Source organism: Rattus norvegicus, chromosome 4 (assembly GCF_021556685.1).
Source record: "Rattus norvegicus strain SHRSP/BbbUtx chromosome 4, alternate assembly SHRSP_T2T, whole genome shotgun sequence".
NCBI lineage: Eukaryota > Metazoa > Chordata > Mammalia > Rodentia > Muridae > Rattus > Rattus norvegicus.
The window spans coordinates 125,080,779-125,199,567 of NC_141537.1; the positions used below are offsets into that span (position 1 = coordinate 125,080,779).

General features: G+C 48.4%; 1 protein-coding gene and 2 pseudogenes across 2 annotated transcripts; all 3 read right to left on the reverse strand.

The window, feature by feature from the left end:
- Positions 1-25,874: 25,874 nt before the first annotated feature.
- On the reverse strand, positions 25,875-71,823 carry Wnt7a (Wnt family member 7A). 2 transcript variants are annotated; one of them, NM_001100473.1, is given in 4 exon segments: positions 25,875-28,198; positions 55,407-55,678; positions 69,098-69,324; positions 71,497-71,823. In NM_001100473.1, coding segments are annotated over 4 exon segments (1,050 nt in total). In that variant the 5' UTR covers positions 71,568-71,823; the 3' UTR covers positions 25,875-27,718.
- On the reverse strand, positions 92,781-93,403 carry Vom1r-ps87 (vomeronasal 1 receptor pseudogene 87; annotated as a pseudogene).
- LOC147994969 (sperm motility kinase X-like) overlaps positions 117,550-118,789 on the reverse strand; it is a 1,606-nt pseudogene continuing 366 nt past the window's right edge.

Here is a 118,789-nt window from a genome sequence, read left to right on the forward strand (position 1 = left end):
GGCAGGTGGGTGGGCAGGCCTGGACTGTTATGCAGATCAGGGGGTAGCTAGACTGGATTCGCTCTCTCTCAGGATTGGGGCAGTCAGTGCACCAGGAGCCATTAGCACCTGCATGTAATTAGTGATCACTTCCTGGGAGTTATTTTTAACTTAGTCTTTTATTGGGTTCCAAATAAATTGAACCAGACCAGGAAGGCCTGGAAAGTGGGTAGTTTGGGCTCTGGCTCTCAATGCTACTCCGTCAGGGCACCTGGTACTGGACTTTTCCCAAAAACTCACTGGGTCTCACAGCTCCACTGGAAGGTTGGGAACCCTGTCTGAGGCCAGAGCAACCTGGCTGTCCCCAGGAGGGAGGGTGAGAGAGTTGTAGAGCGCCGGGCAGCCAGGTGGTCTGTGACCAGGCCATGTGACCTTGAGGGAGGGAGTTCAGCAGGGCAGAGCATGTTTTAAGTAGGTCTTGAGGAGGTTTGCTCAGTCTCTGGGCAGTGTGTTCTGGGAGGGACCGGTCTACTGGTGCAGATACCAGATGGTGAAGTCTGCCTGCACCAGGCAAGTATTGGGGAAGGTAAAAGGGGTTGAGTAAGGGAGTGTGTGTCCCGTGTGGACTTAGGAGTGCAGTAAGATGCTGAGTCAGCAGGGATAAGAGTGGGCAGCTGTTTGCCTGCAGGGCCATAAGGTGTGGGCTGTCCATGTATGACTGAGTGTGCGAACACGTGTATATGCTGTGGTCTGGGAGTATGTGTGCATGTGTAACACATAGGTGATGTATGAATGACTGAGTGATTCTTGGGATTTTTACAAGAGACTGGGGCAGGCGGCTTAAAGAATTAAGTGCAAAGCTGGGTGCCTAACAAGGCAGGTCAGGAGCCTATAATGAGACAAAACATGCATTCAGAACCCCTTGAGTGGAGAGGACCACATCCCCTGAGAAAGAACCTTTTTACATTCCACACATGTGCCTGTTTTCCCTGACTTCTGATGTCCTGACTTCAGGATAGTGTGAAAGGCACTCAAGTTCACTAGAAGCCATACTTTGATGTGACTTTGCTCTCTATGCCAATCTTGGTCACTTTTAATACGTACTTCATGCACTGTACACGATACTCAACACCTGACAACATGCATGCTTGTGTTAGGCTTTAAACCTCAAGGCCCAGCCCTCCCAGATACTCAGTTCACCACCGCGTCCCCATCTGCCAACAGTCATGCAATCTCCTGAGCAGACCTAGCAGCCTGGAGCCCATGAGGCATCTCCCATCCAAACCATAATATTCTGCCCTGATGCCATAGACTTGTGCTCATCCTAATGCAAAATTCACTCTGTCCAACTTGAAAAGTTCCTGTAACATTATACTGTTCCAGCACTGCTGAAAACTTACGGTCACTTCTGAGTCTCAAGACACTCCAATAATCTCTTAACTGGGAGCCCTGTAGACTTTGTTTTTAAGGTACACACTTCTGATATACAATGCACTGAGTAGACATTTCCCATTTCAGTAGGGAGGAGTAAAGGGCACAAAGGGCAGCTCTTTCCCTGTCAGCAGGGAAGATACAAAACCCTACAGTTCTATGTCCAACATCTGGTTTGCACTGCTATCATCTGTGCTCTGGTGAGTTTGGACAGCTTTTTCCTACAGCCATTTTGCCTGTGGCACACGTGACTTCTCTTTCTCAGCCAGTGTTCTGTCATATTCAATGTTCTGAGGCCTGAACTGTAGCTTAAGCCATACTTCACAACCTCACTCATAGCCCATGCTGGGACTCCATGTAGAGAGCCCAGCCCTGGTGCACATTGCCTGGCCTCAGCAGTTTTCTGAAGCCTTGGTGCCAGCCTCTATGACCCCCATTAACTCTTGTGCCCTGAAAAACTAGCAGCTCGAACTGTAATCTGTCTCCCTAGGACCATGGCCACAACGCTTTTAGTATGCCTTCAAGGCTGAGCCTAGGAAAATAATTCCTAGGAGGCCGTGCTTAAACAGGGTGCCCCAGAGCCTCTTCACTCTCATGTAGCCACCTTTCTGATGAATTTGCATTGTTACAAGTCTGGAACTCTTGGTGGGTTCAGGTCTTTCCATCAAGGTACATTTCCTGTTGTCCCAGCATCCTCTTTAATGGTGCTCATCTCTTTCAGGACTACTTTCTGTGTTCACCCTGTGTTTCTCCTGTGTGCCTCCTGGAGAAGGCCGGTCACTGGGAGCACAGCTGGCAGCCTTGACTCTGGCTCAGTCTCTGTATAAGTGCTGTTCCACCCCCCATAGGGCCACACTGTCATGCTTTCCCTACTCTGATGGGTTGTATCCCTTTAAACCATGAGCCCGTATAAAATCCTTCCTAAAGTTCCTTCTGTCAGTTACAAAGATGGTGAACAGGATCATACTGGAAGCCAGGCAAAAGGGCATTTATATTACATCTCACCAAAGCGTCTACCATGTCTGAAACTTACAGAGTGAGGCTGAAGTAAAAAGTGAAGAAAATGTCAGGACACCACAGCATCAGGCTGCGGCTTGGTTAGTGCTCATCTCTTTTAGTCAGCAATACAGTGAGAAAGAGCAGCATAGGGTGGACCACAGCATTCTGAAAAAACTGTAACCCCAGCTGGAGACCCAAGCATACAGTCCTATGGGGCATTGCTTAGCCAGAGAGCATCACATGGCTGACTGCAGAGAGAGTGCAGGGTTGACGTTCATGTTTAATTCTCTCACAGGGGAATCCTTGTATGTAGACAGTTCACAGTCTAATGATGGCTCAACTTACTGTTTCCTCAACTTTACAACTGTGTAAAAGTCAGTAGACATGCCATAGAAATCATACATCTGATTCTTAAGTTTTGGTTTTCTTTCCCAGCCTGGCAACGTTCAGTATGACATTCTTCCAAAACCTGGGCAGTTAAGTGATCGCGCTGGTGGACTGCTGCTAAGCTGTAGGGTGGGTTGTATGCATTTAATTTGCCTCCATATTATGATATTTTCAAGTTGTGGGTACAGGGGAGGGTGTTGGCTCAATGCTCATTTTATATAGAGAAGCAGTTGTACATCAATCCATTACCCCCTTTTGTTTCCAGCCTGCTAAATGTGGCAGTAGACCTGAGAACCTGTTATTCATGTGGTAGACACTAAGGGGGTATGCAGTACAGAGAAGATGAGCTGATGTGGGCCATGTCTCATTCCCAGAAGGGGCTGTGCTTGGTGTACCCTCAGTAGGGAGGAGAAATCATATTAGGTTGGTCACAATGCCATCTCCTGTCTATTCAGAAGTGTGGCTAGAGCAGGCAGGCAGCATGAGACTGGGCAAAGTGTGGCTGTGCCAGCTTGTTTGCTCAGCTAGGCATGGTACCAAGGCGGCAGGCAGGTTTCTTGGGACCTTCTTTGTCCTGTTGATCTGTTGATGGGTTTCCCAGGGGGCAGTGTTCATGTGAGAAAGGGCGTCAAGGTGTGCGTGAGATCTTGTGTGGCGGGGCCAGGTACAGTAGACTGAGCAGGCAGAGAGACTTCCACTGAGTTCTGCAGGATACGCTCAAGTCAGGGTCTTTGTTCCTGTGCTGAATTGTCTTGGGCGTCCTCCTGTTTTACTTTGTCAGCTGCTTCTCTACGATCATGATGGAGCACGTCCCAAGATCTGCATGGGCACTTAGAGGCACACCTTCCAATATACAGACAACTGGGCTGGTTCTGAGGCTCGCTCTTGGAAGTCACAACCTACTATCCAGAACATGACAGATCCTCAAGCTAGAGTCAGCCAAGGTGCTCAGAAGTGGCCCTTGGGCCTCTGCCTGCCTGAAGATGGCTGAGGAAGGGCACTGGGATGGAGGGAGGAGCAGGTCTTATAGCTTTGCCATTGATACCTTGGAACCCAATTCATAAGAGCATCTAATTACAGGGAGCCTGCATTTCAATGTCGTGTTGGTAATGACCTGCAACTGCATACAAATTACAGGGTACTCCCCCTCAGTGGTGCTCAGTTCCTGTGGAACTTTCTGGCTAGCGTCTGAGGCTAAGGTGATGCCAGGGCAAAGTACTCTTCTCTCCAGGGCATTCATAATGAATACCATAGTGAGATAAATGCTATGAATCTGGGGGACGTGAACTTCCTACCCACTGTGAAATACAGTGTTCTCAAGTCTCTAGGCTGGACTACATACAGCAAGAAGGATTTGACTTGGGTCTATTCTGCTGGGGTCAGGGGATCCAGAGGCAGGGGCTTGGATAATCTGCTTCTTCTGTTCCTGCAGAGGGTGTCTCTTCCTTTACCAAGCTCTCAAAGAGCATGATGGAAGCCCTAGGGGAGCCTGTATACCTTCTCATCCCTCTGCTCTCTCATCCTGTGCCACATCCTTTCGTGCCACCGTTTCACTGCCTGGTCGTGGCCTGATTTGTCAGCGTGGTCTAGAGACAGTCTCTGGTCAGAGGGACAAGGGCTTTGGAGCAGGACAGCCCTATGGTTGTGTACGTTCTCTCTTTGTGTGCATGAGAGAAGATGCCCAGGTAGGGTACCCAGGCAAGAGGGCTGTGGCCAGCACTCAGCGGAGCTGTTGTACAGACTACAGGTCTCGGTCCAGTGGCCTCCTGAGGCATCCTGCATTTGCATGTGCCAGGATGTCTTCTTACATAACAATGGAGTGTCCCCCTCAGAGGGCTGCGCAAGAAGCCTATAGAGGCCTGTCAAAGGAGTGCCTGCAAGCGGGGGTACTCAGTGTCAGTGATGAGCAAAGGCACCACAGGTTTCAGAATGAAAGTCAGGATAAAGCTTTGGGGGCTGACTGTGACTCCTGTAGAGCCTTGCCTAGAAAGCCAGAGGCTCAGACCCCATCCTTAGCACTGCACACATATGCACATCCTCAGCACTGCACACATATGCACATCCTCAGCACTGCACACATATGCACATCCTCAGCACTGCACACATATGCACATCCTTAGCACTGCACACATATGCACATCCTTAGCACTGCACACATATGCACATCCTTAGCACTGCACACATATGCACATCCTCAGCACTGCACATATATGAATGCTCTAAGTGCTGGGATTTTTCGTTTGCTTGCTTGCTTGCTTACTTGCTTGCTTTCTCTGAATGCAGGTGACTTTACTTGTTTGTGAAGACAAAAACCCAAAGTGAACCATCACAAGGTGGGGACACACAATGGTAAGGAAGCACATAAGGCACAAAGCCTAGATTTCCTCCTGAACCCCTTGAGTTTTCCAGAGGCAGCCACCTCAGTTCCTTGTCCTTCACTGTGGCCTCTTCCTTGGGTTCACACGCAGCACACCATTCTCTGTGAATGACCTCGGACACGCCTATCCATGGCTATCCTGTTCATTTGCTGGTAGTCTCGGACATTCTGCCACTTCTAATGTCACACCAGGTCTTCATTTTGAGTGGCATGGGCTCTGAGGTGGGGATGAGGTATTTAGTGCCCCTCCCCCTTCTGTGGAAATATGGGATGGTTCTGAATTCTTATATGTGAGCTGCCGCGTTCCTCTGTGTGTGCATCTGTAGGGTGGCGTGTTTGTGTACTGAGCCTTCTTATGTCAGCAGAGCCTCACCTGGAAACCTGGCTCTTAGCTGCCTTCAGCCTGTGGCTTCTCCCCGTGAGCCAGCTCCAGATATGCCTAGATGCTGCTGACCTCCAACCTTCATGACTTGTTTCCCAAGTGACACTATAGTGAGATGTTTCCAGGTCACTGGGGCGTGTCTTTGAGGGGCATATGGCACCCAGGCCCTTCTCAATGGTTTTTTCCACTGTGAGTAGAACAGCTGTGCTTTGACACCTGTCTCCACTGTGGTCCACAGCCCAATGAGGGGCCTGAGAGCAGTGGTCACCAGTCACAGCCCCTGATCTCCTTATAAGTGGCTCCTCTCAGGTATTTGGTTATTGTGTCCGAGAGATAACAGGGGTGCCATCACGATGGACATTCGCCCTCTTCGGCCCACCACGAAGCAACAGCGTTCTGTCCTGCTGTACATCACTCCTCCTATGGCCTTTCTTCCCTTCAGAATGAAACTCAGAGCACTCATGCCCTAACCCCACACTGAGAGTTAGAGACTGAGATACAGGGAGGGGCTGTTCACCCTCACTGAGGGCTTGGGGAACTGATGCATGGCTCAGGCCAGAGGGCAGTGGCCGACACTGGCCTTCTGGGGCCGCCCCCACCAGGGGCCTTCAGCCGTCCTTGGCCTAATCCTGTTTTCTGCCCAGCTGAGCAGTAGGAAGGCTTAGTTCTCACCCATTTTAATGCAAAGGAGTCTGCCTAGCCAGCTTGTTCTGAGCATGGTGACAGTGGCCATGAATGGGGACCCCAGTAACGGTGGCAAAAATGTGACAGGGCCCTCCATCAAGGTATTGTACGACAATTGGGACATTATAGTTGGTCCTGGAACCCTCTCAGGAAGGGGCGGGGCCTCCAGCTCATATGCTAAGCAGGGCCAAGCCCGCCTCAGCCACCTTCTTTGGCCTGGCCAGTGACCCCATTGTGTGAGGCACTTGCACAGGGTTTAACTGCCTTTCTCTTTCCCTCACCCCCTTCCACCAGTGTTTCGACGCAGCCTAGGCAAAGGTGCTGGTCCTGGTGTTCGACTGTGTGTCCTGGATGGGTGCTTCCCCCTCGGGGCCTTGATTGACAGTAAAGAGAACAAAATAGTAACTGCATGGAAGGGACGTCCTGAGTGTTTGCCTTGAGCTGTACATACCCTACCAGCTCTTTTTACAGCCTGGGAGAAGGGAATTGCTTGCTCTAGCTTGCAAATAAAGCCACTAGCTCTGGAAGTCGAGAAGCCACATACATGGTGTGCGGGTGTGCGGGTGTGCGGGTGAACGGGTGTGCATGTATCCATGCATGAAGTCAAATCTCTTGCCTCCATATCTTAGTGTGTACACAGCACAGCATGACCCTCACAGCAAGACGGTATCCACGCTCATGAGCTACAGAGGGTAGTTCAGGACAGAGGTAAAAAGCACAGGCAGGGACTGGCTGAGGTTCCTTCCTCCCTTCTATGCTGTCCTGCTCAGACCAGAACAGACTCCATTGATCAAAGCAGTCTCCTTGCCCCACCATAGGCCAGCCTGCTGTGCCAGCCCCCGGTTCCTCTCCATTTGCAGCTGGGCAGCTTCCAGGGCCGGATTTGGGGAAGGCAGTAATGGACCACAGACTGATTTATGGAGTCATGGAAGCAAGGGCAGACACAGTGGAGGCTGGACCCCAGTGCCGCTGAGCTGAGGGACACCTGTCTTCCTGCCGCGTGGACCCTCATCCACTCTCACCTTAGCTGAGCTCTTCTTTAGCCTTCTAAACTTTCCAAAGTTGGTGACTGAAACTCAAAGGACGAAGATGGTTTATCTGAGGTCACATTGATAAGTGAACTCTTCAGGGTCCGGCTGTTTTTTTCCCAAGACCAGGAGATCTAAGGAGCCCCCCGAGCAGCCTGAAGATCCAGGATCAAGTCTGCCACATTAGGAGGCCAATGTGCTTATTTGCGTGGATGGCTTTGAGCCTGTGGCTTTTTAGATCACAAGTCCCTTCTCTGCCTCTTACTGTTGGGAAAGCCTGTGAGATGTTCAGTGGACAGAACAGTAGAACCTAGATCAGCTAAGACTCAGGTCTCGCTCATTAAGGTCTGTGCCTAGAACAAGGTGGAAGGTCTATGGTTCCTACTGCCCGGATGGTTCGTGAATCTTGTCCCTGGGGTTGATGGAGAGGAGCTCACCAGAGCCAGGAGTTTGCAGCCACAAACCTAGTAACTGGGGACAATGTCCTTCCATCTGGAGGGTGTGGCTCATGGCAGTTTCCAAAGGCTTCCCTGAGACAGGAGGAGAAAGTGGGGTTGTAGCCCCAAAAGAAGAACTGGGACCCAGCGTACAGTGCACAGAGAGACAGGCCACAGATTGGTGAAGGGATGTTGCCTCCCAGCAGGCACCTCAGATCTGAGCAGGCTGGGTGTTGAGGCAGAACTCAGCCAGCTACAGAAGCTGGGGGAGGGACCCTAGTGAAGGAGGTGCAAAGGGCCTCAGGCTTGAGTGGGAGCTCAGTTCTGGGATCCACAGGGCCCTTCCTTCCCAGCGTGCTCTAGCAGGAGTCCCCCACCTCCCGCTGATTACAAATTGCTCTGTGATTTTCTCCCATTACCATGGTGACGGCAGGCCTAGCATCTTAAGCAGCAGTCGGATGCAGCTGGATCATTTAAGTCCGGGGCTCTGCAGGCTCCCTCTCCTCCTTTGTCTTCCCTGTCTTCTTTCCTGTTTATGCCCCACACATTCATTCCCTTCTCCATCCCTTTCAATCATTCATTTCTTCCTCACTCATCCTCCCTCCCTCCCTCTCTCCCTTCTTCCCTACCTCCCTCCCGTCCTTCTTTTTTTCTTTTCCCATTTCTCTCCCCCACATCTCTCATTTCCCAGCTCCCAGCAGCCCCCAGATTGGTAATGATGGCCAGTGACTAACCAAACATCCAGAATGTCAGATGTGTCCCTTGGTGTGACAACCAAGCCCTCCCCCCTCAGCCACATGACCTCAGACCTCCAACTCCATCCCATCCTCTGGTAGCTCTAAGAAGCAGCTCCCCGCTGCTGTTCTATTGTGATTGCGTTGAGGCAACTTGGTCCCACAGGTACTCAGCTTCCCGGTAGCTGTGTTACACCCTGGCCTTTGATCACTATTGTCCTGACATCTCAGAAGCCACACATACCTGGGAGGGAGCAGCAAGGACACAGCGCTCTGCAGGATGGAGCTGCCCTGACCCAGGCCTGCTGTGAATGGCTTTTCTGAGCTGTTTAGTTATCCCCTGGAACAGTCCCTTCTTCACTCTCTGCTCAGGAGGCTGCCACTCAGCCACATGGGGCTTCTCCCTTGGTAGAGCAGCAGGGAAGTGAGCCCACCTCCTGCCTCCCCTCCCTCTTCTATCCACAGTCGTTGACTTTGCCCTGAGTCCCATCTCGAGGCTCCAGATCTGAGCTCAGTGACCCCCTTTCTCCTCTGTTCCTGTCGCCCATGGTGCCAATGGCTGTGTACAAGTGTCTCTCAGTCCTGAGGGCTCCCTGCTGTCACACCTCTATGTGCCTCTTGCTTCTATCTTCGTTAGTTCATCTCCTGCCCATCCAAGGCCTGAGCCTGGCCTCGATCTGGCAGTCGACTTCAGTTCCTGTCAGTTTTCAGTGGTTCCCAGAGGTAGGAATTCTGGAGCTAGATGACTGGGCTATAATCCCAGCTCTAACAGATCCTGATCTGCCCTGTCAAAGCTATGTGACCTTGGGAAATTGTTTTGCCTCTCTGTGGCCCCCTTGTAGTAACTACAATGCCCATCACAGGGAGTTGCCTTGAGGACTAAGTCCCCTAGCAACTGAACACAGGAACATCGAGTACTAGTAGGTAATAAATGTCAACCAAGTACTCAGTGCTTCACGGGCATTCACCCTGATGACCTGACCAAGATCTTATGAAGAAGCTGTGTGCTACGGGGAAAGTGATGGACAACTCTGGCATTTGATCCATGGAGACAGGCAAGCCTTTCAGCCCAGAGAACTGGTTACCAACACAAGGCTGGGGGTCCCTCCATCCTCTGCTCTCTCACAGCCTCATCCCTCCCACGACCCCCATCCTTGATTCTTCTCATTTTCCCCCTTTCTGGCAGTGAGACACAAGCAACCCTTGATAGTGTGTGACTTCATGCCCAGGACCCTGTGACTTGCCACCATCCCTGTGGCCTCACACTGCTCACCCGTCTTCTGCCTTTTGCCTGCCATGGGTATGCTGGAGGGCTGCGGCCCCCTTGCCCATCCGGCCTGTAACTGGAGCTGTGGCGGTGTGGCCGAGTCCTGGTGGCCAGATCGCACAGGTATCAGTGACTGCCAGTGCCCCGTTTTCCTTCACACCGGGACACAGTTAACAATGGCTGACAGTCCTCACAAGGGCCAGGCTCCCCCAGGGAGAGGCCCTAAGCATGCTATCAGGCCTCTCGATCTCACCCCTTAAAAGGCCTACCCTCCCTGCTGACATATCGCACAAATGGGGCCTTCAGCCATTGCCAGGGACCGTCTGCTGCCCTGGGAATGTGGGCCGGAACCTGGGCCCCCTGTGCCAGCCAGTCCTGCAAGGCTTGCCTTTTCCCTTCGTGTGAACCTGCCTCTCCCAGCACCTGAGCATTTTTCCTCACTCAGCCTGGATTACACCCCGTGAAAGCCCTTTGTTCCCTGGCTGCCCACCTTCTGCCAAGGAGCCATCTGCCCTTGGGTAGTTGCTCAGACCCTGGGCCACTCTCAGGAACCAGTGCTGGTCCAGGTGTTAGGTAACATAGCGGTAGAGGGGAGGGGCGTGCCACTCTCAAGACAGGTAATCCTGAGAGTTGCCTTTTGTCTCCGAATGCTCGGCTGTCTTGTTCTAGAAGTTTCTTTGCGGCAGCTCCGAAGAGGCTTTATCAGCTTATGGCTGGAGAGGTTTCCCCTCGCTGATGCTCTTCCTCATCGGAGATAATGGCAACACCAGGCTCCCCCACATAGTAGCCCCATGAATGCTGAGCTTGGTGGTGGCAGATCTGGCAGAGCTGGATGGCGACACAGGGATGGGGTACAGATTCAAAACTGGGGTTTGAGACCATTATAGATACGGCTAACAGAAAGGACAGGTGGGAGAAGCCAACAAGTCCCCATTTCAGAGGGGGATCTGGGAAGCTTGAGAGGTGATTCTGGGCTAACCATTTATCTTAGGGTTTCTATCGCTGTGATGAAACACCATGACCATAAAAGCAAGTTGGGGAGGAAAGAGACGATTTGGCTTTTGCTTCCATATTGTTGTCCATCATTGAAAGAGTCAGGACAGGAGCTCAATCAGGGAAGGAACCTGGAGACAGAAGCTGATGCAGAGGCCATGGACAGATGCTGATCACTGGCTTGCTCATGGGTTCAGAGGTTTAGTCCATTATCACTGAAGGAAGCATGGCGGCACACAGGCAGACATGATGCTGGAGAACTAGCTGAGAGTGCTACATCTGGACCAGCAGCAGGGAGAAAGAGTGACACTGGGCCTGGCTTGAGCTTCTGAAACCTGAAAGCCCACCCAGTGACACTTCCTCCAACAAGGCCACACCCACTCCAAGAAGGCCATATATCCTAACTTATTAAAAGAATGTCACTCCTTACAAGCCTATGAGGGCTATTTTCATTCAAACCACCACACCACTGAGACATTTCCCTGGAAATGGTGTTTGGATGGTTGTAAGTCACCATACAGCTTGCTGCTTCAGTTTCTGTGAGTTCATTGATGCATCTCTTAGTTGATTCAGGGGACTGAATGTTGTTTTGATGTCTTCCGTCTCCTTTGGCTCCTCTCTTCCATCGGGTTCCCTGAACTCTGAGGGGAGGGATTTGGTGGAGACATCCCACTTAGAGTTGTGTGTCCCAATGACTCTCTCTCTGTATACTGTCTTGCTGTGGGTCTCTGCATCTGTTCTTGTCTGCTGCAGGAGGAAAGCTTCTCTGATGATGACACTGACCTATAAGTATAGAAGAATATTATATATACATATACATCACACACACACACACACACACACACACACACACACACACACACACACACACACACACTCACGACCAGGAGTGTTTGGTTTTACCCCAAGTCCCTGGGCTATCTAATCTCTGGTTCTTGTTCATCCGGTGTCAGGTGTGGGTTCCATCTCATGGACCAGGCCTTGGTCAAATCAGGCATGGATTGGCTACTCCCAGAAGTTCTGTACCACTGTTGGTCTAGCTTACCTTGCAGGGAGGACAGATTATGATTGTGTTGGTGTTTACGTTTCTCTTTTGGTAGCCTCCAGGGTATCTTCCTGCACAGAAGATGCTGGAATGTAGAAGTGAAAACTCCCTGTAGACACCATCTTGACTTTTCCGTGTTCAGTGAGTTGTGTGTGTTGTCCTCAACAGTGGGGCTCCCTTGCCAGCTTGTGGAGAGCATCCCCTCATCTTAGCAGCAGCCTGGGTTGTTGGGGGATTTCCATGGAACCCCCTTGGCCAACAACTCAATTGAATGCAACCTAGTTCTTCTACTGGAGGCCTCCTTTGGTGACAAGAGATGAACAGTTTGGGACTCTGTATTCCCCCATCATTAGGAGACCTCATTAGGATCACCTTCATATCCTGTAAGAAGTTTCCACTGCATTAGGTTTCCATATTATCCTTCAAATGCTTCCCTCCCTCAACTCCATCTCCCCTCCCCCTCCACACCTTCTCCTCCCATTCCCATAAAATCTACTCTGTTTCCCCCTCCCAAGAGATCCATGCATCCCACCTAATCCCCTCCTCTATACCTAACCTCTCTGAATTTACAGATTATAATTTGGTTATCATTTATTTAATAGTTAATATTCACACCATATTTATCCTGCTGGGTCTGGATTACCTCACTCAGGATGATGTATTCCAGTTCTATCCATTTGCCTGCAAATTTCATGATGTCATATTTTTAAACAGTTGAGTAATACTCCATCGTGTAAACATACCACATTTTCCTTATCTATCTTCTGTTGAGGAATACCTAGGTGGTTTTTAGCTTCTGGCTATTGTGAATAGAGCAGCAAAGAACATGGCTGAACAAGTGTCCTTGTTGTAGGATGAGCATCCTTTGGGTACATGCCTAAGAGTGGAATAGCTGGATCTTGAAGTAAATTAATTCTCAGCTTTCTGAGAAACTGACATATGGATTTTCATGGTGGCTGTAAAAGTTCGCACTCCCACCAGCAGCGGAGGAGTGTTCTTGTTCCACATCCTGAGTTGTCCCTTGTGATCACAGCCATTCTGACAGGTGTAAGACGTGATCTCAAAGTAGTTTTGGTTCGCATTTCTCTGGTGACTAAGGATGCTGAACATTTCTTTCATTGTTTCTCAGCAATGTCAAGGTTCCTTTATTGAGAATTCTGTTTATACCTGTGTCCCATTTTAAAATTGAATTATTTGGTCTTTTTTTTGATATCTAGTTTCTTGAGTTCTTCATATATTTTGGATATTAGTCCTCTATTGGATGTGGAGTTGGTAAAAAAAAAATTTTCTCATTCTTTAGGCTGCCACTTTGTCCAAATGATGATGTACTTTGTGTTACAAAGCTTTTTGGTTTTATGTGGTCCCATTTATTAATAATCAGTCTTAGTGCCTGTGCTATTTATAAATGTTCTGTTCAGGAAGCTGTCTCTCGTGCCAAGGAGTTCAAGGCTATTCTTTACTTTCTTTTCTGTCAGGCTCAGTGTATCTGGCTTTATGTTGAGTTCTTTGTTTCATTTGGAGTTGAGTTTTGTGCAGGGTGATGATCATGACTCTATTCAGATTCTCCTACATGTTGACCTCCAATCTGACCAGCACCATTTGTTGAAGATGCTGTCTTCTTTTTTCTACTGTGTACGGCTGGCTTCTCTATTAAAAGTCAGGTGTTTGTATGTGTTTAGATTTATGTCTGGGTCTTCAATTCAATCCCATTGATCAACACATCTGTTTTTATGGCAATACCACACACTTTTTATTACTATAGTTTTGTAGTAAAGCTAGAAATTGGGAATAGTGAGACCTCAGGCAGTTCTTTTATTGTTCAGGATTATTTTAGATATTCCGAGTTTTTTGTTTAACCATATAAACTTGAGACTTGTCCTTTCAATGTCTGTGAAGAATTGTATTGGAATTTTGATGGGAATTGCATTGACTCTGTAGGTTGCTTTTGGTAAGATCACCATTTTTACTATGTTAAACCTACAGATCCACGAGCATGCAAGATCTTTCCATCTTCTGATAGCTTCTTTGATTTCTTTCTTCAAAGACTTGAGGCTTTTGTCATGTAAGTCTTTCCCTTGGTGAGCCACTTTCCAATTTCTCAGCAGCGTGTGCCTGCTGGTTATCACACGGGACAGCTGGGATAGTCTGTTTTGTGCTGCTTAACAAAATATCTGAGGCTGGAAATTATAAAATAGGCTTAAACCAAGTGGTGCATGTATGAATTCCAAGCACCCAGGAGGTGAAGGCGGAAAGAAGATCAGAAGTTCAGTTACTTACTAGTAGTAGTTATCCTTACTAGTTTTTTTGTCAACTTGATTCAAGCTAGGGTCATCTGAAAGAAGGAACTTCAGTTAATAAAATGCCTACATAAGATCTAGTTGTAAGGCATTTTTAATTAGTGATGAATGAGAGGTCTCAGCCCATTGTGGGACTGATGGTCCTAGGTTCTGTAAGAAAACAAGTTGAACAAGCCATGGGGAGCAAGCTAGTAAGCAACACTCTTCTATTCTGTATCAGCTCCTGACTCCATCTTCCTGCACTGTTTGAGTTCCTGTCCCGACTTCCTTCAGTGATGAACAGTAATTTGGAGGTCTAAGCCAAATAAACCCTTTCCTTCCCAAGTTACTTTGTCATGGTGTTTCAGCACAGCAATAGCAACTCAACCTAGTACAGAGAGAGAGAGAGAGAGAGAGAGAGAGAGAGAGAGAGAGAGAGAGAGAGAGAGAGAGGCTTATAATTGTAAAGGCTAAACAGGCAAAGCCCAGGGTGCTCTGGTAGCTCAGACTCTGCTCTGGGCCCAGGTGGATGGCATCATAATGGCAGGAGGTCATGCATACTTCAACAGAGAAGGCCAAAGGGATTTGAGGTTAGGTATGCCTTTTTGTAATAACTCCCCGGGTAACTAAGTCCCAGGAAAACCATCTTAATGCCCTTCCAAAGGCAATGCTTCAGTGACCTACTTCCTTCCAGTGATCTCTCCCTTCCCCCAGTGGCCTAACTACATGTCTGCAAAGACCTAACTATCCCCACCCCCACCGCGCAGTGACCTACCACCTTCTCCAGTGATCTAACCACTTCAGCATCCCATCTCTCTACCCACCACAGAGAAGACCAAGAACCTTGGAGGTCTCACTCAGACCCCCCTCAACCCATGATAGCAACTTGACTGTGAGGTGTCCCCTCAGAAAGTTCTCGAGAGCCTGGTAGGGACTAGCTGTTGGGCATCCACAATGTACCCTGCCTGCAGTGCTTATGGATGTGACACCCACACCTTGCTTCTGCTACTTGCTCTTTGCAAGCACCTGTATGAGACATGACTGTGGGTCAGTGCTGGAGCGAGGTGGTGCTTTCCCCTCAGCATGTGTACACAGCACAGCACACCAATTCTGGGTCTCTGAAGGAGGTCACATGCAAGAGCCTGGTGAGAACAAACTCTGATGGGGACAGCAAAACTCTCTTCACCTTACCTGGAAAGGTGCAAGGTGAGATGAGAACAAATTCCAAGTCTTCAAGGTAGGATCTCAGAGTGATGAACCAAGGTGTTCAGCGGGTGGCCATGTGCTCACACACTGGGTTAACAGCCCGCCTGGTATGTCCATGGGTCCTGACCACTGCTACCTGTGATTACACTGTTGTAACTGACAAACGAGCCTTTGGCTATGTGAATAGAGAACATACAACAGGGATAGTCATTAAGAAAACAACAAATGCTGGTCAAGTCATGTGCAAAAGGGAGGCCTATTCACTGCTGGTCCGAGTGTAAACCAGTCCAGACATGATAGAAGTTGGTATGGTCTGTTTACCCTATGTCACAGGTGTGCCACCATGGGTATTTCCCCGAAGGACTCTGAGTCAGCACCTCAGAGACACTGCAATCATGCTCGTTGCAATCCTGGCCACAGTAGATTATATACGCAGCCTACAGCAGAGGGACAGACAGAATAAAACGTGAGCGTGTGCATACAGTGCAGTTCCTTTACAGTCGAGAGAAGAGAATTATGTCATTTGCTGGAACACGGATGCAAGTGGAGCCAGCCGCAGTGTGTGAACTCAGCCAGTCTCAGAAAAACCACATGCTTTCTCTCCATTGCAGTTCCTAGAACATACGGGCACATAAAATCATCTATGTATACACAGAAGAAGACAAGTCAGCTGTCATGGATTGGTCATGTGAACCAATTCATCATGAGGGTCCTTGCTGAGGGACCCATGAGGCCAGAGGCAGAGGCTGCAGCAATGTGCTTTGCAGCTGGAGGGGAGGAAGGACCACCAGCCAAGGGATCAGCTGGCCTGGGGAAGGCAAACAAGTCAGGAAAGGGTTTCTCTGCTCTGTGCCTCTGGAAAGAGACACCGCCTTCACCCACACTTCAGTGTAATTTTAATGTTTTTAAAGCCTACTTTTAATGATGATTCTTAAACACTTTAACCTCCCTTTCAGCCTATCACCCACCAAAGGTAATGGAAAAGAAAGGGTACGGGGAAGTGAATCTGTTCAGAAATGGTTCTTTGGAGTAACTCTGTCTGGAAATCAGCAGTTCAGTTCACAGGTTAGCAGCCGCATCTTGATTCCCTCGCAAACACTTCACGGATACACCAGTTCAGTGGAGTCAGGATAGCAAACATAGATCAGCAGCGGTGGCACTGCCTAGCAGAGACAGCCAGGCCTCAGCACAAGTCCGCAGGAACGCCAGGGGAAGTTCTCAGCTGACCGTACCTCTCCTAGCAAACTGAGGACGACTGGAGGCCTACACAGCTAGCTCTATAAGCAAGCCTAGCGTGGCCTTTGTCACTGTCCACTGGACCTTTTATACCCTCTGAACATTGCATGTCTCCACGGGTCTTACCGAAGCACATGCACCTGTCTCAGCTGACATCACTCTGCCAATCAGCTGATGAGAATCTGCAGCACACCACCAGAAGTTTTTTGGTGCGTTTCTCTCTGAAGTCTCGACAAATGGAGCTCAACTACACAATGTAAGGTGGACCAATACTTGTGTGTTGTTAACAAAGAATCCTTCATCATGTACCCTTACATGTGTTTGCTTTAACAAAACATCCTCTCAGCTATGTCTGCTTCAGCTAAACGTTCCTTCACAAGTCTGCCTTAGTCTTTCACCAGTGTCTGCTTCAGGAAAACACTCCTTCATGTGTTTGCCCTAGCGAAACACCATCCAACACAATGGACTTTCCAAAGACCCCTTAAGTTTCCACTTCACTTCATCATGGGGAGTCTGGTTACAGACTTCTGTCCACCAGTCAAGCAGGTATGCTGTACCAAGCTACCAAGCTGGTGAGCTTGCTTCAGCAGGAGGAGACAACTTATACATTTGTAAAGATGCTAAAATTACTAATTTGGGCACTGGGTGGAAGCTTCTTTTTCTAACTGGATAACCTTGGGCAAGTGGCCTCGTTTCTCTTTGCTTTCTCTACTTGTCTGAAAGTAGACAAACAGAGCTGGAGTGCAGCTTAGTAGCAGAGGCTAACATGAGCCTAACTTGGCCCTGAGTTTCCTCTCCAGCACTGAAAGAAAAGACTCAGCCTTTCAAGGTCACCAAGAGACCCAGCGGGGGACTGCTGGTCTTAGGTAATCTGTAGGTGACATGGAGAGTAGTGCTGGGCCTCCAGGGAACACTTTGCCAACACTGGTTATGACTGACTTTCATTTCCATGGCCCTTTCTTGACACCACACACAGACAACAAGGCCTGTGGCCCAGTGCAGGGCATAGGCCATGGATGGGGTTAGGGGAGTGGTCCCGTGCAGTGCCCTGAGGAGCAGCTGGGAGGCTAGGGTACAAGATGGGGTCTCAGCAAGCACGGGCCTGGATCTGCCTCTCCCCTTTCTCCACCCAGACTCTCCAGCAAGCTGTCCAAACACAGGCCAGGCGCCCAAGGAGGTCTCCCAAGGATGGGCCCTGGGAAAGGTTGGCGACGGCAGCATGTGACAGGAGGAAGTAGTGTGTTTGCTTTCCTGCGGCCCGGGAGCTTCCTGCCCTCCATGTGTTTGCTTTGCTTTTCTAGCTGCTGCCTACTGCGAAGGGTTGGCCACCTGGTGGCCCTGAGCCCTGGAGGCCTGGGTGGCTCTGGATCCCGACTTGAAGGAAGCGTCCAAGACAACTCAACCCCAAAATCTACCCATGAGCCACCAAAGCCACCACGTGCGGTGGCTGATTTCATGCTGGGCCCCTTCTGAGAGTCCATGCAGCACTGTTCCTTGAATCACATACACTCAAGACCACTGTGCTAGCTCTGTGTACCACTGTGAAAATGGAGGCACAGAACGTGCTGGCCCTACTCCATTTTCCCAAGGGAACAGCCTGACCGGAAAGCAGCCTAAAACCGGCAGCTTCCCTGCTGAGCATCTCAGAGCAGAGATGTGAGCACCAGCACCAGATGACCGAGTCCTACCTGGGTTATAGGTGCTGGCAACAAGCCCCGCCCCTCGTGCTCTCCTTTTCACCACAAGTCCATATCAGAAGAGACCTTTGTGTGTGCAGTGACCTCCACCTATGCTCTACGTAGCCTCCAGCTCCAGGCTTGTCACCTCGCCTCCCTGGTGTGGTGGTGCTGCTGTGTCCTGGCTGGAATTGTCCCCTGCAGCTGGTTCCTGTTGCCCTTCATCCTTTGATCTCTCCATACTCCTCTGCCTCCCTGCTAGCTTGCACACGTTTGCGCCTCCGCCTCTGATCAGGGGTGACCAACAGTGGTACTGATTCTCAAAAGTTGTGCTTCTTGTTTGTGTTTCGTTGGAGTCCCTGGCGGGATGGAGCCATCATCTGCTTCCTGGTTATTTGGAGACTTCAGTTCATAGCTGTGAGAGCAGCTCAGGAACATGGAGCTGGGCTCGGCTGCTCACATCAAAACAAGATCCATCCATGGGGACAGGCGAAAAGGTCACTTGGACAATCCAGAACTGGAAAAGGGAACCTATCTGTGGTGCCCCTGGCAGATGACAACTGCGACCTCCAGCAGAGGCAGACTCACTCTCCAAGGGCTCTGCAGGGCTCTGCACTCGCCCTGGCTTCCCATCGGGAAGAGTTTAGTGGGGGAATTAACAAAAGGGCCTAGCATCGATTGACCCAGAAGTCCCACTTCTGAGACCTGGTTATAGCGCTGTGCTGATCTGCCTGCTTGCACAGAAAGACATTGCTTCTAGTGGTAGCTAGACAGATGACTCTCCTCAGCAGTCACGGATTCCCCCAAAACCAACAGGAGGATGAGGTGCTAGGATTTGTGTTGGCCAAAGACAGCAGAAAGCAGTCCGGGGCACATTCGTGTCTTCTGTTCTATGGATAGGTTTCTGTTCTCACAGTCAAGTCTGGCAACAGTACTGTCTCCGGGTATAAGAGTCTCTGAGAGATCGTGTGCATTTTCATGTTTTACTTTAGACACGTCTGTGCATTTTTAAAACTAGGGAGCATCTGCCATTAGCAAGTGCCCCGCCCGTCCCAATCCCAGAGCATAGAGGAAGCTGTAGTAACCTGTCCTTCAGTCACTTTCTTCCCTGAGATGCTGACTTAGCATTAGTTATCTGTGCTCTCCCTCCTTCCCCCTAGCTAATGAGATGGCTGTGCCCATTTTAGTTGGTCACCCCAGTTGCTTCAGTAGCTAAAACTTGACTCGGTGGCTTGGTATCCCTGGCTCCTTGCATTTCAGCACTAGTAAGGGCCAGAGTGAGGGACTCGCAGGGCTCTGCAGATCCAGGCTTCTGCCACTTGGCAGCCCTCTCCCGGGGCAGCTGTTAGATAGAGGAAGGTGCTTGCTTCCCTCATCCAGGTGTGGATATGACAGGTTTCTGCTCCTACCCAGCATTCCTTTTGGGAGATGCTCCTCCTGAACCCCCTCCCAGCTGCATAGGGAACGGGTGCATAGACCCATAAGAAATGGCTCTGAAAAAGCCCAAGCACAGTGTTCTTCCTTCCTCCGATGTACAAGCTTTGTCCTTTCTCCTGCTTATGAGCAGCCCATAGGGCTCTGGAAAGAAGTGAGGTGAACTCTCATAAATGCCAGGATAGTCCAGAGTTAACTACCTCGGAATTTCTTATAGGAAGTGTTACAAAGGCAGCATATGGTCTCTGCTCTCTCTTCTGGGATCCCATCTGGGTGTTTGGCATTGATCAGCTTCCCCACCTCTAAAAGCTAGTCAACAAGCACATACGATCTGCTTGTAAAGGCCAGGAACACAGATGGAATTGGATAGGAATTGGGGTATCACGTGGGGGCAGGCAGTGAGCTGGCATTTCAGGTAGTGATGCCAGAGGGTGCCTGCCTGGAAGAATGGAAGGATGAGCATTGAGTCATTGAGCCAAGAAGCTCAAGTAAGCTAAGCAAGGTCCCAGAGATGCTAAGCAGGGCCATGCCCTCGGAAGGCCTCTGGCCACTGGGCTGAAAACTGTTAAATCCCTTCATGTAAATGGAAGCCAGTGCACTGGGCAGCTTTGCTCCATCACGTATGTGCCCTGCCACATGCTCCCAACATTGTTCCTACCACATGCTCCACAACATACTCCATCATGTGCTGTCGCATGTGCTCCCATCTCATCTTCCCACTGTGTGCTCCACCACATGCTCCCATCATGCGCTCCCACCTGTGCTCCACCACATGTGTCGTGTCATGGTTTGCATATGCTTGGCCCAGGAAGTGTAGAAGTGTGGCCTTGTTGGAGTAAGTGTGTCAGTATGAGTGTGGGCTATAAGACCCTCACCCTAGCTGCCTGGAAGCCAGTCTTCTTCTAGAAGCCTTCAGATGAAGATGTAGAACTCTCAGCTTCTCCTGCACCATGCCTGCCTGGATCCTGGATGCACCATGCCTGCCTGGATGCTGCCATGCTCCCACCTTGATGAGAACAGACTGAACCTCTGAACCTGTAAGCCAGCCCCAATTCAATGTTGTTTTTTATAAGACTTACCTCGGTCATGGTGTCTGTTCACAGCAGTAAAACCCTAACTAAGACAACATGCTTCACCCTGTATTCCACCACCTGCTCTTACCACATGTTCCCATAGTGATGCATTGCCTCGCCATAGGCTCAAAGCAAAGAGGCCAAAACCAAGTGGCACCTTCCTCCTTTCTAGCCATGATCTTGGCTGTCCCATCACAGTAATGCAGAGTTGACTTACATGCCAGCCTTTCCAGGCCAAGAAAGGGAAGACCTGTGATTGGAGCTCATGCTTGGGCTGTGAGCTGGGGCTCTGGGGAGCACAGATGCTAAGCTTTAGAAGTACTCTTGGCCCTTCAAACCGAGGTCCCTCCCTCCTGGGTCGTAGCCTCCTGAGGCAGGTAGCACCAGTGCTCTCTAACCTCACAGGAGGCCCCTCACTCATCCATGTACACATGTATAAGCACTGAGGGTCTGTGTCTAAGTAGGCACCAGAGACTACAGCGGGAGAGTGAACTCCAAGGCATGGCTCCCAAGAATGGGTTTGCAGCATTCTCCATGTCCTGTCTGTGGCCTGTTCCTGGGTGTGTGCATCTTGTACCCTTATTTATATGGCACTGCCCACTCACCTTTTAGAGAGAGGAACTCATCCTCTTCTTACCTTGGCTTCCCAAACACTGGGATTCTGAACCTCTGCTACCTTGGCAGGCACCCAAGTATGGCTAAAATGGTCAGTGTGTGTGTGTGTGGTAGCTGCTTGTGAAGGTCTGCATGGAGCTACACGGCTCTCGAGTGTCTGCCTGTCCTCTCCCTTGGCTGTGGGGCTCTCTGGATCTCCGGCTCAGTCAGTTTCTTTGTGGGACAGTATTGCACATGCATTGCGGATTCTCTCTCTGCTGTCTCAGCGCTGAGCTGGGGTGAGCTCTCCTGTTGTCTTCAGTTCATTCTTCTGGGCCCATGGGCGTTGCTGTGGTAACCAGTACTGTCTGTCAGTGGAGAAGCTGTGTCTGTGGTTGTATCCATCGGCACCAGCCAGCTCCAGTATGCTGCAACCCTTAAAACAAGCCATCCTCTTGTCTCCAGGTCCTTACCTCTGATGCCTTCCTAAGCCCTCCAGGTGCTTATTATCCTAACCATGTGCTGGGCACTGGGGAACCAGCATCATCCTCACAGGTCTTTGCTCCATAGCCTCCCAATTTTGGCTCTTAGTGGCCTGCACTGCATGGGTTACACTGGGTCACTGTCATCATGTTGCAGCTTCTGCTTGACCAATAGAGAAAGATGGGCACAGAGCGCTTAAGGGGGCACACAGTTTAGAATCCATGCTCTCACTTTTTATTAACTTACTTATTTTGTTTGTTTTGAGACAAGGTTGCATGTCTCTCAGGCTGGGTTTGAACTCACAGTCTAGTCAAGAATAACCTTAAACCCCTGCTTTCCCCTCCCGAGAGCTGTGTGTGCCACCACCACTGGACTGTATGTTCCTGATGACTATTCTTTACAGCCCCTAAGATATAGGAGCTCTCATTTCAGCTCTTGGTAACTGCTATGAGGGAATAAAAAGACAGTGGATGAGAGGCATGGAGAGCCAGGGCAGAGATAGCGAATAGCTGGTGTTTGAATCAAGTTGGAAAGGAACAGCCCTAAGGTGGAGGAACAGCCTTGGGCAGGGTGGAGGTGATCTTACTGAAGGCAAGAAGAAGGCCAGCCTTGGTGGGTGGAGTCTAGTGGGCCTTGTCAATTCCATGATAGTCACAGAACTCTTCCCATGTGCTTCTCTATGTGGCCATTCAGGGTCTCTGAAAGCTGTGGGTTCAGTGGCCTAAGACAGGAAGCAGTTAGGCTAGCCCACAGGAAGGTGAGTCAGAGTAGAAGAGAAGCCGGCCTAAACCTACTCATGATGAGCTGACTCCAAGCATGGAAGAATTCTGTCCAGGTCAGTAATATGCCTACATGACCCCTGGCTGACATGGACACATGAGGGAACCCTCCCAGCCACTCCAAGCTTCGAACTGCCTGACACACCCAGGACTCATGAGCAACTGTCTGCCATCATGGGGCGCACCATGATGTTTTGGTCAGTGTCTGGCTGTGCACCAAGGTGATTCCATAAAATTGTAATGGAACACAAAATTACTTTTGCCTAGAATTTTTACTGTGCTTTTCCTCCATTGTGTGTGTGTGTGTGTGTGTGTGTGTGTGTGTGTGTGTGTGTGTGTGTGTGTACGCGCGCACGTGCATGTTTTCCTTTCAGACAGGCACACACTATATAGTACAGGCTAGCCCCAAATTCACTGTGTATAGCCTAACTTAGCCTTGGACCTCTCACTCTTCTGTTCTCAGACTCCTGAGTATGAGGATTATAGGTATGTGCCATTACCACCACATCTAGCTTGTTAATGAACATTTTCTGATCATAGACATGAATATTTTCAACCATGTTACAGGTACCTACCACCTGTTTGTTAGTCGTAGATCCCCTGTAGTTAGCAGGCAGTGACTCGCTGTACAGATCTTGTAGCCTAGAATAGGTGTTGGCCCATTGAGTCCAGGCACAGTGTGCTGTACCTGCGTCTACGCACTCTGCAATGCCCATAGACCGATGGACTCATGGACATTGTGTCCATGGCGTGCTCTTGTTGTTGAGGGGCATGTGATTGTCCTTACTGTGTCGGGACAGCGAGCCGTAGAAATGATTTGCTGTTCAGCAATCCCTGACTAGTTCACTTCTCCAAGCAAGAGGAAAACTCTGGCCCTGGAGCCCAGGAGATGGGTTCCAAGTCTGTGTCCATTGGTGACTTGTCATGTGTTTTCTCTGCTTCTAGCTGGCTCTGGAGTCCCATCAGGGTTACGTTCTATGGCAGGGACCTGGGAAGGGGCAAGGGCCAATGCTGCTTGTGAATGGCTTCGGCCTCATTCTCCCTGAAGCATCTTGGAGAGACTCCTCTGACGAGCAGAAGGGTCAGATGTAGATGCAGGCATGTAGAGGGAGCAGCCATGTGTAGGGTGTGCAGGGGCATGAGAAGACACAGTGGCTGCCGTGCTGCAAACCCGTGTGGTGCTGGGGAGGCCCGCAGATTGCCAGAACTTCACCCAGCACTGTGCGCTTTGTAAATGGCTTTGCTGCACCTGCTCTGCACAAAGCCCTGTGCTGGGTGTGTGGAGAGTGAGAGGAGTTCCCATCTTTATCTGCTTTGGTCAATGGTGAGCAGTGTACTGGTTTGGCTAGAGCTTGGCTGCTTAATGTGACGTGTGGAAGTAAGGAGATCTGGGTGTTGGCGGTGAGGTGGTCTGATGGCTCGTATAAATGACCAACTCATACAGAATCACCTGGACGACAGGTATCTGTGCATGCATGTAGGGAGTTGTCTTGATTACGTAACTGATGTGGGAGAAGCCACCTCAAGTGTAGCAGGACCTAGGCCGTGTATGTAGAACAAGCACTGTGAGTATTGGTAAGCATGTGACCACTGCTCTCGTCTTCCCACTGAGGACCTAATGTGACCAGTTGCTTCAAGCTCCTGCTGTCTTGGGTTCCCTGCCACATGGACTATACATCGAATGTGTGCTAAAATAAATCCTTTCTCTCACAAGTTGCTTTTCCCATGGTCACCTATCCAAGCAGCAGGAAAAGAAACAAAGACAGGCAGAGAGTCGAGTCAGAGGACCCATGTCATGCCTTGGGAGGCCGTGACGGAGTTCCTTTCCTGGGGGATGTGTTCAAATGGAGAGGAGGAGCTAGCATGAACAGCCTATGTGGGTCTCAAAAGCCTGCGTGGTTCTTTGTCTTCATCTCCCTCAAGCCCCCATTGGAAGTAGCAGAGGGCTGGGGGGGTGCTGATGTGAGGTCATGTAGACTGCAGCCTCTATTCTCCCTTCCTGACGTGAGACTTCTCATCTATAAGATGCTATCACCTGTCAAGTGGGGCAAAGAGGCTTCCTGGGTGCTCGGGTTACAGTTCAGACCTGCTTGTAAGTGTACAGAGGAGACTCTACCCCCCCCCCGGGGGGAAAGCTTTGCCCAGGACCCTCTTGACCTGTTAAGGGGTTCCCTACTCCTCTCTTGGCTTCAGTTTCACCCACAGTCCTATCTTGCTTCACACTGAGCATGGTGCAAGCAAGGGCACCTCGAATGGGAGGTTGTATTTAGAAACCCAGACCTGGGGGCCAGCTTTGCTTGGGGGCCAGGGCTGTGGATTTGGCCTCACAAGGCCACCTTGTCATGTGGCAGAAACGACCTGTGTGGGGCTGCTTACCTGATGCATTCCCACTGTCCTCTGCCATCTGGCTGATGTTTTGATGGAGTGACTTAAGATTCCAGCCTTTTAAGCATTAGTTTTGCTGGAAAACCACTGTGGGGTACAAAAGATGGGACAAGAGGTAGTTTTGCCAGCACAGAGCCAAAAGTGTATCCTGTAAATCTGGGCTAGAAGACTCCTTTTGCCATAAAGCCCTCAGTGGACATCCCGATTGTGACTGACAGAAGCATGCTCTAGACATCATGTGCTGTCTTGCCACTCTGAATGCCATGTGCCCATTCCTGAGAGGATCCTTCAGTAGTCTGAGGGGAAGGTGTGAGTTTCTGGATTTTACGGATGGAGAAACTGAGGCTCAGAGCACAGTCACACTGGGCATTCAAAGAGAGGACAGGCCCCGAGGCTGGACACCTGCAGTGCATTATGGGATCAGTCGATAGGCCAGCAGCCAAGCCCTGTGTTGTTCTGACAGGGCCAGCTGCCCTCACGCAGGGCCTCTGCTCACTTGGACGCTGAAACAGGGGTATCGTCTGAGTTGTGTTTATGTTGCTATTATTAATTAATTAGTCCCTGGTGAGGCTAGTTGGAGCTCCCACCCCCACCCCATTTCCAGGTACAGGTGAGGACAGAAACAGAAAAGACTGATATCTGGAAAAGCCTATGCTCTATGGAGATTCTACAGATGTGCGGAGTGAGGATGTGACACGGGGATTTGAGAAACGCTGGAAAGTGTTCTCCTTACCAAATACATATGTATCCATTCACACATTTATCTAGGCACTCATCCTTCTTCCTTATCCTCCTACACATCCATGTACACATCTACTCATCCACTTGCCAAAGCTCACTTACTATCTGCCATCTGTCCGTCTGTCCATCCATCTGCCCACCCACACCCCATCCATCTGTGCATCCATGTTTCTGTTTATCCACGCATCTTACCAACTCCATGCCCATACATCCACACACCTACACAAGACAAGAAGTTAAAAATACACTCAAGGGAAGGAATCAGCCATACAGTCATGTTTATTTGTCCTGCTGTGACCCAGGTGGGAGACTGGACATGACCTAGGCACTGAGGGGCTCCCAGCATGCAGGCCACGAGGCTCAGGGTTGTGGTGTCACAGGCATCTGAGTTTCTCCAGCAGCTGTGGAGACAGAGTTCAGAAGTTGCAGTCTCTTTGCGGCTCAACGCAATCAAATTAGTTCCCTGCTGTCTACCTTGCACCCCACCCACAAATGCAGATACCTGGAAAGACCCCCTGGGACCACAAATGCTCAGGCACACAGCTCCACACGCATGATCTGATCTCCCAAGTGCAGAGAGTTACACGCAAGCACATGCACATGTGAGCACTCTGGAGGTGCCTCAAAGTGCTGGCACAGGAGTGTGTGCGTGTGCTTACATGCACATGGGTAGAAATGCATGTGGACACACATAAAAATATTCGCAGCCTCCTGAAGGGGTTTCCTGGTTGAGAGGTGCAGGTGGAGCAGGGTCTCTGCTGCAGAGGGATCACGCCCATGCTTTCACTGAGGTTGGCCAACAATCCTTGGCTTCCTCCTGCCCCCTCCTTTCTGACCCCTTCTCTTAGGACTACAGCTCACCTATAGGCAGTGCCTGGGCTGTCCTGATGGGACATTGGCATCCCGGAGCTGGCCTCTGCCTGTTCAAAACGTGCAAGACACTGACTGATCCGCCACTGTAGCTCGTCCTGAGGTCACCTCCCAAGATAACCATCCAGTGACCCCATTCCAAGACCTGAGCTCAGCAGGCTAAAGCCAGGGGAAGATTCCCTCTCATTTAACACAGACGATACCCCAGCCCAGGCATCTGGTAACTGCTGTGGCCCCTTGGCAAATGGAACTCCAGACTCCAGGGGACCTGCGCACACACCTGGCCTTGTCCTCCTGCCCCTGAGTGAGTACCAGTGTTAAGAAGAGGCATGGGCCATGGGGCAACACAGGCAGACTCCATATAAATAAAATATTCATAGAAAAATAGTCTCTTAGAAAGCCTCTTATCCAGTGGTTCACTTTCCGGGATGGGAATTGCTGGGAATTTGTGATTCACACCATGCCCAATGGAACTTTTCTAATGGCGAGGTTTGAACTGGAGGGCAAAAGGATAGGGGCATGTCCTGGAGAGAAACAATTCCAGATCTGGACCAGCTTAGATTCTGGATAGGTAGCAGCAAACAGCAAAAACAAAAACAAAAAAAATACAAATGTGTATGCATATATATCTATATGTGTATAAAGACCGTCTTCTCTTTGTACTTAACACCCAGCACTGCGGAAGGCAAAATCAACTAGAAGAACCATCTGCATGAAGAATAATTATGTACAGCTGTTCTCAGCTCCCAGTCCTAGCAAGTCATCCCACCAGGACCTCAAGCAGTCCACTTTGATTGCAGAAAACGGATCCCGACGAGGTGGAAGAATTCTCTTTAATTAAATAAATTAATATTATTTCTTATCAGAATAAACTGTTAAATATTGCTATGACGAGGCCCGAGGCTCCAGAGCTCCTGCTGTAGAAAACTTTGTTCCAGCCATGGAGGGACTCGGGCGGTGTCTGGGGGAAGGTGGCTGAGCAGCATCTGTGTGGAGTAGAACGGGTGGGCCTCTGAGAGATGCTTCCCACAGGAGTCTGTGGGAAACCCAGAATACCCTTCCCCCTCAGCAGAAAAGACAAGGACAGTGCTTCTGTGGTTCCCTGTGAGTATCCAGGCAGGGGCCTGCAGGGAGGACAGTGCTTCTGTGGTTCCCTGTGGGTCTCCTGGCAGTGGCCTTCAGGGAGACGGTATCCTGCCTGTGATCTGACCTGTGACCTCATTCACTTGCACGTATACATCTCTGTGCGCTCGCTGCATGTGTTACACTTGACGTAGCAGCACCAGTGGAATTTGCAGTTGCACTGCCACACCCGGGCATACTGGTGTGTGTTGTAGCCACGGCCGCAGCACATGAGGTCACAGCCACTAGCCTGAGGGGCTGTCTTATTGCAGGCACGGCCCTGTGTGCCCACGCTGCCTGTCACTGGGTCCTCTTCACAGTAATTGGGTGACTTCTCGATGTACACCAGATCAGTGTCCATGGGCTTACGGTAGGACAGGGGCTTCTTGATCTTCAGAAAGGTGGGCCGCTTGTTCCGACTGGCACGGACAGGTTCCACATGGACGGCCTCGTTGTATTTGTCCTTGAGCACGTAGCCTAGCTCTCGGAATTGTGGCAGTGTGGTCCAGCACGTCTTAGTGGTACAGGATCCTGACACGCCATGGCACTTACACTCCAGTTTCATGTTCTCCTCCAGGATCTGCAGGGAAGACAGGGGAAAGCATAGGAACTGTCGCCGTGGCTCATGGCCACGCAGGCCCAGCCCTATCCTCTAGGCCCTGTTAGCCAGCTACGGCTTCCATTCTCCTCTTTGGTCCAGGCAACATGGGGCTGACTCTAGCTGCTCTGTCTCCACAGCCTTCATGCAGTGCCCTCCTTAACAAGTGGACTGTTTACTCTCAATTGCTTTCTGCTCTGCTCTCCAAGTTTGCTGAGACCAGCCCAGCTCAGTCCAAATGCATGCTCGTTCTCTTTGGTCTGAGTGGGTCCAGGATTGGTTTTGAACCATGCTTACAACACAGGAGGGTTGAGCTTAGAAGATGGGCTTTTCAAATTCCTTGCCAAACTTGTGGCATCTGTCAACACTGGGTGAGGACCAAAGTTCCAGTTCAGCTCGGCTGGTGTAGAAGCTGGCCCAAAGTTAGCAGAGCAGTCTACTCTGTAGCCATAGCAACTGTAGCTCAGACACTGATCTGTGGCAGTGGGTCCCTGAGCTGGACTAGGTTCCAAAGCTCCAGGGAACCATCATAGCCACTCTACCTCATGCAAACTGCCTCTCTCTCTAGGCCTCTCCCTCTAGGCCTCTTCTCTTCCTCTGCAGCCACTGTTGGCTTGGAGCCGTGGTGACCTTAGATGGGCCCTTCATCAGGTGACATCCAGCCTAACTCTGCTAACTCTGCACTCTGAATGAAAGTCTCAGAGATCTCACTGTATTCAGCACAGTCACAACTGCCCTGGCCAGGACCGGTCACCCATCGGGCAGCCAGCAGCCTCCCCGAGGCACCGAAAGTAGCAGAAGAAACATCTTTAATCCCACCTTGAGGCCAGGCCAGATCCTGATTTCTTAGCTGTCAGGAATCCTAGCCCTCTTCCATGCTTCAGGTCAGACAAGTTGAGGCTTCGAAGCCCCTGTGGTGGCCAGTCTCCAGCACCTTCCGAAGGCTACTCCTCAGCAGGTGCTTGGAACACACCCAAAGGGAGTTCACCAGAACTACTGCTAACATCACGCCTCTGGGACCCAGGTTAAAGGACAGCTGGATGGGCATTTTAGGGTCTGCCACTTACAGCAACACTTCACGAGGCCTAAAGGAAACCCAGGAGGAAATGAATACACGTCTGGGTCCAGTCTCAGCGGACTGGCCCCTGGAGGATGCTGAGGAGTCACTGTCCCTGCCAGATTCCCTCTGGACCCCATGGGAGGTTGTGGTTCTGCTGTCAGCTCCAGCTCCTGCCGGACATCCTGTCTGGATTCCTTCGGGCCTCCAGTCCCAGGAAGTGGGTCACCTTTTAGGCACACTGATTTCATCCCATGGATTAAGAAACCTGTTTGAATAGTTCCGTTCTGATACAGCTCATGTGCCAGAAAAATGCTGCCTCCTCCAGGAAGCTTCCCCTGATTATCAAGGTAGGATCCTTCCTCCTGTCAGTCCCAAACTCCATCTATCTCCTGGGAAGTTTTGAGCCATCCATATATTGGTGTTTTCCAGTAAGGCAGAGCTCTTTGGGACACAGAGAAGCTCTGCTCTAGTGGTCTGTCTCAGGGCACTTAGATCCAGGGGGACTTGTGCCTGGCTACTCCAACTGAGGGAGTGACACGGGTGAGTAGCACCCACTCCAAAAAGCTCAAGGCTTAGACTCCACCTGTCTCCTACAGAGCTCAGATCTGAATCTAACTTGACCTCCTTTCCCAGAATTCCCCAACTGGGACAGTCATCGATCTGTAACAACTGGCCTAGTGTAGCAAAAGTGCTCACTTCCGTTTGCAAGGAGAATGGAGGGCTGTTTGGCCCCAGGCGCATTCCTCCATTCACTTGTTCGTTTTGCAAAGAACACGTGCTCTGCACCGCTGTATTACCTGTGCTATGACCAGGGACCAGGATGGGGCGTGTCCTCCTGGAGGCCTTCTGACCCCCAGACACTGATCCTGCCTGCTCTGAGATGCACCCTCTTCCGTCTCTGCATTTATGGGTCCAGACCCAAAGTAACCATGGAACTCACAGAAGCTGGTGGCACTGTGTGCTGCAGGAGTAGCAAGGGACGCTGGGAGAAGGGTTGGGGTGGGTGGACTCCAGGAAGGCAGGAGTCAGGGAATAGGAGGACTGACTAGAGCAGCTTGCCTGTGCCTGTGTGGGTGGAATGCAGCCCCTGGAAGGAGCAGGAAGGAAGCCCTGTGGATGGAGGGCAGAGTTTTGGGTGACAGAGCTGAGGAGCCAGCAGGGTTGACTCTGGGTACATCGCAGGCAGCCGGAGTTCATTCTGGATAAAGTAGAGATTAGGCTGCAGGTGGACTGGCAGGAGAGGAGCCTAGAGGAATACTCTCCTCGGTGACCAGAGCAGAGATGACGTAGCTTTAACACAGGCAGCAGCCATGGGAGGAAGGAAGTGGCAACATTCATAGTGATCACAAGTGACCCAGCCCTGGGGACCAGCCGGTGGGGAATCTGTGCCCTGAGGCAGGAGGTTGGAAGTCGGGCTTGAGGAAGAGTATATGTGCAAATCATAGGGAACACTTCCAGACTGAGCCAGTGGCCAAGACTCAGGGCCTCTGCGGAGTAAGGGGGTCTTGTGGTGCAACTGGACCCTGACTTCCATCACCTGGCATGCCTAATGGGGGTCATGTGGAGCCCCAGGAAGAATGCTGTTCCTTCCGCAGACTAGCACATTAGTAAGTACAGCCAGAAGAGAGGCAAACACTCAAGAATTTTTGTATTAAAATCGGTCATGGGCTGGGGAGATGGCTCACTGGTTAAGAGCACTGACTGTTCTTCCAGAGGTCCTGAGTTCAAATCCCAGCAACCACATGGTGGCTCGCAGCCATCTGTAATGAGATCTGATGCCCTCTTCTGGTGTGTCTGAAGACAGCTACAGTGTACTTACATATAATAAATAAAATAAATCCTTTTTTTTAAAAAAAAATTGGTCGCACAACCACAGAAAGGGAGACTGAGAAAGACTGAGTGCTTTGATGGCCACAAACCCAGGATTTGCTAAGAAATTGCTAAAAAGCCAATGGTCTGAGGTCACGATGAAAGACGCCTAATGCACACACAGAGAGAATAGCCATCCTTTGTGATTTCTAGAGCAGAAGAAGAGCAGCCAAGCCTCATAGCACTCACCTGTAACACCAGCGGTTGGGAAGCTGGGTTAGAGGAATTGCTACATAGCAAGGTCCTATCTGTTCAAAAGAAATGAGACTTGGGCTTAACACAACTAGAAGAGGGGGCCTGCACAGCCCAGCATGGAGAAAGCAATGTGTAAGGCCCTTGAGCACTGCCCCCACGGGCTCTGTATTCTTGTCTGGGACAGGGTAAACAGGAAGGACCATGTGGCTAAAGGACAGAACTTGGACCCTAGTAGGAGAAGTCTTCATGAGCAGCTAGCCTTCTCTACCAAGCTCGCTCCTGCTGGGAGGAGGCTCTTGAGAAAGACTGAGCTCCCTGTCTCGGAGTGTGTACAACTAGCAACTAGCTCTTTGGAGGGGCTTCCTGCACCCAGTGGGTGGGGCTGCAGCTGAGATCCTTCTGTGTCTCCCAGCAGTGCCCCAAATCTGTCTAAAGCAGCAGCAAGGATTTTCCGCACCGCCGGAGGGAGAGACATCAATCTCTTTCTGACAAGTCCTCCAGGAAGCGCAGACAATGTACCAGGTGCTGCCCAGAGCCCAGAACTCCTCAGGGTGGGGTGCTCAGGTCTGGGAAGGTCTGGGGAGAAATTTGGTTCCAGAAAATTCTTTGACTCATACATAATGCCAAGTAGATACCATCAGAGTCTGACTGCTGGGCCTGCCCCCAAACCCTCACAGTGGCAGTGACATAGAGGATTCTGGAAGACAGAAGTGGTTTAGAGAGGAGAGAGTTTGGACATGACCTCTGACTCCCACTCCCACAGGGCACCCGTCACTAAAGTGTGGGTCACACTCTGCAGCATCCAGAAGGCTATCTCAGTCTATGTTGTTTCCCTGTGCTGAACACCACTGTCCCTGTCCATGACCCCCAGCCTGGAGCCATACTGAAGCTATCTGAGCTTCTCAATGTGATTAGGACTTCCTGATCCCTGGGATGGATCACCTCTGCTGAGCCCTCCTCAGGAATGTGCCTCAGTCTAGGAATGTACCCCCCTCCAGGATCCTGGGTCTATTCATCTCCTGCACAGGTCTGGCTCACCCTGTCAGGACACTTTTGTTCGTTTCTAGCAAGGCTGATATGGTTGACACTGGCTCCTCAGTGCGGCTTCACACAGTCACCAAAATGGAAGTCACCCCACTGGTTACTGATTCCAGATGCCAACAGCCATTTCTTCAGTCCCCACCAGTCACCTTGCCACTTCCCAGCAGTTATTCTCTCCGTTCCCACTCCGGTCATCCTTCCTAGTTCCCAAAGTCACCCTCACCCTAGTTCACACCTGTCACTGCTCCCAGTTCACACCTGTCACTGGTAAGGAGCACCTGGTGACTTGAGCCCATCACAGCCAACCAGAGTAAGTCTTGGGTCTTAGGTATGAACTGAAGATATATTGGTCATTTCTCACCAGAGGGGAACAAAAGGGAAAGTGAAGCCCACAGCTATGGACAGAGAACTTGTCAGCTTGGAAAACTGAGTCCGACCCTGGCTGAGAAAGTGAGATCAGAAGTGAGGATGTGTGTTCCTGGATCCTGGGAATAGTGTTTGTGCCCAGGATCAGCCTGTGCTGGGATTCATTGCCATAGAACCCTTCCGTGCCAAGAACCAGTGAGTTCTCTGTCCTTGAGCCAGTTTGAGTTGTGTTAATACACTGTGAAGTAGCCTGACTGCTACAAAAATCCTTCTGTCTGTGCCAGAGGGGTGTGTGTGTGCGCGATTATGTGATTGTGTGTGTGTGTGTGTGTGTGTGTGTGTGTGTGTGTAAAACAGTCTCTGTTTGATAGGTCTGAGAGCACAAGCAACATGATATGGGTTGCAGAGAACTGATTTGCATATTAAACAGGACTTGGGGCAGGTGAGATGCCAGTAGGTAAAGCCCATGCTGTAGGAGGCGAGGACAAGTTTGGAGCCCTAGAACCCACTGGGCAAAATCACATGTGCGTCTGAGTGTGTATGTGCCTTTAGCAGGAGACTCCCCAGAAGCTAGCAGGCCACTAGCCTGGTGTATGTCACCAGGAAGAGCAAAGAGACCCTGTCTCAAAGACAGTGGAAGACCTTCTGACCTTCACACAAGTGCTCCATGGCACACGTGCACCTGTACACACACTTGTATACATCAATCATACATATATACAACACACCACACACACACAGACACACACACAGACACACACACACAGATACACACAGACACACACACCAACACAACGGCCACCACCACTATCCTAAACTGTAAGTTCAAAGGGCATGAGGAGGTCAGGACCCTGGGGGCTGAAGGCTGAGAATCCAAGTAAGCTGACATTGCTGTTTCCTTCCCTGGTCCCCTCTGAGGCATCAGTCCTGGGCCATTTGTACCTCAGGTAGTGGGCGGGGATCCAGGTGATTAGATTCTTTATGCTAGCATGCTGTAACAAAACATCCTGAGGCAGGGAACACTTGCTGTTCTCCATCACTCCTCCTGCTGCTGCTGCCCCTCCCCCTGCTGCTCTTCCTCCTGCTGCTCCTCCCCCTCTGCTCCTCCCCCTGCTGCTCCTCCCCCTGCTGCTCTTCCTCCTGCTGCTCCTCCCCCTGCTGCCCCTCCCCCTGCTGCCCCTCCCCCTACTGCTCCTCCCCCTGCTGCCCCTCCCCTGCTGCTCTTCCTCCTGCTGCTCCTCCCCCTCTGCTCTTCCTCCTGCTGCTCCTCCCCCTGCTGCCCCTCCCCCTGCTGCTCTTCCTCCTGCTGCTCCTCTCCCTCTGCTCCTCCTCCTGCTGCTCCTCCCCCTGCTGCCCCTCCCCCTGCTGCTCCTTCCTCTTCCTCTTCCTCATGATCCCCATCCTTCACAGCTCCTCTTCATCTCACTCCTCCCCTTCTGCTCCCCTCCCCTTGTCCTTGGGCCCATCCATCATGAGCCAAAAGCTGCCTTGCACTTAACTGCAGCTGTATTCCTCTGGGCAACTCAGATGAAGGAGGGAAACAGCTTTTTCTGTAAATAGTTGGGGTATTTTCTCTTTGGTCGAATTCTTTAAACCACACTGAGTGCACTCACTTCAAGCCAGTGTCCCTGCCTGGCTCAGGTGGGTGCAGGCACAGCTGCATTCCACAGACTGGGGCCACTGCAGCACAAGGGCCACAGACCTGAGCACAGAAGACATGACCAGAAAGGGGTTTGGGGCCCAGCCAGAGAGGCTTTCCAGTGAAAAGGTCTCTAGAGGCCTCTAGAAATCATTGTCTATCAGGTCACAGAGCCTTGGGCACAGTGACTCCCTGCTGTCCTTGAGTCTAGAACCTATCCTCTAACTCTGAGGTCTTAGAGGAATTTACACTTCATAAATGTCCCCAGTCTTGGGTTCACACTCCTCTGATATACCTGCATGCCCGGCACAGGTCTGCTGTGGTTAAAGAGCGAGAAGCAACGAATGCTATTTTACACTCATATAATTATACACACACACACACACACACACACACACACACACACACACACATGCACACACACATACACACATATACACACATACATACACACACATACATACATACATACATACATACACACATACATACACACACACACACACACACGTTCATCTTCCCCTACATACATGCACATGTGCACACCCTTGGAACATGGTGTGAGCCCAGGTGACAGCAGATAGGCTCCTGCCTGGCAGTGGTCCTTGGCCAGGTCTCAGGTTCTCTCAGTAAAATCCTTTCTTAGGGCTTTCATGGACACTTGGAGCCATTTCCAAAGGGAAGTGGCTAAGCCCTGGGGACAGTAGCTGCTCATGGTACAGACTTCCGCCTGCCATCTCTTCTGAGATGATAAACAGACCGGGGTGGCTTCAGGCCTGTCCCATGGTCCAAGCTGAGTGGAGACTATGGAATGTGGCTTTTAGTGGGACAGTTGGGTGGTCCTGCCTGTAATAGAAGGATGTGAAGTCAACAAACATGTGCTTCCAGCCATCTCTGAGGCACCCGTGAGTGGACTCTTGCCTCATCTCCTCTTTCATTCACTCTCCTTCATCTTTGCACTACGTGATGAGTTATTTCTTCGGCCAGGATTGGAGGTGTGTGGCCAGATGTGCAGTGAGAAGCTTACACTGTGGATTGGGAAGTAGTCGCAGATCAGCTGCCACACTGGTGATAGGCAGAGGCCAGCTTCTAGCAGCAGACTCCCCTCTTCTAGTTATAACCAATCTGGAGGGTATTTGTAAGAGTGGAATAATCCACTTCTGGGGCTGTCTCTCAGTGGCAGAGCACTTGACCCGCATGCATGAAGTTCTAGGTTCAATCTCTAGTAGTAAATCACACTTGTTCTCTCATCACCCCCCCCTCTCTCTCACGCATGTGCACACACACACACACACACATACATATGCCACGCACACATGCACACACGCACACGCCACACACATGCATACATACACACACACCAACCTAGAAGAATGAGGTGGTAACAGGATTAGGTCATGGCTCACCTCACTCCGGCTGTTAATAGTGCTGGGGTTGAGCTCTCAGAAGTCCTTACTATCACAAAGGGATTGTGGGTAGAACAATGGATTTCTCCTCAACCCTTCAATTAGGGGGTGGGGACCATGGCAAAAAAGTAAGATAGTTAGTGTTGCCAGCACCCACCAACCTGATGCTCTGACAGCCCTTAGAGATCTAGGATATGGCTGACCTATGCAGCCTTCTCTGAGGCCTGAGGTCTGTCAGTTCTTCTTCTTCTTTTGGCCCTACACTTACACACTTTTGGAAGCAGCTCTAAGGTGGCAGTGCCTAGGCACACTGACAGCAATGAGGTAAGACCAAGAAGCCCAAGTCTACACATGCCCTTTGCAGCAACAGCCATGGTAGTTCAAATGGAACAACTCCCAAGGCTCTCACTGGGCAAATCGGTTTTGGTAAGTTCTTGCAAATGAACGCATCTAAGCTGTCATATTCCACTAACACACGGTCAAGGGCCATGAAAACTGGGGTACTCCACCAGCGCTCATCAGTCCTGGGCTATCTTCACGAAGCAGCCAACCAGAATAACCAGTGACTTAAAGACTAGCTTTGCGCAGGCAATGCTACCACATGACAGCCAGCGCTCCCGCAGGCACCCAGTGTCCTCAAAACAAGCCATGTAGACTTCTCTCCTAAAGTTCCCAATTTCCCTTTGTTTTTTCTAACATCAGAGGCCTCGAAGGCATGTGCCTATGTACTCCAGATCCCACTCCTAACTTAGCTTATTTACCCTAATGAGATCTGAACTGGAGATTTATCTCTGCATTTTGTTTGGCCTTGACACTACCAACTCTCCATATAATGGGATAGTCTTCTCCTGTGAAAGGGAAGAGGTGTTGCTACTCAGACTTCTGTCACCATGACAGAATTCCTAAGGTCATTGATGCTTACTTTGATCCATGGTTTCCTACTCTTTCCATGTTGTTTGACCCACTGCCTTACTGCTTTGGGGTTATGATGTCACAGCACATCATAGTAGAAGTGCTCAGTGAAAAGCTGCTCACCTGGCAACCAGACTGGATAGGTAGAGGCCGCACTCTCTCCTTCAAAGACATATTCCCAGATACCTAATGTCCCCTCAATAAGCCGGCAACTAAGCCGTTAGCACATGGGCTTTGGGGGATGCTCCAGGTCTAAGCAGCATACTACAACATGGATGTGCCCTACACACATGCTAGTAATGAACTAAGCCTGTCACAGAACCACACACAGTATGACCCATTTACATGAAACGTCGAGAAAGACAAATCCACAGAAACAGAAGATATAGCCATAGTTATAAGGAAACCGGAGGGAATAGGGATTGTTGAACAGGACAATGGTTGCCTTTTTGATTTTCTGAGACAGGGTCTCACGTAGCTCAGGCTAGCCTTGAACCCCTGATCCCCCTGCTTACACCTCCTCTTTACTAGGATACCAGCTAGCTTGCTTGCCTTTTGGTCCACAACTATTAGTGGTTACCAGAAAGTTTCTTTTGGGTGCTGAAGATTTTAACTTTGTTTTGGTGGTGGGTGTGTATCTCTATGAACCTGTTAGGAACCACTGACATTGGGTGATTGTGTGACACATGGATGGCTCGGTAAAACTGCTGCAGAAACCCTGTGGGGCCTGCAGCTCTGAGCATAGCTGCTGAAGCAATGGGTGTGAAAGTATGGCTCTGGCCTGGCGTACGGCTGGCACCTGCTTCTCCTTCCAGGTTGGGTTTTCCAGCCCTGCAGAGTCAATGGGGCTGGATTTCCAGAAGTCTGACCCAGGTTCTCAGAAGTTCTGATTTGGTCTCAGCTCTGGAAAGGTGTGTGAGAGCATTCAAAGCTCTTCAGGTGCTTTTAATACATGTGCAGAGGAGAGAGCCCTAGTCTGCCCTTCCATCGCCATTTGAGAGCCTCTCTCTGCTAAGTCCTGTGTCAGGTGCTGGTGATGTGAGCCTGGTAAAGCAAGGTCTCTATTCTCGGGAGACTCTGTATAGTGGGGGAGACAAGCCAGCCAGTGAATCTTTCTTCCTTAGACCTGGCCCCGCACAAAAGCCTTTGCATTCTGTATGCACCAAGCAAATGGTGTGCCTGTGAGGCTTCCTGGAAAAAGGGATTTCTGAGTTTTAAATCTTGCAAAGAAGCAAGGCCAAGGCATCACTAGTAGCAGAAATAACTGGGCAGAAGCCCAGAGGTTGCAAAGACCAAAGGATCAGGGAGATAGAGGAGAGAAGTTGGGTGTGCTTTAGCAATGGCCAGGATAGGAAAGGAAGAATGTGGAGACCTCATAGTACTTTGGATGGTCTTGCTAGGAGGTTGTGTACTGGGCCAAACCCCCTCCTAGAAGCCAATACACATCTGGGCATAGCTGGGCTTCCCTGCAGAAGGGATATGGGACCGTCATAAGAGGCAGAGTGGCCACCTCTTAAGAAAACATCCTCATCCTACTCTCTGGTGTCCAGGATGCCTGCTTCCTCTCAGTTCTGCCAAACACCTTCAGTAAACAGTTTGGTATCAGGCATTCTTGGGAAGCCATGTTTATTCCCACCAAAGACCCCTACATCTGCCACTGACTTGCTGAGGCAGCTTTCCCCCGGGTCCTCTGCTTTTAGCACTGTCCTCTGTCAGGGTCTCTCACACCATGCTAGCTTGCATGCCCCTGCCATAGGTTGTTTTTAGAGCACTTGCTAGTTTGCCTGTGCAGAGTCTTCGGTTGTCCATGAGACATCTTCTCCTGGGAGATGAATTAGGAATGGCTACCCTCCAGTAGCTGGGACATACAGGCTGGGCATCTCTTCTGGATACCCCTTACTAGCTGGAGATTATATTAGATTTCTATTGGATGGAACTCAGGCTCTTCTGATTGAGTGCCTGGTCTTGATCCCGTGGAAGTTTCTAGTTGAATACAATGAGCTTCCCCCAACTCAGACACAGATGGTGGGCATGGCTGAGGGGACACTGGACTCTTGGTGTTGCTTTAAGCTTTAGGATCTGCTTCAGGAGCCAGGGTCCAGGGCTCCCAAGGACTTGGGCTGTCCTAGCCCTGCCAGCCAAAGCTACTGCACCTTCTCTGCCACTCCAGGGGCTCCCTGGCTTCAGGGTCCAGGTCACCCCCACAGATCTACAGAAGTGAATGGGCCTGCAAGTTCCCTTGAAATGGTGTCATGCTAAAAGTCTTAGACTCTTAATGCAGAGGAGAAAGAGCTTTCAACATTTTTGATTTAAGTCCCAGGTCTGTCCCCTCCTGACAGGGTCACTCTGAGGAAGCTTAGCCTCTCTGAACCTGGCTGGTTCTTTAACCACAAAATCAGAAACTGCTAAGAGAAGCTGTCTCTGGGTTATGTGAGCTAAATGAGGTGGTGAACAGACCTGCTGGCCTGTCAGGGCCGAGGAAGAGGATGTAGGGACCTAGTATGGCCTCCTTGCTTCTCCAGGATTGTCCTCAGCAGAATTTTACAGCGGCATCAGGGACCCAGAGAGTGAAGCTCCATCTGCCTCATCAGTCCTAAGTCAGATTCGGAGTTTATAGGAGTAGAGTGGGCATCCTCGAAGCAATATGATGTTCTGAAGTGAAATATGCTATGAACATAAACACTACATTATGGAAAACCAGCACATAAGACCTCGATGTTGAATGGTGATAATATATTAGATTAAATAAAATACATTATTCCATTTAGGAGAATCTTTTTGTTTTCCTTCAGTGCCAGGACTTTACGCATGCTAGACAAATGTTCTCTATCCTTGACCTATATCTGCAGGCCTTTTGATGTGGTCACTAGAACATGTTGGCCATGTGGCTTATAATAGATTTCTATTGGATAGCAGAGGTCAAGATCCTTGCTACCCAGGTGTAGTCCCAAAGCCATTGTTCCAGCCTGTGTTCCGTGGCAATAACAAAATATCAGAAAGTAGGAAGCTTCTAAAGAAAATAGAATTTTCCAGCTTAGCTCTGAAGGCTGAAATCCTAGATGCATGGCACTCAGATCTAGAAGGACCTTTTGCCTTGTCACAACATGGCAGAGGATGTATGGGGAGCTCAGGTGTCTCCTCTTCTTATAAAGCCACTGTTGTCACCCTGAGGGCTGTCCTCAAGACTTTATCTATCCCTAATCACCTTCCAAAGGCCATACCTCCAGATCTCCATTTGGTTTGGGGATTAAGTTTCCAGCACCTGAGATTTTGGGACACATATTCCAGCCATAGCACTCAACTGCAGGAAGGAGACCTGGGGAGGCTGCTGGAGATATAGAGCCTGAGGCCCTGCCCAGAACTGTCATGGAGTCAGAGGGCATTTCCACCCCCCAGGTGTTTTATGGGCAAGTGATGTCTGAGAGGTCCTGCAGGGTCCTAGGCTTTGGGTTGATGAGGCTGGGGTATTACAACCTCAGACAGAAACACTTGGTCTGTGGTCGCCTCCAGGGCCACCATTTGGCAGAAAGCATGCATAGTCTCAGAGAGAAGAGAATCAAGGCACTGGACAGTTGTGCCCCATGTCACTGGATACCAGTAACTTCGGGTAGGCGGGGGAATCTTATCCTGGAGGACAACTGAAAAATGGATCGATGCACTTAAAACCCCAGACTTAACCCCCACCCCCAGTTCCACTTTTTCTGGTTCTCTGAAAACTTGGCCAACAGCACCCAGGGCCACTAAATATAGACATGGTGAGGGAATAAATCACCAGAGTGCCACATGTTGCCCAGGGCCTGTTTCACGGTTGGGCTGCAAACCATTGAGAACTGGGAGCTGTAATTAAAATGCTGCTGGCCTCCCAACTGGGAACCTTTCCAGGGGAGCAGCGAGGGGGGCCTCTCTAGGCAAACCAGCCCAGATTCAGTGGTCTTTGCTGGCTTCCGGGACTGCCAGACACAACTGCCCCTGAAAGCCTTCAGGCCTAAGAGGCACTACTCATCCCCCAGGTGTGCCTATGAGAGGCAGACCCCTCACACTCGTCCCCCAGTGCACCCCTGTTCCCAACACTCCTACTGGGACCTTGTCACCTCTTTCCTCACTGTTCCCTTGGTGGGGCCATACTTGCCTCTGGGCTGTTGAATGCTCTGACTCACCTGCTCACACCTCACCCTCTCAGAAAGGTCTCTTCCACCTACCCCCAATGGCAGCATCTGTAACCTCTCTCTCTCTCTCTCTCTCTCTCTCTCTCTCTCTCTCTCTCTCTCTCTCTCTCTCTCTCTCTCTTTCTCTCTGCTTTTTCTGTCCTAGCATTCATTTCTCTCTGACAATGGGTCTCTCTCCATCTGACTATTTGTTGTCTGACTTCCCCCTGGAATGCCAGCTCTATAAAGGCAAGTGCTACACCTAATCCCAGAGCCTAACACAGTACCGGACACACAAATAGGTACTTACTGGTATTTGTTGCGTGAATGAATGTGTGGATTTGCATCCCTTTTTTTCAGCTGGTCGGGTGATCTCACTGGGAAAGTGTCCAACTTCCTAGCAATGAGCTCAGCTTTTTACTCATTCATTCAGTCAACTAACCATCCTTCCAAACGACTCTCCATCCATCTACCCATCCATGCATCCAGCCATCCTTTCAAATCTTATTTGCCCATGTTTTATTATTTATATATACATGCTGCATGCCTACACATCTGTTCATTCATCCTCATACTTATTCATCCATCCACCAACTTTCCCACCCATTCATTCACATTTTTATCCATCCATCCATCCATCCATCCATCCATCCATCCATCCACATATCCATCCATCCTTCCAAATTCTATCGAATAGTAAAATATCCCTATATCTCTCCCTTCACCTACCTTTCTATCCACACCCTCATTATCTATCCAACCATTCTTCTATCCACCCACCTCCACCACCCACATACCTATCTCTCCATCCTTCCCGTCACCTGCACAACCATCTACCTACACCCCTAGGCAGCTACACTACCACTCAGCCATCTTCAGTTGATGTCAACCAATCTCCGAGCAGAGGCCTCCTCTTCCGGGTTCCCACAACGCCCTACGTTCCTGTGTCAGATTTAGTGTTTGCTGTCAGTTGCTCTCTATGCAATAACTCACCTCCCCCCTATATTGTCACAGTGAGCAGCCCTCAAAACCGGCAGCCATGCTTCATCTCTGGAGTCCAGAGCTGACACAGTTCAGGTGTCAGCACATGTTTACTGAATGGGAACATTCTCCTGTCTCTATCTTGACTCGTTCAGTATTTCTTACTGGTCCGTGAACTCCTTGATGAAGAGCATCATTTAGTCATCTATTTTTTATGTTCACCTCCAAAATTTATATTTAACGTAAGTAGACACATATTTAGTAAATGGAGTGGGCAGGTCCAGCAAGAAGTGCGTATAGTGGACATAGGCTCTGGCTGTGTGATTCCTAGGCACAGGCTCTTGATTTCTTGGCCGTGGGATCTTGAGCAAGTCACTAAACCTGCACCTCACTTTCTGTGTTTATAAAAGAAGACGGTGAGAATGGTCACCTCCTGGGTTCTTATGAGCACTGTGTGAAACAACATGGACAGAGAATTTGGGATAATGCCTACCCTGAGAGGAGTGCTGTGCTGTAACAAACCCTTCTCACTGGCACACTAGGACAAGGTATGGAGGGCACAGACTCTTGAGTGTGTTGGGAAGGAAGCTTTGCACTCGAGCTCTCCTGCAAAAGGCCTTCCACAGCAAGTGTTCTGACTTTTCCCCGTCATGTTGGGATCTCTGGCAAATTCCCAATATTATGTCAGGTGGTCAAAGCGCTATGTGGGAAAACAAAACATGGGCGGGAGCAGGAAGTAGGGAGGCAGATGGGAGCAGCTTCCAGCAGGGAGGTCAGGAAAACCCTCCTTAGGTGATATCTGAGTGGAGACTTGAGGAGGTGTGTGGGGTGAGTTTGGGGGGCGGGGTGCAGCAGGCTCTCCCTGATGCAACAGAGAAACTGGCAAGTTCAAAGGCCTGAGGTGGAGAAATACCCAATACCCAGCATGTTTGAGAGCAGAGGGGAGAGCAACAGAGGAGGGAGGGAATTGGCAGAGGGGGAGTGGGAGGTGGGTAGGAACCGAGGAGGACCGAGATCATGGCAAGTCTTGATGGCTATTTTGAAGGTTTCACCATCTACGCTACGATAGAAGGGAACCAGTGTGAAGTTGTAGACACAGGAGGGAGGATACAAGTCACATTTGGAAAGAGTACAGCCCCAAGCCGGGGACTGCCATACTGCAGCCAGGAAAAAATGTGAATGAGCTGGAACACCAGGCAAGGGCAGATTCTGCTTGCAGAACATCTGAACTCAGGATTTGGCCAGGTGAATCCTGGGTAGCTGTAGTAGGCAGTAGATGAAGTCCCTGCTGTGGGCATGAGAGGAAGTGTATAGCCAGAGGTAAGGCCAAGGCTCTGTCCCAGGGTAGCATGGATGCATCCTAAAGATGATGCAGGGAGATGAATCGAGATGGGATGTTCAGTCAGCCTGTAGCCAGGAGGAAGGCAGAGGCTGGATGCAGCAGGGAGGGTCCTAGACAGAAGGTCTGGGTGTAGACGGGGCTTTGTGGGCAAGTTTGCAGGTCCTGGAACATAGGATGTATGTGAACAGGGGTATCAGGAGAGGACAAGAGCGGGGCTCTCTACTGAGATACTGCTCTGAGATGACTGACTGACCTAGAGACCCATTCCAGGAAATCCACAGTGTCATCCGCTAGCTTGGATGTTCAGAAGTTACAAATCTCAAGGGCTTTCAAAGAAAGAGGATCTCAGAACTCGCAAGACCCTTAGGAGCAGAACATAGAGTCTAGTCTAGTAGTGCATGAGGCCTGTGATTCCACACTTGGAGATGGAGGCTGCTGGATCTGAGTTCCACATCAGCCAGGGCCACAGAGTAAGACCCTGATTCATCTTCACCCCCACCTAAACAGCTCAGAGATCCAGATATTACACAGTGGAAAACTGGTCATCCAGGACTTTGCAGGCATCGAGCTTGCACTGTGGGTCTAAGAAGTCTATTATTGGTGCCTTTGCCCCTGGGGGTGTGTGGGGGGAGGACAGTGAGCCTCAGAGATAGGCTGTATGTCAAGATCATACAGCAAACAAGCAGCATTATCAGGGCTGGGAGGAAGCTCTTCCCACACCCAGGCTATTTTCTACCACCAGCTCAGAACAAAGGCCCAACTGGAATTCTCGAGAATTAGAGCAGGGTGTGGCCAGCAACCCCACCTGCCCAGAGAAGAACAGCTCCCTGCAGCGCCACAACCCTCTGGTGGGCACAGAGCCCCACCAGAGCCTCAGTGGCCGCGCCTGCTTACAACAGGGCCCAGTGACACTGTTCACCCACATGGAGCTGTAAAGCTAGGCCAGGAAATGGTGTTGTAAACAGTGAAGGAATCTTGCAGGAATAAGGTGTGTGCAACTTGTTAGTCATTGCAACTGCAACATACCAACCCTACCTAAACACCATATAAGCATACACAGTTGAGGGCTGAAAAACAGGTATATGGGAGATGGACAGAAAGTGGCCGCCAAAGTTGGTGACCGGGCTACCTCAAGCTTGCTACTCAGTCATTGAATACTTCAGTTTCCTCCTGTGGCAGGATAACAATAGGCCCTCTCTTGGCGATGAGAGAGTAGCTGTGAGGTACATGTGGGTTGGGACAAGCACACATGTGGTATTTCCAGTCTTGAGAGAGACATATGGTACCATGCAGTGAGCAGCTGAGGTTGGCATTGTTCAGTTAATGCCCAGGCCACACTGCCCTGGAAGCTCTGGTAGCAGGAGTAGCCCCCCTCCTCCATCTGCTACCTGGATCTTCCCTACACATGAAGTAGGCAGGTGACATATCATCCCATGGGAAGCAGGTGAAGCTTTCCTTCCCTCAGCATGGCAGACACTCCCTAAGCTATCTCTCTTGGTTCAGGTGAGCCTCCCTCAGCTAGGCAGAAAGTCCTCTTCAGTGATACTATGACACTGTAAAGGACATAAGTGTCCAGGATCAGGAGAGGTGGCAGCTGGGCTCCTAGCAGCCTGTTCTACGTACCACCCCCCCACCCCACCCTCAACCATGCTATGCCTCTTAGCTCTCTCAAATCCTCTTCTGCTGAATGGTCCCCTTTTCTTATTTGATAAAACCCTGAGTTCGAGTCCCCCTCCTGAGGACAAAGAAAGCGATTGTGTACCCATTGAGCACATTTTGACTTGGTCTCACTGTGGCATAATTGAGCCTCACCATGCTGCCCCTCCCCTCCCCTGGTTACTTTCCAGTAAGCTCCTGCCAGGACTAGCCACATGGGGGATTCTTTCTGGTGGAAATCACATGGCTGGTCCTGGAGGCCAGGAAGGTGGCCTGCTACCAAGGCCTTCCCAAGTTTCTCTAATAATGATAAGTCCTGAATGCCCCATGGCCACCAGCTGTCTAGGTGACCTCCTGTACCAGAGAAGTCATATGCTAACCATGAGCCACATGCAGCCACCACACACTGGAAACCTGGGCCAAAGAACTGAATTTTCAACATACTTAATTGCAGTCTGTTCAAACCGTCACACGTGACTTACGAAGACTATTTAACCGTCTGACTGTAAACACTTTCAGTCCATTTGATCATTTTGCTAGTGTCACTCTATGAGACGAGCCCCCAGGTTGATGGATGGAAAGAGACGGCGCAGAGACTAGAAGTGAGAGCCTTAAGGGTACCCTGGCCAAAAGCAGCAAGACCAGGTCCAGATGAGTGCACCACAGCGCACACAGTGGACAGGAACGAGACCGGCACTCCCAACCCTGCAGCCCACGCTAGCCCTGCATTGTGCCACCCCACGACATCAAGAGTATGCCAGGCAGGGCTCTGGCAGAGGCTAAGTTGAAACTCATGCTTACCTAGGAGAAGAAGGACACTGCAGGTGAGGGTTCATGGCTCCCAGCCTACCCTCTGTCCAGCACAAACCCTGAGCCGTGAAGCAACAGAACACTGCTTCAAGGGACAATGCATCCTAAAACAGTTATTTCCTCTGCCCCCGCCAGGTGTCCTCTTTTAGGCAGCAGACCACATCCAGGGCCCCATGAACAGAGCAAGACAGGACACAGCACCTGAATGACCCTCAATCTCCAGGTGATTAGAGAGTGGGGTCTTGGGGGCTGAGGATCGAAAGGCTTCTAAGACACTTCAGAAGGTTCCAGAACTTTTGGATAATATTGTGGAATCACTCATGGTGTGACAGGATTGAGCGAGGACAGCCCCAGACACTGATGAGTCTGGGTCCGGCTTGAGTTCTGCAAGCTGTGCAGTCTTGGGCTATATTACCCCTCTTCACCTCCATTTTCCCATGCGTAAAGTGGGTAAGGCAGACCTGTGACAAGGCAGAAGGCTAGCAGTTGTGGGGATTAAACCAGGATTGTACTTTTGGAGCCATATTAAGCTTGCCTGTGTCCCCCAACAGAGAACCTTGTATCCACCTGTTTCAACTCCGCTGACCATGACCTTGTGACTTCACTTAAGTGAACCTGAGAGCCTGAGAGATAGCAACAGTTCACTAAAGCCAACTTCTTCCTGGATGAATGGCCCAAGTTCCTTCCAGGTCATGGTGTCCAGCCATTCTCTGGGCTAAGCCTGGGCTATCATGTCTGCATGGGATTAAGTGGAGGTGGTCTTGGCAGCCCAAAGCAATGTGATGACTGGGGACCCACAGGCACTGCCAGTCTCTCCAGGAAGAGCTGCCCTGTCCTGTCACTGCTTACCACTCCTTTTTATCTTATCCGTCTTTCCCTGGATGCTGGTCATGGTTATCACCATGGCATCAGTGACAGGAGCCAGCTGGGCAGAGCCCCAGCTATGTCATTGGATAAAGGGAAAAACACTACCATGAGCGCCCTCCACCCTGATGGCCAGTCCCCTGCTGACCTGTCCTCAGCTCGCTCAGTATCAGCAGCCTCGTTCTCTTTCTAACTCTCATCTTCATCATGATCACAGCCTCCCAGTCTCTCACACAGCTTGCTCTACTACAGACCAGATGGGGTCTAAGCTGGGCCTGGGGGCCAATGCTGCCCTGCTTCTCCCCATGGGCCCTCAGAAGAAGAGTCTCTAAAACCAGAATAGGCCTAGTTCCTTCTCCTGGCCCAACCCAGAGGCTGCACTCCTTGTCTGGGCACTAGGGCTGGGAAGAGGAGCCAAACTGAGCCACCATGAGGATCAGTTTGAAATATGGATGATGGCATACAAGTTACATCTACAGCATGAGAATCCATAAGACATGAGTCAGTTCAAAAGAGACATGGAAGGAAAGCACTTCAATCTAGCCTATGTGAAGTACTCAGAATGGTCAAGCTTGTGGAAGTAGAGAAGAAAATTATGTCATTGGGCTGTGATAGGAAGTGACTTGTAGCTTCAGTGGGGTGACTGAAGGCTTTGGTTGGGATGTTAGAGCTGAGGCTGAGGCTTCCAAGTTGCTGACATTAGGGAATTTGATGGAAGTTCTACCATAGATGTGGGAGAGGCTCTGGTACAGGTGTAGGGTGGAGGCTCTAGCACAGGTGTGGGGATGGAGGCTCTGGCACAGGTGTGGGGATAGAGGCCCTAGTACAGGTGTGGTGGTGGAGGTACTGGTATAGATGTGGGAGGTGGAAGCTCTGGTACAGGTGTGGGGATGGAGGCCCTGGTACAAGTGTGGGAGTGGGGGCTCTAGCACAGGTGTGGGGGTGGAGGCCCTGGTACAGGTGTGGGGGTGGAGGCCCTGGTACAGGTGTAGGGTGGAGGCTCTAGCACAGGTGTGGGGATGAGGCTCTGGTACAGGTGTCGGTGAAGGCTCTAGCACAGGTGTGGGGATGGAGGCCCTGGTACAGGTGTAGTGTGGAGGCTCTAGCACAGGTGTGGGGATGAGGCTCTGGTACAGGTGTGGGGGTGGAGGCCCTGGTACAGGTGTGGGTGAAGGCTCTAGCACAGGTGTGGGGATGGAGGCCCTGGTACAGGTGTAGTGTGGAGGCTCTAGCACAGGTGTGGGAATGAGGCTCTGGTACAGGTGTGGGGTGGAGGTTCTAGCACAGGTGTGGGAATGTCTCGTGCACAGGTGTGATGGGTAGGGCCTCTGGACAAGTGTGATGGAGCCTGTGCACAGATGTGATTTTTCACAGCATTAATGGACCTATAGCTGCTTAATCACAGACATAAGCTTGATTGAAGTGGAAGCCTTAGATGAGTTGTTTTAAAATAGATTAAAACTTATTAATTATTAAAACAACAACTTGTAGGCTTGAAACAACCTTTTTAGTTATAAAACATACCATGGGCTTAAAGGTTTAATTCTTTTTTCGAGTCAGGGCTTTGCTGCATACATCAGGGTGACCTCAAACTCAATACTCTCCCTGCCTCAGCTCTCAGAGACCTGGCTTACAGGCATATGACACCACACCAGGAATTTAAATGCAAAGCTTTTAGAAAGAAAGCACTCAGGGACACAGGGTAGCAAAGGGTTCTCAGCACTTTCTCCCACAAGTTCAAGGCCAGCTGAGCTACAGTGAGACCACAGTAGCAGCAACCACAGGCCCACCTTTGTTCTGTGAAGCCCTGATGAGGACAAAAGACAAAATGTAGGCTGGAGAAAGACCCGAAACTCATACACCTGGCAAAAGCATCTGAATAGACAAATAAAAAAAAAAAAGTACAGGTAGAGCGCTTGCCTAGGAAGCGCAAGGCCCTGGGTTCGGTCCCCAGCTCCGAAAAAAAAGAAAAAGGAAAAAAAAAAGTACAAACCCAACAGTAAAGAAAAAAAAGTAACCAGTTTAAAAGGTGAGCCAGAGGGTGGACAGACATGATTCCACTCTACCCACTAGGGCACACAGAGACACACAAGGAGAGAGGCTCACCTTATCAGCCTCTAGAGATGTGGTTAGAACCCTGTGAGATAGGGCACACTCTCATCACAACGGTAGAAATAAGAACCTGTGTTATCAGCGGGAGTGGATGGAGAAGCCGGTCACACGCAGATTGCTTATGGGAATGGAAGAGGGTGACACCAGTGCTGTAGTTCAACCTGGGATGTCTACAGAAGGCTCATGTAGTAAAGGCTTGTTCCCAAGAGAGTGGAATCTTGAGGGGTTGAGGCTGTAAGGGGATTTCAAGTCACCGAAGGTGCCATCAAAGAGGAAAGATGGGGGCACGCTCACCCCATCCCTGTCTGTCACCGTCCAGACACGAAGTGTGCAGCTTTGCCCCATCACCCTGTAGTAATGAGCTGCTACAGAACCAAAGCCACAGGACCAGCCCGGCTGTGGGCTAGACCCTCAAAACCGTTAGCCAAAGCAGCCTTTGGAGCCCAGTGGTCTCAGCGGTTGCCACGTAGTGATGTGAGGCTGACTTCGCCTCCATGGGATGCCTCAGGCCTTTATCAAAAAGCTGTCCCTCATCAGCAGTGTGCTGGCACTCCCGGCATTTAGCATGGAGAACTAGACATTTCCATCTATAGAAAAATCTGTACACACACATTCACAGCAGCTTTATTTACGATGGCCCAAGCCTGCCAACAACCCGGTTGTCCTTCAGCAGGGGGACAGCTAAACCAAATGTGCGGCCTCTGAGCTGTGGACTGTCGTGTGGCTGCTGAGAGGAAAGAGCTGTTGTCGCACACGGCAACTTGAATGAGTCTAGGAGATTACATGGAGCAAGAAGGGGTTCTATTGGCTGCACACTCCGCCACTCGGTTTATGCAACCTTCTAACAGGACACCGTTATAAACACAGGGAGTGGATTAGTGGTGTGTGGTGACTGGAAGCCCCGAGAAAGGGAGGGTGTCATGAGGTCCTCGTGTTCTGTATCTCTGTAGCATCCGTGCCCATGTCCTGGGGTGACAGCGTCCCACAGTTCTACAGGCTGTCACTCTGAGGGAGCTGGACTACAGGTCCCCAGAGCCTGTGTTCTTTCAACTGCATGTGAGTCCACAGTTAGCATAGCGTGAGCTTGATTCAGAATGCATGAAACGGTTAAATTTGATGTAAAACAAAGATGTTTAAGTGGGTGTCCCATAAAACATTTGGGAAAATAAATAAAATAAATTGATTTCCTACTTATCCCGAAGCCAAATTCAACTGAGAATCTCAAATTACATCTGGCATCCTACTCCCAAGACACTTCCAGGAAAGCTTAGACACTTGCCATTCACTTATGCTCTTTACAAATCTTCCTTGAACCCTACTGTGTGCCAGGCATCATTCTAGGCATAGGGGATTTAGCTCTCCAGACCCTCGTGGTGCTGGCCTTGTAGCGGGAGCTAAAAGACAATAAAGACTCAAAGGGCTGTGCAAAGGGAGTAAGTTCAAAGGGTGGGAAAATAAGAGCAGCACGGTATACCGAGGTTAGGTGGACACTGGGGAGAGAGGTCTTTCTGAGCAAAGGCTAAACTCCACCCTAATGGACAGCGTGTGCAAATCCCCCCACCCCCTGGGGGTGTGGCGAGACGGTTGTCCGAGGAGTTCAGGACTGTGGCTAGTGAGGGGGTGCTGGGGAAGGAAGCAAGGTCTCTGGGAGCTCTGTGTCTTCTCCTGCCCAGTATGTCAGACCTGGAAAAGTTTCTGAAACGCAAATCCCTCCTGGTCCCTTGAGCCCGGGATGCAAGTTTTTTCCTTCATCCACCTTAAATGTGGGGCAGGACTTGCAAGCACAGTAGCCTGAAGACTGCTGTCTGGCTTCTGGGAAGGTGGGGCCTGGCCTCTTGGGGGCCCTTGACATGCCACACTGTCCACTCTCTAGTCAAGCATGTAAGTGGCTTGAGCAGCCACTAAGTGGAGCAAGTCTTATCTGGGCCTCGCCCTCACTGCCTGGGGCTGGGTCCCTGCTGTCCCCCATACGCTGGCTGCCCTGCCACTGTGCCCAGAATAGAAAGCCAGCCCCCAGGAGCACCCAGACCAGACAGGGCAGGGCAGGAAGGGACAAGACCAACACCCCTTGTGAGCAAGAGGTGACTCCATGCTCAGGTGGAATTCCATCCCCCTTAGCTCACCTCCCTGAAGCTAGTCACATTCCAGCAGGGCTAGCCTGTCCCAGTGGGGGGCCCTGTCCTCAGGCTGCCTGTCCGGTCTGCTCTCCTCCTCACTGTAGACAGGGGCTGCTGACAGCACACCCTTCCCTAGGACCCTCCAGAGTACCCAGCACACTTCACCCTGCAGGTACAGCAAGGCCTCCACAGCCAGTGGGAAGGTACAGTGTTGTCCTGAGGACTGGGAAATACTGTCACCAAGCCAAGAGATAGCAGAACCCACCTTCACATGAGGACCAGGGAATGTTTCCTGTGCAGTCCGGTGGGGTCCCAGGTTGTCCCTGTTCTGGACACCTCCCTGCCAGTCCCTCCTCTCCCCCCAGAACCCTCCTGCCCTCTGTTTTACCCCTCCTTCCGTGCAACCCCCAGAGGCCTAGTGTCCTTAGCAGTTCCTGCTGTTGGCTCCCTCTGTGGTTCCTGGTCCACCTGGCCAAGGTACCAGAACCCTATCCATCACCACCTCGTACATCCAGGAGCAAGCTGCTGTGCTCTCTAAGACCTGTCTCCTCTGCTTAACCCAGTGAGGGGCACACCCCCAAACTTAACCCAAAGGCTGATTATCAGACTTCCCACACTCCTGGGTGTCAGCATCTGCCACCTCTAAGATCCTTCACTCCACTCCACTCTGTGCCAGGGAGGGAGAGGGACCCACCCAAAGCTCACCCCATTAAGCTACTTCTGGCCACTCCTGGCACATAAGGCCTGTATTTGACTCCTGCTTCCTCAGCAACCTCACTGCCTGTTACCATCCTCAGAGCAAGGAGCCCCTGCTGCTCTTTAAGGATTTAACTACCTCCTCCCCCCTCTTTTCAATGCTTGGTGTTGAATGCAGGGTGTTCTGAATGTTACACCACTGAGTCCCAGGCCTGCTTATGCTGACTGCCTTCTTCCTGGGGTGCTTCTGCTTATCCATCAAGGCCTGGCTAAAGATCCCGTTCTTCTCTCTGCCATCTCTTGTAGGAAACTACACTGCTTCTGTGTCGGAGCCACACTTCTCCTACAATGTCAAAAGTCTGGCCCTCATACTAACTTGAGTACCTCGAGGACACGGACCGTGGAGTAGTTAGTTCTCTACCTGCCACCTAAGGGACAGGAAAGAGATCGTTTGAAGACACAGAGGCTACTGTGAGGATTTTAGGACCGTGCTCCAGACGTCTCTTTCCCTCCAGTGTCCCGTGACTCGAACAACCAACCAGAACGAGTGAGCTCAGTATTCGACCGACCTGAGTGGACTGGCTGGTGACATCAGTCTAGAAATAATGTCCTCCCTCCCCAGAAAGCAACAGGAGAGGCGCCAGTTGCCAGTCATCTTCCCCAAAGGCATCTACAGTCTCTCGCCTGCCTTTTTGTGACTACCCCAACCATGGTAGCTGCTGAAGCACATTGGCCGCCATGCCCTGGCCACCATAGCTTGGTTCTGGAGTCTGCTGATGGCAGAAGCATCACACTGGTCCTTTCCCTTTGTAGGGTACACAGGGCACAGGGTACCCCTGTAGCTATGGCTCCTCAGAGGCCTGCAGAAGGCATATGTGGCCTTTCTCTCACACTGACTGCTCACAAGCCCCAGAGCCTATGGTCGGGTTGAGTCTTATCTCTGTGAAGCAGTGAGTAATCAACAGGACCATGTTCCTTCCCAAGCCTCACTACCCATCTCTGCCCAACTGCTATAGGCCTTTCCCCACCACCATGCAGAGTCCAGCGCAGCCTGGTGTGTCCTGAGAAGGGGTTTGCTTTATAATTAGTAGCATTTCCTGGGATCCAGACCTAGGACAGGGTCCCCACTAACCCTCACACTCATGATAGTAAATGGTCTCTAGAGGAACTGCACCCAAGGGTCCTGTGGTGACTTGAATGAGAGTTGCCCTCACAGGCTCACGTATTTGAATGCTTAGTCATCAGAAAGTAGCACTATTTGAAAGGATTAGAAGGATTAGGAGGTGTGGCCTTGTTGGAGTCATTGGGGGTGGGCTTTGAGGTTTCAAAAGCCCATGCCAGGCTCAGGCTCAGTCTGTCTCTCTGTCTCTGTCTCTGTCTCTGTCTCTGTCTCTCTCTGTTTTTTCTCTCTCCTCCTCCTCCTCTTCTTCCTCCTCCTCCTCTTCTTCCTCCTCCTCCTCCTCCTCTTCCTCCTCCTCCTTCTTCCTCTCTCTCTCTCTCTCTCTCTCTCTCTCTCTCTCTCCCCCCCCCACCTACAGATCACAGTGTAGCTCTCAGCTAGTGCTCCAGCATCATCAGGATAATGAACTACACCTCTGAAAATGTAATCCAGCCTCAATTAAATACTTTCTTTCATAACAGTTTGCCTTGGTTGTGGTCTCTTCACAGCAATAGAACAGTGACTAAGACAGGTCCTCACCAGCAAGTGTGGAAAATCTCCCCTTCTGTGTTCCCCACCTCAAGCAGACCCAGCCTGTACTCCATCCATACCCAATGTCTGCCTGGACCTTGCTGTCTCCATTTCTGTGACCTCTACCCTCTCTGTTCCAGAGCCAAAGAATCCACCTAGCTGTCATAGGCCCTGGTCAATGTTCTATGTGCAACATGCCATCTAGGGTCTGGGGTGCAGCTGTAATGGGCTCCCCAGGCTATCCTGAGTGAGAACTTCATAGAACACAGCTGCATCCTGTAGAGATGAGGAGGGAACAAGAAGGAAGTCTCTCTGAGCAAGGGTATCATGCCTGAGACTTGGACACGGAGAAGCCACTTCAAGACATCCTGTCAATTTGGGGATCCTCCAGGAACCCACAGACCAACTAGAATACACTATGTAGTCTATGTGTATAGACTGTGTATACACGGGCATAGATCTCACCCTTCTGGGCCTTCACCTCTTTCCTCTTCTCAGCCAAACTCAGCTCTCTTTGGGCCTACCTCTTCCAAGAAGCTCACTGAGGATTTCCTGTGACCATGCAGTGCCCACAGTCCCACATGACTGAGCAGCAGCCACAGCCTTGTGCCTAGAACCAACTGTGCAGTTTATGAAGCTCTCTTACCAGAGCTGCTAGCCAGCGTCACTTTGATCCATGGGCTAGCCTCACACTCTACCTCACTATAGGCTGAGCAGGAAATCTGTGGTAAGGAAACTGGAGATGAAGGAGGGAAGTTGCTACCTTGTGCCAGCCTCCAAAGAGTGAGACCTTCGGAGATGGGGTAGCGCTTGTGACCGCCGATGTCTCCTGGGACAGTGAAAAAGAGGGAACAGCTGAGATGCCTGAGGGGTGACCCATCTGGACAGGTGGTCTGAGGCCACCAAATTTACCTGGATATCGCTCTGGGGCAGACAAGGTCTCTTTTACTCACCAAGGCTTCTCAGAGGCCTATGATGGGGGAGGAACACTAGAAAGGGGTAGTCCCTCTCACCCTTCTGAATACAAGCCTGTCTATGCTCTCACAGTATGTAAGCCCCCAGTCACACTTCTAAATGGCTTCCTCTGGGTGCTGCACATGTCTGCAACACGGACTCACACCTACCCTGGCTGAGCACTGAGGATGGTGGGTCAGGTCCTAGGTGGGCAGTTTTTCCTTCTCACCTCAGCCCTGAGAGTACAGGAATGAATGACAGAGCCAGGTTGAGCTCAGATGACCATGCCACCCTCTCAGTCACTACAACCATGTACACATCTGTGCAGAGAATATGAACGCTGTGCCCAGACACTGGCCCCAGTGATAAGGGATCTTTAACATATGACTTCCTGCCTGTGCCTCAGTTTCCTCACCTATAAAGGAGAGTTCAAGTGACACCAACGCATGGGAATTCTATGAGCTGAAACACCCAGGCCAGAAGATGTGTAGCCCAGTGTGACCTGCTCCTCCGGAACAAGACACCGTCACTGTCACTAAGCCAAACAGCAGACTCCCGCATCTGAGCCCTTCTGGAAACTGTCTTTGTTCTTTGCTTCTCCAATTTTAAGAGCATCTCTAAAGAGGAAGCGATGGTAGAAAACCAGAGACTTATACCTAAGGTCTGGCTGCCCTGCTCCCTGATCCCCACTTCACCACACCCTGTGAACTCCCTATCCACACTCACTGATACTTCATAGAGCAAAGCATAAACTCCCTCCACTTTTAATGCTTCATAGGCCTTCTGGGATCTGGCCCAGCCCTAGGCCTCAACCGGGGGCACTGCCCACCCAGGTGACATTGGCCTAGGTGTCTCTCCATGAGGTCAGGCTGCTGATGTGTGGATACGTCTGGAATGGGGTTCCCAGCACTGCATTGGTCCCTTTGTGCATTTCGACAGTCATGGTGGTCCTTACATTTGGCCCGATCTGCTCCCCTCTGTCCCCATGTCGTGGCTCCTTGGTTTTATTTTCTGAACCTCAGTCCTGTAAGCTTCTCCTCATGGAATGGGCCACCCAGATCCCTTCTCTGCCCAGCCAGGCTGTTGGAAACAGAAGAAACCCTGCCCTACTCTTCTAAGACAGACATAGATCTTGGTTGAGAAGACAGGAAACGGGTAGCCACTCTGGAGCACCCATTTTGGTTTTGTGGCTATTTAGTATTTAGTCCATAAGCTTCATATTGTACACCCCTGGCACCAGGGTGGAGCAGAAGGAAACTAAGTGCAGAGCTGGGCTTTCCCAGACCCCACCCCTGTCACCAAGGACCTCACTGCAGTGTCCTCCCTGCAGCCTACCTTCCGGCCTGCCTCGTTATTGTGTAAGTTCATGAGGGTTCGGGCATTCTGCTTGATCTCTCGGGCATCCACGAAGACCTTGGCGAAGCCGATGCCGTAGCGGATGTCGGCAGAGCAGCCACCCCACTTCCAGCCCTCGTCCCGGTGGTACTGGCCTTGCTTCTCCTTGTCGCAGCCACAGTCACTCAGGTTGCCTTGGGTGCAGGCAGCGGTGATGGCATGGGCCACACCCGCAGCAATAATTGCATAGGTGAAGGCGGCCTCCCGACTCCCTGGGGGCAGAAGAATGGAGAGAGCTTTGTAAGAGCTGATCTGGGAGACCCTCCAATAGGAGCAGCTAGGGAGAAGGTGAGAAGCTGAGAACAGGGCAGTGGCTTTCCAAAACTCAAGCAGAAGTATGACGCTGACTGTGCAGAGAGCTCCTTAGGGTGGTGACAATGCCTGGACCCCAATCAAGTACACACTCACTCTCCTGCAATCCCGGACCCTCAGGAAAGCTGGACTTGGGGGTAAGGAGCTTCTATCCCATTTCCACCCATTGCCTCTCCCAGCAAGCTTGCCAGGATCATGTCACTTGTATGTGTTCAGATCACAGAAAACAACATTTACAGAACACCTGTGGAGTATTCAGGCTGAAGGCGGAAGCTGGGGCCGTTGATCCCTGCCTCTGTGTCTAGACCGGTGACCACGCCTTCCCTGTGCCTCAGTCCCCTCAGCTGTGGCAGTGACGAGTAGCATTAAGAGTTTGTCTTCGGGGGTTGGGGATTTAGCTCAGTGGTAGAGCGCTTGCCTAGGAAGCGCAAGGCCCTGGGTTCGGTCCCCAGCTCCGAAAAAAAAAAAGAAAAAAAAAAAAAAAAGAGTTTGTCTTCAAAGCTCTAGCCAGTGCTCAGCAAGTGGCATTTTCCACTGTGAAGGGTAGAGAGGTCAGAGTATCAGGATGTAGTCAATAAAAATGCTGAGTGGGCACACGTATCATGTTGCTACTCTCTGGGCCTCAGTCTCCCCTCTGCCAACTAGGCTCAAGAGACACGGGTGCACTGTAGGGTGAAGGAGAGCACAGCTTGCCCATGGCGATCCCTGAATGAGTACTGGGCTCTTACAGCCTGGGGCGCTGAGGAAGAAGCTGGAGCTGGAGCAGGTGCACAGATAGGGGAGCACGCCTCAGCAGGATGTGTTCTGGGAGCTGGAGCAGAGTCGGCAAGGGGCTGCTGGAGAAACTGAGGAAGCGGTGACAAACTTGCAAGTAACCTAGACCTTGGCCTCCACCTGGGGCTCCCTCCAACCTGCTTCACCCACCACCCATCCTGCCTCCAACCATTGCTGCTCTGGTGACCTCTTGGCTGGACAGAGCCAGTATTGCTCTGCCTTTGAAGAAGCCCACCCACGGCCTTCCTATCAAGACAGGCTTATGTCTGGTTTCATTTCTGCCACTTACTGACTACTGTGGGATAGTCTCTGTTCTCCAAGACCTGGTCTTTCCATCTGTTAGCCTGGGATGTCAGTGCCTACCCAAGAGGGAACGTGAATCCCATAAGAATGCTTAGCTCAGAGCCTAGCTTAACAACTGGGGTCGTCAGAGTGGAGCCCCTGCCCTTCTTCAAAACTGCAGCTCAACTCTGTGGCTTGCAGAAGACTTAAAGTACCTGCTAAGTTCCCCACAACCGTAGAGGCAAAGAGAAAGCCCCCCAACCTGGGTACCAGCTCACTCCAGAACACCAAACACACAAGAAACAAAACTCTAGGAAAGGCACTGGCATCAATGTCAAACCCTCACGGGTTTTGGAGCAAGGGGTGATCAGAAGTGACTGTTCCATTGTTTTCCAGCTGTGTGACGTGACCCCAGGTGAGGTAGCTGTGTCTCTGTGCCAAACTCTTCCACTACTAAAGGGGTTATAACAACACCTGCTTTCCAATGAGGCTGTGAGGAAGAGAAAATAGTTACCCATGTTAAAGCAGGAGAAAGCATGCCAGACAGCCATTACAGCATTTAAGGGGACAGCATTAGCTGGTCCTCACAGAACTGAAGGGGAAGGGCAGCTCTTCATTCTCTTGCCTACATTTGATGAAGCCAGTAGAGGTCTGGCTCATTCAGGGCACCCAGAGGAGAGCTTCACACCTGCCCCTGGCTACCTCCTATGAATAAAAGCTGTTCTGGGATTAAATCACTTCAGAACGGGGGATGTCATTGCTGCCAGACCTCAGCAGGTGGAAGGAGCTGTGTTCCCTTAAGCAGACCAATATGCAAACTGAGGGGAGACCAGGAGCCCCAGGCCCTCAGTCCCCCTGTGAGCCCTGTGCTTCCTGTGGTAGCTGTGTGACTGCCTGCCACCCAGCATGTGAGCATCTCTATTTCTCTGGGGTCTCCTGAGCCAGTGATGTAGGTGGTGAGCGGTAGTCAGTTGTTGCTGGTGATTCCCTGAGGTGAGGGAACAGTAGCCATGCTTCTAGTTAAAGGTGTACATGACCATCATGGAGTCTGATCCTGGCCATGCGTGGTGTCTACCTCCCTGACAAGTGGACACTTAGCACTCCTGCTCTGAGAAGCAAGGAGGGACAGCTACCCTTGTGTAGCACAGATGCTCGCAGCACAGGTGCTGTGTACCCATGCTCAGCCCTCCGGGATGTTGAAGAGCTGCTGTTGACAGAATGAGACAGATCCAAGGGTTCCTTCAAACCTGCCAGAGGCTGTGTGACCTCAAGAAAATCACTTAGCCTTGCTGCGCCTTCCTCAGTCCTTTCTCTGTAAATACCTCTAACCCAAGCAGGGGGTGAGAAGTAGGCATCATCTAGCTCATAGCACACATCTCCATAAAGGGCCAAGAGTAACACCAGATTCGTAACTGGTGCAATCACAGGCTGTTAGGAAGGTGCCTCTCCCACTCCCACCTTAGGTTCCCATTGCCTTTCTCACTCCATCTGTCTCAGGTCACTCATCCCCACTGTCCCTAGAGAATATAACTTCCTTCAGTGTAGCACTCTGTCATAAATGTCTGCCTGGGGAAGAAGGAATGGAGATTGGCTACAACAGGAGCAGCAGCCTCTGGGTGTACAGGATACTGCTCACTCACAGCTCGTGCAAGAACAGCCCCTCGGCTGGAGAGGTGGCTAAGGAGTTAAGAGAGCTTGTTGCTCTTGCAGAGGACCGAGGTTCAGTTCCCAGCACTCATGAGCACATGTAACTCTAGTTCCAGGGGATCCGATGACTTTCCACAGGCGTCAAGCATGCACATGCTACACACACACACACACGCACGCACACACACATACACACACACACACGCACACACACACGTATATATATGCAGGTAAAACACTGAATTAGTGACAGCACCCCACTTTACAGATGAAAAGACTGAGGATCGTGAATGTCTAACCAGGCAGGGGTTGAGGCTATGGTGAGCAGGCTATGTGCCTCTTATCCTATCCTGTCTACCACAACCAGGGAGCCAGCACAGTCACCCCTGGGCTCTGCTGACTCAGAGGGACAAAGGCAGACAAGGAGGAACATTTGTTGTGCACCTACTAGGTGCCAGGCTCACACCTGGGTCTCTGTGCTATATTTTGCAACAGCCTCCATTGTAAGACAATACCCAAATTTACTGGTAATGAAGGTCTCCTACCTAGATAGACTAGAGCTAGAGCTGGGAATCAAAGCCTTTGTTGGATAGCATTGTCCCTTAGCCTTGCCTTGCCACCTGCCTTGCCACTGTGTGTGAAAGTCATAGTTAGAGAGGAAGGCATCAGCTCTTCCCAGAATGCATTATCTCTGCCAAGATATGATATCCAGTTATCAGTTAATTCTTGTCAATAAGGGCAGACCCTGGCACCCTGGGAAGGAAATAGGGTAATGGCAGAACCAGCAGGGAAGGGTCCTAGATCCCCAAGTCCCATTCTTAGGAAGCTTAAGAAGCCACCCAGCACTCTGAGACTACCTTCCTTGGATTGGGGGTGGAGAAGTGAGGCTCACAGAAAGGTGCCAATGCCACAAGCACAGGTAAAGCCAGAGGCAAATCGAGAGGTCATGGGGTGTCCCTATTTATGACCTGAGCTATTCCCAAATCCTGATGGCCCACATTCTTCCCAGCACAGCCTGGAGAATCCCTCACTGGGACACTTACTGAGTGTATCTCATTTTACTCGCAAAACATCTGCAAAGAATTTCTGAGAGGTTCCTTCAGATCCTGCAACAATGGTGGACAGGGCCTGAGGGCCCCTCATTCACCCGGAGAGGGCCGAGTCTTCAGAAATGGGCTGCTGGCGAGCCTGTGTCTGAACACCTTGCCGACCAAGAGTAACAAACCGAGGCAACTGACCTCTGAGAGGCAGACTGGCCTTTGTCACCCCTTCACAAAAGGCAGATCATGAGGCCCAGACACAAGCCCTGACAGCCGGGCTCCAGGGTACGACCCACTCTCCTGTAGCTCACAGCTCTTATTCCAGCCCACCAATTCACAGCCCACCTCTCCAGCAGATCTTCCACACATTTGGTGAGTGAATGCCGGCTCCACTGAAGCTGGTCCCTACAGTGCTGAGAGCTAGCTCCTACGGTGCTCAGAGCTAGCCCCTATGGTGCTCAGAGCTAGCCCCTACGGTGCTAAGGAGTCTGCCCTGAAGTACCAGGGGCAGAAGAATGTCTCCATCCAAATCTTGACTTCTGTCACCTCAGCCAAGCATGACGTGCCCATGCCCCTGCCCTCAGTGAACATTTCCTGAGCACCTACTGTGTGCTAGGCACTGTGCTGCAGGCTGGATGGACTAAGGTGTGGGATTCAGGTGTGGTTCTGCTTTTGCATGGAGACAGAAAGCAGATTACATCACTCTGTTAGCTGAGGACTCCAAGGAAACAAACCCCTCATTGATGGTAACTGGGGGTGTCAGAGTTTGAAGGCTCTTTGAGAAGAAGAGTTTCCTGGACAGGGGCACCCAGACCATGCCCCTGACTGGTGTGGGCCAGGTAAGCCAGGGATGACAAGAAGGGAGACTGAGTAGATAACACAGGGAATCCTGCTGAGAATCAGGATACTGTCTTGGGCTATCTCTATCCCACGATATTTTGACTATCGTGGAGTCAAAGAGGGTGATTCCCAGAGCCACAGACAGAAGGAAGGCCTGTCTGAGGTCACCCGTGACTCCAGAGACTAGACTAGAACCAACCCCCCAGGCCTCTAGTGAGGAATCCCCTCCCTTTCCTCCACCTTACCTACAAGTCTTCCTGGCCACATATCAGGGATTTCTACACAGAAACCTGGGGAACCAACCCCAAGTGTCTTCAGCTCAGTCTGGGTGACAGGGCACTTGCCGACCACTCCCACTACTCCTCACTTGCCGACCACTCCCACTACTCCTCACTTAGCTGGGTGACTCTGAGCCTGCACTCGGAGTCCCTGAACCTCAACATTCCCATCCGCAAACTTAGAACCCAGGGGACCACTGCCAGGCTGCCCAGAAGACCAGTCAGTCTCCTGAGGGAGGAGAACATCAGCAAGGGGATGGGGGCAGGGGTAAGTGTTCATGCTGAGGTGCTGAGGTGAAGTCAGAGCCTGGTTAACGCCCTCTCTGTTCGGCTCCATAGCAGTCCCATGGGGACAGAGGAAATGAACCCTGTCCACACTGGCCCCAAAGATTCCATCCTCCGCCCTTTGCGATTGCTGCCCGTGGTTTGCACCGGAATATTATCTGGGTGTATTTACGGTATCTCACTGGAAACCACAGAGTGCACTGTAGATTTTTTTTTTCTCTTCTGCTATTTAAAGCCATTGGGTCAGAGAATGAGCGGTCTAGAGTGACACCAGCAGAAATGTTCAGAGATTGGGAAAACAGACAGATGGAAAAAGGTTGCTCTCGCCAGACTGGTGCAGTAGCTGTTCGCAGCCCAGTGTTCTGCCACATGGTAGTTAGGAGAGCCTCTGTGTAGCCAAGAGATTTTAGGGTTAGGAATCATGTGGGGGCAGGGGCAGCCAGGTGAAGAGACAGGAGACAGAAATGGGGAAAGGATGTACCATTCACCCCACTCTAACCTGCTGTTCCAATCCCCAATCCAGGGAAGGAGACTCTATCTGTGGGTTCCTCTTCCTACAGAGTCGGGCCACAGCACTGCTAACTGTCCCCCAGTGGGCACCATCCATTCATTATTACTCTTCCCTACATTTAAAAATATCCTTTCTGCCACTCTATGAGGCACCATAAATGTATCCAGGTTGTTTCAAAGTAGGACCCAGAGTCTGGGTAACCCGGGGTCACAGCCTGGCTCTGCTCTCCAGCATTGCAAGGTCCTGGAAAGTTACCTTTTCACTCTGTACTAGGAATTATGAACGGTCTTTCTAAAAAGGTTGTTAGGAGCCTGATACACACCTGGCAGGAATCAGTAAGTGCCTCAAAGCAGAGGCACTGTTGGTTAGCCTGGTATCTGCCGTGACGTGGCTGTAATGTCCCCACTCCTGTTGTGCTCCCCTCCATTTGTGGTCAGCACTTTATCCACCTGCATTTTCTACTGACAAGTTTTCTTTCTCTCCCCATGAGGTTGTGGGAACCTAGATTATTGACCTATGAAATCTCCAGGTTGAATGAATGACTGTGTGAAAGTAATTGCGTGAATGTACATGTGTGAGTGTTTGTGTGTGTGTTTGTGTGTGTGTGTGAGTGTGTGTGTATGTGTGTGTGAGTATGTATGTGTGTATGTGTGTGAGTGTGCAAGTGTGAGTGTGCAAGTGTGAATGTGCGAGTATGTGTGTGTGTGAGAGAGAGAGGGAGTGTTTGTGTGTGTGTGTGTGAGAGAGAGAGAGGGAGTGTGTGTGTGTGTGTGTGTGTGTGTGTGTGTGTGTGTGTACTGTCTACCATAGGGAAGCTGGAAAGACCATGTAACAAAAAGCTCATCTCAAAGAATAGTGTCAGGAGAGCGAAAATCCAGGATGAACTGAGGCTTGCAAAAAAAAAAAAATGCAAACGAGACAAAAAGCCCTTTGTTGGCTGTGTTCTAGGCGAGAATGGGGAAAGAAAAGGGCTTTTGCTTGGGCAAGATGGCGCATTGTTAAGAAAGGCAGAGAGAAAGTGGAGCTGGCCGCCCCTCGCTCTATCTCCCTCCCTGGAAAGGACTTCCCATCCATCCTGCCAAATGGCCAAACACTGCTCCACTTTCAGAGGCTGTGGGTAAAAGACAGAGCATTTTGGGGACCTGTAGGGGTTCTCAGGCAAGGGATGTGGACCCAGATTGTCCACTCTAGTAAAGGCGTGCATGGCTCAACCACCCGCCCCCAGGGAGAAAGGATGACACACACTTGGTAGCAACACATCAGAGTTTCCCAAGCACTAGACAGAGGTTGGTAAACCTGAGGCTGAATCCTGGGTCATGTGTGCCCATCCCTGGAAAAATTCTGCAGGAGAGTACCAAATCGGAGGCGGTGAGCATTTGGAAAGGAATGTAGCCAGCCCTGAGCACATGATGGGAAGCCACCATTCTCTGTTGATAACACTGTGTGTGCAAAGAATGTGATTACCACCCAACATCCTGATCGAATCTCTTGGACAGCTCCCTGTCAGAGCAAAACCTTTCCATAGGAAGGCTGGGAATGACAGAGCATACCTGTAACCGTGGCCTTGGGAGGGGGCAGAAGTCTAACACCAGCCTCAGCTACACAGGGTGTTTGAAGCCAGCCTGGGCTGAACGAGACCATGTCTCAAAAACAAAACAAAACAAAGAATCACCGGGGATTCCTTGTTCTCCCTTTCTTTCTGGAGCCTCCTTGCCATTCCTGTCCATCACACTCGCATCCTGCTGGCCCATCGTCTGTAGAATCCAGGATCCTGTATGAGTCACAATACCACGGCTCAGCCATCCCTGCCACCTCCTTCCATTCTGTCCTGTAAGACCAGCCCCTACTTCAGGTGGCCACTCAGGCAGCTCTGTGTTACAGTCCGTGTGGACCATGTACTTCAACTCCAGCTTTATCTGTTCCACCATTAGATGGTGAGAGAGCAGGGTCAGAGCCTGTGGCTGACTAGTGTGTCGCTCACCAGCTTTTATTACACAGAGATTCTATCTGTGGGACAAGTGAATGAGTGTCTGGTGTGCAGAAAAGGTACGAGGGGATCTTAGCCCATAAGCATTTAACAGCCCCAGATTAACCAAACACTGCTCAGAAGCAGTAAAATGTCCTGGACTTAGGCTTTGGGTCTGAGTTCTTCATTCTGTCCCATGCATTCCTGGATGTATGTCAGACATGTCTGTGAGTTTTTATTCCCCTTGTGTGAGACGTCTGGCATCTGAGTTTCCTGGGTGCCTTCCGGGAATTGCTGAAGAATGCTGACTGAAAAGGACCTCATTAGCCCCCATCCACATCAAATGCTAGGAAGGCTCCTGTTCTGGACCCATAGAAAAGATGTTGGACCTGAGAGACAGTTGGCCCCAAATCACAGTCTGAGTTCAGTTGCCTGTGAGGGTATCTAAGAGTAGCCATTCCCAGGATGTGGGTCTCTGCAGCACTATACCTTGAAATAGCTGGGGCCTCTACGTGGAGGCTGCTCAAGTTGTTTCTAGTGCCTTTAGTATACTGGTGGACACACTGGCCCTCTGAGAGCAAAGAGTGTTACATGCTTAGATCCCCCAATCACCAACCATGAAACCAAACTCCTACCACATGAACTGAAGATCCAACTAGAGTTGGGTATCAGAAAAATGATGTCCAGGCAGTGACTACGAAGATGGTTTGAACCAGGAGGTGATGAGAAGTGGGCTGATTTGGAGACACGATTTGAAGTCAGTGTAAAGAATTCAGGTCGGTATAGCCTTGCCCATCACCCGAGCATCCTGCTGGCCCATCCTGTCTAGAATACAGGATCCTATACGAGTCACAATACCAACAGTTTCTGCCACTCAAAAAACAGAGCCTGAGGCATGAGTCCCCAATTCCTGAGCCGTGTCCCTATCAGATTGGCACACAGGGGGAAAGGAGATCCTCCCAGATCCAACCCACCAGGTGCCAGGGTTTTACATCCTGTATCATGTGGTGCTTCTGCCACCTGGCATTGTGGACCATGTCAGATGGGCATGGTGAGAGGGGACGGGTCGCATGCCCTCTCAAAGTTGTGGGTGGGACAGAATGGAAGCCTGGATGTGTGGCTCCAATTCTACAGCACATCTAGCTGCCCTGCACAGCTCAGCACCAAAACCTCTTAAAACACACAGTTTGAGACTGAAGGCCTCAAGTCTGACTCACGCACACAGACAAATCCCTCCAGTGATGGGAAACTCACTACCAGGTCTCAGCCCTGCCACAAAGCAGCCACAGGATGCAGCTGATTCTTGCCTCATTATTACGCTGGAAGGACGGGGCATGAGCAAGGGCTGTCTCCATTTCAGGCCGTATTTGAGCCTCAGTGAAGAAGAGAAGAGAGTGAAGCTCCCCACTGGGTACTTGCTAAGGCAAGCCCTGGATCCCTGTACCGTGCTGTCAGTATGACCATGTCATCCTACCCCATGGGGAAACCTGCAAGCGAATGGGGAACTGGGCAAAGGCATGAAGAGGCAGCTCGTGGGTAAGTAAATACAACCTTCTCCCTTCAGTGGGAAATATAAACCACAAGGCAGATGTCAGGGAGCTCCATGTGGGGCACCCATCATCCTGGCAGGAATGTGGAGGTCTGAGAAGTCTTGTTGGGGAGGTTGTGTGTGGCACTGTGGAATGTCAGAGGAATCTGCCACAGTCATCATTAACTACAACTGAAATGAATGAACTTTATGGGGAGGTGCATGTGCTACAATGAGTAAAATACATGCCACCAGGGACACAGAAACCCCCCACCCTCTGCATTCATGGGAGGGACAGGTCCCATGATGAAGGACCATCACTCATCCATTGGATTTGAGGAATGGACAAGACAAGGGGCTGCAGATGTAGTTCAGCGGCAGAGCACATCCTTAGCTTGGTTAAGGCTGTGACCCCAGTCACAGCCAGTCTCTTCCCTTGCTCTTAGACCCAGACCACTCTTCCTACCTTGGGTGTCACACCTCTGGGCCCCTTCTAGCCCTCCAGCACCTGTATCACGTCACAGGCTTGCTGCTACAGGCGCAGTCATGCCCCCATAACTCACACTGAAGCTCTGACCCCTAGCTCTCCAGAATGTGGCTGGAATTGGAGAGGTCTTTAAAGAGGTGGTTAGGTTAAAATGAGGTCAATTGTGGGCCAGATCCCATGAGACTGGTATCTTTTTAAAAGAACCACGAGAGTTTACATGAGGGAAAGGAATGACCAGGTGAGGACACATCAACAAAACAGCCTTACTGTGGGTGATAAGAGTGCTTTCCTAGCAAGTTCAAGGCCCTGGGTTGGCTCTCAGGCACCAGGGGAGGAAACCCTGGGAGGGAAAGCCTTATGTAAGTCCAAGAGAGAGGCCTCAGGAGAAAGCAACCCAGTCAGGCCTTGATCTTGAACCCCAGTCTCTGATAGGAATGACATTAGCTGTTTAAGCCCCAGATTTGGCATTTTGCTTCTTATCCATGAGAGATGGACAGAGTAGAGGTCTCACGCTGGACAGCAAAGCGCCTTACCCTTGGGTTGAGCATGACTGGAAGTCTAGCCTCATTCAACTGTATAGTCAGAGGAAGTATTGGGGCTTTCACAGTGTGGCTGGACATAGCCCAAGGCTCTTTCCTGGGGTCTTAAACTCGTTGTGGTCCTGAGAATAAAATGGCCACCTGTCTGTCCCCATCGTGTCATTAGAAAACAACACAACCTCTGGTCCAGCTGTTCTGAAGCCAGCACCATTCCTAGTTTTCCAGTTCCTTAGGTGTTTCAACAGTCCCCTTTTCACCTGGGTGTGTTGGACTTAGTTTCAATTTCTACTTCCAATAGGCCTTGTCTGGACATGCTCACAGCCTTCTCAGATCTTTATATGAAAACCAGACACCCAGAAGGGAAGGCAGAGCCAGGAAGCTCAGGCAGAACAGAGAATCACAGTTGGGATGGGCGTGAGCAGGTGGGAGAATGAGAGTCTTCAGACCTCAGCACAGGGAAGTAGAAGCTTACCTTACCTCACAATCTACGTGCAAATTCCTAGCCTCCTGAGATGCTCCTGACATGACTGCTCGCCATGCAAAACTTCCTTTCACAGCTTCACTTGCAGCTAGGTGAAGCCATGTGACTAAGTTCTAGCCAGTGGGATCTATGAAGATACAGAGGGTGGGGCTTCTGAGAAGTCCCTACAAAGGCAACATGTGTGCCCTATGCTTTAGAGTGCCAGCGGGAGGGGCTCCATATGTTGGAGACTTCACCCTGATCTTCACCCCTATGAGACAGCTCTAGTCAGCCGAGGCAATCAGCTGGTAGGGGAGAGGGGACTTGGTTGAGGAACCCAAAAATTCTCAACCTGAGAGATAGCAGGATACCTGTTACTATAAGAGAAAGGTTTGACTCATATGAAGTCAATGGTGGGTAAATAAGCATTGAATAGTGATAATGATTAAGACTCAGCCCACACTTTGGTGGTTGTGGCTATGGTCAGGTCAGAATCCTCCAACAAACCCCAAGTCCTAGAAATTCAAGCTCCTTAGTCTGGGCTACCTTATTCTTCCTGCTCTAGCTCCTACTTCCTCCCAGGGTATCCCAACATTGCTATGTCATATGTTTCCTCGTAGTTAGCTTTACCTGTCCCAACAGGCACGCCTCTAACCCAGTTCTTTATTGCTTCCCAGAATACTGGTGGCATTCCTTAGACTGTGTTGAGGCTAATCCCACAGTATGTAGCCAGGTATGTGGGGGTGCTATGACCTAGGGGTTCCTCCATCTTGGTCCCCTCTGCCACAGTCCAGTGAGCATCATCACGGTGTGGCCATGGTGACTCATTCTAGAACAGCAAGCTGTAAGAGATGAACTCTGTCCTGGGAGACCCTGTCACTCACTTTGACCATGTCCCTTCTGAGCCTCAGTTTACTGATCTGTAGCAAGTTTACTCATTATGCCCCAGCAAGGCCATTAGGTTTAAGACAATGTCAGAGAACCATCCTGGGTGTTTGAAGAGGGATAGGATATTTGAGAAGGACAAAGCTGAAAATGGACAAGCAAAAGGCTCGGGAGGCTGGGATTTCAGAGGCCTCAACTGCAATCTTGGTGTCGACACCTTCCTGTTACCAAGCTAAGTTGGTCTACTCTCTCTCTCTCTCTCAAGCCAAAAAAAAAAAAAAAAAAAACCCTAAATCAAACAAACAAACAAAAACTGATTCTGATGTTGAGGGGAAGGAGAGGAGAGGGGAGAAGGAACTTCATGTAGATCTAGAGACTGAGTTCTAGGAAAGGGGCTCTGCAGGAGGGGACCTGTCCCTGTCATGTTGACCACAGGTCCCAGTTCTGTAGTTAGTATAGTCTGGTGACCAAAGTAGGGAGACCTGTGGCAAGATTGCCTGGAGGCAGGGAAGGATGCAGTCACTGTGAGCTGGCTGGATCCCCTGCACCTGGAGTAGGAAGGTAGTGGGAGATGTTGGCTGATGCAGGGCTGAAGGAGCAGATGGGGAGGAAAGCTCAAGAGACTTGAGTGCACACGGAGGATTTGGACTGTGGTACTCATCTCCAGAGAAGCACTGAGGCCCTTGAGAGAAGCCAGTAAAAGAGGACGGGGCTGGATGGTCATGAAGCAGGTGGGCAATGGTTTCCCACTGGCTGGAAGGAGTGGCCCTTTAACCAGTCTTTCCTAGAGTAACCCTGTGGTCTGATTTCTACTTAAAAATTGTCCATGCCTGCTGGGAGCAATGGGAAGGTGGGCTAGCCTGGGAGCCCAGATGACAGCAAGGAGGCTGGGGAAGCCACTGGAATGTGGAGGATGCTGGACTGGACTGGTAATTTGGGGCATCCCACTGAAGTACTAGTGCTAGGGCTGAGGAGAGCATTCAAGGGGGCCTTTGTAGCCGAGCTGTGTGGATAAGCCCGCCCCCAGAGGGACCTGTATTGTCCTGTGCCTCCGGGAAGGTCACAGTGCAGAAGTGAGTCTGTTGACATCTTGGCCCCCCAAGTCTTACACCTACAAGTAAGATGTCTCCATATTTTTTCCTACAGTCCAGGATCTCCTGAAGATCAGTGATATTCTCTACACTCATTCCACCACAAACATCACGATCGTCTTACAAGTTGAATGTATGTGTGTACGTGCTCAGGCATACGTACACGTCTGCACACGCCAACTCTCGCCCCCAAGCACTGCTATAGGAATCAGGTGGATTGTGTCACAGGACTATGAATGCTGGGCCACAGTAGGGAATGGTGGGGACTGTGGCAGAGAATAGGTCAATCATACCCTACCCTCAGGGGGCTATATTCTTAGCTCTAAACACCACAATGATGCCCTACACACATTAAGTAACCAATAGATCTACCCATTTCCCGAAAATGGCTGCAACTCCATTCTGTGCGTAAAACGCCCCACATTTAAACTCAGGCCTCCTTTGAAAAACGTTATATCCGCCAGGGAGCCTTTAGGCCATTAGTTGGTGCTCAGAGCTTTGCCTGTAACCAACAAAGTGGCATGGCTTCCAGCTGCAATCCCTGGATGTCAGTGGGAGACCTTAATCTGAGCGGAACATGCACAAGATACAATCAGCATGGGTACTGGAGCTAGTGCAAGTGACGGGATCACAGAGGGCTCCCAAGGGTACTGCTGACTCGTCACAGCTCAGAAGACCCTGACCAGGGTGTCTGATGATCACATACCCACTTTGAGCTCCTTCCCGAAGACAGTGCGCTCTCCCAGCGCTGAACAGTTCCAACGGCCATTGCGGAACTGAAACTGACACTCGTCCAGGCCCATTTGGGAGCCTTCTCCTATGACGATGATGGCGTCCGGCCGACTCTGGCAGATTGCCCGCTGTCTGGGAGCCAGGCCTGGGATCTTGTTACAGATGATGCTCGCACCCAGAGCCACAACCGAAGAGAAGTCACTGGAGGGGACAAAGAAACAGGGGGTGAGACCTGAAGGAAGGCTCTGGCTGGCAAGTGCTGGCTGGGGTGGGGGTGATGTCCTCTCAGCTACTAGAGAGGACCTCCCACAGAGCCACAGCCAGGAAGAAGTCTAAGGTAGAGAAGGGCAGGAATTTGGCTACAAGTCTTCTAAACACCTAGCTGATGACCAGGAAATGCCTGTCCCTGCAGAGAGCCATGACACCATGGGTCCTGAATTTCAGAGAAGCAATTTTCTAGTGCCCAATGGGGCAGACCCCTTTTCCATCAAAGCCTGCCTTCACTTTCTAATCTGGAGCCAGTTCATACCCCCTCTATGTATCTCGGAGCCTGTACTGCTTAAACAAGAGCTTCTGAGAGGCAATCTGCACCTCAGGAGGGTCGATAGGAAGCACATATTGAGGTGCCATTTTTATTGCTTTTGGAACTAACGGTTCCCAGGGTTAGTGCTGGAGCCACCTGAACAACACAGGTAAACTTAGAGTACCACAAATATGTCACACAGAGTAGGTGACACAGAAGCCAGTCGTACTTACCAGACTGAGAAACTTCAAGGGACTTGGGGACCTTAACCCTGGGACCCAGCAGAGCAGTTCAAAGTCACTGCAACTCTTATAACTGGCACCTCCCTCCAACAGCCCTGGAGAGAAGGCCACGCCCCCTGACCTCCGCCTCCTCTCCTAGGGTAGCTGGGCCCCTAGTGAGCCAATGAAGTGTCTGGTCAGGAGAGACCAGGGAGGTTTATTCTCTGCCGTTCCCCCCCTTCTCCAGTCCTCAGTGTCTCCGCCCTTCGTTTCTAATTAAAAATAAGATAATACCTAACGCGGCTAGAGCCAATGGGCCCGACCTCGCTTCCTGGATGCTGGATGAGTGGATAAGGGCAAGGCGGTAGTGAACGGGCCAAGATGAAGATTAAAGCAAGTGAGGGGAAAAAAAAAGAAAAGAAAAACCATCCAGACGCGGGCGAATCAATAACACTTAAAACACGCCCGCAGGCAGGCAGCGTGCGAGCCCAGAAGCCGCCTCTCGATCCGCGGTTGGGCTGGAGGCCGCCTAGTCCACTCAGAGCACACTTGGTTTTGAAATCCCGTTCCAGAGAGGTGGGGTTGGGGAAGTGGGAAGCCTGAGGGTGGCGGCGGAGAAACACAAAGGGTCTGCCACACACGCCCCCTGACTTCGGGTCCAGTCGTTTCCAAAGCAGCAACAGGAGGCTCACAGGTACTGGGGGTGTGTAGAGAGGCAGGTGTGAAGTCTACCAAGGTGGCCCTTTGGCGCTGGGACCTCTGCCCATAATAAGCCCCCCGCATCCCCCGAAACACCGTGCTGCACACAAGTCATTTCCGAAGTACAAAGAGAGAGACCGTGCAACACAACACAAGCAGCGTCTGGAGCCACCTGCTTCCACTTTCCAGTAAGAGTGTCTCCTGCCCCACCTCCTGACACGCCTGGGTTCTTTGGCTCCCACCCCAGCGACCCCAGGGTCGGGCTGGCTTGCTTTCCTTGGGTGGCGACTAGAGAGCATCTTTCCCTGGTGTCTCCGACCACCCATTAACTATCTCTGGTCTTACTATTTGGTTCTGATTGTTAAAGGTGCTGTCCCCCCCCAGCTTGGGAAAGGGGGTCTGAGGATCGCTGGAAATGAGGCGGTGCCAGGGTTCTGAGAGGTGGTTTATGCTTTTGCCAGAGAACATCCCCACTCCTGGGCCCCAGTTTGCTACCTGGGGAGCCCTGTCTGCAAAAGGGCTGCGCCCACACCATCGCGTGTAGAATTCCTGCTGGGAATTGAGCTCTCTCGGGGTGGCTGTGGTCCTGCAGGACCTACTGTGCTTGTGGCTTGCGTGCAGGGACGGAAGGGGGTAAGGGCGGTCCCTGGGGATCCTATGGAGCAGCTATTCTCCTCCAGAATCCCCAAGCTATCTGGTTCTGGAGGTATCCCTGACTCTGAGATCCTTGGGATAGCCGATCCCCTGCCGGAGTCTGTGGAACTCTGTGCGCCCCTGGGTTGTCTCCTCACGGGGAGCCTTTGTGCCCTCAGGGCTCTGAACCGCCTACTTACTGCCTCTCCTGAGCTAAGTTAGGCAGTGCGCCTCCCTCCCCGGCCCAGCCAACTTTGCTTCTCCGGCACGCGCGGAAAGAACGCGCGCGGCGCTTACCCGATCCGGAGATAGACTATGCCCAGGCTGAGAAAGAGGTGGCCCAGGCAGCGCCGCGCTTTCCGGGTCATAGTCCCCGCTGGTGGCGGGTGCCGCGGGCCGGGCTGTGCTGATCCCGCCAGCCGGGCCCGGCGGGGCAATCCACATAGCCTGCGCAGGGGGCGCGGGCCGAGGCTCCCTGGACGGTCCGTCAGTGCGTCGGTCCGCGCTGGGCACTGGAGACTGTCCTAGAGCGCGGGAGCCGCGGAGCTGGAGGAAGGGGAAACGAGCGCGCAACGCGGGGCGACGCTGCGCGCCAGCGATCGCGGCAAGTGTTTGAGGCGCGGGGACTGCGGGGCGCTGCTGCCTCCCGCCCCCGCCCCTCCCTCTCCGCCCTTCCCCCGCCCGCCTCCCGGAGCGCCCGCCCCGCGCCCAAGCGCCCGCGGGTCGAGGATGTCTGCCCCGAGCGCGCTCTCGCGGCGCTCCTCCGAGCTCGCGGCGGTGGGAGGCGGGGGCGTGGAGCGAAGTTGGGGGTGGGAGGGCGGTGGAATCCTGCTTGCCTAGCATCCTTCGCTAACTCGCAGGTTGAGACCAGCAGGTGCCCAAGGGCCATCCTCTGTGTGTAGAGGATATAGGCTCATTCCATAACCCTCGCGCCTTGTGAGAGCTCTGTCACACCGGCCAGAAATAGGGAACTGGGGTAGCGACTCCTGCAGAACTACTACCCCACACATTCTCTCTTCATCCTCGTCTGTGCGAGGGGGCTGACTGCGCGGAGGGCGAGACGTGACAGGATCCTCCAGAATTTCGCTAGGGTGGAGACTTGGAATTGAACTGAAGCCCAATGACCAGTAACAGAGCCTGAGAGAGCGAGCAGGTGAAAACTCAGTGCGCTCTTACAGCGACACCTGCTGGGTTCGGCAGGTGGTGCATTCTGGCCTTCTATCTTTCTGATCAGTCACTGACCCCAAGTTTCAGTTGGAGAAACTGAGGATCATGGAGGTAAAGTCAAACTCTGATGATTAGCCAGACTGGAACAAGGTATCCACAACTCTAGTCTCTCCACTCCAGGCCTTCTTAGCCTTCCAGACCGCAGTTATTCATGCACACATTTCATGTACATTCATGTACAGCCTTCTTCCATGGAAGCTGCTGTTCACGAATGAATCCACGGGCTACCGGTACCAGCCATGCTGACAACAGTGGATTCAAGGAACACGAGAAACCTTGGTCTGAGAACAGTGAGAGATAGACCTTAGTAAGCACGTGTACAGCTTCAGATGGCACAGGCTAATGAGAAGGTCACAAGATGGGGTGATGGGAGAGAGGGTTCTGCGTGCTGGAATGTTCATTTTAGCACTGAGGAGGTGGCTGGGCTGTCCCCAGCCAGTCACAGGATTTGGGCACCCATTATGGTAGAAGCTAGGAGGTGGGTGAAGGAGGAGCTAGGATGAAGAGAAAGAAAGCCAATGTTGTGGAGGGAAGAGATGGGCACTGTAGTCCAAGAAGAGTTTAGAGTCCAGTGGAGACACTAGAGAATGAAGCGGGTGACTCATTTGTGTGTGTATATCACAAAGTACTTTCTGGATGTTCCGTGGAGACATTGATGGGGACTGGGAAGGGAACTGGACCCAGGAGAGCTAGTCTAGTGGTGGACTAGAGAGAGTCCAACATGGGTTCAGGGAACTTTTATTGCTGTTTTGGCATGGAACTGGCTGAAGTGGAGAATAGCCTTGACCTTCTTGTCCTCCTGCTTCCACCTCAGGAGTGCTGGGATTACAGACTGCACTCCCACCCTAGTTTATGGGATGTCAGAGATTAAACCTAGTTCTTTTCTAATGCTAAACCAGTACTTTCCCAACTAAGCTCTATTGCCCCCAGCCGGGGGAAGGGGCACTTTCAGAACATGACCACTCCATGCAAGGAGTTAGTTCTCTGTGCCCTCCTGGCTTGCCTCTGGGCAGGCCTGTGACGGCTTTCTCAATGACAGAGAAAAGGTACTGGTGCCAGTGATGGTAAGCGGATACATACAGGAGCCCTGCCCCACCCTAATAACTGTTGTGCTTCGAGGAAGCCAGGAACATGCAGAGCCAGTGCAGCCCACAGTCCTAATTGGGTCCTTGACTGGTGCCATCCATCCTGATTGCTACACAGCTCATTGAAGGCCCTCCAGATGCCACCAGCTATCCACTCAGTTTCCTTGGCTTCTTTGTCTGGTTGAACCATTGTGGACAGTGACCAATGTGTCCCTCTGTGTGCCCTCTCCATCCCATAGCAATGCTTTTATATTCCTCCTCTGCCTAGTCATCTTCAGACAAAGCATCACCTGGTCTCCAAAACATCTCTCTGGTGTGTTACTTCCAATATGCACCATTGTTTTCTTAGAGCAGAGAGTCATTCCTGTCACAGATGTTGGGGCACTCATGACCTGGAAGTCCTGTGGCAGCTGTCCTGGCAAATGCTGAGGGTACCTACTGGGAAGGGGGAGGAGGAAGAATTGATTGGAGAACATACTGAGACAGAAGAGTGGGTGGAAAGAACCCAGTCTCTGCCCTTCTCCAGCAAGGAGTCTGAGGATGGCAAAATGGTCAAGCCCAGAGGCAGCACTGCCCTGTGCCTGCACTGCCCCCAGAGCTGCACCGTGTTACCTGTGAGCCCCTGTTCTCATTATCACATCCCTGTGTATATGAGGAATGTGATCATGGAGGATTAAATATCCCCATATCCTCACAGCCTGTAGTATATGATAGAGTTGAGATTTGAACTTGAAGCACTGGCTCTAGCCAGAGCTCCTACACTACCCCTTTATTTGTGTGTGTGTGTGTGTGTGTGTGTGAACGCGTGTGCGTGCACATGTGCACATGTGCTTAAAGGCAGGATCTCATATAGTCTAAGATGGCCTGATCTCACTGTGTAGCCAAAGACGACTTGAACTGATTCTCCTGCTTCTAGGACTAGGATAACTCTTACACTTCCTTTGTGGCATTAACTTACAGAAGAAGAAAGACCAAGGCCACCACAATAGAAGAGACTGTGTTGGGAACTAAGATGGCTGTGTTAGCTTTCGGGTACCATGACAAAATATCTCAGATCAAAGGTTTAGCTTAGTTTCCAATGTCTCATCCCACGGTCATTTGCTTTTGCTACCTTTGGACCTGTAGTAGCTGTGTACATCACTTAGCATAGGGGATGCTGGAATTGTGGCAGCTATCACTTAGCATAGGGGATGCTGGAATTGTGGCAGCTATCACTTAGCATAGGGGATGCTGGAATTGTGGCAGCTGGGAGGCAGAGATGCAGAGAGGCAGGAAGAGACTGAAGGTCCTGCGATAACTTAGTTTCCTTCCATTGGATACCATCTCTTGAAGGATCTACCACTGCCTTCCAGCACCTGGGAGGCAGAGGAAGGTGATCTCCATGAGTTCCAGGTCAGCCTGATCTACATAATGAAACCCTGTCTCATTAAAACCAACAAACAGAAACGTTTCTACAACCCCTCAATGGTGTCACAGGCATCAGTCCTTGGGTATATTTCAGGATCCCAACTGTGGCATAGTATCTGAGTTATCAAGAGCAACTGAGGTCTCAGTGGCAGGAGTGGGCCATAAATCAAGTCAAATATGAGTAAGACACCTCAGTACCTAAGATCAATGGGAAACTTGTTGCCCAGAGTCTTAACAGCTTAGCCTGATTGACAAATGCTGGGGAAGGAAGCCATTAAAGGTGGAGCTCTCCCCTCCCCTTCTTCTCTCCCTTTTTCTTTCTCCTCAGTCCTCATGTGATGGATGGTGTGTGTGTGTGTGTGTGTGTGTGTGTGTGTGTGTGTGTGTGTGTATTAGATGCACATTGAACATGGGTCGTGATTTACTCAAAAGTGTACCCCATCCTTCCTCTTTGTATAACTGGAATGCATTTAGCTCTCTTTCCACCTGGTAAAATTGAAACTCACCCACCCTCCAAGGCCCGCCTACATCCCCACTCACATGAAAATCTTACCTTGACCCACCTGGCTTCTACACACGGTTCTTGGTTTCTTCTTCATCCCTTTGTCAAATATCCATCAAGGATTAAAATATTCCAGGCTCTATGACAGAGATATAGAGAGACAGATGTTCTCTGCAGATCCCTGAATGAGTCAGACACATATCCCTACATAGGGCTAGGTCTGTATTTGAAGATAGTGTATTTTATGGTAATTCTTCCTTGGGCTTCCACTGCCCCTGGGTTGGTCTTGGCAGAGCCATTCTTATCCTGAAGGATATCCAGGCCCACACCAGAGGCCTCTCATTAGAGTCTAATCTCCTTATTATAAAGGTCCTTCTGCTCTGCTACACAACTGCACAGGGCTTGTGTCAAACCAAAAACCATGGCTTGCTGAAGAGATCACACATTTTGGGGTCAGCTCTGCCACTTATTAAATTCATAGTCCAAGACAGTTCTTCATTTGATTGTTTGTTGAGCGTGCTCTGCAGCTAGTAGCTTCCAGGTCACTTACTGACTAGAGGGGGTTGAGAGTTCTGAAGAAGAAACTTTATTTAAAGCATCCCAAAATCTTTTGAGCCCCAGATCAACTAACTGGCACTGGCTGCAGAAGTTCTGTTTTTGTTGTTGTTGCAAATTCCTGCTAGCCCAGGGCCTCTCTTCCCATTTGCAACCCCTACTTGCATCTTTGAAAGAGCTGTCTCCTGTGGGTGTCTTGTTCTTCGGACAAACCAAGAATACCTGGGCAGGTGCACACTCTGTGTTTTGTCGCCACCTGCTGGAGGAGGAAGAAATGACCAGCCCAGTTCCAGAACCGCAGTAACAGTTGCTAAGAGGCGCTCGCACACACAGGTGAACACACTAATACACACTCATGCACACACAACCCCCCCACAAAACACACACACATGCGCACACAGAAAAGAAGAGGCATAAAGAAAAATCATAGGCTGCAGAAACCCTTTTCATTGATGAGGTAACAAGCTGCTGAGGTCCTGTGCTAGGCAGACTACTGATAAAGAGTTAATGAAGTATGCTGATACCCAGAAGGAAAGCACAGCTGGCCCCAAAGACCCCAGCCAGGACACTTCTTCCCATCACAGTGGTTGTTATGCTGCACTAACTTGGCCTGCATGCTGGCCTGTTGCTCTGACCTGACACAAGCATCCACTGAAGAAATGGATGTGACGCCCAGGTGATACTCTCAAGAGCCTGGGCACCCAGTCCACAGAGAGTGACAGAAAGAAAAAGAAGTCCGAAGTGGCAAGAGTTACCCTGAGCTCTACTGTGAGAGGCTGAGGGATTCCTCCTGCAGGGAATACCCAAGGGTTCTAGGCAGGACGGTGGCAGTATCCTATTTGGGACTGCATAGGTGAGGTGATTCTCTGCGTCCCACCGAATTGTGACAGCCCCACTGCATATTTGTTGGGAGGGCCCCAGGTCTCTCTCATAAAAGCTTTGGGCCTCCCGCCTTGTAGCTCTTGCCTGCATGTCCTGTCTCCCAGAGTGGGAGCAGGTGGGACAGGACGATGAGGCCTGAAGATCCCATTCTCATAGCTTGGGAGCAGCAGAAACCTAGAGCCCGATGACAGTCAGCTGCCAGTCACTGTGACAAATCACCCTCCCCAGCCTCTAGCTTGAAGGAGGAAGGCTTTGTTTCCTGTCAGAGGTTTAGGTCCATGGTTGCTCAGCCCTGTTGCTTAGCAACTCATCATAGCAGGAAGCTGTCGGGGAAAGACGTACTCCCCTCATGACATCCAGGAAGCAAGAATGAGACATGAAGGAACTGAGGTTTTCTCTTCTTCAAGGCCTTGCCCCAGTGCCTTATCTTTCCACTGGGCCTTACCTCTGGAGATCCAGTTACCTTCCAGTAGTATCTCAAGCTGGGACATGGGCCTTCGGGGACAGCTAAAATCCAAACTAGGATCCTCTATTTGGTTGAGAGAAGAAAGGGCACCCACTTCCATCCAGTGCTGTCAGGGGAGAGCAACCTGCTCAACTTCTAGTCAACTTCTTGCACAGGGGACAGAAGTGGCTTGTGCACAGTTTCTCCTCACACAGGTGACATCAGAAGATGAAGGAGAGCAGGCCCTCTGTCCCTTGCTGGTCCTCATCTCTCAAACTCAGAAACAAGGCCTGGAACGCTGGGGCAGAGTCTGGTTCTCCCCCCCCCCCCCGGCAGTTTTGGAAAATAAATGCTTAAATCCCCAGAAGTGAGGCTTTGAAGCGTTCTTGCTTTCAGATGGACACAAGCCCAGCACTGCCTCCAAGTGCGTCCGTGGTTCTGTCTTTGTGCCAGAGGCTGTGAGCTAAGCCCACTTTATAGTCTGCGGTTCTGGAGGAGAAAGCAGATTGGAAGTTTCACACCGTCACCCATGCTGTGAAGCAGTCAGGTAAGTGGAGAGGGCTAGGAGCGCTGATTCCCATCGGCACATGGGACTGCACAGGACCCGAGTGGGCCAGCGCTGTTGGCATCAACCACTTTGAAGCTGGGTTTCGTAGCCTTGATCACACCTCCTGCTGCTGACCCGAGAGCAGCACAAGAGACCATAATGGCTATTTTCAGTTGTCAACTCGGTTGCATCTGGAATTAACGAAAATGCAAACACTGGGCCCTCCTGTGAGGGGTTTTTCTTCTTCATTTGATTATTTAGAATGGGAAGGCCCACCCTAAATGTGGATGGCACCTCCTGGTGGCAGATCAAATAAAGGACAACTTTGGGGTTAGCCTTCTTCCCCTGATCTTGTGAGCTTTCTGAGTGAAATTACGAAATGGAAACAGGAAGATTCTGGCCCACGATGACCTAGTGAGCAGCATCGCAATCCACACTGCTCATGTTAAGGCTGGTTTTTCCAGGGGAGGAAAATCTTTCAGTTTGGTTTCTTTCTTAGTGAAAAGACACTGAGCGCTGGTGTCCGTTTCTTATCCTGACCCCTGTCTTGGCTGCTCTGGCCTCCTCAGAAGGCTCACATGCAGAGTCTCTCCTCGAGGTGCCAATGCTGTCCCTAGATCCAGCAAACGCTGCTCAGCATCCCCAAGCCGCTCTGACTTGCCAGGGGCAACAGGACATGGAGCAGTCTTTGTGCTTCCCATCTACAAGGCAGAGTTGTGCAACCGAGAGAGATCCAAGCAAAGAGCTCAGGCAGGGAAAGGTCAAGGTCAGGCTGGCGACAGTGCCATCAAGTAAACCAGAACCAGGATCCTCGTCCACGGGAAGCATGACGCAGTTGGGCATCGCCACAGTCCAGCAGCAGTATGTCGGGACTCGGAAGAGGCATGGAGGGACTGGATCTCCAAATCCTCCTGAACAGAGAGAAAGTGATAAGATTCATCAGAACATGGGACTCAAGAAAGAGTTGGCTTAGTGTTCATCATCTGAAATCTGTGGCAGGCATGTGGTTGGGTAACAAACCCTGTGTAAAGTTAGTAACTGTTCAGTCCACTCACATTTATTTACCTTGGATTAGGTTTGAGAAAGAAGAAGTTCCACACATTTAAAACCAACACTCACCGTGACCTTTGGATGCTTTTTGTCCCTTCCTCCCTCCCACCTGCCTTTCTGCCTTCCTCCTACCCTCCCTCTCCTCTGATCCTTCTCACCCTCCTTTCCTTCCATATTTAGTGACTATAAAGACATCTAGAATGATGTTACCCAATTCAGATTTGCGGTGTGGGGCATTAGGTTTTGCAATGGTTTCCCGTCCCTCCTCAGTTTTGCAGTATATCTTGAATTCTTTTTTTCTCAGGCTATTGTTTTTACTTTTTCGTCTTTTTAGTTTTCCCATATTTTATTGTCTTTTTAAGAACTTGTTTTGATCGCATTCACTACCTCTCCAACTCCTCTTAGATCCAGCCCCACCCCCAACTTCACCCCCAACTTTGTACCATTTTCTTTTGTTCTTAAGCCCATCAAGTACAATGTGTGACGTCCATACACTCTTGGATGGATGGCCTCTTACCAGAGCATGGTCAACCTACCAGGGCCCACACCCTTGAAGAACACTGACTCTTCCTCTCCCAGCAGCTACCAGTAGCCAATGTCTCCTTCCTTGACCATGCTGGGAATTTGTGTGGCCTGAGCCTTGCACAGGCCTTGCGCATGTTTTTACCTTGGCTGTGGGTTCATATATGTAACTGCCCAGCTGTGCCCAGAAAACCTGTACTCATCCTCTGCCTCTGGCTCTTACAATCTTTCTTCACCCTCTTCCATAATGACCCCTAAACTCTAGCAGGAAGGGGTGTGATACGGATGTCCCACTTAAGAGTGAGCATTCACCACTTGTTCTCTGCATCTTTACCTGCTGTGTGTCTCTGTGTTCATCTCTGTCTCGTGCAAAAAGAATGATGCAAGTTGAGAGATGCCCCAACCTGTGAGCGCAGTAAGACGTCTTTAAGAGTCTATTTAATCCCATGCCCCTTTAGAAAAGCAGAAGTAGGTTCTCCTCTAAAGCCTATGACGTATCTGGCCACAGGTTATTGTTCCTGATAATGATGACAGATACAGTTTTCAGCTAGTGGAGTGTGTCTTAAATTCAATCAGATAGTGGTTGGTCACTCCCTATGATATTCCTGCACCACTGTGCCGGTAGGCACGTCTTACCAGGCCTGCGACCGTCGTAACTAACGAGGTTCACAGCTGGGTAAGATGAGCGATTACTTTTCTCCTCCACTAATGTGCATAGCCCTTTGCAGCACTATGAAGGCCAGCCAGTAGTAATGAAGTTTCCAGGTGGGTACTAGGTTGATTTCTTCGCATCCTATAACATAAACATGTGGTGTCCTCAGCAATGGGGTCTTACCACCAAGTTTAGTGGTGGTAACCAAGAGCACTGGTAACAGCCTGTAATGTTTGAGAGTCTATAGAGCCCCACTGGCCAACAACTCCCAAAGAGATGATCCATTCCTGGGACAGGGATGTTGTTGTTGTTATTGTTGTGTTGTTGTTGTTGTTGTTGTTACACTGTGGTATCTAGTAGGGACATTGTTGCCCTGTTAGAGTAAAACTCCATTTAATCATGTGTGTGTGTGTGTGTGTGTGTGTGTGTGTGTGTGTGTGTAAGCTTCTAGAGTAAGTTTCCATATGTCTTTTTCAAAAAATTGTTTGATATTAATTATTCTTCCCTTGTCTACCCTACCCTCCCATTCTCCAAACTGTTTTGTCCTTCCTGTTCCATTATTTCCCCTTTTTAACCTTTAAACCCTGAGTTCTTTCTACCTTTTCTTGAAATCCACCATTATCTCCTTATTAGTTGTCCCATCTCTATGGGTATTTGTGGTGGTTTAAATATGCTTGGCCCAGGGGATGGCACTATTAGGAGGTGTGGCCTTGTTGGAATAGGTGTGGCCTTGTTGGAGGAAGAGTGTCATTGTAGGCATGGGTTCCTAGCTGCCTGAAAACAGTCTTCTCCTGTCTGCCTTTGGTTGAAGATGTAGAACTCTAAGACCCTCTAGCCCCACTTCTGCCTGGATGCTGCCACACTCCCATCTTGATGATAATGGACTGAACCTCTGAACTGTAAGCCAGCCCCAATTCAATGTTGTCCCTTATAAGAGTTGTCTTGGTCATGATGTCTGTTCACAGCCGTAAAACCCTAAGATAGTTTTCCAAACACACATATCTAAAGATTCAAAGCTAAGATCCACAAATGAGAGAAAACACATGACAAATGTCATTCTGAGTCTGAATTATCTCATTCAGAATAGTCGTTTCCAGCTCCATCTACTACCTGCAAGTTTATATTATAAGTTAATATTCCATTCTGTTAATGTGCCACGTTTTCATTATTCGTCCATCAGTTAATGGACATCAAGGCTGTTTCTATTTCCTGAGTAGCATGAATAGAGGCAGTGAATGAATGTGGATGAGCTTGCATCCTTACAGTATGATATAGAGCCCTTTGTGTATATGCCACGAGATGTATAGCTGCACCGTGTAGTAGATCTATTTCTAGCTTTTTTAAGACAAGGTTCCTGGATGGACTGAAACTTACTGCGTAAATCAGACTAATGGCAAACTCACAGAGATCCACTTGCCTCTGAATCCAGAATGCTACAATTAAACATGTATGCCACCATTGCCCAGCCATTTCTAGTTTTTCTAGAAGCCTCCACAATGATTTCCATAGATGTTGGACTAGTTTACACTCCCACCAGCAGTGGATAAGTGTTTCCCTTGTCCCACATCCCCTGCTCCCCTCACCAGCAATGGCAGGCATCACTTGGAAGTAAAAGGATGCCAGAAGGTATTTCAAGCAAACGGAAGTAATAAACAGGTGGAAATGTTCTAATACCCGAGATAGACTTCAAACCAAAACTAGCCTGAAAAGATAGGGAAATAATATTTCATAGACATTAAGGAAAGAAATCATCAAGCAAACCACATTCTCTGGAAGAGCAGCCTGTGCTCCTGCCTGCTGTCTCTCTAGCTCCCTCTTCCTTTTGATTAATTTGGCCAAAGGTTTTTCAATCCTGTTAATCTTTTCAAAGATCCGACACTTTGCTTTATTGACTCTTTGCACTGTTTTGTTGTTGCTTCTATTTTGTTGATCTCAGCCTGGATTTTCATTATATTTAATGCAATCCTAAACATCATACATGTGCCAAATACAAGGGCAACCAATCACATAAGAGAAGCACCAATAGATTTACAACCACAGGCTGACCCCAACACAGTGATATGGTGATGCCAGTACTACACTCTCACCATCAGACAGGCAATATCTCAACAGACAAACTCTGGAGTTAAATGACATCACAAACCAAAAGACCTAACAGATATTCCAGCCAAACACTAAAGAATACACTCTCTTCCCAGCAGCTCCTGGAACTTTTCTTCAAGGCTGACCACATAGGACACAAAGCAAATCTATACATATACACACATACATACATGATAAACACATACTCATACATACGTACATGCACACACATATACATACATACATACATACATACATACACACATATACATACATACACGCATACATACATTCATACATATATACATGTACACACACAAATATGGAAATCAGTCTGAATTCTATCTTAGCACAATGAAATAAAGCTGGAAATTGACAGCAGTAAAAGCTACAGAAAGTATACAAATATATAGAAACTAAACAACACACTACTGGATGATAACCAGGTCATGGAAGAAGTCAAGAAGGAAAATTTTAATTCCTAGAATTGGATGCAAATGAAAGCACAGCATACCAAAATCTATGGAACAAAATGAAGGCAATGGGAAGAAGAAAGTGCCTACTAAGTCCCTACATTAATCAAGAGAGCTCAGCTTAATAACTTTTTTAAAAGACAGATTGATTTATTATGTGCACAGTGTTCTGCCCACATATATGTCTATGGGCCAGAAGAGGGCACCAGATCTCACGACATATGACTGTGAGCCACCATGTGGTTGCTGGGAATTGAATTCATTGGACCTCTGAGAGAACAGCCAGTGCTCGTAACCTCTGAGCCATCTCTCCAGCCCTCGGCTTAGTGACTTAATGATGTACCTGAAGACCCTGGAAAAACAAAACAAGCAAGCACCCCGCCCCTCCAAAAAAGTGATGCAGGAAAAGATAACAAAAATCAGGGCTGAGATTAATAAAATAGAAGTGACAACAAAAACAGTGCACAGGGTCAATGAAACAAAGAGTTGGTTCTTGGGAAAGAAAGGCATTAGCCAAACTTTTAGCCAAATTAACCAAAAGAGGACAGAGCTAGAGAGATGGCTCTGCAGGTAAGAGAACAGGCTGCTCTTCCAGAGAACATGGGTTTGCTTTCCAGCACCCACGTGGTGGCTCACGACTGTCCATAACTCCAGTTCCAAGGGATAAGACACCCTCTTCTGGCCTTGCAGGTGTCAGGCCACACTGCACAGATATACATGCACGCAAAACACATCAAATAGTATTTTATTTAAAAAGAAAATTTAAAAACTATATTTCCCCAAACTGGAAAATCTAAAAGAGATGGATGAATGTCTACTCTGTATGGCCTACTGACGCTAAACTAAGAAGAAACCTATAATCTAGACCCACAACATCTAGCGGAACTGATGGAACATCTAGTGGAAGAGGAACTAAAAGTCTCTCTCGGCTAAACAAAACTTAGGGCCAGGTGGATCCAGTGTAGAAATTCTACTAGGTCTTCAAAGAACTCCACCAATACACCTCAAATTATTCCATAAATTATTCCATTAAAAAAATAGAAAACAAAGGAACATTTCCAAAATATTTTTCACAAAGCCAGCAATCGAACCCTAACACCAAAACCAGATAATGGCCCAACAAAAAAAAAATTATAGACCAATATCTATAATGAACATGGACCCAAACGTTCTTGATAAAATACTTGCAAACTGAATTCAAGAACAGATAAAAAAGACTATCCACCAGGACCAAGTCATGTTCATCCCAGAGGCAAGGAGTACCTCAACATATGTAAATCAGTAAACATAATCCACCACATAATCTGACTCAAGGAGAGAAACCCAAAATCATCAAATGCAAAAGGCCTGGGACAAAGTCCAACATCCCCTCATGATAAAGGTCCTGAAAAATCCAGGGATAAAAGGGGACACATTTCACAGCCCGCATCATGCTAAATAGACAAAAACTCAAAGCATTGCTTCTCAAATCAGGAACAGGCAAGGATGTCCACTCTGCCCCCTCGTGTTCAAAGGGGGACTTGAAGTCTTTATTAAAGCAATACGGTAAGGGAAAGAGATAAAAGAGATGCAAATGTGCAAGAAGTCAGAGTATCCTCATTTGAAAATATGATCATATACATAACTTGAATTCTTTAAAATTGCATTTGGCATCTTAATACAGTGATTTAATAAAATTTCCAGAAATTCTGTAATGTCCACTTAGCAGGACGGAGACACTGAATTGCTGGATCAGGCAAGCACCTGGAGTAGCATGGCATGCACAGTTCTGAGACAGCCTGGGATCCTTTTCCTGGTGATGCACATGCTCTTCCTTCTACCTGCGATGCCCAAAGTTCTGCTCTTTTTAGACCCAGATCAACGTGAAGCATTTCCTGACCCCCACACACATCCAGCTAATCAGTCCCTCTCTGGAGTCTGAGAATCTGAGCAGTGACAGATGCACAACAGAAGGCTTAGTGTGCACTCACTGGACACAGTGTCCAGGGAAGACTGTTCAGGCAGGGGGTTGGCACCGAGTCCACATGGTGCAGCCCAGCCCTGGGCTTTCCTTATCCCAGGACTTCATGTCCGTTTCCTGTGCTTGCTTGCGTGCTCACCTGCTGCCCCGACTCCCAAGTGCTGAGTCTGTGCTGCAAGAGGCTTGCAGAACAGATTGAGATGATCCAGAGATTATTTTACGAGGTCATTCCCCTGAGAGCCAACCTTGGGAAACCTACGGCCACCTGCATATCTGAGCAGCCTCCTCCTAAGGTGGGAGGGGAAGTTCTTACTTGCTAAGGAGCGTGCCCATCATGCAGAGGAGAGGAAAAGGTTAAAAGGCTAAGGAAGAGTGCAAAGACATGTGACCAGAAAAAGCAGAGGCCTGGACTCTTTCCAACATCTGCTTCTATTACTTTGAGGGACTCCCTCCAGGGGAGGGACCTTGCTATGTCTGGTATACCTTCTCACTGTCTGGTACACCAAGAGCACTCAACAGATGCTCACAGACTGCTAATGCAGTTCTGTCAGCAGGTGAGTCCTGCAGATGGGAAGACCGGTCAGAACTGAGGGCAGCCCCAAGTTTTGATGTGGGAGACCAGAATTCCCTAAAACCCAGGTTCTCTCAGCCAAGGCACCTGTCCTGTATCTTCTTTCTGAAAGGATGACATCATAGGGTCACTGTCACCTGAGGAGTATCAATGTGTTATTTATGATTTCTCTGCTTATTTAAGATAAGTACTCAAAGCCATAAACTTTCTTTTTAAGAGACATTGTTACTGTACTTCAAAAGTTCTGGTAAGGAAAAGTGTCCTCAGTTTCATTTGATTCTAGAAACTTTAGATTTACTCCATGGTATCTTTCATAGTCCAGTCTTCACTCAGGGTATATTGTTCAGCCTTCAAGTACTTAAGTAGTTTCTCTTGCTAGAGATTCCTATGATCTACAGTGATCTGTGATCTATTATCTATGATCTATCATCTACTAATACACAAGAGAATATTTCCGTTTCTTTGTCCTTTTCTAAGTGATCATTGCAGGCTAGAGTATGATCTATGTTAAAGAATACCCACGTGTTGCTGAAATGTGCTTCTGTTCCGTGTCTCTTGGATGGAATGGTCCATAATATTAAGTTCACTTAAACAGTGGTGTAGTTTCACTCTGAAGTTTCTTGACTCATTTTAATTGGGATGGCCTGTCTAAATGTGAGAGGGTGTTGAAATCTCTCACTGCTGTTACAGTAGGATCTAGATGCCTTTAATGTTCATTAGTGATCATTTTATGAAATCGGGAGCCCTTTCATTGCATGTATGTTTATGACTTGTTATATCCTCCTGATGACTTAGTTGCCATGTCACTATGCAATGGCCTTCTTTATCTCTTCTAACTGTGAAGTTCATTTTATCAGATTCCAGAGTAATGACACCCGAAGTGGAAACTTAAGTGTTCTCTGGAAAGTTGGTTGGATGGTGTTTTGCTGGGGCAAACACTGTGAAGGAACGTTTCGTTAAAGCGGACACGGGTGTGAAAGGCTAAGGCAGACTCATGAAGGAGCGTTTAGCTGAAGCAGACACACTGAAGAGAGAATGTTCTGCTGAAGGAAGCATGTGAAAGGACACATGACAAAGGCTTCTTTGCTAATGACACACGTGTATTGGTTTGCCTTACACTGTGTAGTTGAGATGCACCTGTCAGGACATCATAGAGAGAAACGCACCAAAAACCTTCTAGTGGTGTGCTGTAGATCACTGTCACTTCCACAGACCCAGGCTGATTGGATGCATGTGTTGAGGCAAGTGGACATATGATGTTCGGAGGGTATAAATAGGACTCCACAGAGTGACGAAGACAGAGCTTGACTTGTGGGTACAGCTAGCTGTGCAATGCTCGTGGATCTCAAGTCTTCACTGATTTTCGCTTCCCTGAGAGAGGCATGGCTGAGAACTTCTCCTGGCGTTCCTGTTGGTTCCTCCTGCTGACTCCAAGCTGAGGCTGAGGCCTGGCTTTCCCTGCTAGGCCATGTCACCACTGTTGCTAACCCAACTCTACCGAACTAAACTGCTGTTTTATCTGTGAAATGTTTGCGAGTGGATCGAGTTGCTACTGATAACCTGTGAACCGAACTGCTGATTTTCAGACAACACAGATGGGAGTTTCTCCAAAGAACTGGTCTAAACAGGTCCACTTCCCCAGTGTCCTTTCTTTTTCTCTACCTCTGGTGGGTGGTGAGATACAAAGAAGGTTAAAGCATTTAAGAACCATCATTAAAATTAGTATTTGAAATAAATTAAAGCTACAGACACCGGCTTGTTCTCCTCTTCTGGTTTTGATAGCTTGACTTCTATCATTCAACCCCTGGTCCCTGGATGTCTCTTCCAATCAGAATTTACTTCTCTCTCTCTCTCTCTCTCTCTCTCTCTCTCTCTCTCTCTCTCTCTCTCTCTCTCTGTGTGTGTGTGTGTGTGTGTGTGTGTGTGTGTGTGTGCACAAGAGCCTGTGAGGGCATGTATGTGGAAGCTTGAGGACAGCCCTAGGTGTCACCCTCAGGAACTCTGTTCACTTCCTTTGAGTCACGGTCTCTCATTGACCTGGAATTCACCAATTAGTCTAGATTCTCTAGACAGCCAACTCTAGGATGGGTGGATACATTGTTTCATTGATTGAGTTCTGCAGAGTCTTAGCCTGTAGTCCAGGCTATCCTGAACTCACTATGTAGCCAACCCTGGTCTTGAACTTGGAGTCCATTCTCCTGTATCAGTTTCTTAATTGCGAAGACCATCATACCCTGCAAGCTCTGGGACTTCTCTGAGGTCCATCTTGCAGGCAGTACAATCTGGTCTTGGTATTTAGGGATTGAGATCTGGATCTTACTAGTGACTGTTTCTCTAATGTATCTCAACAAATAGACCAGGATAATTTTATAGGCATATTGCCCACACCCAGTTCTGACGTGTTGCAGGATGTTTGATCACACTGTGAACCCTGAGATTGTGTTACTTACTAGAAAACCCGTTTTTAGTTGTGGTGTGACTCAGCCCTAGCACACACCTTTAATTCACGATTTTTTCCACTTGAATATTGTAAGCAGGGTTAAATAAAGCCAACCATAGGTCAAGAAGCATAGCAAGCAACCAGCTGACAAGAACTGAACATAGGATCATTAAGGAAAAAGAAAATATAGAGAGTAAGAGAGAGTCAGGGAATGGATAGAGAAGAACAGAAAGTATAAGCATGGGACATTCAGTTTGGAAGAGAGAGGGATTTGTTCTGGGTTGAACTGAGGAGGAAGATCAGCTGGGTGTTTTCTCTGCCTCCCAAGTCTTCATTGGTAAAATTGTACAATTGATGTTTTGTTAAACGACACTAATGAATGCAATCTAAATAGTTTCCCTATTTATCCATCTATATCTTTATTAAGCCAAGCTGAATTCATATTTATATCTTGGATAATAGCGCAGTACAATGGGATTTTAAACTTTTTTTCCCACTCTCCAGCAAGTTCTCAAGTTCTTGCCACTCACAACCTATTATTCAACCACAGTGGCAACCTGAGGATATTAACTCCTACCTGTGTAAGAAACTCATTTACTGTTGAACATCCATGTTGGTATGGAGTCTCACAGCTTATATAAACTATAAATTTATAATTTTCAGGAAAATGTAATATCAAAGTTTTTATTTTCGTTTCTTTTATTGAAGATTAAAATCTTGAGAATCACCCTTTGTCACACAAAATTATATGTGTTTTTAAAAACATATAGTCCTGTTTCCATATCCCTACCAAATATAGAACATCCCGTCACCTTGAGATTTCCTGACTGCACCTCCTTTGATCAACCCACCCATTCCTGTCAACCCTCCCGTCGTTCACTGTCTACTCTACAATGCTCCTCATAAAGACTGTTCTGTGACTGAAACAATCAACCCACAGCCTGTGCAGTTCGTCTCCTCTCACTGACTGTGTGGAGATACATTTTGTTTTGCAGGTATTCAATGTCAACTCCCTCTGCCTGTGTGTTCCTGTGCTGGAGTGCCGCCATTCCCCACACTCGACAGTGACTGTAAAGAAAGCTGCCGGCAGCACGTGCAGCAGGTGGGGTGTGGAGGAACATGTTTTGGCGAGTAAACACTGCCTTTGTGGTCTCCTTTCACTTAATAGGATGCATTTACAGTTCCTGTGTGATGATTTACCACTAGCCTCTTTCCTCTTGCTGCACAGGAATTCATTGTGTGGAAGTTCGTCTGTCCATCCATCCCTTGGTTGGGGGCGCCATCGCTCTTCACGCTTTATAGTGGCCATGAAGATTGCTGCTGGAAACGCTGGCCTGAAGGACTGTGTGGATGCATGTTTTCACGTGGCTTATGTGGAACCAGGCGTGTGATTGCTGGTTCATATGGTATGTGTGTGATGGAGGAGGATCTACCACAGTTTTCTCAAAGGCATCTGGGTTTGTCCTTCCCTCTGAGGGTCAGTGACTCATGCTGATCTGATGGTAGACAAGTATCTCCTTGGGGCTCTAACGTTATGCACCTCATCCAGCTAAATCTTACTTGCTGCTTGGATAGCTTATTTTTGAAGGGCCTGTCCATGTCTCCTCTTTTGAGACATGGTAGTGAATGCTGGAATAGATTGGATTATGGATTGCGTTGTGTAGCCAAAGCTGGCCTTGAATTTGTGGCCCTTGGGCTTCAACCTGCTAAATGCTAGAGCAATAGACATGAACACCCAGGTCTCACTCTCTACTTGAATTTTCCACACGTATCAGCTATATCATTTCCTCCCATATTCCTGGCCTTTTAATAGTTGCAAATATCCTTTTATGTCAACTGGTTATTTAAAACTTCATTTTGTTAACATTTGGCTCAAAATGTAGAAAGTCTACATAACTTAATATTTTTTCCTAATTGTCTACCTCCACCACCCAGTTTTTATTTTATTTTTGTTTGTTTCTAGACAAGGTCTCACCATATAGCTCTGGCTGTCCTGGAACTCACTTTATAGACTAGGCTGGTCTTGAACTCACAGAGATCCACCTGCCTCTGCCTCTCAAGTGTTGGGATTAAAGACATGCATCACTATACCCACCTCATCACCCGGTTTGAAAGTTATTTCTTTTAAAAAATCCTAAAATCAAAATTATGAAAGTGAAGAGTGTAGCTGTCACAAGGTCACTAGGTCATTAGGTCAGAGAGATTAAGTGACCTTTAGTCACTTTACCCTTTAAGGGTAGTGTGTCACCATACCCTTGAGTTGCTCTTCTGAAATATTGAGTTACACATAATTCTATCACATGCATAAGATATACCTGTGGTGGCCCTGGATATTTTATTTGGTTTTGTAATTAAACACACATGACGAATGTGTCCCTTCCATGACATTGACTGCTGTCACAGGCAGGTGACTTTCATGTCTAATTTATACTGAATTCCAGAGTTTAACTTCATGAGAAATGCTTGGTCCAGAAAGTCAGAGCCCTAGAGCTAAGAGGAGACTGAGAGCTTTTGAAAACTAAGTTTTGTTGCCTTTGAGGCTGGTTATCAAATAGCCCAGGCTGGCCTAACTTCCCTATAGCCAAGGCTGACAGGCCTGAAGATCACTGAAAGGCTGAGCACAGGCAGTGGTGGCACCTGTGTCTCTAGGGAGAACATCTCTGCTTGCTCTGAGAAGCCGAGACTAAGACTGATAGAAAAGACTAAGACTAGTGCTATTGGTAATGTTCATCGTTCGAGAAAAGCCTGCTGTGTCTTAAAACTTGAGAAAGTACGTTTCAACACTTCAAGTCTTTTTCACATTTTAAATTATTTATTTTAATAATTTTATTCATTTTTATTTTGTATGCATGAATGTACAACTGGTGCCTGTAGAGACCAGAAACTGTCAGTTTCCCTTGAATTGGAGTTACAGACAGCTGTGAGCCTTTGTGTGGGTGCGGGGCCTCAACGTTGGGTCCTCTGCAAGGGCAGCCAGTTCTCTGCACCCTAAGCCATCTCTCCAGCCCCCTTTCTACTGTATTTCAGGGAGAATATTCATCAGGTTGCAGTAACCGAGCACATTTTTACTATGGGGAAGCAAACATGGACAAGCATTTCTCACCTTAAGCTGCTTGGGGTCATTTATATTTTTGCCACTGTCTGTATCACTTCATCTTCCTGCACAACATCCGGCCTCCCCCACCCACCCACCCTCAGCACACCGCCATGGCCTTCTAGCCTGAGCTGAGCACTGCAGTCTGGTTTGGTTCTTCCCATGTGAGTCTCTAAGCTCTTTGTCCTCCGAGTCAGCCGCACAGACCCCATTCTGTATGACCCTCATGTCAGCACAGCAGCTTCATGCTCATCCTGTGGTACCATGTGCAGAATCCCCTTCTGTTTTAAAGCTGAATGACAGTCCAGTGTGGTGGGGGGAGGGGATTGCACTTTGTTTATCCATACTTAGGACTGCTTTATCCATAGATTCTATTTTTGTTTGTCTCTCTGTGTTTTCTGGTTGTATGGTGATTATAATAATAATAAGTGTTTACACACCAAGTTTGGCATAACAGAGATACCTGAAGAATTGAATGATTGAAGCCTATCACAAGCTGTCATATTTGTAAGTAAATTAACAATACAGACGGTGAGACGGACTTTCCATGTCTTCTTTGAAGACACACGAGAAAGTATAAAACACTTATGCATCTGGCATGTGGCTTTCCGTTTATGTCTGCCACACAATAAATAGCTTAACACCAACAAAAGAATAGCTCAGGTCTTTTTTCCATTTAAAATGAAACCTATATGAGTTACTCCAATATGCATCACTCCGATGCCAGTGCGCAAGCTCGCATGAGAGGATGAGCTGAGAAACACTGACCTCTGGCCATGCCATGATTGGTGTATGAATCAACTCACAGTGTTCACAGTTACCTGTTCCAGATCGAGCTAGTCAAAATCCCAGCATGAACTGGGGAGGAACCCCTAAAGCATCACCCCTATCAAGGGAGATATTATCAATGATGTCTGCTGAAAGAGAAGCACTCTACTGGGGGACTTGGCCACTGGTAGGCTGTTCATGCCCCGGTACATGGACACACATATACATGCCCCAGTACATGGACACACATATGCATGCCCCAGTACATGGACACACGTATGCACAGATGGTTAGCACTAGCTAGACTCGTCTAGTTTGCTTTTCTGTTGTAAGAAAGTGTTTTATTACAACCAAAAGCAACTTGGAGAGGGAAAGGATTTATTTCATCTTACTGCTCACAATCCATTACTGAAGGAGGTCAGGATGTGAACACAGCAAGAATCAAAGCAGAAACTATGGAGGAACAGTGTTTGCTGGCTTGCCCTCTGGCTCATGCTCACCTTGTTGCTGGACAGCCCAGGCCTTGGCCATGAGTGTGACCTTATGTGGTTTCCTTGAAGACTCATTGAGAAATAGAACATTTGCAACATCTCAAAAGGCATGTGGTTTAATTTTCTCTTTTCTTTATCTGTCATGCACATGTACCAAACTAAATAGTTTGAACAGAAAACACAGATTCATATTTTCATTTAAACAAAGAACATATACATTATTCCATTATTAATAGTTGTGATGTCAGTCTTTAAAAAAAAGTATGTTCACTAATCAGCTATCTACTGTCTTCCCACACATGGACCCTGAAAAGCTGTTGTGCATATTTCAATACGGAGGGACAATAGAGGACTGAGTGCCCCAGAGCTGTGGGCCACAAGAATCTGGATACAGTAAAATACCGGATGATCATTCAGTGTGGTTCTTAAGTAGGAAACGATGCTGTCCAAGGTGGACATGGTCACAAAGAAGCTTATGAGCAGCAGGATGGTCCAGGCATCCCTTTGCTCCGGGGATGCTTTTGGAGAAAGGCTGGTGCTGTGAAGATGCTGCGTCTGCTTCTAGTGTCTATATAAAATAATCACCATGGGGGTTGGGGATTTAGCTCAGTGGTAGAGCGCTTGCCTAGCAAGCATAAGGCCCTGGGTTCGGTCCCCAGCTCTGAGGGGAAAAAAAATAATCACCATGTACCCACTGGAGAGAACCATGAGACTAGTAAGAATGGCTTCCCTGCGGGGTTGGGGATTTAGCTCAGTGGTAGAGCGCTTGCCTAGGAAGCGCAAGGCCCTGGGTTCGGTCCCCAGCTCCGAAAAAAAAAAAAAAGAACCAAAAAAAAAAAAGATATTACATAAAAAAAAAAAAGAATGGCTTCCCTGAGGGTTAGCAGTATAGAAAATATGTGTCTCATCAAGTAATTCATGGGTAAAAGAGAGCAAGAATTTGTAACACACATGAAGTTATCTGAGGTCAAATTAGTAGTGGCAATAATCGTTATCAAGAGGTGGTTGCTAATGGACATGTAGAAGACACTCAAAAGAAGGAAGAAACACAGATCGTGATGTAGAAATTTAAGTCTGAACTTTGCTAAATAGGATCTTCTGGGGCTGAGGGTGATGGCCTGCAGGACACTCAACATGCAGGTGGTACACAGAGAGAGACCTCTTAAACTTCTGTACAGGTAGATAAGGATTTTACATGTGATGTCATCCCATCCCCTCCAAGAAATAAAAATGTCTGTGGCTATGAATGCCACCATCAGTAGCATCAGTAGGTGTATTAGGGACAAGAGACCAAAGGGCAGTTCAGTGGGTCTGGACCTCTGCCCATGAATGAACTTGAAGATGTGGAAGAGAAGTAGGAGGCTGTTGGCTGAGATTCTAATGCCAATTTCAGAGAAAAAGGTGTTTCTTATGTTAGAATCAGTGTGGAGTCTGCTGTTCTTATTCATCATATACGAGAACAGTGCCTGAGGAGAACAATATCTCACTCATCACTCCTTGACAACACTGCTCCCCTCACCTCATTCCAATGAAGACCTCAGCTCCACCTCACACCCCACACATCATCCTCTTGCTCTCACTCATCCTGAGCTGAGTCATGCCTGGATCCCGTGTCCCAAGGTGGCTGCATCAGTGTGAGAGCTCCTTCAGCATTAAATACTGCACACATCATAGATTATGTCTTTTCTTTTTTAGCCTGTCAGGTTTCCCTGGAGCAGAACAGCATCTTACTTGGTTTTCATCCAGAATATCTTGATTTCCAGGAACATTACAGAGTTTTACTATTTTGGGTGATTTTGAATGAGGAAGACTGTGTTAAAGAAACCAGCCCTTCCCATTGAAAGAGGTCCTGTGGATTGGGTATGCACTTTTTCTATTTGGGGCTATCTTTATTTAGTGTAAAACCAAATTTCTTAATATATGTATATAGCAAATGTTAGGGGTTGTGATCTATGAATCCAGACATTTCTCTTTCCACCCACAAGCTGCTGTTATCTCCAGTGATGTCTCCTGAGAGGCTCGGCTTTGCTGCTACACAGCTGTGACCTCCCTCCCAGTGCATTCACTGCGTCAGAAACAAGAGGAGTGAGTCCCTTCCTGTCCATCTCTTCACAAAGGTTCAGAGATGAGGTTTGGGGGAGAAACCTGAAAATCAAGTAAAGACAGCAAGACAGGGTGGGGTCTGTTTTCCAAAAATTTCCTCAAACAAAATGAGATGAGGTGGTTTTTTTTTGTTTTTCTTTTCTTCTTTTTTTTTTTTTGTTTTGTTTTGTTTTGTTTTTTCCATTGGAAAACATTACACACGGTACCTGGGAGTACACAGCGAAAGACCAAACAGGCAACCGGCTCTTCCCAGGAAATCCTGTTTCTGGTCTTGTGAGTCAGGGAAGGGAACCTGCCACAGTTTACTGTGACTGAGTCATTAGGATCCTAACAACCTCACCATCATGGCTGCTCTGTGACAGTTCCTACCAGGCTAGCAGAGCCTTGGGGACCGACTCCACCAGTTTGTGATTTCTGACATTGAATTGGGAAGAATAGTGACCATGACCAAACTCTAGAGGGCAGTGTGCAGTCCCGTGAGGTCGCCCTCTGCAGCAGCCTCCATTCCTCACAGAGATTTTAAAAGTCAAACAACAGAAGAACTTACATCAAAACAGTTCTACTGCAAACACTGACGTGATAGATACCCAACCGAGGATGTTTAATTAAAGTGAGATCTTTCAATTCTCTAGTGAGGCCTTTCAATTCTCTAGTGACTTGTCTTAGGAGTAAGTACATCAGTAAAATGTATGTGCCTTGACAGATTATCCAGATAGTCATTGTGAGTTATTTAGTCCCCAGTAATAAATGTGAATTCTAAGTTAATTTTGAAAGTGTTTAAAGAAATGATATCTTAAGAAGAAAATACGTTTGTTGCCCGTGAAGAACATAGTCCCCTGTGGTGAGGGGGTCAGAGTTCAGCATCTCCTCTGCGGGTTGCTGAAAATCCCCCTGCAGTTCCCGAGCTCCTCCTCCTTCAGCCTGCCCAGACCTGACCACCTTCTGACTGCACTTCTGATTCTGCAGGGCACTTACCCAGATGAACATGGCAGGGGAGGACTCTGGGTCTGAGGAGATTCTGCACAGGTTTGGTGAAGGGAGTCTTTAAATGCATCCCTGTGCTTATAATCTTTGTGTCTATCAAAGGTGACATGTTCTCACTGAGGAGACCTGGCATCCCAGTGGAGCATCTTCCCCACCTTTGATCCTACTCCTTGTGTCCTGGAGAACAGCCATCTGGGGAGAGCTGAAAATAAACTTTATCTGCCACACCTGTAGGCCTCATTATGTAAACAACCTGACTTTGCTCGTTTTGAGCCTCAGATGTAGTCAATCCCAATCCATTTCATACTTTTTGATGTGTCTGCTCTAGGGTGAGAGATTTCTGAGCCCCTGGTGACTTCTATGGCTCTGAGGTTCTTTCCCTACAGCGTTACCAGGCGTGTGGACCACCTGGTTTCTATGTAGTGTTGGTTCTCTGTGCCCCAATTTTCATACTCTCAGCTTTAGAATGTGAGCTGGGAATGATGTTCACAAGTAAATTTAACTGGAAAGAAAAATGAAGAAGCAGAGAAAGAGGCAGAACTTGGGGCTGGTGGTGACGCAGTCACAGGCAGGTGAAAGTGGCTGAGGCCAAGGGCAAGCCCAGGCTGGACCCCAGTCCCAGAGGACCCTGAGTGACCAGCCTTGTCCTCACTGCAACAGAGAGTCACACTCCTGAGGTGACAGACACTCCCTGCAAGTGCTCTCCAGCGTTTCATGTCGTTATATGGAGTTGTACAAAGCATTAGGAATCTGGTGAGAAAACAGAGCCCAGTGGCCTCTACCTACAGTCAAGGTGGCAACACCTGCAATCCTGGCATTTGAAAGGTAGCGTCAGGAGCATATGTGTTCAAGATTGAGAGGCCAAACATACTTCCTCTTGGAATCGGCTTCCATCTAAAGAGGAAAAAGAGCAAGCTTGAGAACTTGACCTGCAGCTAAACCCACATACCAGGAAGGACCCCACGGCTTATCCCTGGCCAGAGTTACTCCATGGCTGCTTCTTAGCAACAGTTAACCAAAGATTGGGCCAATTGTTTCAGATGTTCTTTCAGACTGTGATTGTTCATGGTCTTGCTCCAGAGCACCCACCTGTCGGCTTATTATAGACATTCAGTTAGATGCTTGCCAGGCTGGACACTGCCCCCCCATTACTTATTTCCATTTCCTATAAACCTTTGTCCTGATGAGAGTTTGGGGCTACTTGTCCTTGGTGGTCTTTGGGGTTCACAAACACTTCCCAGCACAACAAGACTGCATAGAAATAAACAGTTATTTGGTGGACTCATGAATAAATAGTTCAGGTATTAAAAAATACTTTAAAACAACCATTGCCAGTGTTAGAAATTCATATGGATATAAGGATGAAAAGGTTAGTAGCTTCGGAGAGAACTGGAAACCTAGAATGAACTCAGGAGAAATAGAGAAATGGTAAGCTATAGATTTCCAACCTCAAATTCTAGTGAGAATTAGAGACTGTGGAATAGCTACAGTGACCTTCAAAGCAAGTTGAGAGACATCAATCACCATGTGTAGTTCACTTCATCCCAGACCCAGTACTCCTCTGCCTTCCGCCCATGTCTAGCATGACATGAGCCATCGATCACCTGTTTATAGGCAGGTACAGTGTCCCCTCCCCGATAGCCCCTGAATGGCACTGGGAACAGTATGGCAGAGATGGGGCTGCAGTTTTAGAAAGCCAAGAATGATCCTTTGGAGAAACCAGTGAGGTCTGAACACACACCCTGGTTCTACTGTGGATGTGTGTGGCTTTAGGAAAAAAAAATGAGACACCATGCTGAGTTCATGATTTTAAATAAAAGGAACTGAAACTGCGGTTTAGTTGTGATGATTAAATAACACAATCCCAGTGATGTCTGGATCCTCCCTCCACTGAGTGAAATCTGATGTCCAAAGTGGGTCTCAGATGAACAATAACAATGCCCACCCAAAGTCCCCCACAAAGGAAAGGGAAACAAGAAACAAAAGAGCAAAACCAGAAAGTCTGCAGGAGGGTTCAGCAAGCCCAAGGACCCAGATCCTATCCCTGGAATCCATGTAAAGGTGGAAGGAGAGAACTAAGTCCTCAGTGTTGTCCTCTGACCTCTATGTGCATGTCTTGGTATGTGCACTCTGTGACAAACCTTTAGGGAGCTGTAACACATAGGGAGCCCACAACAGACTGAAGTACAAATATCATCAAAGTCCAACTTGGTGAATCAATGGGTTTTATTAGAGTTACAGGAATATGGGTGAGGGGTTACTTGGAGGAGCAGAAATTATTCAAAGACAGTGTATCACCAAAACCCTGCAGCATGGGTGATGGCTCTCAAAAGCTGAGAACCTGGAGTACACTGCGCAGCCTGCAGGCAGCTCAACACATCGGAGAGCAGCCTTTCCAGGTGACTCAGTGAGTCTGAACCTCTTCCAGGCAGCTCAGCTTGTCTCAGTCTTTTTTGCAGCTTAAGGCATCTGAAAGTAACTCTCACCAGTCTTAACTGTTTACTCTTGGGGAGGGAGGGGTTAATCTTGTTAATCAAGTTAATCTTGTTAGCTTCAGGGACTTCCTAAAGCTATTTTAAGTTGTTTTCTTTCTGTCGTAAGGGCCTTCCCTGTAGGACAGAATGTTTTAAATCTCCCAGGAAACTGCTACACAACTCCTTCCACAAACCATATAAATATGTGTCCTGGCTAGTTTTATGTCAGCTTGATACAAGATAGAGCCATCTAAAAAGCAGACAATCTCAACTGAAAAAAAATCCCACCATAACCTCCACGTGTAGGGCATTTTCTTAATTAGTGATTGATAGGGGAGGGCCCAGCCTATGTTGAGTAGTGCCATCCCTGGGCTGGTGGTCCTGGGTTCTATAAGAAAACAGGCTGAGAAAAGCCATGGAAGCAAGCCAGTAAGCAGCACACCTCTATGGCTTCTGCATCAGCTCCTGCCTCCAGGATCCTACCCTGTTTAGGTTCCTGTCCTGAGTGCCTTCAGTGGTGAACAGTGATGATGTGGAAGTGTAAACCAAATAAACCCTTTCTTCCCAAAGATTATTTGCTCAATAGTACAAAGTGGCCCTAAGACAATAACAACCTTCCTCCTCCTCCTCCTCTTCCTCCTCCTCTTCCCCCTGACTCCTCCTCCTCTTCTTCCTCTTCCTCTTCCTCCCCCTCCTCCCCTGACTCCTCCTCCTCTTCTTTCTCCTTCTCTTCCTCCTCCTCCCCTGCCTCCTCTTCCTCCTCTTCCTTCTCTTACTCCTACCCTTTTTTTATCATTTCTTTTTAAAAAAAGACAACAGCAATAACAAAAACAAACAAAAACAAAAAAGCCAACAACTAAAAATCACAACTTGCAAAATATCGAGGCTTTAACCTGGGAAAACTGAGCGTCCTCATGTGGAAGAAAAAAAAAACAGATCTCTCTCTCTCTCTTTCTCTCTCTCTCTCTCTCTCTCTCTCTCTCTCTCTCCTTCTCTCTCTCTCTCCCTCCCCCCCCCTCTCTCTCACACCCTGTGCAAAAATCAAACCCAAATGGGCCAAAAACTTTACTGTAGCAGCTGAAACCTTGGACCTGATAGAGAAAAGTCCTGGGGAAAGCTTTTAAGCGCAAACATGAACTTCCTGAATTGATATCGAATCTCTCAAGAAATAATGGGAAGAACTGATACATGAGTACATGTTAAATTGAAAATACTCTGTACAGCAGAAAAAAAAACACCAAAAAACAATGAGGAGAGGTCTTTCAGAATAAGAGAAAACCTGCCAACTGTTCATCAAGGGTTACCCAGAGAGGGAAGGGGAAGTGGCGACACTATTTCTGTCCTGGTGTCCTCTTCCTTCTTTCCTGGAGAGGGGAGAACACAGTAACAACTATAGTGATGGTGAGTGGGTGTCTGGTTATGTCAATGTAAGGCCTGTAAAGAGGAAATGTAGAATGGGATTCTGCTGCGCTCTGGCTTTGACTGTGAGTGTGTCCATCTTATGTTGCATTAACAAAATGCCCGGGGCTGGTACTCTATAAACGGAAATTTTATTTCGCTCACACTCTGAAGCTCCAAGAGCATGGTGGTGGCTTCAATTTGACTTTGGCGATGCCCACTTGGATGTGTCTCATCATCATGGGAGTACATGTGAGTATGAGAGATGGCAGGGGAGCCAAAGTGGTTCAGGGCCAGACTTGTTCTTTTACATCAGCCCATCATGTAAGAGCTACATTCCTTCCAAGAATGGTGGCCCTCTTACCCTAGTCCTTACATAAGTTGCCACCTCATGAAGTGCCCACCACCTCTTAATACCACCATATGCAGGACAAAGTTTCTAGCCCATGGACTTAGGGATCACACTCAAAACACCACAAAGCATGGTGGAGCACATGTGAGCTAGCTCTCTTCGTGATTTACTCAGGTATCTTTCCTTCCTATCTTGTAGCAGTGAGTTTTGGCTACAATGCCTGGTAGGTCCCATGCTTCCAGCCACCTACTCAGGAACCCTTTGGATTCTCAAATGGAAGACACACACACACACACACACACACACACACACACACACACACACACACCAGTTAAAATTAAATTCCTTGGCTACCTCAAAGGCTGGGCACTCCTAAACCTTCTCCTGCTACCCCTGGCCCAATCTGGGAAGTGGTTGGTGGCTACCCACCCAAATTCTAACATGGCTGGTTGGCTTTCTCTCCTACAGCTCCTGCATCCCATCCTTCTTCCTCGAGTCATCGATTCTCCTCTCTCCCTCTTTTTGTCCTAGCCCTCACAACTCTACGGATCCCACCCTGTGCTCAGCCATTGGCATCTTTATTAATCTATCAAAGAACAATTGGGGACAAGGACCTTCAGCGTTTGGACATGCAGATTCCTGATTGAATCAAAGCATTAGAACCAATCTCCAACATTTTCTCATCTCTTACTTATACCAGGGATTAGACTCAGGGCCTTGAGCATGCTAAAACTCATGTGGAGTATTGCACCACTGGAGAATAGAAGTGTTCATGCTCTTTGCCCATTAATGAGGAATAGTTTCAACACACTATTTATTTGGCAATACCTTCTATCTCTGATTGTGTGGACTTGGAAGTCACACAAGGTCAGAACATGGAAGATAGTCAGACGAGGGAGTTCCTTGCAATTACTGACACAGCCTAAATCCCAGTAGAAGACTGCTGACTAGGGCCTTTCTGGGGCTTCCTAGAGGACAGACAAAATCTGTGAGACTCATGCTAGTGACAGATACAGAAGCCAGGAACTCACTATGTTCAGAAGCAATCAGACAGGGTAAAGTTCAGCAGTCTTAAGCAGCTGGCATTTCAGTTAGAACCTTTTGTCAAAGACAAAAAGCAGCAGTTTATGTCAGTCCCCCTGAAAGCCACTGCCTGTGGAAATTCATAGGGTTCCAGCTTCTTCCAGGGCATCCAGCAATGCTATGCGTCACTGTGATCATACATGTTCAGCATTTCCCGTGGGCCATGGGCCTTCTACTAACTTCTTTGGCTAGGGGTGTGTTCAGATTTTTCATCTGCCATTTCTCTTGTTTTCTTTTTGTTGAGTGGCAAGGGTTCTTTGTATTTTGGATACAAACACATTGTTTGCAAATAGTTTCTTCCTGTCTGCTATGAGCCATAGTATCATTCATGGATTTTTAATTTTTTTTAAATCCATGAATGGATTTTATTTTATAAGTGTGAGTACACTATTACTGTCTTCAGACACATCAGAAGAGAGTATCAGAACCCATTACAGATGTTTGTGAGCCACCATGTGGTTGCTGGGAATTGAACTCAGGACCTCCAGAAGAGCAGTCAGTGCTCTTAACCACTAAGCCATCCCTCCAGCCCAGATTTTTTAATCTTAATGCAGTGAAGTGTAGGGTTTTTTTTCTTGAGAGATTGTAGTTTTGTGGTTGGATATACAGCCCCCCTTGAGAAGCCAAGGCCATGGAGATTTTCCCTCATGCCATCAATTCGGAAATCCTGTAGTTTTTTACATTCAGGCCTGCAAATGTTGAAAGTTATAATTAACTTTTGTGAAAGTTTGCAGGTCAGCACATCTACATTCATCTTCTCAGTTAAGAATGTTGACTCTTGCTGGGGATTTAGCTCAGTGGTAGAGCGCTTACCTAGGAAGCGCAAGGCCCTGGGTTCGGTCCCCAGCTCCGGAAAAAAAGAACAAAAAAAAAAAAAAAAAAGAATGTTGACTCTTCCATCTCTGAAAGCTGAAAAACTCCTTTCTCCTTTACTTGTCTCTGTCCTTTAGCAAGACCAGCCATGATGGGGTATGAGTCACTTTCTGGGCTCTCTGTTCTGTCCCACTGGCTTGTTCTCTTTCCAAAAAACACATGGTGTCAGTGCTTACTGTGGACTACAGTGAGGCTGGAGCCCCGATGACTCAGCCTGGACCCCTTCCCTGCACTCAGCCTGACTTCAGGGGTTCTTTTGGATTTTCTGAGTGAACTTTGGAATGATGGAGTCTGAGAAGTGATGTCAGAGGAACTTGAACGTCTTTCCATCTCTTCCCATTAGCATGTTGCCTGTGTAGTCTGATGCTGTGCACATGTTTCTCAGTGCAGGACCTAAGTGTGTCTTTGTGCTGATAAAGATGTTTTCAGTTTGCATCTCTAATTCCAGTGTTCTGCTGAAGTATAGACAAGCAGCTGGCTTTTCTGTCAGCCTCGATGCAATAGCCCTGTTTCAGTTGGCTGTAAATGGGAGGTTTAAATCATCTGGAGTTCTCTTTATGAAAAGTTACTTGCACATGGGCAGTTTTATCTTTTCCTTTTCTACCAACATTCCCTTCACTTTGTTTTAGTGTTTCTCCTAATTATGTTATTAGAGAACCAATGAGATGGCCCGCAGGTAAAGCCTGACAACCTCTGAGCCCAAGAAAGAGTAGAAGGAAAGATCTGATTCTTACAACTTGTCCTCTGATTTCCACGTTTGTGTTGTGGCATGTGTTTAAAAAAAATAATGAGATCCTTCCTATCTCCATCTGCACGCAGAGCTAAAGCTGTCCCACAGCTCTCCATACCCAAACCCCTCCCAAAGAGAGCTGGTCTCCCAGGAGTGCTCTCACTCCAAAGATCACAGGCTCACAGGCCCACAGGAAGACAAGCTCCAGTCAGAGACAGCAAGACCAACTAACACCAGAAATAACCAGATGGCGAGAGGCAATCACAAGAACCTAAGCAACAGAAATATGTGATTTTAAATCCAAATCTTGCTTTTCCAGTGTGTTGGGGTATACAGGACTTGATGTGGTGGAGAACTGGGTTCTGATGATACCAAGTAGCCTTGGTTTTAGTTGCTTAGGTTCTTGTGATTGCCTCATAATAGTCAAAACACCAAATGCACAAAATAAAGAAAAAATATTAAAAGCAGTAAGGGAAAAAGGTCAAGTAGTATATAAGGCAGATCTATCAGAATTACACCAGACTTCTCAACAGAGACTGAAAGCTAGAAGATTCTGGGCAGATGTCACACAGACCCTAAGAGAACACAAATGCCAGCCCAGGCTACTATATCCAGCAAAACTCTCAATTAACAGTTGGAAAAACCAAAATATTACATGACAAAACCAAATTGACACAATATCTTTCCACAAATCCAGCCCTACAAAGAATAATAGGTGGAAAACTCCAACATAAGGAGGGAAACTACACCCTTAAAAAAAAGCAAGAAAGTAATCTGCTTCAACAAACCCAGAAGAAGAGAGCCACATAAACATTATTCCATCTCTAACAACAAAAATAACAGGAAACAACAATCACTATTCCTTAAAATCTCTTACCATCAATGGACTCAAGTCCCCAATAAAAAGACATAGACTAACAATTTGGATACATAAACAGGACCCAGCATTTTGCTGCATACAGGAAACACACCTCAGTGACAAAGTCAGACACTCCCTCAGAGTAAAAGGCTAGAAAAAATTTTTTCCAAGCAAATGGTCCCAAGAATCAAGCTGAAGTAGCCATTCTAATATCGAACAAAATCGACTTTCAAACAAAAGTTATCAAAAAAGATAAGAAAGGACACTTCATACCATCAAAGGAAAAGTCCACCAAGATGAACTCTCAATTCTGAACATCTATGCTCCAACTGCAAGGGTACCCACATTCATAAAAGAAACTTTACTAAATCTCAAAGCATACATTGCACCACACACAATAATAGTGGGACAGTTCAACACCCCACTATCTTCAATGGACAGATCATGGAAACAGAAACTAAACAGAGACACATTGAAACTAACGGAAGTTATGAACCAAATGGATTTAACAGATATCTATAGAACATGTCATCCTAAAACAAAAGAATATACCTTCTTCTCAGCACCTCATGGTACCTACTCCAAAACTGACCATATAATCAGTCACAAAACAGGCCTCAACAGATACAAGAAAATTTAAATAATCCCATGCATCTTATCAGATCACCATGGACTAAGGCTGGTCTTCAATAACTACAAAAATGATAGAAAGCTCACATACATATGGAAGTTGAACAATGCTCTACTCAATGATAACTTCATCAAGGAAGAATTAAGGAAAGAAATTAAAGACTTTTTAGAATTTAATGAAAATGAAGGCACAACATACCAAAACTTACGGGATGCAATGAAAGCAGTGTTAAGAGGAAAACTCATAGCTCTGAGTGCCTGCAAAAAGAAACTGGAGAGAGCATATACTAACAGCTTGACAGCACATCTGAAAGCTCTAGAACTAATAAGGCAAATACACCCAAGAAGAGTATACAGCAGAAAACAATCAAACTCAGAGCTGAAATCAACCAAGTAGAAACAAAAAGAACTATACAAAGAATTAACAAAACCAGGAGCTGTTTCTCTGAGAATATCAACAAGATAGATTAAACCCTTAAGCCAGACTAATCAGAGGGCACAGAGACAGTATCCGAATTAACAAAATCGGAAACAAAAAGGGAGACATAACAACAGAATCTGAAGAAATTCAAAAAATTATTAGATCCTACTACAAAAGCCTATACACAACAAAACTGGAAAATCTGGAGGAAATAAACAATTTTCTAGACAGATATAAGGTACCAAAGTTAAATCAGGATAAACTACCTAAACAGTCTCATAACTCCCAAAGAAATAGAAGCAGTCATTAAAAGTCTCCCAACCAAAAAGCCCAGGACCAGATGGGTTTAATGCAGAATTCGATCAGACCTTCATAGAAGACCTAATACCAATACTCTCCAAACTATTCCACAAAGTAGAAACAGAAGAACACTACCCAATGCGTTCTTTGAAGCCACAATTAACTCTTATACCTAAACACATAAAGACCCTACGAAGAAAGAGAACTTTAGACCAAATTCCCTTATGAATATTGATGCAAAAAATACTCAATAAAATTCTCACAAACCGAATCCAAGAACACATCAAAATAATCATTCACCATGATTAAGTAGGCTTCATCCCAGGGACGCAGGGATGGTTCAATATATGGAAATCCATCAACATAATCCACTATATAAACAAACTCAAAGGAAAAAAACCACATGATTATCTCATTACATGCTGAGAAAGAATTTGACAAAATTCAACACCCCTTTATGATAAAAGCCTTGGATAGATCAGGAATTCAAGGCCCATATCTAAACATAGTAAAAGCAATATATAGCAAACCAGTAGCCAACATCAAACTAAATGTAGAGAAACTTGAAGCAATCCCACTAAAATCAGGGACGAGACAAGGCTGCCCACTCTCTCCCTACTTATTCAATATAGGATTCAAAGTCCTAGCCAGAGCAATCATACAACAAAAGGAGGTCAAGTCTGTACAAATTGGTAAGGAAGAAGTCAAAATATCACTGTTTGCAGATGTTATAATAGTAGACTTCAGTGACCCCAAAAGTTTCACCAGAGAACTCCTAAACCTGACAAACAACTTCAGCAAAGTGGCTGGATATAAAATTAACTCCTCTACTCAAAGGATAAACAGGCTGAGGAAGAAATTAGGGAAATGACACCCTTCACAATAGTCACAAATAATATAAATTAACTTGGTGTGACTCTAACCAAGCAAGTAAAAGATCTGTATGATAAGAACTTCAAGTCTCTGAAGAAAGAAATTGAAGATCTCAGAAGATGGAAAGACCTCCCATGCTCATGGATTGGCAGGATTAATATTGTAAAAATGGCCATTTGCCAAAAACGGTCTACAGATTCAATGCAATCCCCATCAAAATTCCAACTCAATTCTTCAAAGAATTAGAAAGAGCAATTTGCAAATTCATTTGGAATAACAAAACACCCACAATAGCGAAAACTGTTCTCAACACTAAAAGAACTTCTGGGGGAATCACCATCCCTGACCTCAAGCTGTATTACAGAACAATCATGATAAAAACTGCACGGTATTGGAACAGAATTGAAGACCCAGAAATGAACCCACACACCTGTGGTCACTTGATATTTGACAAAGGAGCTAAAACCATGCAGTGGAAAAAAAGACAGCATTTTCTTATATTTTTGGTTGTGAGCCTAGCCTTTAACGGCTGAGCCATCTCTCCAGCCCATGACAGCATTTTCAACAAATGGTGCTGATTCAACTGGCAATCAGCATGTAGAAGAATGCAAGTCGATCCATTTTTATCTCCTTGTACAAAGCTCAAGTCCAAGTGCATCAAAGACCTCCACGTAAAACCAGATACACTGAAACTAATAGAAGAGAAAGTGTCAAAGAGCCTCAAACACATAGGCACAAGGGAAATCTTTCTGAACAGAACACCAATGGCTTATGCTCTAAGATCAACAATTGACAAGTAGGACCTCATAAATTTGCAAAACTTCTATAAGGCAAAGCACACTGTCAATAGGACAAAACGGCAACCAACAGATTGGGAAAAGATCTTTACCAATCCTACATTCGATAGAGGGCTAATATCTAATATATACAAAGAACTCAAGAAGTTAGACTCCAGAGAGCCAAATAACCCTATTTTTTTTTTGGTTCTTTTTTTTGGAGCTGGGGACCGAACCCAGGGCCTTGTGCTTCCTAGGCAAGCGCTCTACCACTGAGCTAAATCCCCAACCCAAATAACCCTATTTTTAAAATGGGGTACAGAGCTAAACAAAGAATTCTCAACTGAGGAATATCGAATAGCTGAAAAGCACCTAAAGAAATGTTCAATATCTGTACTGATTGGTTTCAACTTGAACCAAGCTGAAGTTACCACAGAGGAAGGAGCCTCAGTTAAGGAAATGCCTCCACAAGACCCAGCTGTAAGGCATTTTTGCAACTAGTGACCAAGTAGGGAGGACCCAGTTCATTGTGGGTGGTGCTGTCCCGGGGCTGGTATTCTCGGTTCTATAAGAGAGCAAGCTGAGCAATCCAGTAAGTAACAGCCCTTCATGGCCTCTGCATCAGCTCCTGCTTCCTGACCTGCTTGAGTTCCAGTTCTGACTTCCTTTGGTGATGAAGAGCAACGTGGAAGTAAGATGAATAAATCCTTCCCTCCCCAACTTGCTTCTTGGTCATGATGTTTGTGCAGGAATAGAAACCCTGACTAAGACAAATTGGTACCAGGAGTGGGGTATTCCTGCGACAACTTGACCTTGTTTGGGGGAGGACTGTGGAAGAACTTTGGAACTTTGGGCTAGAAGAGCCATTGGGTGTTGAGAGTTCTGTGGATCTGTAGGAGCTTGGAAGATGATGTGCAAAACAGTGTAGAAGATGGAGGCCTGGTTTGTGAAATTTCAGAGGGAAGATTAAAGACTCTTATCAGGGCTATTGCTGTTTTGATTGTGAAGATTCTGTGGTTTTGGTTAGCTGGGGCTAAAGAATCAACTTTGATTAAAAAGATACCAGAACTGCTAAAGTAAAACCTTTGCATTACTGGGACAATTGATGCTGGTCAGCTGGACCTAAGAAATTAGCAGTGATTAAGAAGAGACCAGCATCATTGAGGTGAAATCTTCTGGGAAGTGTTTTCTGAGAACGCAAAGAGGCTGTGTTCCAGAGATTATAACTCGTGGTGTGGCCAGACTTAGTAATGTGTAAGAGTCAACCCAGGTGGTACTGATTTTGAAGGCATGAAGGGGTCATGAAGAGCAGCTGAGGCTGGGCACTGTGAGGGGCCATGGAAGGCCATTGGTGAAGGTGCAGCCTCAGTTGCAATTGATGTCCCAGGATTGAAGCAGTCATGCAAAGGAGTTGAGGCTTGCACCATGAAGAGAGCCTATAGAGGCCATTGGTGAAGCCTAACTGCAGCGGAAAACAGCATTTTGGAGATGCCAGTACCATGAGATGACCACCAAGAGCAGCAGCAGCAGCAGCAGTGGAGAACAGGCATCTGGAGCCTAGAAGACAAGGTGTGTGCTACAAAGGGCAGAGCTGGAGAGGTGACCCAAGCCCTCGGAGGAGCCTAGAAGATCATGGGTAGATTCCAGACATTGGACAGTTAAGAGTTTGATTTCGCTTTTGATTATGACTGTGGCCTGATATTTTTCCCTCTTGAAGTAAGAAAGTATTTTAGTGAAGTCCATAGTTAAAGAGAATTTGAATTTTAAGAAGACTTTGTATTTTTAGAGATATTGGATATTTTAATAGGATTGAACTTTTAATATGTAAAGACTCTAGGATACTTTTTTTTTTTTTGGTTCTTTTTTTTCGGAGCTGGGGACCGAACCCAGGGCCTTGCGCTTCCTAGGCAAGCGCTCTACCACTGAGCTAAATCCCCAACCCCAAGACTCTAGGATTCTTAAAGTTATTTAGATCTTGGGGATGAATATGAAAGTAGGGCTTGAGGCTTAATAATGGTGTGTTTGTGTGTCGAGTTGACAAGGGGTCAATTCTACTGGTTGGTTTCGTGTGTCAACTTGACACAAGCTGAAGTTACCACAGAGGAAGGAGCCTCAGTTGAGGAAATGCCTCCACAAGACCAAGCTGTAAGGCATTTTCTCAATTAGTGATCAAGTGGGGAGGATCCAACCCATTGTGAGTGGAATCTCTGGGCTGGTAGTCTCGGTTCTATAAGAAAGCAAGCTGAGCAAGCCAGTAAGTAACAGCCCTCCATGGCCTCTGCATCAGCTCCTGCTTCCTGACCTGCTTGAGTTCCAGTCCTGACTTCCTTTGGTGATGAAGAGCAACATGGAAGTAAGCTGAATAAACCCTTTCCTCCCCAACTTGCTTCTTGGTCATGATGTTTGTGCAGGAATAGAAACTCTGATTAAGACAACATCCTTAGTCATCAGGGAAAGACAAATAAAAAAAAAAACCTTGAGACTCCATCTCACACCAGTCAGAATGTCTAAGATCAAAAACTCAGATGACAGCAGATGCTGGTGAGGATGTGGAAAAAGGATGCTGGTGGGATTGCAAGCTGGTACAACCACTCTGAAAATCAGTTGGGAGGTTCCTCAGAAAATTGGACATAGTGCTAAGGACCCAGCTATACCACTCCTGGGCATATACCCAAATGATGCTCCAACATATAACAAGGACACATGCTCCCCTATGTTCATAGCAGCCTTATTTATAATAGCCAGAAGCTGGAAAGAACCCAGATGCCCTTCAACAGAGAAATGGGTACAGAAAATGTGGTACACTTACACAATGGAGTACTACTCAGCTATTAAAAACAATGGCTTCATGAAATTCTTAGGCGAATGGATAGAACTAGAAAATATCCTGAGTGAGGTAACCCAGTCACAAAAGAACACACATGATATGCACTCACTGATCAGTGGATATTAGCCCAGAAGCTTGTAATGCCCAAGATACAATTCACAGACCATATGAAGTTCAAGAAGAAGGAAGACCAAAATGTAGACGCTTCATTTCTTCTTAGAAGGGAAAACAAAATATTCACAGGAGGAAATACAGGGACAAAGTGTGGAGCAGAAACTGAAGGAAAGGCCATCCAGAGACTGCCCCACCTGGGGATGCATCCCATATGTAGCCACCAAACCCAGTTACTTTTGCTGATGCCGAGAAGTGCTTGCTGACAGGAGTCTGATATGGACTTATTGATACAGATGAGTATGTTTGCAGTTAACCATTGGACTGAGCACGGGGACCCCAATGGAGGAATTAAGAGAAAGGACTGCTAGTAAGAGCACCAGTGGAAGGGGAAGCCCTGGGTCCTGCTAAGACTGAACCCCCAGTGAACTAGTCTATGGGGGGAGGGCGGCAATGGGGGGAGGGTTGGGAGGGGAACACCCATAAGGAAGGGGAGGGGGGAGGGGGATGTTTGCCCAGAAACCAGGAAAGGGAATAACACTCGAAATGTATATAAGAAATACTCAAGTTAATAAAAAAAAATATGTTCAAAGAAAAAAAAATAAAAAAAAAAAAAGAGAAAGGACTGAAGGAGTTGAAGGGGTTTGCAACTCCATAGGAAGAACAACAATATCAACCAACCAGACACCTGCCCCAGAGCTCTCAGGGACTAAACCACCAACAAAAGAGTACACATGGGTGAGACCCATGGCTCTCCAGCTGTGTATGTAGCAGAGGATGGTCTTGTCAGGCATCAAAAAGAGGAGAAGCCCTTGATCCTGTGAAGGCTCATTTTCCCAGTGTAGGGGAATGCCAGAGTGGTGAGGTGAGAATGGGTGAGAGGGGGAGAATCCTCATAGAAGCAGGGAGAAGGGGGATAGCAAGGGGGGGAACCAAGAAAGGGAATAACAGAATATAAATACATAAAATATTCAGTAAAAAATGAAAAAAGAAATTTTAAAACTAAAAAAAATATTAAAACTAAAAAAAGAAAAAGAATAACTAAAGAAATGAAGGAAAGGAGGGAGGGAGGGAAGGATGGGAGGAAGGAAGGAAAAGAGAAAGAAAATTAGTTATAGCACTAGACAAGATTCTAGCTTGGCACTGAATGAGGCCTGTAAGGAAGGACAACTTACCACATTCATGACCTTGAGCAAAGGCACTTGGCTTCTAGCTGTTAGCCATGGTATTGGCTCTCCATAGTTTCTTACATGTTCTTTAGCAGGCTGGGGTAGTTTTCCTCTATTGCTTGTTTTATCATAAATGGTCCTGAATTTTGCCAAACGCTTTTCTGCATCAGGTGATACAATTTGATATCTTTTCCTTGAGCTGCTGAGATGGAGTTCTATTAATTTCTTTTCACCTTCCAGCCAGCTTAAACACCTGGAGTGACTCTCACTTGCTCAAGGTTTGGAGTCTGCTAAAGCACTGCTAATCCACCTCGCTAATATTTACTGAAGCCCTCTGGATCCATCTTGTTTCCTTCTTGTAATGTCCTCTCTGGTTTCACTGTCAGGATGGTTCTTCCCTAAAATGAGGAGGGTTTCTCTCTGCCTTTATTTTCTGAAAAAATTGGTAATGAACTGACAGTACTGCTTCTTTAAACGTTTGGTAAAATTCATCAGAAAAACAATTTGGTAATAGTTTTTTTTTTACATTATTCCTTCATTCAATTTTTCCAGTGATATGATTCCGTTATACTCTCTATTTCTCCTTTGGAAGTTTTTGTGTCTGAAGGAATCGATCAGCTTTATCTAAGCCTTTGATTAACAGTCTTTTTTATTTTTAATAACAAATTAACTTTGAATTAAAAGTTTACAAAGAGAGCAAAAATACCAGGCAGTTAATTTATAAATGTTTTCTCTAATTATTCTAAAACAAAAATCAATCCATTCTCATCGAAAGCTTTCCAGAGAATAATACTGCCCATTGTCACAATGTTTTTTGTTAAAACATTATAACGAAAAATATATATAATTCTTATGTTCCACATTGCCCAACAGAATCCTCTGATAGTACTTGATTAATGACTATTTTAATGGGTACTAATTAAACATTTATTTGCATTTTCTGTCTAATCATTACGTAGCAAATGCAACAATATAGAAGTAAACTGTTAAGACAATTTTCTCCCAAAACTTTCTAAAGGAAAGCACTTTTTCCCCAGTTTAAATGTTAGAGTTTGTATACTCAGTGCTTTAAAGAAATGTCCTAGTCTATACAAACCAGAAAATAAATGGAAACAAATGCTATTTTTGAGGGAATACATATATTTTTATTGTTTACATACAAAATACTGTAAGGGCCAGCCAGTGCTGGCACATGATTAGCCGTCTTAGAATCTTCTCTGTGCCTCTTTCCATATTCCTAGAAAGTCATGTTATCAACATTGGTAATCCCTCTTGCAACATTTTGACCTGTTGTCCTTTTAAGAAAACAGAACTGATTCTCATTTTTCCTCTATGATATTGTTTCCAGTTTTTAAATGATTTTCCTGTTTCCTTCTACTATTTCACTGTTTGCTTTCTAATATTCTCAGGAGGAAGTTTAAATTACTGACACCAGATCTTTCTTCTTTCCAGGGTATACACCGAGTGACACAAATCTACACATGGACCTTGTTTTTGCTGCACACCACGTAGTTGGTGACTTGGTTCCATTTCTTCCTCCCTGCTTCCCTCTTTGTCCCTCTTATTTCAGGAATAGAATCCAGGGCCTCACTATGAACTAAACAAACACCCCACCACTGAACTCCATGCTCAGCCCCCTTTTCCAAATTTATTTTGACTTCTTTTAAGCTTACATTTAGATCTAACTTGCAGCTTGGAAGCTGCACCATTCACAACTTGGAAATCATGGGAAGCACAACCAATGACACCTATAAACAAATCTGCATGTGAGAATGGATTAAGGTGTGAGGGGGGAATCCTGTCATGCATAGGGAGAAGGACCTTTGAGCCTACTGCCAACTCACAGGAGGTACCAGAAGTCTCACCAAACAGGAGAGGCATCACTCACTGTAAAACATTTCAGTTGACTTAAACTAGGGATCAGTCTTAGAGAATGGATGTGGAGGATAGGATACTAGGATCAGATTGAAAGAATGGTTGGGTGTGTGCCACGGGGAGTTAGGGTCTGTGTGTGCTGTTTCTCCATTCATCAAATGATTGACACCCACACTGAGTCTATGACTAGACAAGTGCTGTACAGGAGTTTCTATTCCTTCAGAGGTGGCACAGTCCTGAGCAAGCTATGAAAGGAGACAGATTAAACCTCTAGGTGAGGTTTTCAGGAGAGGCTTCTAGCCCTAGCAGCTGCCCTTCATCCCTCCATGTACTCCCCTTCCCAGATGATGGTTTCTGTGTAGTCCAATGAGAAAACTGTCTTCTTAGGATACTTTTTAAAACATTTTTGAGATCTATATAATTAGTCCATTTGTGTCATGAGAAATACTCATTTCAACTGTTTGGTTTTAATAAGATGACTTTCCTTAACTGGCAAGAGCGATACTCATCTTTATTACTGATTTGAAATAGTACATGTTCATATATATATATATATATATATATATATATATAGTCATGGGAGTTATGTTTTAATTTCACATCAATTAAATACATTGCTTTTTACATATACACACATACAATAGGGCAGTTGTTGATATATCTTAAATACCTTGAAGAATTTTTAAAAATATTAAATGCTAGAGAAGAAAGTGGAGTTCATGCTGAATACCTGCTCCCTCGGCGGACACTCGATCACAAAGCCCGTGTTCCTTCAGGAAAAAATCTTATCCAAAGTTTGCTATCAAAATAACAAATGAATGAGATTAGCTCTTAAACATACTAAAAAATGTATCATAGATGTTAAAACCAACTATTTTACAGTTTTCGAGTTCACACTCATCTGGTTCCACATACTCTGGTTCCAGGAGTTGGTACTACGTGGTCTACTCATTGCCCCTGCAATATCTGAGAGAGAACACTGAGGGCTGGAGGTCATTACCCGCTGGGCGTCATCAGGGCACGAGTTTGAACCTTGTTAACTGAACATCACACGGCAAATGGCTAAAATATACAGACGCTCAAAAAATGAATAGCTAGAAGTCAAGTGATGAGCCACGGATATGAGAATACAGTTCTCAAGAGATAATGTTCATACAGCCAGCTTCACCCAGATATGAAGCTCCAGCAGAAGCACAGTACCTTCCTGACAGCCTGGGGCGTGCGCAGTGAAGGCTATAGGCCTGACTGGGCGGAGACTCTACTGCTGTAGCGGCGACGGCGCAATAACATAGCGTCATCAGAAAGCGCTGGCCAGTGGCGTCATCAATTTGCGTCCCTCCCTTGCCGTGGTCCCTGAGGGCTGTCTTCTGACCCTTCCTTCTTCGGTGCTCACTACTCCCGCGGTTCTTCACACTGGGATGACTTCTGCCTGAGATCTGGAGAGGGAAAACGACCTAATAAGTGAATATGTGTGAAAATAACTTCCAAAGAACTTACATTATGGTAACTGTCAAAGGGAAAGCGTGCATGCATATTTCTGCCACGGCAGAAACAGTCCTCATAGGCCTCAGAAATAGGCTCTTCCTCGCCCCGGGTTCATCTTCCTCCTGGTGCAGGAGGCTTGGCTCCAGGTGTTCTTCCGTTTCCTTATCAGCAGCACGTGATGAATCCTATATACGCTGCCAGGTCTAGTGCTTGCTGCTTGTTACAAATCCCAAGGCTATCCTCAGACCCATCATCTCTTCCGTTTTCTCACAGTGCGCAGCCACAACCGCCCCCTGCAGCAGCTGTTTCTCCTATCACACACATAGGCTCCCTGTCTTGCATGGGAGGGAGCAGACCCAGGGGACACCAGACCAACTTGACAATCTACACCTCTCTACTCTGTCTTTGGTATCCCATGAAGTGTGCTGTGTCTCCTCTACCCTGTGATCCTGTTCCTCTCAGGAAGCAGCTGAAAGGGTCAGGAAGGTCCCGGAATATAAAGCTACTGTTTGCGTGATGCTTGTCTACACTCATACCTGAAGAATGATGTGACATCTAGTCTGTCCCACATTGGTCAACTACCAGACATCACATGTGTCCTGAGTCTCAGAGGCCTGATGGGCTCCAGCTACCTCTAAAGTTCCTGGCATAGAGATGTGCTCATGACTGTTGAGCAAAGAGAACTCACAATCTGTCAGGTTTGTGAGCCCTATCTCCACTGCTTGACCCCCTCATTACAGAGGTGGCATCCGCATACCTCACTGCCTCTGGATGCACATTCGCAATCCCTCTTCCCAAAGTCCCCACAATCACACCTGGACTCATGCTTGAGGTTTCTGTCCAAGGGCTCCAGCTCCCTTATGGCTGGGCCCGTGATGAAGCAGGGAATCGTGGTGGCAGGTACAGTGAGCAGAGTGCCTCATCCTCAGGTGGCCAGAAAGCAAAGAGAAGGAAGGGGCCAGGGTCAAATCATACCCATACAAGTCACACCCTATTAACCTACTTTAACAAGTAGACCTACTTTTATTAGTTCTGCCACTTGACAATAAGCATTTGAAATATCACCCTAAACAGTTGTATATAGCCTATAACTCAGGGCCCACAGGTAGGCATCCCAGGAGCTTTAAGTATAATCCAACACATCTGTACATACTGTCAATCACAATGTCAAGATGTGAATGGACACCCCTGGAAAATATACATGTTATACCAGACACAGTCAGGTATGTGTGTGTGTGTGTGTGTGTGTGTGTGTGTGTGTATGTGTGTGTGTGTGTGTGTGTGTGTGTGTGTGTGTGTGTTTCTAAATTTCCTGGGCATCTCTCAGTCCTCACAGCCTGTGGGCAGTGATGCAGACCATTAGGAGGCCCTGAGAGCTCTCACAAGTTCTCATTGTAGAACTGGCTAGAGTGAGATACTGTCTCAGAAAAGCAAACAAACAAAACCCCTCAAGAGCTAATGATGCAGCCCAGTGGTAGAGCTTTGCCTCCCATAGGCCAGGCCCTGGAGTCAAATCCCCAGTCACACATACCACCCCACTTCACCCACAACACAAGTACAGGCAAGTGTGAGTGTAAAAGTTACAGAGACTCTTAGGGGGAGTCTCTACATTTCCGATGTGCCTCAGTTTCTATGCCTCAGCCTGGGTGGGATCCCCTCCACTCTGCTGAGGAGATGTGTGTCCACAAGTTCATTTGGTTTGTATTCATATATTCATTCCCTGCTCAGTACCAGGCCCTGGAAAGTAAAACATGGATCCTGTAGATTCAGCTCATCAGAGATCACCACCTTCATGAAGCCATTCTCAGCCCCACTCCATTCCCCCAACCCCTCCCAGCCTCACCTGGCACTGTTGTAACAGCCATGACCTCCACACCTTGGGTGGGAAGACATTGGGCCAGGGCTGAAAGAGGCTCAGAAAATGTGACAGAAGGAGGATTGAAAAAAGGAACGCCATTCAGAGCCGGTCACCTGAGTGTTGTCACTACACTCAGATATTTCCCAACCACCACCCTCTCTAAATCCTGCATTCCTCCAGACTGTTCCCAGGAGCCTGTGAGCAGATGGCTGAGGCCGTGCCTGATTTTTATTCCAACTTCACTTTTCCAGAACCGTAGTAGATGTTCTGGAACTGCTGGTGTGACAATAACACAAGGACGGGAATCTACCTGTGACCCTGAGCAATGACAAGAGCACAGGATGGGAAGAGAGGATACCTCTCAGGTCTAGAGGAAGCAGGCTGTGAGATTTAAAGACACAGGTGGAGGCAGAGTGCCTGAGAAGGCTCAGGCAGGAGCTAGAGGAGGCCCAGAGACTCCACATCAGGATGAGTCCATCTGTCTATTCCTCCTGCTGTCATGTGTTCCTGCTCTGCCCCCAGATCAGATTCCCAGGCATAGCTGGGCCCTCTACCAGGAACACTCTCTTCTCTGCATTCTCTGGCCACACCCTAAAGCCCTCCACCAGACCATGCTTGTTCAGGGTCTTCACTCTGTTCCTGCTTGTCCAAAACCAGTGTCCCACCTCAAACAGTCAGCTCTTCTACATCAACTGACCAGTGTCCTCAGGGCAGCCTGTCCACATGGAGGTGCCCTGGATTTTGGGTGTAGCTTCAGGGGCTAGGTCTAAGATCTCGGCCAGGTCTTGGAAATGCTTCCTGTAAATTGATCTGCTGAAATCCCGTCACAGCCAGGCTAATCTAAAACAGCCATCATACGTGGGGCATCAGCTTCAAACACCAGTCTCTTGGTCACTGTGAGATGCTGCAGCTGTTGGTTCTAGCCATTGAGCTGGGTTGATGGAAGGATCCAAATGGAGCAAAAACAAAGACACTGGAGGCTAGATTGTCAGAGGGCAGCATTGGGAGAGGGAACACAAGTACTCCAGTGTCTAGATGAGTCTTTCCCAAGCTGTGTGCTACATTGGTTCCCAGGACTCAGGCACATGCATTCTATTTTGAGGACAGGATGGCAGTTGGCTGCCCTACAGAGGAATCCTACAGGTCTGCTGCTGGTGGCTTACAATCCTCATTCTTGTGAATTCAACCTTGACAAAAGCAGACTAGCCTGAACTGTAGTTATCTGGATGTGATTGTATGCTTAGATTTTTTTTCAAAACCTATTTTATTTAGGGTTCTTAAATGCTTCAATCTCTCTTCTAAGTTGTTCCTTGGGGAGATCCCACTCTATTGTCAGCAGTACAGTTCAATAGCAAACACCAAACATGATTCAGTAGCAGCAGCATGATCCAGCAGAAACAGCAAGGCTCCACCAAATCAGCATGAGTCAGCCAGAATTAGCTCGAATTCCACAAGAAGTTCTTTGGTGCATTTCTCTCTACAAAGCAAAGACTAGTGAAGACCAGTTATGAGGACCAGTCAAGAAGCAAAGCACTGCATGATGCAGCACTGCAAGAGCAGTTTGTGGGGTTCTATTTGCATTCTTTCTAAAGATCACCAGCCCTCTTGTGTCTGTTTTCAACAAAACATCACGTGCTCTCTCAAAAGACAGCTTCTAGAAAAGTATCACATGACACAACTAACTTGTAAAGAAACCAGAAATTCCCACTTCAAGTGATAGACATTGTTTACTGAAGACCACCCACCCTAAGTCCAGAAACTTGAATGAAAGGATAGACAAGCAGATGGGGGCAGGGCAAGGCAGTCTGACCTTCCCCCAGGAGGACCCAACCTTCTCATCCCCAAGAAGCTCAACTTCCCACACTGAATGCTGAGAAAGGCTGGGGTCAGGACATATTTCCCCATGACTTACTGAGACTTATCTGTGCAGGCCTGCCTCAGTGACCTCAGGGTTGTGCACGTGGACACACAGCAGTCTGCACTCTCAGCCTGGCTCACTGCTGCAGTGGTCTCAGTCCTTGCCAGGCTGAACTCACCCTACAGTTCATCATCCTTGAAGCTAGAGGGCTGCCCCCTCACCACTTAAAAGCAGAGAAACATGAGAGAGCATCCCTTAGTGGCTTTGAGACCCAGAGAACTTATTCCTCACGGTGTGATAGCTGCTCAACTGATTCCTTGGGTCTGGACCTTTCACTCCTTTACCACCATTTCCTGCCCCCTCCAACTCTGTCCCCACACCTAAACATTATTCTTTGCTGTCCACATGCGCTACAAGTTCTACATGAGTCAGTCCTGAAGACTTGTCCTCTTGAGATGACAGACACATAAAGTCACACACCCCATGCATGTGCACAGTATCTGATGTCAGTTAAAAAGCACAGAATAACAGTGCATATGAGGCCAATGCACAAATATATCACTGCCTCACCTCGTGGCTTTGGGTATCTTGCCACTCTCCTTCCCTTTGACTGGAACCACTTCGATGCTAGAGACCTGACTTTTCCTCTGGACAGACACACAGCAGCACAGTTTTGCGCACAGTTCATCACCATCCTCACCCTCTTCCAGCCTGGGCAGTGTCTGTGAGTCCAGGCAATCACCAGACTCTTGGGCTGGTCACTGGACAAGATCACTGGTTCTGGTGATAGATCCCCATAGCATGAGCTGTTATCTGTTGTACAAGCACGCTTGGTGGCCAGAGCCTGAAGATCCTCCCTGGGAAGTGAGTTGTTTTCTGGTTGTGTATCCTGAGAGACCACATGGCTCTCAGTCTCAGCTTCACAGCTATCCTTGGAGTGAGTGCAGAGGGTAGCCTCATCACCATGACGGCTGGCTGCCCTGACATAAGAGATGGTCCTCTTCAGTAGGGAGCACTGGGGGGCAGAAGACATGGTAGCCAGCCCGCCTGTCCTTAACTGTTTATCATCAAGAAGAGGAGGATGTTTATGGGGGAAGGCATGAAGTGCAGGCTCACTGTCTCTCCTGTTCAGGAGGGAGAGGGAAGGTAGAAAGATCTGCAGCGGTCGTACAAGGTGTAACGCCTGGCTGCACAGTCTTCACTTGGCTCTCTTGGCTATTCTCTCAGGGGCTCTTGTTTTGTAATATCAAATATGTAGCCATTGAAGGTTTGTGCTTTTAAAGATTCCAGGACCTTATATGGGCCATACCCTAAATCAACTATGATGATCATGATGTGGGGTTTGGGAGACTGAGGAATGCCTCCAAGGAAAAACTCAAGGGATGGCTCCTCGCTTTGCAAGAGCCATGAGCAGTGCATGATGGAGTATCCATTGGCCCTTTTGCTGGGGTCCAGGGTGAGTAACTGGCCGATTATGTTTATCAGAGAGATAAGATGGGCTGCAGCATTTCCCACACAGGATCTTCTACTTTTTACTAAGATTGTTATGTGCTTGAAAAGGGAAGCAGCCCATGGTCACAAAGTAGAGGACCACTCCCAGGCTCCTCATGGCAGCTGCAGGCCCATCATAGTCTTTTTCCTGCAGAAGCTCTGGGAGGCTGCAAAGAAAGAGTGCAGCTTCTTCCCAGGGCTCACCTGGATGCCAAACCCACAGTCACTGAGTTTGATGTTGCCTTCACCAAACGCCAGCATATCTTCTGGCCTCGGGACTCTGCACCATATTTTTTGAATGACTTTA

Coding starts and splice junctions, on each gene's coding strand:
- Wnt7a (XM_087655574.1), bottom strand. CDS start 69,160: ATGGCCGTTGGAACTGTTCAGCGCTGGGAGAGCGCACTGTCTTCGGGA. Junction 28,199..69,097: donor CGGGAAGGAGCTCAAAGTGG/GTATGTGATCAT, acceptor TCTTCCCTGCAG/ATCCTGGAGGAGAACATGAA.